The sequence below is a fragment of the Aulonocara sp. 'chitande type north' Nkhata Bay genome, linkage group LG3, assembly GCF_057382095.1.
Source record: "Aulonocara sp. 'chitande type north' Nkhata Bay isolate Kocher_YH1m ecotype deep benthic linkage group LG3, A_spYH_male_GT1.1, whole genome shotgun sequence".
Lineage (NCBI taxonomy): Eukaryota > Metazoa > Chordata > Actinopteri > Cichliformes > Cichlidae > Aulonocara > Aulonocara sp. 'chitande type north' Nkhata Bay.
In genome coordinates this window covers 70382897-70527075 of record NC_141346.1, presented here as the reverse complement: position 1 = coordinate 70527075, position 144179 = coordinate 70382897, and the positions used below count along the sequence as shown (strand labels likewise).

The following is a 144179-nucleotide window of genomic DNA, read 5'->3' as shown; positions in this document are numbered from 1 at the left end:
ATACTGATGTAGTTGTTATCTTTGGTAAGGAGAGGTTGGAGGAAGGATGAGCACAGTCAGGCCTAAAGATGCTCTTAATAATAATAATGGATTGCATTTATATAGCGCTTTTCGAGACCCTCAAAGACCCTTTACAATCCCACTACAGGGAGTGCAGAATTATTAGGCAAGTTGTATTTTTGAGGAATAATTTTATTATTGAACAACAACCATGTTCTCAATGAACCCAAAAAACTCATTAATATCAAAGCTGAATGTTTTTGGAAGTAGTTTTTAGTTTGTTTTTAGTTTTAGCTATTTTAGGGGGATATCTGTGTGTGCAGGTGACTATTACTGTGCAGAATTATTAGGCAACTTAACAAAAAACAAATATATACCCATTTCATTTATTTATTTTTACCAGTGACACCAATATAACATCTCCACATTCACAAATATACATTTCTGACATTCAAAAACAAAACAAAAACAAATCAGCGACCAATATAGCCACCTTTCTTTGCAAGGACACTCAAAAGCCTGCCATCCATGGATTCTGTCAGTGTTTTGATCTGTTCACCATCAACATTGCGTGCAGCAGCAACCACAGCCTCCCAGACACTGTTCAGAGAGGTGTACTGTTTTCCCTCCTTGTAAATCTCACATTTGATGATGGACCACAGGTTCTCAATGGGGTTCAGATCAGGTGAACAAGGAGGCCATGTCATTAGTTTTTCTTCTTTTATACCCTTTCTTGCCAGCCACGCTGTGGAGTACTTGGACGCGTGTGATGGAGCATTGTCCTGCATGAAAATCATGTTTTTCTTGAAGGATGCAGACTTCTTCCTGTACCACTGCTTGAAGAAGGTGTCTTCCAGAAACTGGCAGTAGGACTGGGAGTTGAGCTTGACTCCATCCTCAACCCGAAAAGGCCCCACAAGCTCATCTTTGATGATACCAGCCCAAACCAGTACTCCACCTCCACCTTGCTGGCGTCTGAGTGGGACTGGAGCTCTCTGCCCTTTACCAATCCCGCCACGGGCCCATCCATCTGGCCCATCAAGACTCACTCTCATTTCATCAGTCCATAAAACCTTAGAAAAACCAGTCTTGAGATATTTCTTGGCCCAGTCTTGACGTTTCAGCTTGTGTGTCTTGTTCAGTGGTGGTTGTCTTTCAGCCTTTCTTACCTTGGCCATGTCTCTGAGTATTGCACACCTTGTGCTCTTGGGCACTCCAGTGATGTTGCAGCTCCAAAATATGGCCAAACTGGTGGCAAGTGGCATCTTGGCAGCTGCACGCTTGACTTTTCGCAGTTCATGGGCAGTTATTTTGTGCCTTGGTTTTTCCACACGCTTCTTGCGACCCTGTTGACTATTTTGAATGAAACGCTTGATTGTTCGATGATCACGCTTCAGAAGCTTTGCAATTTTGAGACTGCTGCATCCCTCTGCAAGATATCTCACTGTTTTTGACTTTTCTGAGCCTGTCAAGTCCTTCTTTTGACCCATTTTGCCAAAGGAAAGGACGTTACCTAATAATTATGCACACCTGATATAGGGTGTTGATGTCATTAGACCACACCCCTTCTCATTACAGAGATGCACATCACCTAATATGCTTAATTGGTAGTAGGCTTTCGAGCCTATACAGCTTGGAGTAAGACAACATGCATGAAGAGGATGATGTGGACAAAATACTCATTTGCCTAATAATTCTGCACTCCCTGTATTCATTCACTCTCACATTCACACACTGGTGGAGGTAAGCTACAGTTGTAGTGGTAGGTTAGGCTTTGCCCAAGGACAAAATGACCAAGACAGAGAGAGCTGGCTCATCAGACAGACAAGCTCATCTTGTAACCTACTGGTTCGCTGGTCAGCACACCAGCTGACTAGCGAACCGGCTAACTAGCACACCAGCTAACTAGCACACCGGCTAAATAGCAAATCAGCTAACTAGCAGACCAGCTAACGGCAGCCACAAGCTGAAGGACGATTAAATGTAGTGGAGATATCAGAGATGACACTGGTGTGTCCGATTCACTCTTTAGCACTCTGGTCACTCCGGTGTGTCAGCCAGAACACCACTGAAGGCCAAATGATCCCAGCATGTGGAATAAAGAGCTTAAGGTTTGGTTTGAGACACTTTATTCTTTCACTCATTGATTCTTGCGGCTGTGATCATGTGTGTGGTTTCTTACAAAAAGGAAGTACACAATACAAATACATGACAAATAAGATGAATAGATAAGTTACATATCCAGTTATATGTACGTACATCAGTATAGCTAATATAGCCATATATAAGGACAAAGATCACAGTACTATAATGCAGTAATGTTAAACACAAAGGTGTATATCTACATAAATCTGTCCTATCAGTGATCAGGGTACTGTAGTATACTTCCACTACATAAACTATAGAAACTAAACGACATTAGTGTGACTTTAAGTTACCATCAGTACAGACGAACTGATGGTAGTTGTACAAAATAAAGGCATTGCAATTATTGTGAAGGGCTTCCGGTTAAACTAAGATCAGCTGATTACCTCATAACAAATTGTTTGCTATAGAACGCAGCTCCCACTCTTCATTAATATCATGTACTGTAACTCCCAAGTAACCATGGTTACCCAGCCACGCCCAGTAGTCTCCAGAGAGACCAACAGCTGGTGCACGTTGTAACGCCGTGGCTTTCATAGTCTCTCCTTTTTCTACAGCTCATGTGTTCTTCTTGTGATGGTGCGTCTTGAGGGAGGCTCATACATGCCGTCATTTGTTGATCCTAAGAACGTTCCTCAGACCGACTTCTTCAACAACACTAATCAGCCTGCAGTTTGTAGCTACTCACTTCACTGTGGTGTTTGTTAGCTTGTCTTTCTTTGGTTTATCTTGACTCCTCCCACAAGCTGATCCTACGTAGTCTGCCCAAGCCTCCCACCTCTGTTTGTTTGGGTGGTTTGTTTGCTGCCATCAACAGCGTGTAATGCATTTAAGTGATACTTCAGACATGAAGTACTGCGACAATAAAAAACTCAACTTTGCTTAAAAATAACTTTAGTTGTATCAACACTGCCCTCTGGAATAATTAGACTTTGGTGACAAACTGATGTGATCTCCATGTTTCCTTTGTTGGACTGTGGGCGAGTGTCAGAACTGAATGTACTGAGTAACATGTGGAGTTTAAATATGTGTCAGTTCCAGTTTTAGAGCTCTAAAGTGCAGCTATCATGTTAGGAATATGTTAGGAATAGACAGGAACACTGAGCACACTGAGGTCAAATCTTTATTTATCCAGTTCATCTGTAGGCTGAGCTCAGTCCATCCATTTAGTGAAATGATGTTTAAAGGTCTCCTTGTTCTGTGAGCGTGCACAGATCCTGAAGCAGAAAGCCTGGGTTAACAGAGAAATGATCATCACTGTGATGATGCTCACCATCTCTGACTGGGATTTGAGGTTTTGTCAAAGCAGCAAAGAAAGCCTGGCTATGTTGGACTGGGTGTGGAAGCAGCTCCCAGTTTGAGTTCAGGAGACAGACACCCTCTCTACTTTGACGATCAGCTTCAAACTTTCCTTTTTGATAAAACTTATAGTTAGAGCTGGATCAGGTGACCCTGAACCATCACTTAGTTATGCTGCTATAGAGATGGATAACAGATGGATTGTTGTTTTGTGTGTCTGCAGTCTGTCAGGCTGTCTGATCACAGAGGAAGGCTGTACTTCTCTGGCCTCAGCTCTGACCTCCAACCCCTCCCATCTGAGAGAGCTGGACCTGAGATACAATCATCCAGGTCTCTCAGGAATGAAGCTTCTGTCGGCTGGACTGAAGGATCCAGGCTGGAGACTGGACACTCTCAGGTATGGAGAGAATGTCTGATATAGGAGGAAGAGCTGGAATCATTTCCTGTGTCTTTCACTCACTTCCTGTTTGTTTCCTGCAGATGAGACATGAACAATCACACATGCAGGAATATTTTCAGGGACAGACACACTAGTCTAGCTGGATAGTACATGGATATTTATGTAGGGGGTCTTCAAGGAGTCTGTTTGCAGGAACATTAATGATAACTGATAAGTCATGTTGAGAGTTTCATTAAAAGTAGACTTACAGTTAGGTAATATTTGGACAGAGACAACATTTTGTAACTTTAGATACAAGTATCAGCCATGTGTGTGTTTCCCATGCTGTATGTCCACAGTCACAGTGACAGTCAGTGACACTGACAGAAGGATGAAACAAGGCTGTGAATCATTTCAGTCTGTGTGTGTGACAAAGAGGCAGACAGGAGCAGCTAACATTTGGAAATGGAAGCTTACTGGAAACACTACATTCACGGCTGAATTCACAATAGATTTGTTCTCAAGTGCACATTTAGCAGCTAATGCTAATACTGTTTTCCCTTTGCTTTCTACAGCAGCTATTGCTAAGTAGGCCACTTTGCTCCGCTAAGGATTTGTGTGACCATGATGGAGACTCTGATAAGCTAATGCTGCTAAGCTAATGCTGTTTATGGGCCCTGTTAGAATCAATATTTCATTCTCATTCTGTTGTTTGAGAACAATATTAACGTTTCACATCATTATAACACAAGAGAAAAGGGTATTGGCATTAGCTACTAGTGCTTATTCACCTCAAATTACCTTTAGCTGCTAATGGCAGCCTACTTAGCATTAACTCCTCACTAATATAATGCTAATTTACATCAAATTAGCATTAACTGCTCATATTGTTATAAGGAAAGAGAAAACGGTATTAGCATTTGCTGCTAATAATTATTCACCCCTAATTAGAATAAGCCGCTAAAAGCAGCCAACTTAGCATTAATTCCTCACTTTGTTGTTACCCAACGGAAAAGAGTATTAGTATTAGCTACTATCATTTTTAATAAGTAAGAGAAAACAGTATTAGCAGTAGCGCATAATGCTAATTCACGTCAACGTAGTATTAGTTAATAATGGCAGCCTACTTAGCATTAACTGCTCACTAATATAATGCTAATTCGCATCAAATTAGCATTAGCTGCTCAAGTTGTTATAAGGAAAAAGAGAAAACGGTATTAGTATTAGCTGCTAATAATTATTCACCCCTAATTAGAGTTAGCCCCTAATGGCAGTCTACTTAGCATTAACTCCTGACATTGTTATAACGCAGGGGAAAAGAGTTACCATTATCGGATAATGCTAATTCTCATCAAATTAGCATTAGTTAATAACGGTAGACTTCATATCATTAGCTGCTGTCATTCTTACAAAGCAAACAGTATGAGCATTAGCTGTTAATCCTTTTTCATCTAAAATTAGAATTAGCCACTAATGGCGTATTGTTAAAAAGTAAGAAAAAACATTGTTAGCATAAGCGGATAATGCTAATTCATCTCAAATTAGTATTAGCTAATAATGGCACCTGCTTAGCATTAGCTGGTCACATTGTTATAAGGCAAGAAAATATGGTATTAGCATTAGCTGCCAATTTCTATTTACCTAAAATTAGCATTAGCCACTAATGGTAGCCTATAGCAAAAACTTCTTAATGCTAAATGAAGTTAATTAATGCTAAGTAGGTTTAACTGAAATTAAAGTAGTGTTAGCATTAGCTGCTGATATTGTTAAAAGGTAAGATAAAACATTGCTAGCAGCAGCGGATAATGCTAACACACATAATAATTAGCATTACCTAATAATGGCATCCTTCTTAGCATTAGCTGCTCATATTGTTATAATGCAAGGGAAAAGAGTTGGCAAAAACAGTGTTAGCATTAGTGGATAATGCTAATTCACCTAAATTAGCATTAGCTAATAATGGCTACGTACTTAGCATTACCTACTAATATTGATATAAAGCAAGAAAATATGGTATTAGCATTAGCTTCTAATGCTTTCTCATCTAAAATTAGAATTAGCCACTAATGGCATCCTATTTAGCATTAACTCTTCACATCGCAAGGGAAAAATTAGAATTCAATAAAAAAAAAAGTGTTCACATTAGCTACTTGTATTGTTAAAAAGTAAGAAAAAACATTGTTAGCATAAGGGGATAATGCTAATTCACCTCAAATTAGTATTAGCTAATAACGGCAACCTATATAGCATTAGCTGGTCACATTGTTATAAAGCAAGAAAATATGGTATTAGCATTATCTGCCAATTCCTATTCACCTAAAATTAGCATTACCTGCTAATGGCAGTCTACTTAGCATTAACTCCTCACTAATGTGATGCTAGTTTGCATTAAATTAGCTTTAGCATTAGCTGCTAGCATCAGCCTACCTAGCACTAGCTGCTCACATTGTTAAAAGGGAAGAGAATACGATATTAGCATTAGCTGGTAATATTTATTCACCCCTAATTAGAATTAGCCACTAATGGCAGCATACTTAGCGTTAACTCCTCACATCGTTGTAATGCAAATGAGGCTAACTTGCATTAAATTAGACTGCTGTTATTAGCTAATGCTATTTAGCAGTAGCTGCTCACATTGTTATAAAGCAAAGGAAAACGATATGAGCATTAGGTTCTAATGCGTATTTGCCTTAAATTAGACGTAGGTGCTAATGGCAGCCTACTTAGCATTAGCAGCTCAGATGTTATAATGCTAGGAAAAAGAGTGTTAGCATTAGCCGTTCACATTGTTATAAAGTTAAGGGAATGCTAATTCATGTCAAATTAGCATTAGTTAATAACGGCAGCCTATTTAGCATTAGCAGATAATGTTGACCTTGGCCCACTGGAAAAGTTAAGAACTAAAGATTTAGGAGTGTTTCTCAATAGCTCTTTCTCATTTGAGAAACAAATGAATTCTGTTATTAAAACCAGCTGTAAGGTTTATATTGTTGATTGATGCTTAGAAATATTTACTCATATATGCTTAGAGTTGTATAATTGATTGCATAATGATAGAGGTTTGATCCTGAGTAGTCTGTAAAGACTCTGTGTGCCTTCCAGAGTGCTCTGGCATGCACACACCACTTGGGGCCATGAGAGAGGTCGTACCCTCTCTTACTGATTTATGGTGTAGGACAGGGGTCTCAAACTCAATTTAGCTGGGGGCCGCTGCAGGCAGAGTCTGGGTGAGGCTGGGCCGCATTAGGTTTTCCACAAGAAAGGCATGGTTAAAAAATTCCAATCTTCTCAAATCTCTTTATTTTTATTTTTTAACACAAAATATGAAAAATAAATAAACAAATTAAGAATTAATAAGAAAATAAATCAATCTGTAATACATAAATAAAATAATAATAAGATATTTTTAGTCAGTGAACTTGTGTGTTTCTTTCAGTCTTCTATATCTGCTGTGTTTAGATTGAAATGTCTGTATTAACAGTTCTATAACCTTCTTCTGAACATGAATGGAACACTGTAGAAAATGAACTGTTCTTCTGAACATGGCTTCTCTTGCCTACTCCTTGCTGCTAGAGACCTGGCAGCGTTTCCTCTCGCATAGCCGAGCCAGATTTGGCCTGAGGGAGGAAGCAGTTGCGACCCTCAGTATGTCTTGAAGATGATCATCCGTAAGTCTGGACCTGTACTTGGACTTATTGAAGTTCAAAGTGGAGAAGAGCTTTTGGCACAAGTATGTACTACCAAAAAGGCACATGGTCCGTTTGAACATTCGGGAAAGCCGAGGGAAACTAGGGCTCAAGTCTCTCAAAAATTGTCCAAGCTTGTCTGCTTTTCCACTCACCTCCCTGAACTTTGCTTTGAGTTCAGAGTTGCACTGCAGCTCAATGAGCTCCATTTGAAGCACAGAAGGGGCATCTTGCACATCAAAGGAGAAGGGGTCTGCAAAAATGTGAAAGGTGGCTCTGTGTGTCTTGAAGTCAGCAAATCTGTGATCAAATTCCTCCTGTAGCCTCAAAATGACATCAACATACTCGTCAGCACTGAATGGTGTGCCTGCATCCACGAGTGCCTTGCATGCTGGGAAATGGCAAAGGTTTGTCTGAGAGAGCTGAGCTTTCCAGAGCGCCAGTTTTGTGGAGAATGCTCTCACGTTGTCATAGGCAGCACTGACAAGTTGCCCCTGGCCTTGTAACGTCTTGTTCAGTACATTAAGCTCATGTGTCATATCAACAAGAAAAGCTGAGTCCATGAGCCATTTGGGATCAGTTAGCACAGGAACACTAACTCCATCCTTCTCCATGAAGGCTTCACTTCTGCTCTCAACTCAAAAAGTCTCTTTAAAACATTTCCCCTGCTGAGCCAACGTACCTCAGTGAAGTCGAGCACATCCCCATATTCTGACTCCATTTCCTCTAAAAAAGCACAGAACCTTCGGTGCTTTAAGCCCCTGGATCTGATTTGGTTGATGCATTTCACAACAATAGACATCACATTGTCAAACTTCAGGCATTTGCTGCAAAGGACCTGCTGATGGATGCTGCAGTGCAGAGCAATGGCCTCCTCCACGCCTTCCTCTTCCAGTTTGTTTTGTGCCACCAGTCCATTTTTCCTCCCTGTCATTGATGGCGCTCCATCTGTTGTTATTCCAACAAACCTCTTCCATGGCAAACCAACATTCTCAATGGCATCACACAGCTTGTAAATATCTGCTGAGCGGTGGTCTGGCCATGCATTGGAATTACTGTGAGCAGCTCCTCCATCACTTCAAAACTGTCATCAACACCACGGACATACATTGGGAGCTGGGCAGTGTCGGTGATGTCTGTGGTCTCATCAAGAGCGACTGAGTATACACTGAAACATTTGGCTTTCTCACACAGTTGGTCATAAATGTCACTTGACAGGTCAGAAATGCGATCTGCTGCGGTGTTGGCAGAAAGGCTGATGTTGCTAAACTGACCTTTCTTTCCCGGACAGACTATATTTGCAGCCTGCAATATGCACTTTTAGACAAATGCACCTTCTGTGAATGGCTTCCCTGCTTTAGCAATCATCTCACTAACCACGTGGCTCCGACTGCTGCATTATTCTCTTTGGTTGCTTTCTTGGAGAAATCTTGCTGCCTCAGTAGATCTGTTTTAAGACTGGCAACCCGGTTCGCTCTCTCGTCTCCCTGGTATTTTGCATCCAGCTCAGCATGTCTAGTTGTGTAATGACGTTTCAAATTGTATTCCTTGTGCAGCGCAACTTTCTCTGTGCAAATAAGACAGGTCGGGGTGCCCCTGTGCTCAACAAAGAAATATTGCATTTCCCACTTTTCCTGAAATTGTCGGTGCTCATCACCAACCTTTCTCTTCACCGCAGGCTTTGAAAAAGACATGTTTGGGGCTATGTGACATTTATAATTCTACTTGGTGTCACTGTCGCATTGAAGTTTCAATCAAGCGTTTAGCCGACGGACGGGGAACGTCTCAACGCGTAGAGAACGTCATTTCTGCTTCTTTTTCTTGCAACCGTAGCACGGCGATCGGCAGATAAAAAGCCGGTAGCAGTCTCCTTTGTTTTTACGCTCGATGTTCATGTCTTTCATGACGACACGAACACCGTGGCGTTTGCAGATGGTAGAAAGTGCAGGGATAGCGAGCGCAAAAAAGGCGACTGCTCACGGCGCCGGGCTGTTGTTACAGGAGAAAGAAGCGGAAATGACACCGTGACATATAACAAATAACATCAGCTGTTTCTGATGTTAGTTGTTTTGACTGCTTTTACATTATATTGAAATATATGTAATGTTCATGTTTGCTGCAATGCAAACGCAGTGATGCAAATAAAAACATGGAGCCACAAATTACGGTGCGACCCTATAATTAGTCCGGGTTACCGGGGACTGTTGTTGCCGATGAACAGGTGTCGCTATGTGACTGCAGACTAAATTGGGCTGCATTGAGTTCATGACTTTTCTTTTATCCCGCCGCCTACGCATCACTGTGAGAGTTAATATGAGATCTCTCTCTGTGGAAAAATAACTTTAAATCCCACTGACGTGTGTATAAATCTATATACGTATAATGTCCCGCTGGGCAGCAACTTAAAAAAACAACTTTTTTTGAAGTGTTGTGAACGCAGCGCGCTGGGGCGAATGTCGGCGTTTGCCCAATAGAAAGGAGGAAGCCAGCCAGGCACAGGAAAGAAAGAAACACTCCAGGGCAACGCTGCTGGAACTTTGACTCATTGAGAAATGTTTCCCTGCTTGCATCAAGCCCGGCTGGTGTCCCCTGAGATCCATATCCCACCCTGATTGGTGGGTTAATTCAGCTCCGCCCACAACACTGTAAAGTGTCATACATTATCAAACTAACATTACATTTTCATATTAAGGTGGGGCCAAAAACTATCATCCTGCGGGCCGCAATTGGCCCGCGAGCCGCGAGTTTGAGACCCCTGGTGTAGGAGGACACCTACTCTGTGTCTGGTTAAGTATAAGAGCCCTTTGTTAGGGGGACCGCTGGACTCTTAGCACCAGCTTTGGGGTCACAGGGTCACATCTGGAACACACACACACACACACACAGACACACACACACACACACACACACACAGACACACACACACACACACACACACAGACACACACACACACGCGCACACACACAGACACACACACAGACACACACACACAGACACAGACACACACACACACACACACACACAGACACAGACACACACACACACACACAGACACACACACACAGACACACACAGACACACACACACACACACACACACACACACACAGACACACACACACACACACAGACACACACACACACACACACACACACACAGACACACACACACACACACGCGCACACACACACACACACACAGACACACACACAGACACACACGCGCGCACACACACACACACACACAGACACACACACAGACACACACACACACAGACACACACACACGCACACACACACACACACACACACAGACACACACACAGACACACAGACACACACACACACAGACACACACACAGACACACACACACGCGCACACACACACACACACACAGACACACACACAGACACACACGCGCGCACACACACACACACACACAGACACACACACAGACACACACACACACAGACACACACACACGCACACACACACACACACACACACAGACACACACACAGACACACACACACACACAGACACACACACAGACACACACACACACACACACAGACACACACACACACACACACACACACACACACACACACACACACACACACACACACACACACACACACTATGCACAGACTGGTACTCTTTGTTTATACCTGTGTAAGACGTCATAATGAACTTGTGCATATTCATGTAAGCTCAATAAAGAGCAGTGTTACGAGGGAGCAGACGAGAGCGACTGAGGTCAAGTGAAGGAACGGCGCTGTCACAGTTCTCTCCCTCATCAATTGTCTGGTTCCAGCGGTGGGTCTGTGCTAGACGACCCATCACCAGCTTTTTCCACTGGTTACCAGTACGTGGTAGAATCCACTTCCAGATCTGGTTGTCTTTAAATCTGTGAATGGATTGGCTCCATCTTATCTCTCTTTAACAAAAGAATCCAAGTGGAGCCCTCAGGTCTGCAGATGAGCAGCTTCTGACCAGAACTAGACGTAAAAACAGAGGTGAGCTTTATCGATGGCTGCAGCCAAACTCTGGAACAGTCGCCCTTCACATCAGGTCGTCACTAGGGGTGGGTTTTTATAATCGATTCATCGATTAAGATCGATTCTGGCTTGGATAACATAAAATCGATTCATTAAAATCCTGAATCGATTTTTTTAATATAAATTTATTTTGCCCGAAATGCCAGAATCTCTGGTGACATCTCACAAAATTTCAAGAACCACCAAACAGTTAAGACAGTAAATGAGAGCAGGTACACGGATTCTGCACATAGACTTAAACACACAGCGCGACCCGCGGATCAGAATCAGTGAGATGTCGCCTTTCTCACGGTCGGGGCTGAAAGCCGACAGCTCGCTGACTCTGATCTGTCGGCGGGTCCGCGCTTTGTGTTCACGCCCTTTATGAGCCGATTCTAAAGCTGTTAGTTTGATCTCTCTCCAAACAATATTGACCGAACCAGCAGCAGAAGAAGATCCAAACGCTTCACATAAACATCGTCATGAATTCACTCTGACTTTTACTGTTTTGCTTCCACCGCGATGCACAGCTCTCTCTCGCTCCCTCTCTCTCCCTCCCTCTCTCTCTCTCTCTCTCTCTCTGTACTTCAAGAACAGTTTCCCTTTCTTCATTATTCGCTTGCTTGTTACACAAGTCTACTGTTGTTTACAGCGCTGTCAGCCGCTGTTTTTTTCCCTTTTACATTCTTCCGAAAAGAAAACCTCATTTCTGCTGTTCAATACTGAACAAATTGAAACTTTTTAAAATTATTCAAAATGCAAAACGCTTAACCGTGTCTCTAATAAAACCGCTGTAACTTCAGAGGTGATGTTCATATGTTGATTAATGGTTTTCTTTCGTTTTTGATGTACTGCAGAATATTTTTATAAAATCCCAGAACAGGAAAATCACCTTCATGTTTTTCTGTGTTTTATCTTCAGCTACTTTGACACAAAAGCATCTGCTGTGATGCTCACACCTTTGATAAAGTCTTGCGAGTGTCAGCTTCCTTTTTATAGATACAAAAATATGTAAATGTACTGATCTGAATTATAATATTTCTGACTGTCAAAATTTCCCAGATTTAAATCGAATCGAATCGAATTAAATCGAATTAAATCGAATTAAATCGAATCGTGGATCGAATCGATTCGGGACCTTGTGAATCGGAATTGAATCGATTCTAGAAATCAGTGACGATACCCAGCCCTAGTCGTCACCAACACTGGACATTTTTAAAAGCCGGTTGGAAACACATTTGTACTCTGTAGCTTTCAATCCTGACCAGTCTTTATAGTCATTACTGTGTATGTTTCCTATTTTCTCTCTACTCTGTGCAGCACTTTGGCTCAAGCTGTTTTTAAATGTGCTGATAAATAAATGTAGATTTCTTTGAATAAAACAGTGGAGCCGAGCTTTGAGCTCAGTGTGTAACAGTGTGTGTGTGAGAGCCATGTAATGTCCATGTGTGCATGCTGACTGTGCTGCTCTGACCCCCCTCCTCCTTTCAGGGTGGAGCCTGCTGGAGTCCGATGGTTGAGACCAGGTCTGAGGAAGTGTAAGTGTGTTTTTAATGGGATTCATGAAAACAAAGCAGCACACATTCAACCATCTTCATCATGTCAGGAGTCATCATCAAAGTGTCAATCAATGAACAGATGATGGATCAATAACTGCAGCTGGATTGTGTTTGTTCTCTCCATCAGATTCCTGTCAACTCACAATCGACACAAACACAGTGAACACAGAGCTCCAACTGTCTGACAACAACAGGAAGGTGACACGTGTGGAGGAGGTTCAGTCATATCCTGATCATCCAGACAGATTTGATTACTGGAAACAGCTGCTGTGTAGAAATGGTCTGACTGGTCGCTGTTACTGGGAGGTCGAGTGGAGAGGAAACGTTTATATATCAGTGAGTTACAGAAGCATCAGAAGGAAAGGACGCAGTGCTGACTGTGTGTTTGGATACAATGATCAGTCCTGGAGTCTGATCTGCTCTGATGATGGTCCTCAGTCTGTCAGGCACAATAACAGACTAACATCCATCTCCTCCTCTTCCTCCTCCTCCTCCTCTGTCTCTAACAGAGCAGCAGTGTATGTGGACTGTCCTGCTGGCACTCTGTCCTTCTACAGAGTCTCCTCTGACACTCTGATCCACCTCCACACCTTCAACACCACATTCACTCAAACTCTTTATCCTGGGTTTATGTTTCTCTTGTCTCCTGGTGCCTCAGTGTCCCTGTGCTGAGTGGAGTGTAAAGAGTGTCTCCTGTTACAGAAACACTCTGACTGTTGAACAGATAGTTCAGTCTGTACATGTCTGTCTCTTTCACTCACAAACACGTTTTCAGATTCATGGATTCAATCAGTTGATGTTTGAAACTCTTCTAAATGATTCCTTGTAAACTTCTTCAGTCACAAACAAACAGGAAGTGATGTCACATGTGTTCCTGTCCACACAGCAGAATGAGTCTATTGCTGACAGTGATGTACAAACAGAGTGAGCATTTCTGAGGCCCAAAATAAACTGAGTAGTTCACTGAATGAACAATGGACTGTGAGCTCAGTTCCTTCATCATTAGTATGGATTATATATGTATATGTATTATATTAGTATCATATATATCAGGTGCTGCTGCTTTCAGTCATTGTGCAAATGTGCTGTTTGTAAGCTTGTAAAGCTGCAGTCAGCTGAGACTGAAGAAGTCACCTGATCAGTGAGCAAACGTTTCTGAAAACGTCCAGATGAACAGAATCAACCTTTTGGGATCAGCCAGCAATGCAGCATCATTGTTGTTCAGCTTCAGAGGTTTGCAGGAATGAACTGATGACCAGAAACAGCTGCAAAGTCCAAGAAAATACCAGCTGGAGTTCAGCTGCATTTGAAGAAGTCAAAGAAAAGTAAGGATGGCAAAGGGCGACGTTTTCTTCCAAAGAGCTGCAAACATGGTCGACGCCTCATTAGAAGAATCATCTGGACATTTGTGAGGAACTCTAACCAAGAAAGCAACGTCACACAGATCCAACAGACAGTTTCCATGACTGCAAGTGTTGAGTGGAAAAATGCTACATTGCATTATTGCATCCTCTCACCACAGGAGGCGCTGTTGGGACCACTGATTGCTGATCAGCTGTTCTCTGATGATCTGATTGATACTGTGAATAACGGGACTCACTGAACTCTGTGACACAGTGAAGATTACAGAGTTTAACTTCACCCTTTAAGACTGACCACAGAACCAAGTCCGCCAGAGCTTTTGTTATATTTTTACATGCTGTGGAGCCATTTGTGGGAGCATTTCAAGTTGCTATACATCAATACAACTGTTATAGCCCTAATTTTAATAATATGTATGCATTAAGTCCATAGTAACTACATAAACTGCAAAAAAAACCTCTGCTCATCCATCTCTGTGTGTATCAGGATACATTTGGTTCATAATACACAGAAAAATCAGAGTTATTACCTGTAATAAATGTGAAAGATTCCTGCAGTGATAACCAGGCAGGACTGAAACACATCCAAGCTGTCACCACGGTAACAGCAGCGTCCATCCACAGGTGAGGGGAGGAGCAAAAAGAGGGACTTTGACCATTTTATACTAAAAACACTCAACTAATGTTTCTAATATGAAACAAATAAGCCCACATTAATGTGAGCGTTTATTAAATAATAATAATGATGATTTCCTCCTGATCTCATTTCCACAGCAGAGAAAACTGTGGTGTATATTGAGGTGGAGGGTGTGGTCTGTGGCTCAGGTGTAGAGTGAGGGTGGGGTGCACCACAGCAGCATGCTGGGACTGCTGAGGGTGGAGGAGGGAGTGATGATGACATCAGAGCTGCAGCACAGAGACCAGTGAACACACAGTCTGTTCATCTTTGCATAGATACAATATACAGCACAATATTGAATGACAGACACGCTGTGGGAGCTTCCACAGATACACTGACGTCAGCATCCAGAGTCCTCCTGCTGCTCCCCCCTCAGAGCCCCGTGATCAGCACCAACACATTCAGTTAGATGACAGAGTCCAGCTGCAGCTAGAATCAGCTCCCCTCTGTGAACAACAGCACAGCGTCAGTGTTTCACACTCAGTGAAAGGAGGAAACAGCAGAAGAACACCATGTGTGCTACGTTTCCCAGGACACACTACAAACTGCACAAATACAGAGCAGCACGTGGAAGGACCTGGAGCTGCATTTACAGAGCTGCAGACAGCGTGATGTCCTGTATGGACAGGTGGAAGGAACCAAGTCCTCAGCTGGAACACTCGTGTTTGTCCACAGACAGGAAACACAGCAGGAAACTTCCTCACAGAAGTGCAGCTCATGGATAACACACTTCCTGTCAGTCAGAATGAGGCTGCAGCCAAACACAGAAAGGTGTTTTTGTCCAGATGAGCCCAGAGAAGAAACACGAGTGTTCACAGACATCAGAAGCTCAGAGAGGTGAAACATGAGGTTGGAGTCCTCGTCAGCATCCAGAAGAGCTGCTGTGAAACCCTGAGTACTCATGACAGACTCTGATGGCACAAACACATCATGATTCAAACAGAAAGACAAACATGGAGCTCCTGATCCTCCTGCATGAGAACAAGCTGACATGAGCGCTGTGTCTGAGAGTGTCTCCCTGTCACAGTGACAATAACACAGCTGCTGCTCACAGTCATTAAACTGACCTGAGGTCAGCTGTGCTCCTTACATATGAACCATGTGACCTCACATCAGTGCTGTGGATGACTGTAGTCATAGAAGAGTAGAGCTGTAGCAGGTGGTGTGAGGAGGAGGTGGTGTATTCTAGTTAACGCAGTACTGAAACACTCCAGCAGAGGGCGCTGTTAAGTCCTTATTGTAACACAGTTACTGTGTGCAGTTAGACTTCATACATAATCTGCACTTATTTCCATCAGACATGCTGTCAGTAAATGATTGGTTTCTATACATTTCTAAACACAAAACCTCTTCACACTTCTAACATGCACATTTACACAACAACTAAATGGCAGTATTGATGAAAAGAAACACATTCAACAAATCCATTTAAACCTTAAAACAAACAAAAGGAAGCATCTCTATGGACAAACAAACCCCTCCACTTGGTTTGACCTGCTGATGTCATGTGTGACATCAGCAGGACTTTAAAATGAGGAAATGCCGGGCGGGCGTTTCCCCACACCTGACCCTCATGAAGACTGAAAAGACAAACAAAGTAAGAACAAATGACTTAATCTGTAACATAATAAAATGTAAAGAAACATGTAACTGAGTATTCAGCTTCATTTGCAGAATGTTTGATTTGCCAGCAACTGAATGCTTCCACACACAAACCCGGCATAGTGAGTGAAGCAATGTTACTTAACAAATAGCAAATCATAGCAAATACATAGAAACAGAATAATGTGTTTAATATGCAAAAGAAGAAGAAGAAGTAAAGACATATGGGACAAATGGAGACCATTGCAGCTCATCCACCAGTGGGGTAAAAAGAGCAACCAAGAAAGTGGCAGCCTGCACGGCCACAGATGTGCTGGAGGAGCTAGAAGCTCTACCCATGGAGAAACTCCTGGAGAACCTTTCTAAGCCTAACAGGGGACAGGTACTTCTGCCCAACCTGGCAGCCACAAAGTGAACTCATTTAGGTAAAGATAACCACATGCACCTAACCAGCCTGCACCAGCCTGACATTTCTTCCTCCTAAGTAAAAACCAATGGATGGATTAAACTTAGAGTCTCAGCTCAGTTTTCTATTTTGACCACCTACACCCCAAGATACTCTTTTAAAAAGTGTTGTTTTCAGATCCCTTTGAAGTTCATAAAGGGCCTGTTCATTTTCATTCAGATGTTTTATTACATAAATGTTACTGTTTTCTTTTGATTTATGCTCCCACTACACTGCACCTCTACAAACAACAATGCCACGGACTGTCAGCTGCTTTTACATGCTGTGAACATGAGTAGGTTTGATCAGAGTTTCAATTATCAAAGAAAAGACAAACTGAGCAAAAAGAAGGAAAAAAAGACCAACTTCTTCCCAACTGACAAGAAAAATACTCGTCATGTTTTCATAATAAAGGATCAGGCTCCCCATTTATGACAGCTTGGACCAATAATGTATGTTACACTGATGCTACTGTAGAGACAGGGTCAACATCTCTATTTAAATATAATTAATATACAAAACACAATAAAAGTTATACATGAATTATTCATTATTTTGACTATTGATAAAATTCATGTATACTAATCAAAGTTATACATGAGTAACGACATTATTAATAATGATTAATAATAATAATTCTAATGCCAACATGATGACTGTTCATAGCTCCTGCTTTGAAATACTGAACTTAAACATTGACCTGATGAAAGATCACAATTCACAGTGGCCCACTGTCAGAATCATTCTGAATATAAACTCATCGAGTTAATCTGAACCTTTCTCAAATGTGCTGTGAATAAATGCTGCTGCAAGCCACTGTGGGAAAGCTGTGTTATTATCATGGAAACATCTGTGACACAGAGGACGAGGACACAAAGGGACGACACGCAGAGGCTGTGTTAAAGTCAAAAATCCAAATCTTTAGTCCTAAACAGGCAGTGGTTACAAACAGGAAGACGAGCAGTCCATTAAACAGTCTACAGGGTCAAACATACAGAGAATTCAAACAGCTATTAAAAACAAATAACTGGACACTGAAAAACTTCAGTGATGTGTGAGGCACCAAAGGGAAGCAGCTGAGTATATTCAATGAATTCTCTTCAAATACAAAGACAGAAACTCCTACAGGCAGCATGCAAACTGAGCAGGATACACAAAGATCAGAGATTACAAAATAAATCAGAAAAGGATTTCAAACTTACTGAGAGCAAGGCCTCTGTTACAAATCTGTCTAATAGAAAAACATGCTGTACAGATACAATACGCTCAGTGTTCATGGTCATTTAAAAACTGGCTCTACCTGAACCACTTCAATATTTTATGAAGTCACTGAGTCGACCAATTCTACAGTTAGTTTTTTAGCTTTTTTAAGACGAGCAAAACTTTATTTCACTTTGGGTTAGCTCTGCCACACTGATCACAGCTGTATGCCTTAATTCCAGAGTGGGTAACTAGATGCTTCTGTAAGTGGCTACTGCGAGTAAAAGCTCTGCCACACTGATCACAGCTGTACGCTTTAACTCCACTGTGGATGATTTGGTGTTGTTTTAGTTTAGCCCTCACAGTAAAACCCTTCCCACACTCGTCACAGGTTTTTTTTTTTTCTCTCCCTTTCTTCTGTGAGGTTTGTCGGCCTCCTGAGAGCGCTGACTTCTGGCTCCATGTTGGTCCTGCAGTGACAGAGATACAAACAGAGGCAGTGAGTGAAATGCAGTCGTGGAACAAACTCAACCTTCAAACTCCATTAACACTAGTTTTAAACCTGAAGGTGGAGCGTGGGACCAAACACCTTAAAGGTCTCTTATCCCCACCTGCTGGTAGTTCTAACACATTACATCCAACCGGCTGTTAAAGATAATTTATGACTGTTCAAACACTAAAATCATGCACACACACACACACACACACACACACACACACACACACACACACATTATTTTATAATTTAGATTATTTTGTTGTTTCCTATTACATATTTCTATAATTTGTATAGATTTATACAGAATTATTCAGTGATAATAAATCCTATGTTTGTTTATTCTAAAGGAACCCCGTTAGCTTCCACAACAGATGTTGCTCGTCTTCCGTCAAATACTCACATAAAATATTACACAATAAAGTGGATTCAAGATATCCACATAATTTCACTCTTACATCCACAGTGAGGTTTCACAATTGTTCAAATATAAGCAATCAATAATAATAATAATAATATCAATAACATTGAGGCACATTACACAAATTTCAAAAACAAATCATGTCTTACAATATTTACAACAACTAAAAGCTCTGTAAATCGGCTTTTAAGTGTTCATTGAAGTTTTGAATAATTCTCTAATTTTTTAAGGCAACTTATTCCACTTAAAAGTTGCTCTAAATGTAACAGTTTTACAAAACGTTACTTTTAACTCGAGCATTTACTAAATTGCAGCTTGTTGAAAACTGTGTAATATGATGATGTATTTCATCTGGATACTGCAGCTGAGCAGAATAAATGTGGTGTGTTTAACAGAATTGCTTTCTTTAGAACTACAAGTAAGCCATAGAATATTTTAGCCTGTATAGGAAGCCAAGAAAGGTTATTATGCATTTTATCAATATTAGTATAGTATGAACATCTTCACACTAATCTGGACGCCTTATTCTGGACTAACTGAAGTCTGTTAAGATCTGTCTTATTAGCTGCTGACCAAATGATTGAACAATACTCCAGATGAGACATTACTAGTGCATTAATGACATCTTTCATAATGAAGAAGTGATACACAAAGAGCATTTCATAGCCATAGCTATGCCTTGTCGGCAGAGTTATGTGACATTAGTGATGTTTGTACTTTCAGCGTTAACTTGGTTTTAAAGCCTTTAAAATATACGCCGTTCAATAAGTCGACCTTAATCTGACAGAGAATGTGATGATTTTGTGGATAATTAAAGTCAGTCATATATCCACAAACACAACAAGCTGAAAGTCAGTGATGCTGCTCGGTTTGCAGTCCTGAACATCACGGCACAAGCAGGATCCACTGCACTGTTAATGTTAGCTGTGTTATATTGCTGCCTCTGTTCGGTGGTGTCGAGCCAAACGCACTTTAACGTGTGTTTGAACAAGCTGACGGTTCACTCGTTAAGCTGAAAGAAAGATGCTTTAATCACAGCAGTCACACATGTGTCCACTGCACCATCTGGAACTCTTCTTGTTTACACTCGTAATAACACAAACACTAAATCCTGCTTCTCTGGTGCTGTTGTGTAGCAGTGTGTACACCTGAGACTGTCACCTGTCTGTCTGTCCTGCACTCTCTCTCTGTTTCTTTCTCTCTGATTGTGGAATAAAAGTATGAACATGTGTTTATAAGTTACACTTGTGTTTGAATCCTGCAGCTTATCACACATTTGATTTCCATGTGTGACGACTGCAAGTGTCCCGAGTGAGGACAGACTGAGGGAGCCACTGCTGCACATCATCTGTGAGGCTTTGCAGCCCTGATGATCCACCAGGACAAACTCAACAGTGTGTGAGGAAGAGGAGGAGGAAGAGCCAGCAGCAGCTGACAGATGGAGAGAATAGACAGACTGTTCCCTGTTTGTGAAGGACTGCTAGGAAAGTTTAACATAACTGTCTGTGCTGAATCAGTCTTATTAGGTAATTTTCAAATAATGTGATCATCCCAGTGTTTCCAGTGTGGGAGAAAGTACTCAGGGCCTTCAAGTTACACACTATGAAAGGCAGCAACAAGTTTAATGTTCAGAAACCTAAAGTCTGTATCAGCAGCAGGATGGAGCTAAAAATAAATGTTGGTTTCAGTTCTATGAAGCTTTGAGTATTTTGGATCAGTAGCTGCTGTGTTTGTTGCATCAATTCAATTTAATTCAATTCAATTTTATTTATATAGTGCCAAATCACAACAAAAGTCGCCTCAAGGCGCTTCATAGATACAGAGAAAAACCCAACAATCATATGACCCCCTATGAGCAAGCACTTTGGCGACAGTGGGAAGGAAAAACTCCCTTTTAACAGGAAGAAACCTCCGGCAGAACCAGGCTCAGGGAGGGGCGGGGCCATCTGCTGCGACTGGTTGGGGTGAGAGAAGGAAGACAGGATAAAGACATGCTGTGGAAGAGAGACAGAGGTTAATAACAGATATGATTCAATGCAGAGAGGTCTGTTAATACATAGTGAGTGAGAAAGGTGACTGGAAAGGAAAAACTCAATGCATCATGGGAATCCCCCGGCAGCCTATGTCTATTGCAGCATAACTAAGGGAGGATCCAGGGTCACCTGGTCCAGCCCTAACTATATGCTTTAGCAAAAAGGAAAGTTTTAAGCCTAATCTTAAAAGTAGAGATAGTGTCTGTCTCTCGAATCCAAACTGGAAGCTGGTTCCACAGAAGAGTGGCCTGAAAACTGAAGGCTCTGCCTCCCATTCTACTTTTAAATACTCTAGGAACAACAAGTAGGCCTGCAGAGCGAGAGCGGAGCGCTCTAATAGGGTGATATGGTACTACAAGGTCATTAAGATAAGATGGGGCCTGATTATTTAAGACCTTGTATGTGAGGAGCAGGATTTTGAATTCAATTCTGGATTTAACAGGAAGCCAATGAAGGGAAGCCAAAACAGGAGAAATCTGCTCTCTCTTTCTAGTCGCTGTCAGTACTCTTGCTGCAGCATTTTGGATTAGCTGAAGGCTTTTCAGTGAGTTTTTTGGACATCCTGATAATAATGAATTACAGTCGTCCAGCCTGGAAGTAATAAATGCATGAACTAGTTTTTCAGCGTCACTCTGAGACAGGATATTTCTAATTTTAGAGATGTTGCGCAAATGGAAGAAAGCAGTCTTACATATTTGTTTAATATGTGCGTTGAAGGACATGTCCTGGTCAAAAATGACTCCAAGGTTCCTCACCGCGTTACTGGAGGCCAAGGTAATGCCATCCAGAGTAAGAATCTGGTTAGATACCATATTTCTAAGATTTTCAGGGCCGAGTACAATAACCTCAGTTTTATCTGAATTAAGAAGCAGAAAGTTAGCGGCCATCCAGGTCTTTATGTCTTTAAGACATTCCTGCAGTTTAACTAATTGTTGTGTGTTATCTGGCTTCATGGACAGATAGAGCTGGGTGTCATCTGCATAGCAGTGAAAATGTATGCTATGTCTTCTAATGATACTGCCTAAGGGAAGCATGTATAATGTAAACAGAATTGGTCCTAGCACTGAACCCTGTGGAACTCCATAATTAACCTCAGTGTGTGAAGAGGACTCTCCATTTACATGAACAAACTGGAGTCTATTAGATAGATATGATACAAACCACTGCAGCACAGTACCTGTAATACCTACAGCATGTTCTAATCGCTCTAATAGGATATTATGGTCAACAGTATCGAACGCTGCACTGAGGTCTAGCAGGACAAGCACAGAGATGAGTCCACTGTCAGAGGCCATAAGAAGATCATTTGTAACCTTCACTAAAGCTGTTTCTGTGCTGTGCTGAGCTCTGAAACCTGACTGAAACTCTTCAAATAAACCATTCCTCTGCAGATGATCTGTTAGCTGTTTGACAACTACTCTTTCAAGGATGTTTGATATAAAGGAAGGTTGGAGATTGGCCTATAATTAGCTAAGACTGCTGGGTCTAGAGATGGCTTTTTGAGTAAAGGTTTAACTACAGCCAGCTTGAAGGCCTGTGGTACATAGCCGATTATTAGAGATAGGTTGATCATATTTAAGATCGAAGAATTAATTAATGGCAGGACTTCTTTGAGCAGTTTTGTAGGAATGTGGTCTAAAAGACACGCTGATGGTTTGGAGGAAGTAATTATTGAAGTTAACTCAGAAAGATCAATTGGAGAAAAAGAGTCTAACTTAACATCAATGGTACTAAGAGTAACTGTAGATAATATTACATCTGTGGGATGATTATTGGTAATTTTTTCTCTAATGATAAAAATTTTATTTGTGAAGAAGTTCATGAAGTCATTACTAGTTAACGTTAAAGGGATGGTTGGCTCAAAAGAGCTCTGACTTTTTGTCAGCCTGGCTACAGTGCTGAAGAGAAACCTGGGGTTGTTCTTATTTTCTTCAATCAGTGATGAATAGTAAGATGTTCTGGCTTTGCGGAGGGCTTTCTTATAAAGCAGCAAACTATTTCTCCAGGCTAAATGATGATCCTCTAGATTTGTGACACGCCATTTCCTCTCCAGATTACGAGTCATCTGCTTTAGGGTACGTGTTTGAGAATTATACCACGGAGTCAGGTACTTCTGATTAGAGACCTTAGTTTTCACTGGAGCTACAGTATCCAGAGTCGTACGTAGTGAGGAGGTGAAATTATTAACAAGATAATCGACCTCTGTTGGGGTAGCGTTCAGATAGCTGCTCTGCTCTGTGTTGGTACAGGGCATTGGAGATGATAACAGTGGGTGGATTATATTCTTAAACTTAGTTACAGCACTTTCAGAAAGACATCTACTTTGATAAAGTCTACTCTTCACCGCTGTGTAATCAATTATTGTAAAAGTAAATGTTATCAGGAAATGATCAGACAGGAGAGGGTTTTCAGGAAACACTGTTAAATGTTCAGGTTCGATGCCATATGTTAAAACAAGATCTAGAGTGTGATTAAAGTGGTGGGTGGGTTCTTTTACATTTTGAGAGAAACCAATTGAGTCTACTAACAGATTAAATGCCATGTTGAGGCTGTCATTTGTAGCATCTACATGGATGTTAAAATCACCCACAATAACTATTTTATCTGAGCTCAGAACTAAATTAGATATAAAGTCTGAGAAATCAGACAGAAACTCTGTGTAAGGCCCAGGTGGACGATAGATGATAACAAGTAAGAATGGTTTCTGAGTTTCACAGCTGGGGTGGATGAGGCTAAGCATCAGGCTTTCAAATGAATTAAAAGTCTGTCTTGGTCTTTCATTAATTAATAGGCTGGTGTGAAAAATTGCTGCCACACCTCCCCCTCGGCCTGTGCTTCGAGATTTCTGGTAGTTAGAATGACTCGGGGGTGTTGATTCATTTAAACTAACATAATCATTCTGCTGCAACCAGGTTTCTGTAAGGCAGAGTAAATCAATTTGTTGATCAATTATTAAGTCATGTACTAACAGAGACTTGGAGGAGAGAGACCTAATATTTAATAATCCACATTTCACTGTTTTACTCTTTGGTTCAGATGTGGATACTGTATTGTTCTTTCTTTGTAATTGTTTATGTTTAAGTTGTTTGTTGCTGGTTTTTAGTTTGTTTTTTGTCTTTTTGGAAGCTGACACAGTCTCTTTGGAGATGGGGTTTTTTTTTTGGGGGGGGGGGGGGGGGTAGCAGGAGGAGAGAAGCTGCAGAGAGGCGTGTAAGACTGCAACTCTGCTTCCTGGTCCCAACTCTGGATAGTAATATTTTGGGGGGTTTAATAAATTTGTCCATATTTCTAGAAATGAGAGCTGCTCCATCCAAGTGGGATGGATGCCGTCTCTTCTAACAAGACCAGGTTTCCTCCAGAAGGTTTGCCAATTATCTATGAAGCCCACATCGTTTCTGGGACACCACTCAGACAGCCAGCAATTTAAGGAGAACATGCGGCTAAACATGTCACTCCTGGTCTGATTGGGGAGGGGACCAGAGAAAACTACAGAGTCCCACATTGTTTTGGCAAAGTTGCACACCGATTCAATATTGATTTTAGTGACCTCCGATTGGCGTAACCGGGTGTCATTACTGCCGACGTGAATTATGATTTTACTGAATTTACGTTTACCCTTAGCCAGCAGTTTTAAATTTCCTTCAATGTCGCCTGCTCTGTCCCCTGGAAGACAACTGACTATGGTTGCCGGTATCTCTAGCTTCACATGTCTGAGAACAGAATCGCCAACGTATTGCTGTAACTGTTTATATGCTTTATATATTCTGAGCTAAGTTGATCTATAGTGTTACATCATATTCTATAAGGATGTTATGTGTTTGTAGACTTCCTGCCCAGTTTGACCCATTTAGCAGAAGTCAGCCTGTTTAAGGCTCTGATATCTATTCTGTGTGACTTACAGCAGTTATGACATGGTCTGATTTTCTCACACAATAAAGGAATATTTCATATATCAGTCTACTCTTCATTCTATCAGACACAGTTATCACAGCTCCTACATTTGCTTTTTACACATATATGTAAGCACTGAGCCAAATTTAGTACCAACATATTAAATGAACAATATTTGTCTCTTATATATGATACATCTGTATACACACTGTCACAGATACTTGTCTGTGAGTGAAGTGATTAATATAATAACTATAATATTGGTCATATTATATTTTGTTAGATTATAATATTATTTATGCCATGTTAGACCCCTAATTAAAGATTGTGAATTATTATGTAGTTTTAGTTTGCATTATTCTCCTGAATTAGAAGAAGCTGATAACTATTGCATTAGTTAAACTGATGTGCACTATATTAAACTGCTGATTTATTGTGGATGAATGATATTGTTTTATGATGCATTATACTGCTGAGTTATAAGAAATACTGTTTGCAGAAAGTCATCGCCTTATTTGTCTGATTAGAAGAGAACATGCTGGAGTTTTCTGCCCCATCTCAGCAGGAGCAGATAAACAGGGAGCCAAAGTCGTAGCTTAGGCGCTGTGTGAGAGAAAGCATGTGAATGTTTAGACTTTTATGATAAGGTGGAGGCACCAGAGGCTATAAGAGTTTGAGCAATGCTCCACCATTTTGAGATCTGAGGCTGTCTGCATCAGTGTCCATCTCCCACGCGTGTGATCATTAAAATCATCGTTTGACTTGACCCGACCGCACCAGTGTTGTTATTGTGGTTTTTCTCTTGTCTCCATCCCCAATATTTTGAACTCGTAACAATTTACATTACCACAGTGAGATGACTTTAGTCTCATGAACAACATCAGCTAATTGTTATTTACAGCTAATCTTAAACGACTGTTCAGCACAGAAATGAAGCCCAACAATCATGTTTCACAGTCCTGTGGTCTCAGCCTCAGATACTCATCAAATCACACAGAGCTCATGTAGAAACAAATGAACTAAATATGTTCTCCTTCATTTCTGTCAAACAAAGCTGTATGAAACATTTCCAGCTGTTAGTATCATGGTTGCTAGGCAACCTGGGCAGCGCGACGGAGGCTAGACGTCCCATTTCACGAGCCTACGAGCCTCGCACTTCGGCCTTAGCGGTCTTTGAGTACGCGGCCCTTGAGGACTTTAAAGCTGCAGAACCTGAATCGGGATACAGCCATGATGATCTCCAGCCTCGTGCTCGCCAACATTCTCACCTGAGTTAAGAAGACGATCACTGAAATGGTCTCAGCAGGTCCTTTGATGACAGCAATGAAATGCAGTGGTAAGGCTTTTTGGGGATTAAGTTCGTTTTCATGGCAAAGAAGGACGATGCAGTTCATCTGATCACTCCTCATAACATTCTGGAGTGCAGGCAAAATGCTATTATAAAAACTTAAGCAGGAACTTCTCCAGGTTCCAATATTTATGCAATTCTCAAACCTTTTGGCCACGACTGTATAACCTCTTCTGAAGTTTAGTGGATATTATACATGGTTATGCTCAGGATGTGTCGGCCAGTTTCCACTGGAAACGCCTTTTGGTTAAACTGTCAGCGAGGAATTTGCATTTGCACTGTTACATTTTTATATAACTTTAATGCACATAAACAACAGCTGCTTGTTTCAGTGAAAATACATTGATGGGTTTTTAATAAAGTTGTGCAGCTGTAAAGTATTTTGTCTGGTGTCAATTCTATCGTCAGCTACATCGTTATGGCAAATGTTCAAATGCATATGGTGATAAATATCTTTGGTCATATGGTCCTGCTCTGTCTGTCACCTTCTGTGTTGAGCTCATTGTTTCCTCTGTAGTGGCTGAGCTGAGTCCAAGTAGCTGAAAATGTTCCTCTGCTGCTCCGTCAGACTCTCCTCCTCCTGCTGATCAGCTGGGACACAAAACAGATCTTTGTTAGGCTCCACACTGCACTGAAGAGTCAAAGTGTCTCATATGTTCATCTGACAAGTAAAAGAACACATTTTTGTTTCCCGAGGTGGGCAACTTGTTGGAAACAAACACAAAAGGTTTGAGCACTGATACCTGCCATTGCTGGCATTGAAAGATGCAACGCCAGCAATGTGGATTGTCAAGACTCAAACCAATCATCAAGCAAAGACAACAGGGATCATTTGTTTCTGTTTATTTAGCATTCACAGCATTTGTAGTTGCCTTCTGTGCAGGGGAAGTCCACGCACACTGTGTGGTACTGCCATCCGCAGAAGGTGCATTCAACCTCTGTAAGAGAAACGAGATTGTCTGAGACTGAAATGATATTAACTAAAGAAGTGGTGATTTGTAAAACTTCACATTTTGATCCGGGACGTACTCTGCATGAAAACAAGTGCTCACTCTTCCTGCTCAACAAATGACAAGGGCGGAGCCTTATACCACGTGATACAGAAGCTGTGCCGTGTGATGCTAAAATTAGCAGGGAAAAAACAACGGAGAGCACGTCAGGGATGAGGAGAAAGTGACAGGAGAAAATCCGTCCCGGTCAACCACCCAAACATCAATAACGGGAACCTTATACAGCGCTTCCCTATACACGTCGAACTCCCGCAGGCACAAAGACATTACGGAGGCTATCACTTATCACCTGACCAAAGATATGGCTCCATCAACACTGTGCAAAACGAGGGATTTAGGAAAACGATCAACACCCTAGACAAACGCTACACAGTGCCGTCCCGCAACTATTTTTCTATTGTTGCACTACCTGCTCTGTACACGCAGCGTCGAGCAACGGTGGAGACGGAATTTCAAGCAGGACAACATTTTGCTGCAACAACAAAATGTGAGACATTTGTTGTTTTATGTTTATTTATTGTTATGAGAGAATCATGATCTCAATTCTAAGCCAAAAAATCGTGATTCTCATTTTATGCAAAATCGTGCAGCCCTAACATTAACACAAAACTATTGTTTCACCAGAGAAACACACATGAAGAGAGAGAGAGAGACAATAACAGCTACCAAACAGTCGTCATAATTCGTCACACAATGAGAAAAGGACAAATCAACAAGTAACAATGACTAATTAATATTAAAATCTGTAACATAATGTATTGTTTGGAGTTTAGTCTGATTGGTTCAGGATGACCTGCCATTATCCAATCACACGTCTGCTTACCTGCATCTTTTCTCTTTTTTCTAACCTGAGCACCTGATGGCTTTGAACTTTTGTTGTCCATCTTCCATTGGTTTGAATTTTGCGCTCCAGTACAAACACAAATCCCCCAACCCGAGGATCAGCACAATTAACCTAACAGACCTACACCTTAGTTCACAGATTCACTTTGTCTAAGGTTGATTTCTGGGATTTCACACAACCCAGGATTCAGATCGTGAATCCATGATGGGCTTGGATTTACATCATTATAAATGAAATGTGCTCTACTTGGAAGCAGCCGGCCCCGCCCCTTTTGACGGGTTGTGTGAGACTTTAAATCATCAAACTGTAAATTATAAATTAAATTGTTATTGATCCTTTACCCCGAGTCCTAAAGTGTAGATTTATTTTCTTACTCTTCTTATATTTATTGTTTGTTTACTTGCACCGCTGTAACTGCAGCCTCGTCGTCTCGTCTCTCTATATGCTGGACTGTCTGTAGCGGAGATGACAATAAAGTTTACTTTGACTTCAGCAGCGCGCAGGCGCACCGAGGGCTCTCGCGCTCACTTTATAGAATTTAGAAAAAACATCGGTGCAGATTATAAGTCTGTATCATAATATCTGTTTGTTGTTTTTATTTTGTTTTGCGAGTTGGTTATTAGATGCCGCTCCAGCCAGCCAGAGACTCCCCGCCGCCCCGCCCTCTCCTCCCTGTGCCGCCAGCAGCAGGCGCACCTCGCAAACGGAGGGCGCCCTTACTCCCAGCAAATGGCTGATAGAAAACCGATCGGTGCCTACGAATTTCCCAATATGCGCTGGCATGACGTCGGGGAAGCATGGGTACGACCGATTATTTTATTTTTTTCTTGCCCGTGATGCCCCCCCACCACGATGCATTCTATTGGTTTGCACACTTACACACACCCAGCTGTGGTTTCCTGTTTTGCTGGACTCTGGAGAGCCCCGCCTTTAACGCTCTTCTCTCACAGAGAGCAACAGAAAACTTGGAAAAACTCCAGATTGACTGAACTCAGTTCAAAGTTACCTTGGCACCTTTAGATGTGAGACGTAGTGATGGTCCGCTTGAAGCTGACGCTCCGGTGCGTGTGTCAGAAAGATCAACGCGCTGCTTCAGAAGCACCGTGTCGAGGCTTGATTCGTTTGGCCAGAGTCACGTGATCAGTGACGTCTGAAGCTTCGTTTAGAACGTACCTTTTTTTAAATCGAACTTTATTGAAACACAATGAGTATACAACATACAAACAGATGAAGTTTACAAAAGAACAGAACATGAACATACAGAACCAGGAGTAAAAAAATGATGATATGAGTAGGCGAAAAAAATCAACATATAAATATTGTTCTGAGAGGCTTTTTGTTGGTTGAGTCTGAAATTGATTGTATGTACAATTCATATCCTTATAAAAAGGCAGAAATATGGTGTTTTATTAATAAACTTACATTTATGGATATAAAATAGCTAAAAGTATTAACAAATATTTTTATAAAAAACATTTATCATTCTTCCTGGGGAACTTAAAGAAACAGAATAAAACATTTTCCCATCGTAAAGAAAACTCCCTTAAAATATGGACAATAACAAAACTGCTAAATTCTTCCAGACTCTCTGTGTAGAGGAACCAAAAGAGATGTGCCACAGTTTCTGGATGATCCCCACAGAAAGTTCAATTAGTATTTATGTCTCTTTTAAATGTTACCATATAGTGACTGGCTGGGTCACATTTATGAAGAATTTTATATGAGATTTCCTTCACCTTGTTCACAATTAGATATTTATGGGATCATCCAGACTGTCTTCCAGGTGATATCTGGAACATGTCGGTTCCAGTAAGATATTCTATATATGGGAGAGAGACGATATCTTCTTGGAATAAACTACGTATTCTCTTATTGCTGTTACCAAGTTCCTGTGAAAAGCAGATTTTTCCCACTGCTGACTCAGCTGGATCAGGGAGAGTGACTGAGGCAGATATTGAGCTGTCAGTGTTTTTATATAACATTAAAGTCCCTGAGGGTATGGCACCAAGCACCATTGAGAATTCCCCAACACTGACGGGAAAATTATATAGTGTAAGGAATTCATTGTAAGTAAGTAGTACTCCCTCGTTAAATTTTAAAACTTAGTAGCGGCCGCCATTGTTGGCAGCTGAAATTTGGCTGGGCCGCGCTATGAATTCTGGGATATGGTGGGCCACGAAGGACACACCCGACCCATCCTTCAAACTCGGGGGAATGAAGGACGCATTTGAAGGAGTCGAGGAATCGGGACAGCCTTCGTCGCCTGGCTGTGACGTCATCGGCCTTCAAATGCGGCCTCCGGAGGATGCAGCCGACGTTTTGGGACACAGCTTGTGTGTCTTTGTTGGTCATGTGACCTCCCAGGGACTACACATGGAAACGAGCAGTTTAGCTCAAATCTGGCAGGTTTCCATCGTCTGTTTTTGTCCTGATGTCCATGAACATGAACACTGTCCCTGTCAAACACGTCCAGATAATCTGATCCAGTGTTGTTCTTCTTCTGTGGTGTTTGTGATGGAGCTGCTGATCCTGATGTCCTCCACCAAGGGGGCAGCAAATTCAGCTGACTGTCATCATTTATTAAAAAGATGTAACAATGTGACATAATGCAATATAATAGTGTCAGTTACACATTGTGGGTTGCACTGTGGCCAGAATGGACATTACCTCCTGCCTAATGGAAGCTGTCAGCCATCCTGCAACCATGAATTAGATAAGCAGAAGTGAAGGGATTGTTAACAACAATTTAATAATAAAATGTAATGTGATAGTTGCACTTTATTAGCTCCCCACAATCGTATGAATAATAACCATGAATGCACTGCATGCTCATAGCAAGTTCTTTAGGTTTAAAGTGAGATCCTGCTTTAAAGGGCGCTTCATCTGCTGGGAATGACATGTTTCTTCTAGTATGTAAGGCTCAGCCCATCTTACTGGGACTTACTTTTGTAGATCCACATGCTCTAAACCTGCTGCTCCATGATTGGTGCAGAAGCTTTAAGCTACTATTAACAAATAATAACCATGGACTTAGTTGTTACTACAATAACTTATCATTGAGCAACTTTTAATTTTACTTGTAAAACTATGCAAGTAGAATTGAATGGGGCACAGTGAGCTGAGCACAGGCCCACTCTGTGACACTCAGAGGTTTGTGGATATCATACTGAGAGTATTGGACACAGTGCAGCCAGCTTGCAGCCACTTTCCCACCACTTTAGCACAATGTTTACATGAGACTCAGCCACACTAATGTTCCTGGGCAGACATGTGGTGCAGCATGGCTGATGGCACTGTACCTGCAGCTGTCATGGACAAGAACCACTCAATACCTCACCCAAGCCAAGCCTGTGCTGATGTTGTGATCTGAGACCGAGACACTAACCCAGGATCATGATATGATGTTGTGAGAGTTTCACTAAGAATTAGCTCTGATTACAAGATTTCAATCTATCGTAACTCTAATTTGTATTTACTTCAGTTTGTTCATCTTGGAGCTGTGTGCAGCTGAGGACAGTCTTATTATTACCAGGTGAGGATATGTAACAGCCACAGTCTGTAGAGATGATGTCACCATGGAGTGGTGATGTCACTGGAGCTGCCAATATGTGCACCAGCCAAAGCTACACCAGAGGGTTGTGCTGTGTAACAGGTTGGTGCAGGTGGTGTTATCTACATTTGAACATTAGGCAACAGTCTCATGAAGACACTTTCTATTGTTCACTAAAGACCAACAATAACAGAGACAAAGGGAGAGCAGCAGAACTAGTGCTAACAATTAGCACTGCTAGCCTGCCCACCAACACCAGCTAATGTTCTAAAAACGATGATCAATGATTTTGCTGTAACGGCTCCAGCTGTCTGTGTCAGGGACACGTTGGAGATGAAGTGAGTGATCCAGTGACAAAGGTTTGGAAAGCTGCAGTCAGCTGAGACTAAAGGAGTCACCTGACCGAGAGACCAAATGTTTCACTGAGAACGTCCAGATGAACAGAATCAACCTTTGGGATAATCTGTTCCACACATCCATGTTTCACTTACTGCATTATATTTCCTCATTGCTGTGCACACAGGCCTGTGGCTTATAACCAACTCCAAGTTCAGACTCAGAGGCTGCTGAAGCTGTTTTCTGGAACAGAGACGTGTTGGATATAAAAGCAACTCTTCTTTATGTGTCAGCACTGAGGAAAGGAGCAGCTTCGTTTCTAAGTGTATGAAGGACTGTAGCAGTGTGTGTGTGAGCTTTATTTCACAGACAGAACCATGTCAAAAACACAACTTCAGGTAAAAACAATACAAAATCAAAGAGTCTGATCAGAAGGATTAAACAGAGGAGTGTGGGACTGTTTTTAACAGACAGCAGGTTAAGCCAGGCTGGAGGAGTAAACTGAGCCTCGGTGTGAGCAGCAGTGTGTTTGACAGGAAGCTGAGATAAACAGTCTGGAGCCCATTTAGTGCTTCATATGAAAGTGTGAGGATTTGAAAGCAAATCTAAAATCAAGCAGGAGTCAGTGTGAGAATGATTTGTGCTTTTCCTCAGTCAGATGCTGGGAGTTTCAGTTCATCCATGTTCAGCGTGCTGTGCTTTGTGTAACAGGAGAATATGACAGTATAAATCAAGTCTTCATGTCACTGAAAGCCTCCACAGTCTGCTATGGAGGTGCATCAGTTTGGATTTACAAGAAGAACATTTCTTAAACCTGCCACAAGATGGCGCTCCAACAGAAGGGATGTCCACAGTGTAACACAGACACACACATACTGTGTGAATGTGTGAGTGAATGGGCTTTCAACACAAGGCTTCTGCTGCTACCTTTAATTACATAATTAGCTAACAAGAACAAACTGTTAATTACCACCAAAGAACGGCTCCAGATTTTAGCTGCTGACCATTTTGTGAAACGTTGATTACATCAGCTTATTGTTGATTTTTCAACCTTAATATCAGCTGCTTTAAAGGAGCCTCGTTCTCTGGCAGTAACACTTTTCTTCACTAGATGCAGTGCAGGCACAGTCTGTGTTTCTAAACTACACACTAATGTTCATTGTTGTGCAGCTAAATCCTCCCTCTGGATGGGAAGAATCCCTGTCAGGCTTCAAACACCTGGCTTGGTGTTCTGGAGCTAATGTGTCACCTGTGAGGACTCTGAGATGAACACACAGCAGACACTTCAGTTCTCCGTCTGTGTGTCCTCAGTTTCCCAGCATGCCTTGGCTGTGGTGGTGGAGGTGAATGAGGGGGAACATGCTGCTCTGTCAGCACTCAGGTTTCATACCTGGTGATCTCAGAGGACAAAGCGGCGTTACAGCAGCGCACGTTGATGAGACCTGATGCTCTGAACAGTTCAGACTTCAGCCTCACTCTGAGAAAACAAACGACTGACTGTCAGCAGCAACCACACCTGCTCCATCAGTGACGGAGAGAAGAACTGAGACTGAGAGACATACAGCTGCAGGTCAAAGGTCAGAAACGCCTGCTCTTTGTACGGGTCAGGAGTTAGTACTGCAGAGGTCAGAGGTCAGCTTGCTGACAAACCATTTGAAACAGTTTGGAGCTAAAAGCACAACAGCAGAGGAAAGAAGAGACACTGCAGAGATGATGCAAAATATTGTGTTTTGTTCTCAGCTGTCAAAAAGTGTAACACACGTGTTCCAGCACAGCCTTTGTGTACTTTCACTTCTCCATACTGTCCATTGGAAATCCTGTTTGTTACTTTTTGATTTCAGTCCATGTGTCCAAAGCAAACTTCTGTCCCACACTTTCTCTGCTGACTCTTCACCGATGCTCAGATGATCTCAGATGATTTCACCAGAACTCATCAAAATTCGGGCTCCACAGAAACCCAGACGTCACTAAACAAGCGTAACAAGCAAAGTGAAAACTGGTCGTTCAGCTTTATTGACCAAAGATAAGCTCACATGTCACCTCATGACACAGACACTTATTTCCACAGCATGCACGAGGACTGACAATAAGTGTCTATAAAGCCACTTCTATCTGCCACACCTGTGCTTCTGTCATGGTTGCTCTCCTCTCACTCTGTCATTTATCCACAGTCTGCCTCCCTCTGCTCCGTCAGCTGACGTCCTCTCTACACCACCTGCTGTGTTTTATCCTGCAAAAACACATTTAAGAAGCGTTGCACCGAGTAACGGGAGTAACTGGTATAAAATCCATTTAAAGGAGGTGGTGCTGAGTGCTGTGACTGGGGTCCCACCACTGACATCACGGGTGGAGGACATGTTGGAAAACTGCTACAAAGTGCTGTGCAGCCAGCAGAGCTTACAGTCTGTCCTGTGTGTCATACAGGCTCTCACACTTAGTGTTTCTGTGACACATTGAAGAGAAGTTTGTGTTGTTCACAGTTGTGCTTGTACTGAGTGACAGCTGACATGACCTAACAGGAATAATGTGTCTGTGCTGAATGAGAAGTAACACACAATGAAGTCTTGATGCATCTCAATCATCCAGGAAAGTGAGTCTGTTGCTTCTGTTCATCTGGACGCAGCGTTTTGTGGGAGAAACGTGTCGTCATCATCAGGTGACGTCTTCAGTCTCAGCTGCAGGTTTCAGTCTTACAAACAGGACATTTGCATAAAGACTGAAAGCAGCTGCAGGAACGATGGGCTGGGAGCTCCGTTCCTTCATCTTAATTATGCAGATTCTCAGGACCATTGATCAACAACCACTGATCCATGTCCATGAGTCCCATTCACAGAGATGTGGGAATGGCTGCAGTCACAGCATGTAAGATGGAAATAAATGAGAAGTATTTAGCTGAAGTGGATTTGATTTATGTTACTTCTTTTTTAACTTGTAGTTCTACATTGGAAGATTATTGTGATATTGGAATATAAAAAATACATTTATATTCTATTATTTTCTCAAAATAAGCGTCACACTCGTGGAAGCCGGTGTAGCCGCCGAAACGCCTGCATTTATGGAGACTTTCAGCCCCAGGTAGGCCAGTTATGGATCTTGGGATCCACATTATGTCAGCAGCTGTTCTCCACCGTGAACTGTGTTCAAACAAACACGCTCACGCCTCACAGACGACAGCTTACAGTCTGTAGAGATAAAGTGACTTCGTACAGCCCCGTCTTCAGTCTTGTGGAGATGATCTCGACGCTTTGGTGGATGTTACTAGCTCCTGTGCAGTATTTTGTAAAGACATGATTACACCCCGTAAGCACGTTAAAATTTACGCTAACAATAAGCCATGGGTCACTAAAAGTGTCAAATCCTGTTTAAGGAAAAAGAGACAGGCCTTTAAAGAGGGGCTGTTACCGATTTTCAGACAGCTACCAAGGAAATGAAAATCGAGATGTTGAAAGCAAAACAGACAAAAACCTTCTTGAAAGCAAATTTGATGCAAAAACTTTTGGGTCTGCCTGGACTTGTATGAAAACCATAGCAGGGTTTCAAAACCCCCAGAGCAGCAGTCAGGTCATTTTAGATGTTTTAATTCAGACAGAGATTTTCAAATGCTTTAAACATGTTTTATGCTCGTTTTAGTTCTTCTGATTTCAGCGAGGATATTTGGGAACTGAAACAGAAACTGAGAGATACTCAGCACTTTATCATTGAACTCAGCGATGTTAAAAAGGCCTTTCATACAGTCAATGTGAACAAGAGCCAGGTCCTGATAATATTAGTGGCCGCCTAATTAAATCTTGTGCTGATGAACTCAGTCCTATATTTCAGGTTATTTTTAACAAATCCTTGCAAACACAACATGTGCCCTCTCTTTGCAAAGAAGCAGTCGTGGTTCCTGTCCCTAAATCTAAACGACTTCAGGCCTGTTGCCTCACTTCAGTTGTCATGAAAGTCTTTGAAAAAATCCTCAGAAATGTGATTATGAAGAGACTGAAGGTCAGCTGGATCCAATGCAGTTTGCATACAGGCCCAACAGAGGAGTGGAGGACGCACTTTTGACTTTACTAAATCTGATTCTTAAACATGTAGAGAGTAAAGGGACTTTTGCAAGACTTCTTTTCATTGATTTTTCTTCGGCTTTTAATACAACACAGCCCCATATTTTAATTAAAAGACTTTTAGAACAGTTTGAAATCAGGAAAAACCTGCTGGGCTGGATTTTAGATTTTCTAACTGACAGGTCACAAAGAGTGAGAATAAATGGGGTTCTGTCTGACCCAGTGTTCTCCTCCACAGGTTCTCCTCAAGGCTGCGTCCTATCGCCCTTATTATTCACTCTCTATACAAATATGTGTCAGGGCAGACATGAAAACAGGGTCATTATTAAATATGCAGATGACTCTGTTATTGTCAGCTTACTGAAAGAGGGTGAAACTAACCACGGCCCAGTCATTGATGACTTTGTTCAGTGGTGGGAGGAGTCTTATCTCCAGCTGAACATATCTAAAACAAAAGACATGGTTGTTGATTTTAGGAAACAACAAAATGGGCACGGAGTCACTTTAATTAAAGGTCAGAAAATAGAGCAAGTACAAGCATATAAACTTGTGTGAGTGTGTGATGGGTGGATGACTGGATGTGTAAAGCACTTTGGGGTCGGAAGGTTGCCGGTTCGAGCCCCGGCTTGGACAGTCTCGGTTGTTGTGTCCTTGGGCAAAAAAGCACTTTGGGGTCCTTAGGGACGAGTAAAGCGCTCTACAAATACAGGCCATGTAATGGCAGAAACATTCTCTAGTGTAAATCCTGACTAGTTCATTAACTACAGATCAGTTTCAGTGAACATTATTCACAGAGGGATCTGAGTTCCTTATACCAGACTCTACAGAAACTGTAACACTGTACAGCTCTGCGACTCAACAATATGACAACAATGTAACACACACTAGAATCATCAAATAAAGCCCCACTAACCACTAGAACTAACTAACTAGCACTGGACACTTGCATATTAGAGATTTCTACCACCATAGGAGGCGAGATATCATCCTTGAACCAGAGCATCCAGCCCTCAATTTCGGACATAAAAAGTGACGTGGCCAGGCATGATAACACTTTGACTGAACTGCAGGACTGTGCCTCGAACCACTCTGACACCATCGCCACTCTCCAGGCCACTGTGGAGCGTTTGTCTGCGGAGGTAAAGAAGTTAGATGAGAGATGTGGAGCTCTTGAGGCACTCCAGGAGGAATCATTTAAGAACTGCAGGAATACCAGAAGGCACAGAGGGACCCAAGATGACTGAGTTGGTTCACACCTGTTGGCGGAGGCGCTATCTCTCGAGGAGAAGCCACTCATCGATCGAGCACATAGAGCGAATCGCCAGCGTCCCAAACAAAGTCATCTTCCTCGGCCCATCATCTTGAGATTGCACTACTACCACATTGGTGAGGAAATTCTGCTGAAAGCTGCAGAGAACAAGAACCTGATGTATAAGGGTTTTTAAAATAAACATCCTCCCAGATTTCCCTCCCTCTGTTGGAAACGCAGAGCCGCATTTGCAAATATGAGAGGAAGACTACGTGGGATGACCGGCGTCAGGTACAGACTGCTATACCCTGCAAAGCTGTTAGTGACTGTTGAAATCTCCCAATTCTTTGAATCTTTGGGCTGAAGGAGGGACAATACTCGGTGTATAAATGCTCAATCAACAATCATTTATTTCCATACAATTCAACAGTTATGAGCATAAGGACCATCATGATGGGGAGAGCTGCCTGCAGAGGGTCACAGCAAGTCTCAAAATAGTGACGGGTTACACAGCTTTTTATACTCTCTAGTGGCCCCCACCTGGTCGTAAAAGACCAAACATCACATTCTTTCTCTGTTACAGCGCCTAATTTATGACCTCGGCTCTCTGTCTTTCTGCTCTTCACCAAAGGAATGTGGTCTGTTTCTTCTATTATCTGGACAAGGTCCTCTGCACACAACATTCTCTTCATGATTCAGCAGTAAAACATGTCAAGAAACAATGTAATACATTCAACAGTGTTGAGTAATACAGGTCAAACCAATAGATCGAATGATTTTCACACTCTTTTAAGTCAGAAGTATAATGCAAACTAAAACTACATACTAATCACACACTCTATATTAAAGGGTATAATATGATCTACAGCAGTTAACATAATTCAACTATTTTGATTACATGTATAAGGTAACATATAATAACAGAATAATATCACAATTCCCCCTTTGATCTCTTTTCTCAAAGAGATCACTTACAACATGCACTCCAGCATTGCAAGGTCCAGGTCTTCTTGATCCTGAGGCCCTTTGTCCCCCTTTAACGGGTGGACCATCTGTGGGATGACCTCTGTGTTCACGCAGTTCAGATGCAAGCAAAGTTAGATTTACAACCATAACAGCAGTTACAGATGACACTCCCATCACTCCCAATTTTTCCCACAGCTTTTATTTTGGTGTTCCAGTTTTCCACTCCCATTTTAATGCCCCCTTATACCTTTCAAATGTACTTAGACTAGAACCTCTGTGTAAGGAGCTTTTAACCTTTATTTTTATTGCTGCAGCTACCAGTGTCTTCCAGTTGGGTGATTCTCAGCTTCTTTCTTCGACCTCCGGGGTTAGACCACCCTTTAGTCATTGCACAGTTCTGGGGATTATTCTGCCCCGATTTCAAACAAGGATCTGTGTGTTTTGGGGTCACCGCCGTGTCCCCCTTTTTGCCAAAAGCCTCTCGAACCTCGTTGGTATGGTGTTCCTGGTTCTCGCCAACCCCTTCATGGTTATTGCTGTGTTTGTGGGATCCATCTTCTCCAGGAGCCCAAACGTCATGACACTTGACCCCAGTTGCTGTCTCGGCAGTCCCTACATCTGTCCCTGCTGTGAAGGGTCCTCACATCTCCGTGTCCCCGTCTGGTGTCTCTTCCTTTCTCTGCAAGAGACAGAAAACCAAAACACCTCTCTCCCTAGCCTTGATAATCTAATATTGTTATCCATTGTTGTTCTAATGATTCAAATTTGGTTTAAAATATTATGTTCAGGACCTATTCTAATCATAATCTATGTGTGTGTAAAAGAAATAAAAAATTAGTGAACCCTTTCTAAGTCTAACACATTATAAGCTTAAGTTTTACCATAGCTAAATTATTAAACACAGAAATAACGTCATAAGATGTTCATAAAACCATTGTTTGATGTTCGGACTCAACTTCCCCCTTTTTGACACACTCCCATGTGTCAATTCATTGGAGCTAGACAATTAAAAGAGAAGGTTGGTGACATCATATCTCAGAAAGTATCAGAAATTCTTCTCTCGAGTACCGTTGCTCCAGCCTTGTCATCCCTGAGGATCTTCGATCCCGAAAATGTCCCTTCTCCTCATGTAATAAAGTCTGTCATCCTTCCATGCCCTGGTAACTGGTCCATCCAGAGCTGTAACATTTTGAAATGTACATACAACAAGCCAAACCACACCTTGGTCACACCAACCCTTTTCTGCCCTGAAGATGTCCAACACCATCTTAGTCTGGACCAGGGTTGTAATAGTTTTGCAATTTTCATCAGTTTTAATCAGTTTTTACCAATTGTTTGCTAGTTTAGTTTAGTTTTTATTTTCTGAAAATCCTTAGTTTCAATTTAGTTTTATTTGTGTTTTGCAAAAATTAAGTGTAACAAAATCCCAGTTCCATCATATCAGTCATGCTCTTCTGGTTATCCTTGGGTGTTGAGACTAATAACTATTAACTCTTGCCGCACCGTGTGGTCCTAATTTTGGTTGAAGTGAATTGATAACCTTTTGAAGGCGATTGTTTCACACCTTTATTTAGATGTCCCAGTCCTGTTGTCTCGGGATACATCACGCTGCCTTATCTGGGGTTAGCTGTTTTCTGGGGATGCGGGTTGAGTGGGTGAGCTCTTCAAGGAGGGGGAGTGTGCTCCCCCTGATGAGGTCTTCTAGGTAAGCTAGGTTAGCCTTCTTGTGTGAGCTTTTCAAGTGCACTTTAAGGTTAGTGGGACTTTTAGTTTTATAAATGTCCCTCATGACCCCCTGATGACCCAGTATTTCATTTTTGCACACTGTAGTACACATTTTAGTTTTTGCTTGTAGCTCGCATACTCTACTTGCCACTCCTCTAAGTCCTGATGTTTCTTAGAGAGGGCAACAGTACCTTTAAAATTATATCACATGTGTGGGGGTGTGGCCTTGCCAATTGTTTTGCCCACCTTTTCAAAATGGCTGGCGTGCCCACAAGCACATTTCATGGAAAAAGAAAGGTAAGCTTGATATTTACATTTAAAATGTTTTGTTAAACTCAGATTTTTATTTTATTCTTTTTGCAAGTACCCCTCCTCGGTGGCGAGAAACTGTTGGTGTGGTCAAGTGGGTGCTCTGGAAACAAACGCTCAGGACAGAACAGTTATCAGTCATGTACTTCCTACAAATTTTGCATATGTTTTATTCCATATTGATCCTCTGAGTGTAATAGTACATTTTAATTTGAATTTATCCAAACTAAACACAATATTTTCTTTATTTACTTTGCTCTTGTTCTTTTGCAGTACCACATCCTATCAAATGTCCCTGTCGATTATATTCTACATTTAATAACTTACTATTTCAAGTGAGAACCTAAATCACGTGGACCAATGTTTATTATTGCATATCTCTATTCTGAATGTGGCCAGTCATTCATAGGTATTGTTAAATTTTGGCGATTTTCCTCTATAAAATTTAATTGACTTTTTTACAGTGGCCTGCTGTGGTTAATAGTAACATATTCCAGTCATGAGTGATATCAATAGTTATCTCCACTGTAGCATTTGGCATTCCCAATAATATAACATGATACCTTAATCAAAACACAGCTAATATAGCACAGTTTTCTTAATGCAAACATCAGTAACTCAAAATCAGCAACCACAGTGTTAAGTCTGCAGTTCATACTTATGTGAAGCTAGAGTCTCCTCCTCCAGTCTCTCTTATCCTCCTGCTCCTGAAAAAACAAAACAAAACAAAGCGAAGCATCCACCCTTCTCTTGTCGGCTGGGTGAATTGTTTATTGGCATTTACTAATCCTAAAGTGGGTGCAGTCATTGTCTCAGTATCAAGTCAGTCAAAGCTTTTAGTCGTCAGTCCATCACAGTCCATTCACATGCATACCTCCATACACATTCATACCAGATGTTGCTGATAATGGAGTCTCACGCGCAACCTATTCGAGCATCCATCACCAGCAAGATGACGTCATCATTTTAAAGGAAAACAATTCCTTGTTGTTTTTTGGGCCGGATTGACTCGGTGCAATCCTTTTAGACTCAGAACTTCTCAGTGTTCCCTATAAGTGAATTTCTCCCAAGCCAATTACAATCATGGAGAAGCACACTTTGCAACTGTTTTTGTAAGAATATTTCATAGCGCTTTAAATTTCAATCTTTCAGGCCTGGTTTAAAGAGCTGATTGTTAAATCATGAACTCACAAAATATCAACATATCACCACCGGTGGATCACACCTCTCAGATTTTCTTATCTCAGTGCACTGTAACAAAACGAAAACAGACATAACCAACAAAACACTAACAACAATAACACAAACTAGGGCCCGTTGCAGACATGTCCAAGCATAAAACTATCCTCTCTCGCTTACGAGAAAGAACACAAGCCAAAGCTCACTGATAACATCAAGCTAGCGCTAAACAAAACCAAACAATCAACCAGAAATTCACAGGAACATTTTGCTTCCTGCCGGGACAATATTGTGTGGGAATGAGAACCTCAGGTGCCGGAACACCTTTTGTTCCTCCTTGAATTAAAACTCAATCACAGAAAATGCCGTACTCCAACCTAACCTTACACTATTAATTCATCAATTTCACTCTGTGCCACTGTTCCTCATCAGGGCTGTGTGAAGCACAGCAAAGAATTCAGTCAAGGCCTTGAGCCATAAACAGACATCACGCACAGACATTGTTTTCATAACCAAACCGTTTTAGAGCTTATTCCTAAAATCTACATAAATGCCTTCTAGGTGACATATAACACATTCTAAGTAATCAATGGCTCCTCATAAAAATTATGCATTGGGATGTTTGTGTGCAGCATTTTGCATATCAGCATAAGCAAAGCATTCTTCATTGCATCAGCGTGTGTGTGTGTGTGTGTGTGTGTGTGTGTGTGTGTGTGTGTGTGTGTGTGTGTGTGTGTGTGTGTGTGTTTGTTTCTCTTCATTCTGAGTCAGTGCATGTAGATGTGTGTGTGTGTGTGTGTGTTTGTGTTCATCACTTTCCTGTTCTGGTGTTCTGGGTAAACCACGGCCTGAAGCATGCCCTGGGGTCCTGCCCCCCTCCTTTTCAGTTTGTTTGCGACCATTGCTGCTGCTGCTCAAAATTCAATCCGTCCTGGTTCTGACCCCAATTGGGGCAGTCCTTTCTCCAGTGTCGATGTTCACCGCAGGTGAAACCTACATCTTCTTCTGTGTTTTTGTCCATTCTGAGGTGCCTTCTGTCCTCAGTTACTCCTCTTGTCTCGGTCACGCCCTTTTTCGCCACCCGATCATCCGTGTTGGTCCATCACTGTCCTGCACAGTGTGAATGCAAAGTTATCAAGGTCAGCATTCTTTCGCTCGGCCTTACTTTTCATTCGGGCTTGGCGGGCGTCTCGTCACAGCTCTGTCAGCTGACGCAGTCTGGGAATTTTCCCCCGTGTAGTGAAACGGGCCTTAGGTTTAGTGCTCTCCGTCTCGGCTGCATGAGATCACATTCCTGCAGGTCTGTTGACATTCTCAGGTCGTTGTTGTGGGTCCAGCTGTTGCAGCATTTGGTCAGTGTCACGTATGGGGGAGAGCAGGAGTCCAGTCAGCCTCGGCTTTCAGGGCCGGCAAAGCAGCCTGTAATTAAATATGTATAGAAAAAACAAAAACAAAACAAAACAAAAACAAACGAACAGGAAAATGTTGTTGTGTTGGCTGTGTTATTCAGAGGGGAGACACACCGGGACCAGGCCCTGTGTCAGCCTTCTCTCCCCCTTTTTTTTTGTTTTTTCTCTCCCGATATAATCAACTCCTAACCCACCAAGTTGACAGGACAACACAAGTACATATTAAAATTCTTAAGATCATGTTTAAAAGCCCAAAAAAGGAATTTTCTTTCATTCAGTAATCACTTTTATTAATCAATCAACAGAAAACATGTCACAATTTGACTCTTTTTACCACTAAATTTGTTGCGTCTTGCCTGGTTGGTTAGACCAGTGTTCCTTTTTTTTTTTTTTTTTAGTTAAATTGTTGTCCTGCAACCCAGAGGGTTTCTTTGTCAGTAATGTATAGACTTCATCATTTAAGTATGTTAATTTTTCTTTAACCTTGCTGGAAAATCTTCACGTGTTCATGAGTGTAAGCTGTTTCTTCATTGCGTGTATGTGCATTTGTATAAAAGCAGGTTAATTTTATCTTTTCTCAAACTAGGCGTTACCTTAAAAAGAGCCTTTCTCTCCGATTTCTCTGCTTGTGTGTGTTTTTGTTTCACCTTTTTGTTGTGATGCTCCGGACGCCTTCCCAACCTCCACAAGTCCGTTGGCCCCAATTTTATGTGTTAAAACTTCTCTTAATTTCTCCTCTAATTCTCTCCTCGCTGCTGTCTGTTTCACAGCTGCTGATTCGTGCTGGGTGTGGTTCCCATTACCTATAATTTTGCTTCGGCCGCTGTGCTTGTGGGGGCAGTTGGTCCAGGTCCGCAGCTTCCTGTATTAACACACTAAGAGATTTATTTAATTTCATTTTCATCACTGTTAAACAGATAAGCAGGCAACATGCCTACCTTGACAGCGTAAACTGTACGCCAGTCTCCCAACACATTCCTCTCTGTACTCCTCCATAATTCTCCACTGCACACCTCTTACTATCTCTCCTTTTTATTTTTATTACACCACAGAGTCATACACCCAATTATGCCCGTCTATCTCTATGTGGCTCCAAATTCCCTCTTTATTTTAATTTCACACTTGTCAGGGGACAGGCACACAACAATTTCAACCACTGAAACGAGGAATTCAACCTTTTTATATTTCTTTACTAATCTAGACTCAACCTTTGTTCGCAAAATGTGTCTTGTTCTAGTCCGGAATAAATGTGAACCCGTGATTACACTGCGGTCCCAGTGTTATTCCGTAGCTATGCGGGGGCCCTCACCTCCCCAAGTCACCACCTCGGCACCCGGACGCCGCCGGTCCTGGCCACGCGTCCACGAACAGGAGGGTCGCCACTCCTAGGGCAAAATTATTTCCACAGGTACACTAGGCATCAACCTTTGATCCTAAAATGTGTCTTTGCTCTAATGTCCTCCTAATCAAACACATCAACCGTCACTGTCACTGTGTTCAGACTTCACACACAGAAACACACTCAGCGCGCCTCACACACAGCCAGAGCGCGCCTTACACACACAGCGCGTTACACCATCAGTGAGACACACAGAGAGCGCCTCTCATCTGCAGAAATTTGCACAGAAACCTCTGAGCTCAACTATTAGATCTTCTTAAAGCACACTGCACCATAGACCAAAATACCCCTTTCTCTGCGCTTATGACCGCCACCACGGGGCAAAGTCGCATCATAAAAGTGATGCTTGCATCCCCGAAGTTATACCCGACATCATAAACCAGGTTTTGCTCTATGTACTTCTTGGCAAGTAAAATTTTACTTTGTTTTATGACCGCAGCCCTTAAAAAAAAACTCGACTGACGCCACAAACCACCGTCAAGCCTCTGTTCAATGTACTAAAATTAGCACCAACCACTACTGCACTTCACGGCCGCACCACCGGAACACGGCCGTATCATAAACCAAACCTACGGACGTGTTTCGCTCTCGCGTTGCCAGCGTTCAACCGCACCATGAAGCCAGCATCTGCTTTTCCTTAAATCAACTTCTATTTCATAGCCGGCAAGAGCCAGGACGTAACCGACACCATAAACAAACTTCAAACCTCGACTTCAATGTACTGAACTAATGGCCGCGTCTTCAGAAGAAATTCTAACGTATTATTGCTACAGAAGCCAGTATTAGACAAAATTAAATGTGGAAGGTAAAGTGGCTGCAACTAGTCCAACGTAGTATCTTATTAGTATCTCGGTAGAAGCAGTTTATTTAACACACTGGAATTCAGCCTCAACTTATGTTGTTAGTATCTTGCGCCAAAAACCAGACACCGACAAATTTACTGTGAAAATACATGTGACTCAGTGAACAGATTAATTTGGAAAGCCCAATATGCACATTTGGTATTTATAATACAACAGGCTGTGCTTACCTTTTTATTTTTGGACCGGTCCTCTGTTCACCTCGCCTCACGATCTCACCAAAGGTCAAATCTGCACCTCCTCAGCACACCAAAGATCCGGGTCACACGGCACCAAGTTGTTGAAATCTCCCAATTCTTTGAATCTTTGGGCTGAAGGAGGGACAATACTCGGTGTATAAATGCTCAATCAACAATCATTTATTTCCATACAATTCAACAGTTATGAGCATAAGGACCATCATGATGGGGAGAGCTGCCTGCAGAGGGTCACAGCAAGTCTCAAAATAGTGACGGGTTACACAGCTTTTTATACTCTCTAGTGGCCCCCACCTGGTCGTAAAAGACCAAACATCACATTCTTTCTCTGTTACAGCGCCTAATTTATGACCTCGGCTCTCTGTCTTTCTGCTCTTCACCAAAGGAATGTGGTCTGTTTCTTCTATTATCTGGACAAGGTCCTCTGCACACAACATTCTCTTCATGATTCAGCAGTAAAACATGTCAAGAAACAATGTAATACATTCAACAGTGTTGAGTAATACAGGTCAAACCAATAGATCGAATGATTTTCACACTCTTTTAAGTCAGAAGTATAATGCAAACTAAAACTACATACTAATCACACACTCTATATTAAAGGGTATAATATGATCTACAGCAGTTAACATAATTCAACTATTTTGATTACATGTATAAGGTAACATATAATAACAGAATAATATCACATGACCCATGGTGATGTGAGGAAAAGCTTTACCGATCCCAAAGAGACCGTAGACTACGCGGAGAAGCACCTCTCCCACCCACCTTCAAATGTATTAAAAGCAAGGATATATCTATATGTCTAACGCTGACACAGCACTGTGTTTCTTCTTTTCCCTTTATATTCCATGTAAAGGTGAATATGGAGCGTTTATGGAGCTCGTTTATTGACCAGCTGTCAGTTAGAAGGTAAGAGTTACTAGGTTAACAGAGGTTAGCAGTAACAGTACGGGGAAGTATATTGTGTTGTTCTTTTGTTGGTTTTTATTTTATCGTACTTTACTTTGTTATTTTGATTTTACCTGTTGTGAGTGCTTCCCGTAATTCTCCTTTTTCTTGCGCCGCTGCGGCCAGAGTTCACAACATTAAATATTTTTGTATCTATAAACAGGAAGCTGACACTCTCCAGACTTTATCAAAGGTGTGAGCGTCACAGCAGAGGCCTTTGTGTCAACGTAGCTGAAGACAAAACACAGAAACACATGAAGGAGATTTTCCTGGCCTGGATTTTATACAAATATTCTGCAGTACATCAAAAATGAAAGAAAACCATTAGTCAACATATGAACATCACCTCTGAAGTTACAGAGCTTTGATTGGAGACACAGCTGAGCGTTTTGTATTTTGCATAATTAATTACATAATTAATTATGTAACCATAATTAAATGGTTACATCATCTTTAAAGTCCCCAGAGATCAGGAAAAGGGCCTGAGGGTGCTGTGTTTGGAGTCTGCTGGTTACAGTGTGCAGGACCTCACAGGCTGCTGCAGCGTTAGCAGAGGGCGGGACATACACAGCTATCATAATCACGTGTGTAAACTCTCGTGGTAGATAGTACGGTCTCATGCTAACCGCTAGCAGCTCAATGTCCTTACAGCATAGCGTCTCTTTGATAGAGAAATGCCCAGAGTTACACCATCTATCGTTCACAAACACAGCCAGACCCCCTCCTCCCTTCTTACCACTCTCCGCTGTTCTGTCATAAGAGGCTCAGCAGCTAAAGCAGCACACCTGGGTCTCCCAGCCTATTAAAAGCAGCCCTTTGCTTCACCTGCTTCACTAAACATTATTATTTTAAGCAGAGTGGTGTGATTTATGTAGGCATTGCTGTGTGACAGGATGACTTTTCTTGCACACCCACCAAATGAGGGCGCACATGCTTCCACGCCCACTGGTGACTGCACACATCCTTTCAAGGAAGCATTTCATTCATCCCTAACAAATGGAACAAAACACTGTGCAGCGTGTTCAGGTTTGAACGTGGCCCTGGCCTCTCTCTGCATCCACCTGGCACATGCAACACACATCCACTCCCTGCTGAACTGCTTGTATTTGATGTGTTGAAGTTTTGGTAAAGTTTGAATAAATTCCACTTTATTTATAGGAACATTTCATCTGTGGACTCCTGCTTCCCCTCTCCTTGAGCCAGTTTGTGACGGGAACATGACATAAGAAAACTAATTTATCCCTTTTTGATTCTGTGTATCTGGCGCTCATCCAGTGAGTTCACACTTGGCAGAAACAGACTGAATTTGTCTGGAGAACTTTGGCTTCAGCCAAGTTAGATAAACACACTGTGTCTCTGTCAAAACAGCAGTGTAGTTGTGGCACCCCTGTGAGGGAATGACCACATTAATATTATTTTGTGTAAAACACTCATGTAACGGGACATTTTTCATTGCTATATGTATTTATTTTCAGTTTCTTTAAGAGGATAGAAAATCCATGTAACAGGGATTCATTTTATGTTAGAAAGCAGTGAGGGCGGAACTTTGGTGCTTGCTCCGGGGTTTCGGGGAGCAGTAAGTGGAGCCCACCTTCCGCTGCTTCCTCAGACACGTTCTGGAGGAAAGCAGAGACGCATCGTGTCTTCCTTACTCTGCTCTTCACCTGCTTTTACAGGTCGGTACACGGTGCTCGCACCGAAAATGTTGTTTATTGTCACCATGGTTACCCACGTTAATGTGAATGGGAGAGTTAAGGCGGTCCGCCAAAGTTATTTATATGTAAACACGGGAGAAAACCAGAGGAGTGTCCCGCGCGACCGCACCGCGAGCCCGCTCGTTAGGTGGAGCGCTCGTGAAGCAGAGTCAGTGCGCTCCTATGCTCTGTGCAAACGTGTTGTAATGCTCCAATCAAATCAGTTCTGTGAGATGTGAATGTTAATAGTTCTGTTAAAGTGACTGAGTAGATTAGCTAGTGTAACACAAGCACTCTGAGCAACTCTGTGTAGCTAACAGAGGCATTCATGGGTTGATTAAACAAGCTGTGTTTCATGATGCACTAAATAGTGATTTTGCCAGTAAATTACTGGAGGGAACAAATGTAATGTATTTACCAATGCTGTTATTGAATAGAACTGTTTAGCCAGTAAGACACTGCAGAAGACAATGTGATGTGTTTATTGATATGATAAAAGGATGTAGCTGTTATGGAAAGAAGTGTGAACTTGAGAAACTGAACCAGTTAAAAAGAGTATATTTCACTGATGTTGTGAAATAAGTAAATGTCATTGATGTGAATGAGGAACCAGCTGAACAGTATATTGAAAGCTCATGTTTAGTGTTTTATAGCATTTATTTGTGTGAAATAAATCAGACTCAGACACGTTCTGGAGGAAAGCAGAGACGCATCGTGTCTTCCTTACTCTGCTCTTCACCTGCTTTTACAGGTAACATATTTGTCATCGAGGTCTTCATCCTTGGGACCCGTAACATAGTAACTTCTTCATTGTTATACTTCTATAGTTTTCCCATTTTGTGAGCTGTGGATGTGGAAAGTGTCTCAGTGACACATCCACATGAAAACGGCGTTACCTTCGTTCATTTGCACGTCAAATGAACGAGCTGTTTGGACTTTAACGTCACAGCTGATGCTTCGATACTCGAACTCAAGAGTTCAGCTTCCACTCAGAGGTACAAGTACACACAGCAAAGATAAACGTGTACACAAGGTGGAACCCACAAGTGCACAGCTCCAACCAGAGATGGGCAGTAATCCCATTACTTTTTTCAAGAAACGAGTAAAGTGAGGGATTACTATTGCAAAAAAGGTAATTAGATTACTGTTACTTTCCCGTAAGCACGCTGCGTTACTGCGTTACTAAAACCGCAGCTGTGTGCAGATGAACAATGGATAATCTATCGAGTGTGGAGAGAGTGTGAGCGTGCAGCGTTTAAAGCGTGGAAGCACTGACCTTACTTTGAGTTTGACTCTGTAAAAAGTGACAAAAACATTAGCATCCGCTGTTCACTGCGTGGGAAGACAACATGCTCACTCACTATGTGTTAATGGGCATGCTTATTTATAACTTTGATAAAATGTCATAAAAATAATTCCATGCCAGCTCACCATTGGTGATCAGGTAGTTTCTGTTCCAGTTCCAGTCCCATAAATCATGAAGCTTGCTGCCAGAAAAGCTTCAAATCTCCTTTGAAAGCTGTTTGTGGTCTTGATTGTGGGAGCTTCAGTTGTCTGACTCCAGCTGCCACACAGTGCTCACTGATATCATTTGCAAAAACCCCAGTGTGACAATATTTATCAGTGAAGCAGAAATCAGGAAGTGACGACTTTTCTTTGAACATTTGCTAAGGCTAAGCTGTGCTTTCTACCACAGTTGGAATTTCCTGGTTTACAACAAATTATTGTGTCAACACCGCATAAGATTTCAAACTACAGGAAAATCACTGGAGTTATAAGAGGCAGACAACGACACACACACCACATGCATGCTGTTGCTATTTATTGTGGATTAACCTGTCAAGGGCAAGAACAAAATAATTCTGCCTCAAATACAGGAAATCATAGCTTTCCTGTATTTCCTCCATTGTTGGCATGCTGGTTAGTGCTGTTGCTCCACAGTAAGAAGGTCCTGGGCTAAATTATCCATGAATGTAAACGGCTGTGTGTTTCTATCTGATAGACTGGTGAGCTGTCCAGGGTGTACCCTGCCTGGTAACCTATCACTTCAGGGTTATTTCCCAGCCCTGCTGCAACCAGGATAGAGATAGGAGGATGGTAGTTGTTGTAGACCCATTCAATTTCAATTGAAGGATTAAAATGTTCCAGGAGCTCAACTTACTCCATCTGAACATGTTTCAATCGTGTTTTATGAACACAACATGCAGGTTTACTGAATATGAAAAGGTTGTGTTGATTTAACTCAGTTGTTTAAGTTTCTGCCAAAGCAAAACCTTTGTGTGCAACCAGTGTCCACTATTGAATCAAGTAAATCCAACATGTTTTTGTCAGTGCAAAAGGAGTTACGGTGCCTGTATTCCTGCACAATATTGTCCCGGGAGGGAGGAAAACTTTCTGGTGAAGTTTTGGTTGATTTTTGGGTTTTGCTTGACACTAGGTTGATTTTATCAGTGAGGTTTGGATTGTTTTCTTTCTCTAAGAGAGAGAAAGATGGTTTTATGCTTGGACATGTTTGCAATGGGCCCCAGTATTTGTTACTTTATTAGTATTTTATTGGTTGCGTTTGTTTGTGCTTTTGTTACAGTGCACTGAGATAAGAACATCTGAGAGGTGTGATCCACCGGTGGTGATATTTTGGTATTTTGTGAGTTCCCGATTTAACAAATCAGCTCTTTAATCCAGACCTGAGAGGTTGAACTTTAAAGCGCTATAAAATATTCTTACTGGAAACAGTGGCAAAGTGTTTTTCTCCATGATTATAATGGGCTTGGGAGAAATTCACTTATATGTGACATTGATCACATGAGAAGTCCTGAGCCTAAAAGGATTGCAGCGAGTCAATCCAGTCCAAAAACAAGGAGCTGTTTTCCTTTAAAATGATGACGTCATCTTGCTGGTGATGGAGGCTCGAATAGGCTGCGCGTGAGACTCCATTATCAGCAATATCTGGTATGAATGTGTGTGGATGTATGCATGTGACTGGACTGTGATGGACTGACGACTAAAAGTTTAACTGACTTGATACTGAGACAAAAACGGTGCCGACTTTAGGATTAGTGAATGTCCACAACAATTCACCCAGCCTGTAGAAGAAGGGTGGAGGTTTTGTCTTGCTTTGTTTGTGCAGGAGCAGAAGGATGACAGAGACTAAAGGGGGAGGCTGTAGCTTCACATGAGTGTGAGCTGCAGACTGAACCCTTTGGTTGCTAATGTTGAGTCACTGATGTTTGCATTAAGAAAATTGTGTTTTATTAGCTGTGTTTTAATTAAGGTATCACATTATATTGTTGGGAATGTTAAATGCTAAAGTGAAGAAAAGCTTTGATTTCACTCATGACTGAACATGTTATTATTAACCATAGCAGGCCACTGTAAAGAGTCAATTAACTGTTATAGAGGAAAAAAGGCCAAAAACTCTGTTAATACCTATGAATAACAGGCAATGATAGACTTGTCACATTCAAAATAGAGATATGTAATAACAAACACGGGTCCGTGTCATTTAGGTTCTCCATTGAAATAGTCAATCATTTAGAAAAGTAGAATATATATATATATACAGTGGGGCAAAAAAGTATTTAGTCAGCCACCGATTGTGCAAGTTCCCCCACTTAAAATGATGACAGAGGTCAGTAATTTGCACCAGAGGTACACTTCAACTGTGAGAGACAGAATGTGAAAAAAAAAATCCACGAATTCACATGGTAGGATTTGTAAAGAATTTATTTGTAAATCAGGGTGGAAAATAAGTATTTGGTCAATAACAAAAATACAACTCAATACTTTGTAACATAACCTTTGTTGGCAATAACAGAGGTCAAACGTTTACTATAGGTCTTTACCAGGTTTGCACACACAGTAGCTGGTATTTTGGCCCATTCCTCCATGCAGATCTTCTCGAGAGCAGTGATGTTTTGGGGCTGTCGCCGAGCAACACGGACTTTCAACTCCCGCCACAGATTTTCTATGGGGTTGAGGTCTGGAGACTGGCTAGGCCACTCCAGGACTTTCAAATGCTTCTTACGGAGCCACTCCTTTGTTGCCCGGGCGGTGTGTTTTGGATCATTGTCATGTTGGAAGACCCAGCCTCGTTTCATCTTCAAAGTTCTCACTAATGGAAGGAGGTTTTGGCTCAAAATCTCACGATACATGGCCCCATTCATTCTGTCCTTAACACGGATCAGTCGTCCTGTCCCCTTGGCAGAAAACCCCCATGCTTCACAGTAGGTATGGTGTTCTTGGGATGCAACTCAGTATTCTTCGTCCTCCAAACACGACGAGTTGAGTTTATACCAAAAGTTCTACTTTGGTTTCATCTGACCACATGACATTCTCCCAATCCTCTGCTGTATCATCCATGTGCTCTCTGGCAAACTTCAGACGGGCCTGGACATGCACTGGCTTCAGCAGCAGAACACGTCTGGCACTGCGGGATTTGATTCCCTGCCGTTGTAGTGTGTTACTGATGGTGACCTTTGTTACTTTGGTCCCAGCTGTCTGCAGGTCATTCACCAGGTCCCCCCGTGTGGTTCTGGGATCTTTGCTCACCGTTCTCATGATCATTTTGACCCCACGGGATGAGATCTTGCGTGGAGCCCCAGATCGTGGGAGATTATCAGTGGTCTTGTATGTCTTCCATTTTCTGATGATTGCTCCCACAGTTGATTTTTTCACACCAAGCTGCTTGCCTATTGTAGATTCACTCTTCCCAGTCTGGTGCAGGTCTACAATACTTTTCCTGGTGTCCTTCGAAAGCTCTTTGGTCTTGGCCATGGCGGAGTTTGGAGTCTGACTGTTTGAGGCTGTGGACAGGTGTCTTTTATACAGATGATGAGTTCAAACAGGTGCCATTCATACAGGTAACGAATGGGGGACAGAAAAGCGTCTTACAGAAGACGTTACAGGTCTGTGAGAGCCAGAGATTTTCCATGTTTGAGGTGACCAAATACTTATTTTCCACCCTGATTTATGAATAAATTCTTTGCAAATCCTACCATGTGAATTCATGGATTTTTTTTTTCACATTCTGTCTCTCACAGTTGAAGTGTACCTCTGGTGCAAATTACTGACCTCTGTCATCATTTTAAGTGGGGGAACTTGCACAATCGGTGGCTGACTAAATTCTTTTTTGCCCCACTGTATATGTCTCAACGCTGTTTCTCAATAATATTAAAAACCTAAAAACTATTGTTGTGGAAGATAGAAGTCACTGTGACAGCCCTCTGACTGTGGAGGACGTTTGTAATCCTATTTCTGCACTTAAGGCCAACAAATCTCCCGGCACAGATGGTTTAACTGTAGAGTTTTATGAATCATTTTCTAATCTCCTGGCTCCGTTCTTACTGCAGCTTTTCATAGGAAGTGTAGAGAATAACATCCTCCCTCCTACTCTTACTCAGGGTCTCATAACACTTATTCCAAAGCCAAACAAAGACTTAACTTCTTATTGATAATTGGAGACCCATCTGTCTGCTCAATGATGACTATGAGATTATGGCTTTAGTACTTGCTAACAGAATGAAAGAGTTCTTGGACACAATTATCGATGAGACACAATCAGGCTTTATGAGAAACAGACACCTTTCTAAGAACATGAGACTGGTTTTAGATCTACTTGATTACTCTGATTTGGTATCTGACTATAGCTTCATTCTCTTCCTGGATTTTTAAAAGGCTTTTGATACAATTGAACATCAATTTATTTTCCACTCTTTGGAAAAATTTGGCATTTTTCTGTAAAGCTATCAAAACCTTGTACACGAATGGTAATAGCTCAATTAAAATGATTAAGACTCCACCCAGAGATTTGACCTGTTATACAAGGAATCAGCACAGCTGATAAGGAGCTCATCATCAGCCAGCTAGCTGATGACACCACACTCTTCTTGAAGAATGCAAATCAAATCCGTCCAGCCCTTAGTGTTATTAGTGATTTCTCTGAGGCATCTGCTTTATGTCGAAATCTAAAAAAATGTGAATTACTAGCAATTAAAGGCTGCACTGCAAATGCTCTCTGTAACATTTCTGTTAAACAAGAAGTCACATATCCAGGACTGTTAATATCCAAAGACCAAAAGTCAAGATGCTCGTCAAACTTGTCAAACAGTGTTGGGGAATTCTCAATGGTGCTTGGTGCCATACCCTCAGGGACTTTAATGTTATATAAAAACACTGACAGCTCAATATCTGCCTCAGTCACTCTCCCTGATCCAGCTGAGTCAGCAGTGGGAAAAATCTGCTTTTCACAGGAACTTGGTAACAGCAATAAGAGAATACGTAGTTTATTCCAAGAAGATATCATGTCTCTCCCATATATAGAATATCTTACTGGAACCGACATGTTCCAGATATCACCTGGAAGATAGTCTGGATGATCCCATAAATATCTAATTGTGAACAAGGTGAAGGAAATCTCATATAAAATTCTTCATAAATGTTACCCAGCCAGTCACTATATGGTAACATTTAAAAGAGACATAAATACTAATTGAACTTTCTGTGGGGATCATCCAGAAACTGTGGCACATGTCTTTTGGTTCCTCTACACAGAGATTCTGGAAGAATTTAGCAGTTTTGTTATTGTCCATATTTTAAGGGAGTTTTCTTTACGATGGGAAAATGTTTTATTCTTTTTCTTTAAGTTCCGCAGGAAGAATGATAAATGTTTTTTTATAAAATATTTGTTAATACTTTTAGCTATTTTATATCCATAAATGTAAGTTTATTAATAAAACACCATATTTCTGCCTTTTTATAAGGATATGAATTGTACATACAATCAATTTCAGACTCAACCAACAAAAAGCCTCTCAGAACAATATTTATATTGTAACAGTTGCTATTGTAATGCAGTGTATCACCACATGGCGGCGCCTCCTGTCTCACGACTGGTGTCACCCCCTTTTTGTTCTTCTTCGCACTCCTCCTGTAATGGATGCTCCCGTGTGTACGCGGACTAGTGTGCTCTTTAGTAATGTGTGGTAGAGGTAGCACTTTTATTTTTGATATTGTAAATAAATGAGTACTTTTTGGAAAGTCAGAAGCTATTGCTCATTCGCTATCCACCTGCACACCTCCACGCCTGGCTTCATCTCCACTGCACGTTACAACTGGCGCCCGAACTTTTTCCCCTTGGACTTCAGACGATTTTTGCATCCCGCCGAGGATTCTTCTCTTCTAGCACGTGAACTGTCTCGGAAATCCCCCCAGTTTTGCGGACGCTCGGACGTTTTCTCCAGCCATGGCCGCAGCCTCAGCTCAGGTGGGACCCGAATAATTTCTGGATACCGTGGTGTGCCGCTGCTCCGCTTGGGAGAAAGAAAAAGAGAGAAGCTGACTCCGCGACGCGAATGGACTCCGTGGATTTGTTATTTGTTGTTGGTTTCGTCTTCTAAGGATTAATTCTTCTGTGGAGAGCCTGGACATGAACATTTCTGCTGGCTTTTCATTCTCCTTTCCCTCTGCTGAGACTGACTGTAGCACATGTAAGTGATAGCTTGGCCGACTACAACCGTTGGTGCTGGTCTTTGGCTCAGTATAACAAAACGACTTAAAACTAATCTTGCATTGAGCTCTAGTGTTGCAGACATGCTATTGTAATAACATGGTTCTGATCACGCCAGTCTAATTTCAGTTGTTGGGCGAAATTTTATATGTGGTTTTTCTAAATTTAATCTTGAACGCATTTTTGCAGTTTTGTCTTTCTAGTCTGACCTAACTGACTCTTTTACTGCTAAATCAATAACTGCGCTGTGCCCTGGAGCGGCTTAATTTTTTTGAAATCGCAATGGCACACTGCCCAGACGACTCTGACTCAGACATGGAACTTACCTCGTTACCTATGTGCTAGATAGTTGAAAATGTGACTCCTAGCCTTAGCCAACAAGTGGTGGAGTTAAGAACTGAGGTGAATAAGCTTAGTGATTGTTTACGTGACTCACTGAACATACAGCAGAGTTTACTAAGGCAGTGGGACCAACTCACAATGGGGAACTCTCCCCCTCCTGCAGTCCCACAGTCTCCTGTTTTCCCAATGGCCACATCGACACCTCATATTCATGTGATGGACAAAACTGAACCCACCAACAGTACCAATCCGTTCCTGCCCAGCAACCCATTTCAACCTACAAATCCTTTCCTCCCATCTCACTCACTTGAACTCAGCAGCACTTCCAGAGTGATTGCGGCAGCTTTACATCACGCAAAGCTGGAGCCTCCTGTGTATGCTGGGGACGGAAAAGTGCAACCTGAGGACTGGTTAAATGCAGTTGGCACATACAAAGCCTCATTGAACCTAACTGATGGGCAATTGCCAAACGAACTGCCACACTTTCTTGCAAAAGAGCCCGGGAAATGGTTCAAGGCACTGAGCTCCCACATCACATCATGGGCTAAATTCTGTCAACTGTTTAAGACAGTTTTTCTGCCCTCCGACAACCAAGAAAGCATCCTGAGAGGAATTTTGGATCGTGTTCAGGCTCAGGACAAGCCGCTCCCAACCTTTGTCGCCCACATGTTGAGTGAGTTTGACAAACTGAAGAGGCCCCCACCTGAAAAAGACAGAATTGACCTAATTAGTAAACATGCTCTCGAAAAATACAGAGTTGCCCTGTATGGCGCTAATGTCACTTCTGTAATGGACCTGCTGCTACGCGCTCATGAGCTTCACTCAGTGCTTGGACCACAAAGACCACAGCCTGCTTTATGTAGCAAAGACAACTATAAGCCTGAACCTTACTGCTTCAAATGCTCTCAGCCAGGGTTCACTACACGCACCTGCCCAAACTGTAACACCCAACCTCATTTGCCACAACGAGCCTCGAACACCGCTAGGCATGGCCCAGTCCAGCCATTGCCAGCACCTGGCACCTCTGACCCTGGCCATGAAAAGGTGGAATTAAGCAGCATCACATCCCAGCCACAATACAGGCAGTCGGGAAACTACAGGGGGGGAGGACATTTCACAGAGGCCAACCTTCCCCCAGTTACTAACGGAGCCTCACACGCCCGATTCACTACAGGGTGGACACAGTCTTGGACACTTGGAAGACAATTTTTCACAAGTCCACTGGAATACCCCACTAAGAACGAAAGTGAACTTCAATGCTTCATCTGTGGATGCTACCCTCGACACGGGTGCTTCCCTCTCGGCTGTACGAGCAGATCTCATTCAAGTAAATGACTCTTACCCTAGAAACACAAGTGAGTGGAATGGTCCTGCAGTTAACCTCGCCAATAATGCTCCCTGTATCCCTGTTGGTGTTATTTGGCTCAATATTGGATTCATGAACAAGAACTTTTACCAGCGTTTTGCCATAATACCAGATTTGTCCTCTCCTTTCATTCTGGGAATGGATTTTATGGCAAGAGCTTCTGTTTCTATTCACATTCCCACTAGAACAGTCTACATTGAGGACATCCCCTGCCCACTCGCAGACAATGAAGAGGACCTTCAAAATGATTACTCACATTCACCTGGAACACTGATGTCTTTGGACTTGGTTCGCTCAGACTTAACAGCCAAACTGTCTGAAGCAAGTCTCTCAGAGAACAACAAGGATGCTTTACTAAATCTGCTCAGCAAGTTTAGCTCCTTGTTTGATGGTCAACTTGGTCGAACGGCTCTCACTGAGCACGCCATAGAGACTGGCAATGCAACACCTGTCAAACTCCCACCCTATCGCACGTCACCTGCTAAGAAACGTGTGATTGAAGAACAAGTGCAACAAATGTTGAAGGACAACATCACTGAACCTTCCACAAGCCCTTGGGCAGCTCCTGTAGTCATTGTAAATAGAGCGGCCACGGAACCAAGGTTTTGTGTGGACTTTCGAGGGCTCAACCAAGTTACCCGAAAAGACTCTTATCCCCTGCCTCGTGTAGATGAGTCTTTGGACTTTCTGGCAAGAGGAAAGTTTGTCTCGACATTGGACTTAGCGTGAGGCTATTGGCAGGTTGCTGTAGCAGAGGACTCGAAGCCTAAAACTGCCTTCATCTCTCACTGCGGTCTCTTCCAGTTTTGGGTGCTGCCCTTTGGGCTCTGCAACGCACCTGCAACTTTTCAGAGACTCATGAACTCTGTGCTTGCTGGCCTCATTTGCAAAATGTGCGCAGTCTACCTGGATGACATTGTTATCGCCTCACCTACCTTTGAACAGCACTTAGTGGATCTTGAGGAGGTGCTGGGCAGACTCCAGGCTGCTGGCTTGTCATTGAAGCTCAAAAAGTGCCAATTCTGCCTCGATTAATTCACCTTTCTTGGGTACCGCATCACATCATCAGGTGTTAAGCCCGATCCGGACAAAGTAAAGGCGGTTAAGGAGTTTGATACCCCAACCTCAGTGAAACACGTCCGTCAGTTCCTTGGCTTGACTGGCTATTATCGACGCTTCATTCAGAATTATGCCCACCATGCCGAACCTCTTCACGCCATCACCAGAAAGGACAATGCTTTCCACTGGGACGACAGCTGTCGAAGGGCCATGGACACTTTGAAGGATCATGTCACATCAGCCCCGATCCTGTCATTTCCAGACTTCAACCGTCCCTTTTCCATTCACGCCGATGCATGTGACATTGGTCTTGGGGCAGTGTTGATGCAAAAGGATGACAAGGGTCGTGAGTACGTTGTGGCTTTTGCTAGTCGCTCCCTTCACAAAGCTGAACTCCCCTACTGCACTTCAGAGAAGGAGTGCCTCGCTGTGATATGGGCTCTGGAACACTTCCGCCCATATGTTGAAGGTGTTCATGTTACTATCTTCACTGACCAAAACAGTCTCAGGTGGCTTATGTCTCGTCAAAACCCAACGGGCCGACTCGCCCGCTGGTCACTTCGTTTGCAGGACTTTGATTTCTAGGGCTGAACGATTATGGAAAATAATCTAATTGCGATTTTTTGCCCCAATATTGCGATTGCGATGCGATATGCGATTATTTTTTAAGGTCTTTGTCTTCTGTATTAGTAAACAAAGACAAGCAATACATCATATAGTATGGCCAATACTATATTACATTAATTTTAAACTGTTCTTTCCTGGAAGACAGACCTCTGTTATGATGACATGAGGTGATGCATGAATTGATGACTGACATTTTTATTTAACTTCTTCAATCACAACAGTATATTTGAACATACACAATAGTTTATTTTTAGCTTACAAACATCTGAGCATAAAGTGCTGACAAGGAACCCTGGTGTAAACATTAAAATGAAAGTCAGTACAATGTGCAGATTGCAGAAATATACATAAAAAAAAATCAGTGGCTTTACCACACTCAGTTTTTCGACATCTGTGAACTACTAGACAGTCATTCAATTAAAAAATAATATTAAATAAATAAAACTAATAAATAAAAAATACACACATCTTACTGATCTCTGCAGTCAGTAACATTACACATAAAGTGCAAACATAATAGCAATTGTATAAACACACACACAAACACGCCTTTAAAGTTTAAAGGCGTGAAATTGGACGGTCTAGCCTTCTGAATCAGAAGGCTAGTTCTTTTTTTTTTTTTTTTTTTTTTTTTTTTTTTTTTTTTTTTAATAAATGACATCAGAAACAGCAGTATGCGACATTACGTGATGGCAGAGCTTCAGTTCATCCTTTGTCATTTTTTTTTTTTTTTTTTTTTTTTTTTTTTTTTTTTTTTTTTAATAAATAGGACAGGGGGAATGAATGAGAGAGAGAGGGGGAGAGAAAGAAAGAAAACCCAAGGGGAGAAGAGACGGTGAGAAGGGGGGGGAAGAGAGACAAAAAAAAAAAAAAAAAAAAACTCCTGGGTCACCTGTATGGAGAAAAAACAAACAAACAAACAAACAAACAAACAAACAGAGGAGACAGCAAACAACAAAGAGCAACATAATAATAGAGAAAACAAAGCACCATCACAATAAACTAGCTAGTCATAGATATCAGTATTTACTAAGTAATAAACGATATTGTGCAGCACGCAAGATAGACAGCGCACAGTGTGCTTTGAGGCAGCAGCCAAGAAAGCTTTAGTCCGCGTCTGTGAATACCCATGTGTGCATACCTGTGTGGATCAGCATGCTTGCATTCCAAAGGTTTCTCCATGTAATGATCTGCTAGGGAGTGTGGGGGGGCCACAGCCCCGTCCTCCAGGGTGTGAAACGGGTATGGAGGAGATCAAAACTCCAGACATCCAGAGGCCCCCAGAACACAAGAGACCATGGAAGACCAACAGAGGGGCAGCCGCGCCACTGTTCCAGTAAGAGCTGAGGAGAGTCCCAGATGAGGGCTCACTCAGCAGCCGCGGAGCAGAAGCCAGGGGGGGTTGCAGTGACGCGCCCGTGAGCTCCGCCGGCCCCCAGCTGCGCCTGAGTGACCGAGCCCTAGGCCGAGAGGCCGGGGGCACCCCACCTCCAAAGGGGCCCGAGCGAGCCCCAGGCCCCAGGCCCCGACAAGCGGCCGCCAAGGAGTGAGCCGGTGTGTACCCGGACACCCACCCCCAGACACAAAGAACCACCAACACACCGACACCTGAGGGAGTCCGCCACCGGCAGGGGAAGTGGTGGTGGGTGGAGATAGGCCTCCAAACCTTGGAGGGCCTGAGGTGTCCCCAGAGAGGTGGCGTCTGATACCCAACCTGACATATAGACACAGACATACAGGCACACACAGACACAAACATCCATTCCCACCCTCATGCTCTCATATGCACTCACTCCACACTCAACCAACGTGGAGACAGACATAAAGAGACGCTGTACACACAATCACACTCCCCAAGCGTACTCTACAAACCGGGTCTAGGTACCCTTGCCCCTGGAGGGGGGAATTGCACCCAGACCCAGGTGGTGTTACCCTTTTCCCTGCGGTGGGGAGAGGCAGACCACCCCGACTCCGCAGCAGCAGGGAGGCCCCACACCCCAGACCGCAGTCGGACGGCCAACTCCCCCTACTAGCCCCCCCGCTCCAGCAGGCCGCAGAGAATGGGGGTGGGAGAAGACTCCAAACCTCCCTCCACCCGCTCATTGTAGTGTTGATGCATATGTGTTCTAAGGTGCAATTAAAACCCAGGAGGGCATGGAGCTACCTGCCAAGGAGCAGCAGGTAAGCGCATGGTCCCTCCTGCTAGCCCTCAATGACTAAGTGTATTTAAAATTGAGAGGTGGGCAACGAGGTCAGGGGTGAGGTATACACCCAGATGGTGATTTGGACTCCGTGATTGTGCCCACCCCCAAGATCCTATATGTATGTGTAATGAGAGTGTGAATAATGTGAATGTCTAAGTTGTGGGATAAAATTGAGGCAGAGGCAGCCAGAAGGGGACAGGGGGGGGGGGGGGGGGTAGCCTCCTCTGCACCCTGGTGACATACCCCCACTCCAAGGCCCTGCATGTGTGGGTGATTGTGGAGGAGCGGGAAGAGGGAGGCAGCTGGAGATGGGGAGGGAAGGAAGGGAGGGGCAGGTAACCCCTCCCTGGGGCCAGCTCCCCCGCTGACCCCAGTAGGCACTCCCACCCTCCGCGACCCGCCAGGGAAGGGGGGCCCAGGCCCATCAGACCGGGGCCCAGTGCAGTAGCGCCCCCCGGCTCCACAGAGCCCTGGACAGTCCACCCAACCCCACCACAGAGAAAACTGCACCCACCCCACCAACCACACATCTTCCAGACTACATAAGACGGTAAACGCCCAGGCTGAGATCTTCCTCCACCTCTCCTGTATCTCCCCCTCCTGCAGAGAGTTCCTGAGCGAAGAAAGCTCCTGCCAGATGTGACCATCCCCCCCACCAGTTGAAGAGCCCCCCAGGCAGCGCGATGCACCGGCGGCACCCTGCTCCAGGGCCGGGCCCCCATGCACCCACCCGCCCACAACCCCGGCAACACACCAACCAGGACCCGAGCCCCCGAGGCCCGGCCCGGGCCCCAGCCCAGAGACGGAGCACCCCCAGAACCTCACGCCCATCCCGGACCCACCCAGGGGCAGCCAGGTTGCCAGGTCAGTAACCCACGTCCGTCAGCACAGACCCTCCCCTAGCCCCGCTGCACGCAGCCGCGAGGAAACAGTCACCTGAGAGCCAACAGAGCCCTCAACCGGACGTGACCGCTACCCCGGGTTGAGCCCCCCAAGGAAGATGCCTCCGGGGAACCCCCCGACGCCCTAAGCCTGTCCCTACCCCCTCACCAATCACAACAGTGAAGGCGGGACCAAACTATGACCCCCCACCCCCACTAGGTGATGGAGCTGATAAAAGGGGCCCAGAGCAATTGATCTGATGTGGTGGCAGAGGCTGTGTCAAGACTAATGTAATCTAATAGATAATTTCTATATTGGTTAGAATTAAGATTATTTTTATTTTTCCAGTTCATGAGGACTGTTTTCTTGGCTATGCATAGGGCAGTGAAGATCATATGGGCTATATTCTTTTCTGAAGTGACATTATCTAAGCTGCCCAACAAACACACTAAGGGGGAGGTTGGAATGTTACATTTCAGACATTTTGATAAGTCTTCACATATCTCGCGCCAAAACTTTTGCACTGGTGGACAGAACCAAAGAGCGTGGATGTAATTGTCTGGTGTATTGCCTTGACAGTGTGAGCAGTTGTTGGAAGATGTAAAGCCCATCTTAAACATCCGATGACCTGTATAGTGCACTCTATGAAGTATTTTGTATTGTATTAATTGCAGACTGGGATTTTTAATTAATTTAAAAGTTTTTAAGCAAATCTGAGACCAGAAGTTTTGGTCTAGGTTGACTGATAAATCTGCTTCCCACTTTGCAGTAGGAAGGGATATTGATTCATCTAATTTAGAAAGTGTTCTGTATATTTTAGATAATAATTTGGGGGATTTAAGAGTAAGAAAATGTGCCGCACTTAGTGGTGTTTGTAATTCAACTTGACTGAGGTTAAATTTCTTTTTTACTATGGATTTAATTTGTTGATATTCTAAAAACCTTGTCTTGTTGATCCCATATTGTTCAACTAGTCTGTCAAATGGAATAAATTCTGTTCCCTCTAATATATGTTCTAAGTATTTAATTCCTTTACAACTCCATTCTGGGAAATTAATCATATTATTGTTTTGTAATATGTCAGGGTTATTCCAGATAGGTGTACGTTTGCATGGGATTAATGAAGACTCCGTTATTTTTAGAAACTCCCACCATGCTGTTAGAGAAAAGCTGATGTTGATACTTTTAAAGCATTCATGTCTTTTGATGTTTGAGCTAATAAATGGTAGGTCTGAAATCTCTAGATCCTTGCATAGTGCCTGTTCAACATCTAGCCAGGGCTCAACTAAGAAGGTATGTTTTAACCATTCTGAGATGAACTGAAGCCTGTTGGCTAAGAAGTATTGGTGAAAATTAGGCAGATCTAATCCTCCTCTATCCTTGGTTCTTTGTAGCGTTTTTAAGCTAATACGCGGGGGTTTATCTTTCCAAAGGAATTTGGAAATATATGAATCCAGAGATCTGAACCAATCTTGTGATGGTTTGTTAGGGATCATCAAAAATAAGTAATTTATTTTTGGCAAGATCATCATTTTTATAGTGGCGACCCTTCCCATGAGTGATATGGGTAAAGATTTCCATCTAGTCAGATCGCCTTCTACTTTCTTTAGAAGTGGGATGTGGTTTAGTTTAGTTAAGTCTGAAAGCTTAGGAGAGATATTAATACCTAAATATTTAATATTTCCGGATTGCAGTGGGGCAGAGGAAGAATTATGGAAGGAGCAGTTAATGGGGAGAACTGTAGATTTTGGCCAGTTAATTGAATAATCTGAAACTCTTGAAAACCAGTTTATTAAAGTAATTACCTCAGAGAGGTTGGTTTGTGTGTTTTGCAGAAAAAGCAACACATCATCCGCATAGAGACTGATTTTATGTTCTATGTTCTTACATTTTATGCCCTTAATTGTTGTAGCCTGTCTAAATGCTGCTGCTAGAGGTTCGATAAAAATTGCAAAAAGTGAGGGGGAGAGTGGGCATCCCTGTCTGGTGCCCCTCAGGAGACAGAAGCTGGAGGATGTCTGGTCATTTGTTCTGATACGAGCCGTTGGGGAATTGTATAATATTCTTATCCAGTTTATGAAAGAGTTTCCAAAACCAAATTTGTGTAAAGTTGCGAATAAAAATTTCCAATTAACTCTGTCAAATGCTTTTTCTGCATCTAGAGATAATATTATGGCTTCGATGTTTTTATCGTATGAGTAGTCTATTAAATTAAGTAATCTACGAGTGTTTGTTGAGGAGTGCCGACCTTTTATGAAACCAGTTTGGTCAGGATGAATTAAGAGGGGGGTCATTTTCTCTAATCTCTTTGAGAGAGCTTTGCAGATTATTTTAAGGTCTACATTTAAAAGAGAAATTGGACGATAGCTTGAGGGAAATAAAGGGTCTTTGCCTGGTTTTAGCAGGAGACTAATGTTGGCAGAATTCATATTTGGTGGTAGTCTGCCCTTTTCCTCGATTTCCTGCAACATGCTGTGGAATACTGGTGCCAAAATTGTCCAGAATTCTTTGTAGAATTCTGCAGGGAAGCCGTCTGGACCTGGAGCCTTATTATTGGGCATACTTATCAGGGCTTCCTGGAGTTCACTTGGCGTCAGTGGCGAATCCAATTCCATTGCTTGACTGTCTAGTAATTTTGGAAGAGTTACGTTGTCAAGAAACAGATCAATTTCATTTTTAGATGGGTTTATTTGTGGTGAGTATAAAGTTTCATAGAAATCCCTAAAAATGTTGTTTATTCTTCCAGGATCATATATTGTGTTCCCCGATAAATCTTTAGCAGCACATATAGATGTTTTTTCTTTATTTATTTTTAGCTGGTTAGCTAGAAATCGACCTGATTTGTTACTGTGTTCAAAATTCTGCAAGCAAAGTCTTTGTATAAGGAATTGTGTTTTTTTATTAATAATTTCATTTAATTCTAGTTTTGTTTTGCATATTTTGTTCAATGTTTCCTGATCTTGGTCGCACGCGTAGGCTTCTTCTAGTGATTTGATGTTTTTTTCTAATTCCTGAATATTTTTGTTTTCTTCTTTCTTTTTGTGTGATGAGAAAGAAATTATTTTACCTCTCATCACAGCTTTCCCTGCTTCCCATAGAACAGAAGCAGATATTCCGGGAGTGTCATTAAAGTCTAAATATGAAGTCCATTCCTTTTTAAAGTATTTAATAAAGTCTTCATCTTTAAGTAGTGATATATTAAATCTCCAGTTTTTACTTGGCGTAGTATTATTCTTGTGCATTAGTGTTAAAGATACAGGAGCATGATCGCTGACAGCTATAGGATGAATCTCAGTGTCTGAAATGTCACACAGCAGTGAGCTGCTGACCAAAAAATAATCCAGACGAGAGTAAGAGTGATGAACATGCGAGAAAAAAGTATATTCCTTACTGGTGGGGTGAAGAGAGCGCCATGCATCGCAAAGACCAAAGTCGTTCATATACTGTTTGATTATGTTTGTGGACTGCCAATTACGCTGAGTTCCTGTTGTGTTGAGCCTATCCATTTCTTCATTTAGTCCAAGGTTGAGGTCACCGCCAAGAATGAGTGTGCAATCAAGGTGTTCAGAGAGTGCACTAAAAAAACCGTGGAAGAATGAGGGTTCATCAACATTTGGACCATATATACTAACAATACATAGTTTTTTGTTCAATATTGATAGTTTAATAATTAGAAATCTACCCTCTGGATCTATAACTGTATCGAGTATTGTAAAATTAACATTTTTATGTATTAAAATTGCTACTCCCCGTTGTCTAGAATTATAACCGGCTGCAAACACGTTAGGAAACTCAGGTGTTTTAAGTTCATTTAAACCTGTGACAGGTTTGTGAGTTTCTTGTAATAAAACAACATCTGCCTGTAGTTTTTTAAGCTGGTTAAATATTTTTAACCTCTTTCCTCTGGTGCCAGCTCCATTTACATTCCATGTGACAAACCTCAGCATGCCCTTAATTGTGCGTGTATGTTTAATGATGTATGCTGGGTGTTTCGTTTAGACAGGTGGAGAGAATATGGAAACATCCCTTGTTTGTAAATAGAAAGAGAAAAAAGTGTGGTGAGAGACTCCATAAGTCTGACTATGTGTGTGAATATTCACTAATATGAACAAGCGTGGCTTGCTTATGTGTCCTGCAAGTCTGTGCGTGCTGTGAGGCTGTTGTGAATGTGCTGCCGTTGAGCTGATGTGTTTGCGTGATCGTGGTGTGAAAATATGGAGAAATAGAGGGTGTTGTTTGTAGGTGAGTGGGGAAGTAGGTGACCACAGCAGTGAAAGACAAGAGAAAGAAAGAAACCACATGAACTGTGAGCGACAACAAAAAAAAAGAAACGAAACGGAAACATTCCAATTAAAGCAATGACGGAGGCTAGTTCTGATTAGCGTCACCGCTGTCTCGGTGGAGTTTAATAAACTCGGCCGTCTGCTTCTTGCTATCTAAAATATAACCAGACACTGGTGTAAATTCTCGACTGTCTCATACTTCTGTTTAATAAGTTTTCTGTTTGACGTTTAGTCAGCTGTGTGAAAACCAAGGAGGAACCCACCCGGGGGATTAATAAAGTTTTATTTTATCTAATCTAATAACTTTAATCTCAGCCAAACCGATTTACTCACGAACAAACAAAACACTGAAAAAAGCCCAACAATAACATTTTTAGGTTGTCTAAGTGACTTATATATTACGTTTAACCCGAGCAACGAAACTCCGCGGTGATCTGAAAATGATGTGCCGGGAGTTGTGCCGTTCTCGGCCGCATCAGTAATCCTCGAGCTCCCGGCTAGCTGTCGAGCTGGTGGGTAGCAGACGCCTCTGAAAACGTCGAAGCACTTTTGCAAATATGGGATATCTTGATAAACCGAGCAGATATTTGATGTTTACACAACTACTTTCTCGCCTGAAAATATGTTAAAAGTTTATTTTGTGACCCAGAAAGATTAGTATGAGTAATTTTAAAACTTAGTAGCGGCCGCCATTGCTGGAAACTGGAGTTTGGCTGGGCGGCGCTATGAATTCTGGGATATGGTAGTAATTTGGACAGCCTTATAATCGCAGTATAATCGCAGCCTTTGCGGTTAGAAAATTGCACTTGATCATGTCGCGATATTATCGCAAATGCCTCTGACCTGTGACAGGCCGACTGATCTTTTACCAGATCATGCTGTTATGGGCAGCCTGGACATTCGTACTCTGCCCCCCGTCATTCTGGCTGACCGTTCACAATTCAGACAGCTGCAGTTAGACGATCATGTCACAGGTCCACTGCTCAGAGACATTGAAGCAGACTCTCTGAACAGCTCGGACAATGCCACCTTGTTACAGTATGTTGTGTATGACTCTCTTTTGTATCACAGAGAACCCAAGTCCACATGTGCTTTGCACCCTTTGAAAGAGCTGAAACTGTTTGCCCCTACTGCCATGAGAGGCACCTTGCTGGACTATTACCATGACCACCCCACAGCAGGTCACTTGGGTGTTTCTAAGACATTGGCGAGACTGCGTTTTAGGTTTTTCTGGCCCAAAATGGCAGCTGATGTGAAACGCTATGTGATTTCATGCTCAGTGTGCCAACTCACCAAGCCAAGTCAGAAAAAAGCAGCCGGTCTTATGGTTCCCATTGTCCCCCAGAAACCCTGGGAGTATGTGGGTGTGGATTTTGTTGGGCCACTTCCCCGCACCCCCACTGGTAATGCTTATTTGATCCTTTTGTGAGTGAGCTTTTTGAACATGTTGTTTCTGCCTTAGGCTCAGTGCACAGACTCACTACGGCATATCACCCTCAGACAAATGCTACTGAACGCGTCAACCGGACTCTGAAAACTGCAATCCGCGCTTATGTAGGTGATAAGCACACATCATGGGACAAGTTTCTCCCTCAGATTTGCTTTGCTCTGCGCACCGCCCCCCCATGACAGTACAGGTATGACTCCTGCCATGATGCTTTATGGTCGTGAGTTAGACACCCCGCTTGACCTTATCACTCAGCCTTCTACAGCAGGTGTTGATGAACCGGGTGTGCCTTACCCCGAGACTCTGAGAGCCTCCCTGCAGGAAGCTCACGGCCACGCCAAAGCAGCTTTGGACTTGTAAAATTATGATATTATTTTATGCCATGTTATACCCCTAATTAAAGATTGTGAATTATTATGTAGTTTTAGTTTGCATTATTCTCCTGAATTAGAAGAAGCTGATAACTATTGCATTAGTTAAACTGATTTGCATTACATTAAATTGCTGACTTGTTGTGAATGAATGATATTGTTTTATGATGCATTATATTGCTGAGTTATAAGAAATACTGTTCGCAGAAGGTTATTGTCTAATTTGTCTGAGTAGAAGAGAACAGAGTGTGCTGGAGTTTTCTGCTCCATTTCAGCAGGAGCAGATAAACAGGGAGCCATGGTCGTAGCTTAGGCACTGTGTGAGAGAGAGCATGTGAATGTTTAGGCTTTGTATGATAAGGTGGAGGCACCAGAGGTTATAAAAGTTTGAGCAATGCTCCACCATTTTGAGATTTTGAGGCTGTCTGCATCAGTGTCCATCTCCCACGTGTGTGATCATTAAATCATCGTTTGACTCAACCCGGCCGGACCAGTGTTGTTATTGTGGTTTTTTCTCTTGTCTCCATCCCCAATATTTTGAACCTTAACATTTTGGGGGCTCGTCCTGTGGTATTGGGGTGGAATTTAAAAGTTTGGACAGTCCGAGGTTGTCGAACGGACAGGCACGAGCCAGTGGTCTGATTTGAGTGGACAAAAGCCGGCTTATCTAAAGGTAAGGCACTACCTGTTGAATTATTTCCAAAATGTGCCAAATTGGATATGACTAAATTAAAGTCTACTCACTGAAATTACTGGTAGAGTGTCTGTTTTGATTTTGATGAGAATCACCGTGTGGTATGCAGTTAAAGTTGCTTAAGAGTATTTAATGAAGTTGAAGAAATATGAAACTGTTCCCAGAAGTAACAGAGAATGTTGGGTTTGAGTCCCTGGATATTGAGCTGAAGGCTCAGGTAGTTTGGTAGGGAAATTAGGACAGAAACTGTTCCCAGAAGTAACAGAGACTGGTTAATAGTTTTACAAATTAGGTCAGAAACTGTTCCCAGAAGTAACAGAGACTGTTTAATTGGTCGTAAAAAAGTTATCTTTCTTCGGTGAGACCCGTTATGGTAAAATTTCTCAAAATCGGTTAGGTGAAAATTATTATAGGACGGCAGCCCAGAAGTCTGCTAAGAAGCACATAGCCCGGAGGTTACGCTCCCTCCTGGCCGTGGACGCGCGGTCCTGACCTGTCGGCGAACAGGGGTAGTTCAGTTTGGCTTTAACTGTGGGGTACAGGGCATCCCGAAATAAGCTAGGAGTTAGAATCTCCTCACCGTTTAAATGGTGTCATGTGCTTGTTTGGATACTGTTAAATTGAGTTAGGGATTTAGAAGTTAGGTCAGAAACTGTTCCCAGAAGTAACAGATACTGTTTGATTGATTACAAAAAAGTGAGACTTTCTTCGGTGAGACCCGTTATTTTAAATTTGTCGAAATTTGTTAGGTGCTGAATCTGTCAGGCCTGTCAGTGATTGTAAATATAAGACGTCTTTGTAATATAAAATAAAAGAGTTTTGTCTGAGCTTTGTGTGACCCTGTGTGTGACGTGCAGCTGCAGCACTGCGAGCTATTTTTAGACGGTGTGTGAACATGCAAATGAGCTGTGACGCGCACAGAGGACTTTGCTTCCTGTTTAGCGTGTTTTTGAGTTTTATAATTTTGATTTGCAAACAATGATACATGCCTGTAAGTAAAACGCTGATTTTGCTGATTATGATACTACAGATAAGGTGTTGAATGACTAGGGTGTGAATGATGTTGGAGTTTAAAGCGGAAACTCAGAGAGGAGTGTGTTGGGAGACTGGCATGTAGTCTGCAGTGCAAAGGTGGGCGTCTTGCCTGCTAGTCTATTTAACAGTGATGAAAAGGATATTAAATAAATCTCTCAGTGTGTTGATACAGGTGGCTATGGGGCTGGACCAACTGCCCCCACAAGCACGGCGGCCGAAGCAAAATTATAGTAATGGACACAAAATCAGCAAGAATCAGCAGCTGTGAAAAAGACAGCAGCTAGCAGAGAATTAAAGGAGAAATTAAGAGAAGTTTTACACATAAAATTGCGGCCAACAGACTTGTGGAGGTTGGGAAGGCGCCTGGAGCATCACAACAAAAAGGTGAAACAAAAACACACACAAGCAGAGAAATGTGAGAGAGAGGCACGTGCTAGAGAAATGCCTCGTTTGAGAAAAAACGTTAAATTAGCCCATGTACAAACGCACATACACGCAATGAAGAAACAGCTTACACCCATGAACATGTGAAGATTTTCCAGCAACTTTAAAGCAGTGAAGCTTAACATACACCCGCCGTTACACAATAAAGTTTATCCACTACTAACAAATAAACCCTCTGGGTTGCAGGACAACAACTTAACTTCAAAAAAAAAAAAAAAAAAATCACAACCAGTGATAACACGACAAATTTAGTGGTTAATAAAAGTCAAATTGTGACATGTTTTCTTCTGATTGATTAATACAAGTGATTACTGAATGAAAGAAAATTCCATTTTTGTGCTTTAAACATGATCTTAAGAATTTTAACATGTACCTGTGTTGTCCTGTCAGCTTGGTGGGTTATGAGAGGATTATATGGTGAGAAGAAAAAAAAAAGGGGGAGAGAAGGCTGACACAGGGCCTGGTCCCGTTGTTTTTCCCCTCTCTGAGTAACACAGCCAATACAACATCATTTTCCTGTTCGTTTGTTTTTGTTTTGTTTTGTTTTTTCTCTTTATGCTTGATTACAGGCTGCTTTGTCGGCCCGGAAAAGCCGAGGCTGACCCTGGACTCCTGCTCTCCCCTCTACCATCGTTGCTCTCTCCTTTACCATCTTCGATGTGACCCTGACTAAATGCTAAAGCAGCTGAACCCGCAACAACAACTTGAAAATGTCAACAGTGCTGCAGGAAAATGATCTCATGCAGCAGAGACGGAGAGCGGTAATCCAAGGCCCGTTTCACTACACGGGGAGATTTCTGTCAGCGTCTTTTCTTTCTGAGAAGATTGAGAAAGGCCCGGCTCCCACCACCGATTCTGACCACCTTATATAAAGGAACTATTGAGAGCATCCTGAGCAGCTATATCACTGTCTGGTTCGGGAACAGCACCATGCCGGACAGACAAGCACTACAGAGGGTTGTGCAATCAGCTGAGCGCACCATCCGCTCCGAGCACCCTGACCTGCACTCAATCTACAGCAGGCGGTGCTGGACCAAGACCAGGAAGATCGTGAAGGACCTCAGCCATCCCAACAACAGACTGTTCTCTCTGTTGCTGTGTACGTGACAAAGAAACATCTGGATTTGGAAAACGAGGCACTCGCAAAGCCACCAGCATTGTGCCTGATTGGACACACCCCTCTCACACACTCTTTACATTCTTGCCATATGGAAAAAGACAGCTTCAGCTGACAGAGCTGTGACGAGACGCCCATCAAGCCCAGATGAAATGTGAGGCCGAGCAAAACCATGCTGACCTTAACCACTCTGCATTAAAACTGTGCAGGACAGTGACGGACCAACAATGACCATCGGGCAGCAAAAAGGGCGTGCCAGGGACAGGAGGAGTAACTGAGGTCACCTCAGAATGGACAAAACACCAGGAGAAAATAAGCTGAAGGCACAGGTGTCGGGGCTCGGCCAGGAGCTGACCTCTGAGAAGAGCCGAACAGCAGAGCCGCAAAAGGCCGTGGAGCAAAGCAAGGAAAACATCAATGGACTTAAATCTGATTTCTACGGAAAAGACTCTGAGGTTTCTGCCCTCAATAAGACCTCGAGGCATCAGAGCAGAAACTGAGCATGGCCCAGGAGGAGCTAGCTGAAAATCGAACCCATCAGGCTTGGAGTCCAAGACACCGGACTTGAAATCAGGCCGGAGCATCCTGGAGCTAGATGAGCAGTGTGATTTGTCCGGTCTGCTATGGAGCGAACGTTAGGGGGATGGCTTCCTGTCACCTCTGCCGTCCTCCGATCGCTCAGCGTCCTGGGCTGCCCAGCTCTGGACTGAACGCTCGGGCCGAGACACCCAAACAACCATGGACTCCATTCCCCTGGAATGGGACCACGACTACGACCTCAGCCGTGGGCTTGAGAGTGCAAGAAGGGATCCCAGAGAGCCTTGAGGCCTGTGTAAAACTAACAGAACAAAGATTGAGGTCTTCCACTGGGGAGGTGGAAGCTGCAGACTCTCCTATACACCTTCTGGATGTCAGCCGTTCCACCTGCAAACAAACGGACAGCAGTCACACTTCTGCAAGCAACAAACGGACATCCAGACAATTGAGCTGCGTATCAAAACCCTGAAGGAAGACCGAAGCAAAAGGGTCAAGTTAAGGAGGAGCGAAATAAGGAGAAGATGCTGGACACTGGAGAAAAGGACTGCCTCAATTGGGGCCAGAACCAGTATGGACAGAACTCTGAGCAGCAGCACCAATGGATGCAAACAGACTGAAAAGGAGGAGGGCAGGACCCAGGGCACGCTTCAGGCCGTGGTTTACCCAGAACACTACAACAGGAAAGTGATGAACACAAACACCCACACAAACACACACATCTACATGCACCGACTCAGAGTGAAAAGAAACATACATATGAACATATGCACTCGTTGATTGAGGGAGAAATGACACACACACACACACACACACAAATTAAAATGTTGATTCAATGAACTGAGAAGTGATCCACATACACACACGCTGATGCAATGAAGAATGCTTTACTAACAAATGCTGCACACAAACATCCAAATACGGAGTTGGTTACAACAGCAAGAACTGATTGATTATTTATTGCTTAAATGTATTTCATGCCACGCAGAGGGCATTTGTGTAGATTTAGAGGACATGGTCTGAAGCACTTTGATAATGAAAACAATGTCTGTGCGTGATGTCTGTTTATGGCTCAAAGCCTCCACTGAATTGTTTACTGTGCTTCACACAGTCTAACAAGGAGCAGTGGTACAGAGCGAAAATGATGAATGAATGGTGTGAGTTGTATTTCGAAGAAATTATGAAAAGGTTGTGTTGATTCAACTTAGTTGTTTACGTTTTTGCCAAGGTAAAGAGTTGGTGTGTAACTAGTGTCCACTATTGAGTCAAGTAAATCCAACATGTTTTGTTGGTGCAAAAAGGAGTTTTGGTTGATCTTTGGGTTTTGTTTGACACTAGGTTGATTCTATCAGTGAGGTTTGGATTGTTCTCTTTCTCTAAAAGAGAGGAAGATGGTTTGAACTTTGGACATGTTTGCAATGGGCCCCAGTATCTGTTATTATATGAGTGTTTAATTGGTTACGTCTGTGTTTGCTTTCGTTACAGTGCACTGAGATAAGAACATCTGAGAGGTGTGATCCACCGGTGGTGATATTTTGGTATTTTGTGAGTTCCTGATTTAACAAATCAGCTCTTTAATCCAGGCCTGAGAGATTGAACTTTAAAGCGCTATAAAATATTCTTATTGAAAACAGTCGCAAAGTATTTTTTCTCCATGATTATAATGAGCTTGGGAGAAAATTCACTTATATGGGACACTGATCCTGAAGCCTAAAAGGATTGCAGCGAGTCAATCCAGTCCAAAGAAGGAAAAACAAACAAGGAGCTGTTTCCTTTAAAATGATGACGTCATCTTGCTGGTGATGGAGCCTCGAATAGGCTGCGCGTGAGACTCCATTATCAGCAACTTTTGGTATGAATGTGTGTGGATGTATGCATATGACTGACGACTAAAAGTCATGGACTGACGACTAAAAGTTTAACGGACTTGATACTGAGACAAAAACGGTGCTGACTTTAGGATTATTGAATGTCCACAGACAATTCACCCAGCCTGTAAAAGAAGGGTGGATGTTTTGTTTTGCTTTGTTTTGTCTGCAAGAACAGAAGAATGACAGAGACTAAAGAGCTGTAGCTTCACAGCAGTGTGAACTGCAGACTGAACCCTTTGGTTGCTAATTTTGAGCTACTGATGTTTGCATTAAGGAAATTGTGTTTTAGTAGCTGTGTTTTAATTAAGGTATTACATTATATTGTTGGGAATATTAAATGCTAAAGTGAAGAAAAGGTTTGATCCCACTCATGACTGAGCATGTTATTATTAACCATAGTGGGTCACTATAGAGAGTCAATTAATTTTAGAAAAAAAAAAAAAACAAACAAACAAAAAACCCTCCACCGAGGTCTATGAATAAGAGGGGAATGATAGACAGCCACACTCAAAATGGAGATATGTAATGATAAACACTGGTCCCCGTCTTTTGGGCGCTCTCTTGAAGTAGTCAACAATTTAAAAGTAAGATAAAATAACAGGGGCATGTGCTGAGGGGTGGTGCTGCACAAGAACAAGAGTAAAATAAAGAAAATATTGTTTTTAGAAGTGCAAATTAAAATGTACCATTACACTCAGAGGATCAATATGAAGCTTGATATTTGTTAATTTTGAATGAAGTACATGACTGGTGACTGTTCTGTCCTGAGCTTTTGTTTTTACAGCACCCGCTTGATCACACCAACAGTTTCTCGCCACCGAAGAGGGGTACTTGCAAAAATAAAGAACGGGGAGGAATATCATCAAAACTGGAAACAGGTAATCCCCAAAGGGGGTGATAATGCCATAACTTTCACTATGGTCAAATTCTCAAAATTTGACCCTCAAAAATTCTTCAAACATTTAGACACAAAGTGGAGATTTAGATACATATAATGTCGTAAACCACATAAGCATGAAGTATTTGATTCAATAACATGGTGAAAAAACAAGCAGCAAAAGGTTGATCATGTTAATGGTGTTTATTCAAGGGTGCAGAGGAGATTATTATTATTAAAGACAACAAATGAAATAACGAAAAGTAGAAGTGGAAAAATTTGCGTTAACGGTAATAAAATCAAAACAAAAAAGAAATACTAACTAAAACTGTACTGAATGTTCACAAAACTAACTAAAATTAACTAGATTTGTAGCAAAATGTGTTTGGTTGCATTGATGTGTGCGTGCCCTGCTATAGTGAAATTAAGGTAGTACGTTAGTCGAGTCGTCTGTGTTGCTGCTCCGTTCACGCGCAGAATCAGGTCAGGAAAAGTCGGGAGACAGCGCCAGAATAGAATTGAGGATGATTTTAATATGACTGTTTTGTAGACATAACAAGAGTCTTGTAGTGGAGAGGGACGTAATGTCCTCCTGAGACCCAGAGAATAAGAAAAAACAGGGAGAAAATATTTTCGTTTTTTCTTTTTTCTTTTTTTTCTTTTTTCTTTTAAATGAATCAAGTGTTATTAAAATAACAATCTCATAAGATGAAGATCAGGGACCAACCCAGAAGTCACTGACACTTCACTAGCTGTAAACTATTGGTTTAGGAATAAGTGATGGCACTGAACTGTCTATTTCACAAAAGTCAATTTATTTAGGATATCTGAGGAAGTACTGATTTTATTTGGAGACACAAAGGAACATTTGGCACTTCCCTCATCTCACATCTGTTTCATTGTTGTACCCAATCATTCTACAACTGAAATGCCTTGGACTGCTAACCATTTCAGGCAAGTGGAGTGAACCATATTTTGCTAGACTCCCATCAGATTGGGGCTTCCTTTTATTAATCTTTGGAGAGAAGTCTTCATTACTGGTATTATTCAGGTCTTGTTCACATGTTTGTCCCAGGTTTCTCAGCCAAGAGGAGCTTGAACCCCAGATACTGTGAGTTCTTTTCACACATTGAGATCACTGATAACTCTCAGCAACGACGTGATCTCGTAGAAACAATTAGGTGTTATGGATTCAACTATAATTGCGACTCTTATTTTTTACTTTACTGGAAAACAGTTCTGCATTTTACCCATATTTTATTTTTAACTCAAAATCAAAATTCCAGATTCTACTACATGTTGGTTTTGCACCAGATAGGACGACAGATTTCAGGTGGCCCTGTGTCTTTCTCTATTACATCTGCCACTGCATCTCGATAATCTTCTCTGTGGCTTTTAGTGGGTCCTGACCCTCTCATATTTTGAAAAATCTATGTTGGGTATTAGGAAAAAGTGAAATAAATATAAATATAAAGTCCCAATGTGTAGAGCACACATTAATAAATTAGTCATGTTCCCTGTGAAAGTAAATGAGCCTAATTCTTAAAGACCCCTGAAATTATTTACCAGATGTTTATTTTTTGAATAAAATAAAAATCTGAGTTTAACAAAACATTTTAAATGTAAATATCAAGCTTACCTTTCTCTCTTCCATAAAATGTGCTTGTGGGCACGCCAGCCATTTTGAAAAGGTGGGAAAAACAATTGGCAAGGCCACACCCCCACACATGGGATATAATTTTAAAGGTTCTGTTGTCCTCTCTAAGAAACATCAGGACTTAGAGGAGTGGCAAGTAGAGTATGAGAGCTACAAGCAAAAAACTAAATGTGTACTACAGTGCGCAAAAATTAATTACTGGGTCATCAGGGGGTCTTGAGGGACATTTATAAAACAAAAAATCCCACAAACCTTAAAAGTGCACTTGAAAAGCTCACACAAGAAGGTTAACCTAGCTTACCTAGAAGACCTCATCAGGGGGAGCACACTCCCCCTCGTTGAAGAGCTCACCCACTTAACTCGCATCCCAAGAAAATAGCTAACCCCAGATAAGGCAGCGTGATGTATCCCGAGATAACAGGACTGGGACATCTAAATAAAGGTGTGAAACAATCGCCTTCAAAAGGTTATCAATTAACTTTAACCAAAATTAGGACCACTCGGTGCGGCAAGAGTTAATAGTTATTAGTCTCAACACCCAAGGATAATTAGAAGAGCATGGCTGATAGGATGGAACTGAGATTTTGTTACACTTAACTTTTGCAAAACACAAATAGAACTAAATTGAAACTAAGGATTTTCAGAAAATAAAAACTAGATTAAACTAGCAAAGAATTGGTAAAAACTAATTACAACTGGCAAAAAATTGAAAATCTGGAGTCGAAACTAAATAAAAGATAAAACCTAATGAAAATGGCGAAACATTTAAAACCCTGGTGCAGAGATTGGCAAATCTGACCAGGAACGTTATAAAATGGATTGTCAGAACAGTCAGCGTTAAAGCCACATTTGACAGTCCATACTAGGGTGGCATTGGACATCTTGGGGGTGGAAAGGGGGTTGGTGTGACCAAGGTGTGGTTTGGCTTGTTGTATGTATATTTGAGATCATATGGCTCTGGATGGACCGGTTACCAGGGCATGGAAGGAGGACAGACTCATTAAAGGAGGAGAAGGAACTTGCTGGGATTGGAGATCCTCTGGGTGAGTGGTTGATTAAAAGCATGCATAAAATAGAAGTTATCTGTTGTTATTGATTGGTAATAGATTGATAATTGGCCACATTTACAGCTGTATTGACTTGTTGTGGACGTAGTCGACTTCAGGTTTAAACACTCTCATTAACAGGTTGAAAATAGTGATATTAAAGGAAGAGTATGCAGCGCCACCCTGTCAGACGCCAGTGATGGTGGAGCTCACTGATGAATCAGGTGAGCTGGATTCATGGCTGATTCAAAACTAAGATCCCCCTGCTGTGGTCAGTAAGGGGAGAAAAGGGGGAAATAAAATCAAGAATTAGAGAGGCATTTATAAACGTTTAGGTGTCAAGTGAAACGGGACAAAAGGGGGTGTTATACTGTTATTTTCAATGTCAGCATTATTATGGTATGAGAATCATGCAACAAGCATTGCATCGATGATCATTTATTGAAGCTTTTGACCTTATACTAACATCTGTGTTCCTGTGATTGTTATAACCTCTGATGAATCTTCTATTTACAGGTGTTGGGATAATGATATAATTTTTCATTGCAGGTGTAACCATGATCATTTTTATACATATTGCAACTTGTTGCTCATTGTAGAGTTGTGCTCAAGTTAATAAGGGTTAAAAGCTACAGTCAGCGCGAATGTCTGACTGATCTATTGAGGGGAAAGGCTTCGAGCATAGAAGGCCGCACGCGCTTACAAAACACTGATATCATGTTATTCTTTGTGATCTTTTCTTAAATCATGTCTTTAAGGTTAGTTTAAATAGTGGCAGTTAATTAAACGAGATTTATTAAAATATTAAATACCTGAGTCAGAACGTTACACGCGGATCACCTTAAGAGTCTGGGAAACTTTGTAGCTGCCTAACTTTTTTTGAATGTTCTAGCTCCGTTGATTTGACACATTGGAATGTGTCAAAAAAGGGGGGGAAGGTTGAGCTTTAACATCAAACCAGGATTATTTGAACATTTTATAACTTCATTTGTGTCTTTAATAATTTAGGAATGGTAAAGCTTAAGCTAATAGCGGTCCGAGAAGACGGACCTTTTAGAGAATCAGTGAAAAAGCATAAACTATCACTTTCATGTTTAATCATTACCCATTGAAATGAACTGAATAGCGTTTAGAAGATTTGTTAATTTTTTGTCTTTTGTTAAAAAGAGGGGTTTCAATAATTTTCAGACACACCTTGCAAATGTGCTTATAACGAGTTGGCACTCGGCCTTTTGAAGGTCAGAAGCTTCGTTCGGCGTGACTGTCCGGACTGATAAAGTGTAGGAAATGCCTTGAGTGCGGAGGGCTAAATGCAAACATGCTTACACACACATAAGATATGATTAGAATAAGTCCCTGGGACATTCTGAATGTTTTAGACCAATTCTGAATCACTAGAAGGTCAGTAGATAACAACATTAGATTATTAGGGTTAGGAAGAGAGGTGTTTTGGTTTTCTGTCTCTTACAGAGAAAGGAACAGACACCAGACGAGGTCACAGAGATGCGAGGATCCTCCGTAGCAGAGTCAGACACAGTGACTGCCGAGACATCAACTGGGTCCAAGGGTCATGGCGTTTGGGCTCCAGCTAGTCACCACCAAAGGATGGATCCCATAAACACAGCAATAACCATGAAGGGGTTGGCGGAAATCCGGGAACACCAGACCAACGAAGTTCGAGAGGCTTTTGGGCAAAAAGGGGACACCTTCCTGTTCCTTTTTCTGGAGAATACACAGATCGTTGTTTGAAATCGGAGCAGAATAATCCCCTGATCTGTGTTACGACTGAAGGGTTGTCTAACCCCTAAGGTTGAAGATTTAAGAGCAGAGGATCACCCAACTGGACGACACTGGTAGCTGCAGCAATAAAATAAAGGTTAAGAGCTCTTTGGACAGAGGTTCTAGTCTACGTCTGAATGGTATAAGGGAACACCAAATAAAGCTGTGGGAGAACAGGGGAGTGTCATCTGGACCTGCTATCCTTGTAGTAATAGTTTGTCTTGCACCTGACTTGCGCAAACACAGAGGTCATCTTACATATGGTTTGCCCCTCAGGGGGACAAAGGACCTCAGGAGTGAGAAGAGATGAACCCGGCCACACTGGGCTACAGGGTGTTTGTGAGGTCATTATTCTAATGACCTCATCAGGGGGAATTGTAAAATTATGATATTATTTTATGCCATGTTATACCCCTAATTAAAGATTGTGAATTATTATGTAGTTTTAGTTTGCATTATTCTCCTGAATTAGAAGAAACTGATAACTATTGCATTAGTTAAACTGATTTGCATTACATTAAATTGCTGACTTGTTGTGAATGAATGATATTGTTTTATGATGCATTATATTGCTGAGTTATAAGAAATACTGTTCGCAGAAGGTTATTGTCTAATTTGTCTGAGTAGAAGAGAACAGAGTGTGCTGGAGTTTTCTGCTCCATTTCAGCAGGAGCAGATAAACAGGGAGCCAAGGTCGTAGCTTAGGCACTGTGTGAGAGAGAGCATGTGAATGTTTAGACTTTGTATGATAAGGTGGAGGCACCAGAGGTTATAAAAGTTTGAGCAATGCTCCACCATTTTGAGATTTTGAGGCTGTCTGCATCAGTGTCCATCTCCCACGTGTGTGATCATTAAATCATCGTTTGACTCAACCCGGCCGGACCAGTGTTGTTATTGTGGTTTTTTCTCTTGTCTCCATCCCCAATATTTTGAACCTTAACAGACTATAGCCATGACAGACAAAAACATTACTATGACTTGAGACATCGACATGCCACGTTTCGTGTTGGTGACCTTGTGAGAGTTAAGACGCACCCCAGGTCAGACGCTCAGTCTAACTTTACTGCTAAACTTGCACCACTGTTTCAGGGACCATTGTGTGTATCTCAGAGACTCAGTGATGTTAATTACAGGCTCACTTGGGTGGACTCCGGTGTGGATGCAGGTGTTTATCATGTTGTGAACATGCAACTGTCCCATACCTGGGACTCTCTCACTTCCAAAGAACATTCTGTTTCATTGCCTGCTGAGAGAGAGACCGCAGAGGGTCTGAACTCTGACTCTCAGGCCCACCCTGGCCCCCCTGCAGACACTGACATTGACTCTGAGCCATTCCCCTTTGATTTACCGGACATTGACTCTTCTTCTGGTGTGGGCGCTGTTCCAGAGAGTGTTTCACCCAGATCTGTCCAGCACCCAGCTGCTGGTGGACATTACAATCTCAGGCCCAGACGTTGCCCCAGAGTTACGTCTGGCTGGAGCAACAAAAGATGGACTAATGATTTTCACACAACCAGGCTTGATTTGAAGTGAAATGTTTTGGTTAAACCTGTTTGATGCTGTCTTTTTGCATTGCTACTTTGAGTCATGATATGTAGATGTTTCTGTTTGCTCTACTTAATCCAGTTTTATGGCTCTTTCGTGCGTTAAGGTTCATTCTTGGCATTTACTTAGAAAAAAAAAGAACAAAAGAAAAAAGTGAAAAAAACTAAGAAAACTGATTTTCCACTGTACATATTCGTCTTATTTTCACCAATTTCATTTTTAAATTGTCTTTTGCCCTGTGTGTGTGCACCAATCTTAGCTGTAACCTCTAAGTATAGGGTACTGTTAGGTGTGGTGTGTGCTTTTTCAGCTGTGTACGGCTGAGGACAGCCTTTTTCTCACCAGGGGGGGACTATGTAACAGTTGCTATTGTAATGCAGTGTATCACCACATGGCGGCGCCTCCTGTCTCACGACTGGTGTCACCCCCTTTTTGTTCTTCTTCGCACTCCTCCTGTAATGGATGCTCCCGTGTGTACGCGGACTAGTGTGCTCTTTAGTAATGTGTGGTAGAGGTAGCACTTTTATTTTTGATATTGTAAATAAATGAGTACTTTTTGGAAAGTCAGAAGCTGTTGCTCATTCGCTATCCACCTGCACACCTCCGCGGCTGGCTTCATCTCCACTGCACGTTACAATATGTTGATTTTTTTCGCCTACTCATATCATAATTTTTTTACTCCTTGTTCTGTATGTTCATGTTCTGTTCTTTTGTAAACTTCATCTGTTTGTATGTTGTATACTCATTGTGTTTCAATAAAGTTCGATTTAAAAAAAAGGTACGTTCTAAACGAAGCTTCAGACGTCAGTGATCACGTGATTCTGGCCAAACGAATCAAGCCTCGACACGGTGCTTCTGAAGCAGCGCGTTGATCTTTCTGACACACGCACCGGAGCGTCAGCTTCAAGCGGACCATCACTACGTCTCACATCTAAAGGTGTCAAGGTAACTTTGAACTGAGTTCAGTCAATCTGGAGTTTTTCCAAGTTTTCTGTTGCTCTCTGTGAGAGAAGAGCGTTAAAGGCGGGGCTCTCCAGAGTCCAGCAAAACAGGAAACCGCAGCTGGGTGTGTGTAAGTGTGCAAACCAATAGAATGCATCGTGGTGGGGGGGGGCATCACGGGCATTGGCAAGAAAAAAATAAAATAATCGGTCGTACCCATGCTTCCCCGACGTCATGCCAGCGCATATTGGGAAATTCGTAGGCACCGATCGGTTTTCTATCAGCCATTTGCTGGGAGTAAGGGCGCCCTCCGTTTGCGAGGTGCGCCTGCTGCTGGCGGCACAGGGAGGAGAGGGCGGGGCGGCGGGGAGTCTCTGGCTGGCTGGAGCGGCATCTAATAACCAACTCGCAAAACAAAATAAAAACAACAAACAGATATTATGATACAGACTTATAATCTGCACCGATGTTTTTTCTAAATTCTATAAAGTGAGCGCGAGAGCCCTCGGTGCGCCTGCGCGCTGCTGAAGTCAAAGTAAACTTTATTGTCATCTCCGCTACAGACAGTCCAGCATATAGAGAGACGAGACGACGAGGCTGCAGTTACAGCGGTGCAAGTAAACAAACAATAAATATAAGAAGAGTAAGAAAATAAATCTACACTTTAGGACTCGGGGTAAAGGATCAATAACAATTTAATTTATAATTTACAGTTTGATGATTTAAAGTCTCACACAACCCGTCAAAAGGGGCGGGGCCGGCTGCTTCCAAGTAGAGCACATTTCATTTATAATGATGTAAATCCAAGCCCATCATGGATTCACGATCTGAATCCTGGGTTGTGTGAAATCCCAGAAATCAACCTTAGACAAAGTGAATCTGTGAACTAAGGTGTAGGTCTGTTAGGTTAATTGTGCTGATCCTCGGGTTGGGGGATTTGTGTTTGTACTGGAGCGCAAAATTCAAACCAATGGAAGATGGACAACAAAAGTTCAAAGCCATCAGGTGCTCAGGTTAGAAAAAAGAGAAAAGATGCAGGTAAGCAGACGTGTGATTGGATAATGGCAGGTCATCCTGAACCAATCAGACTAAACTCCAAACAATACATTATGTTACAGATTTTAATATTAATTAGTCATTGTTACTTGTTGATTTGTCCTTTTCTCATTGTGTGACGAATTATGACGACTGTTTGGTAGCTGTTATTGTCTCTCTCTCTCTCTTCATGTGTGTTTCTCTGGTGAAACAATAGTTTTGTGTTAATGTTAGGGCTGCACGATTTTGCATAAAATGAGAATCACGATTTTTTGGCTTAGAATTGAGATCATGATTCTCTCATAACAATAAATAAACATAAAACAACAAATGTCTCACGTTTTGTTGTTGCAGCAAAATGTTGTCCTGCTTGAAATTCCGTCTCCACCGTTGCTCGACGCTGCGTGTACAGAGCAGGTAGTGCAACAATAGAAAAATAGTTGCGGGACGGCACTGTGTAGCGTTTGTCTAGGGTGTTGATCGTTTTCCTAAATCCCTCGTTTTGCACAGTGTTGATGGAGCCATATCTTTGGTCAGGTGATAAGTGATAGCCTCCGTAATGTCTTTGTGCCTGCGGGAGTTCGAGGTGTATAGGGAAGCGCTGTATAAGGTTCCCGTTATTGATGTTTGGGTGGTTGACCGGGACGGATTTTCTCCTGTCACTTTCTCGTCATCCCTGACGTGCTCTCCGTGGTTTTTTCCCTGCTAATTTTAGCATCACACGGCACAGCTTCTGTATCACGTGGTATAAGGCTCCGCCCTTGTCATTTGTTGAGCAGGAAGAGTGAGCGCTTGTTTTCATGCAGAGTACGTCCCGGATCAAAATGTGAAGTTTTACAAATCACCACTTCTTTAGTGAATATCATTTCAGTCTCAGACAACCTCGTTTCTCTTACAGAGGTTGAATGCACCTTCTGCGGATGGCGGTACCACACAGTGTGCGTGGACTTTCCCTGCACAGAAGGCAACTACAAATGCTGTGAATGCTAAATAAACAGAAACAAATGATCCCTGTTGTCTTTGCTTGATGATTGGTTTGAGTCTTGACAATCCACATTGCTGGCGTTGCATCTTTCAATGCCAGCAATGGCAGGTATCAGTGCTCAAACCTTTTGTGTTTGTTTCCAACAAGTTGCCCACCTCGGGAAACAAAAATGTGTTCTTTTACTTGTCAGATGAACATATGAGACACTTTGAGTCTTCAGTGCAGTGTGGAGCCTAACAAAGATCTGTTTTGTGTCCCAGCTGATCAGCAGGAGGAGGAGAGTCTGACGGAGCAGCAGAGGAACATTTTCAGCTACTTGGACTCAGCTCAGCCACTACAGAGGAAACAATGAGCTCAACACAGAAGGTGACAGACAGAGCAGGACCATATGACCAAAGATATTTATCACCATATACATTTGAACATTTGCCATAACGATGTAGCTGACGATAGAATTGACACCAGACAAAATACTTTACAGCTGCACAACTTTATTAAAAACCCATCAATGTATTTTCACTGAAACAAGCAGCTGTTGTTTATGTGCATTAAAGTTATATAAAAATGTAACAGTGCCAATGCAAATTCCTCGCTGACAGTTTAACCAAAAGGCGTTTCCAGTGGAAACTGGCCGACACATCCTGAGCATAACCATGTATAATATCCACTAAACTTCAGAAGAGGTTATACAGTCGTGGCCAAAAGGTTTGAGAATTGCATAAATATTGGAACCTGGAGAAGTTCCTGCTTAAGTTTTTATAATAGCATTTTGCCTGCACTCCAGAATGTTATGAGGAGTGATCAGATGAACTGCATCGTCCTTCTTTGCCATGAAAACGAACTTAATCCCCAAAAAGCCTTACCACTGCATTTCATTGCTGTCATCAAAGGACCTGCTGAGACCATTTCAGTGATCGTCTTCTTAACTCAGGTGAGAATGTTGGCGAGCACGAGGCTGGAGATCATCATGGCTGTATCCCGATTCAGGTTCTGCAGCTTTAAAGTCCTCAAGGGCCGCGTACTCAAAGACAGCTAAGGCCGAAGTGCGAGGCTCGTAGGCTCGTGAAATGGGACGTCTAGCCTCCGTCGCGCTGCCCAGGTTGCCTAGCAACCATGATACTAACAGCTGGAAACGTTTCATACAGCTTTGTTTGACAGAAATGAAGGAGAACATATTTAGTTCATTTGTTTCTACATGAGCTCTGTGTGATTTGATGAGTATCTGAGGCTGAGACCACAGGACTGTGAAACATGATTGTTGGGCTTCATTTCTGTGCTGCTGGCTCTTCCTCCTCCTCTTCCTCACACACTGCTGAGTTTGTCCTGGTGGATCATCAGGGCTGCAAAGCCTCACAGATGATGTGCAGCAGTGGCTCCCTCAGTCTGTCCTCACTCTGGACACTTGCAGTCGTCACACATGGAAATCAAATGTGTGATAAGCTGCAGGATTCAAACACAAGTGTAACTTATAAACACATGTTCATACTTTTATTCCACAATCAGAGAGAAAGAAACAGAGAGAGAGTGCAGGACAGACAGACAGGTGACAGTCTCAGGTGTACACACTGCTACACAACAGCACCAGAGAAGCAGGATTTAGTGTTTGTGTTATTACGAGTGTAAACAAGAAGAGTTCCAGATGGTGCAGTGGACACATGTGTGACTGCTGTGATTAAAGCATCTTTCTTTCAGCTTAACGAGTGAACCGTCAGCTCGTTCAAACACACGTTAAAGTGCGTTTGGCTCGACACCACCGAACAGAGGCAGCAATATAACACAGCTAACATTAACAGTGCAGTGGATCCTGCTTGTGCCGTGATGTTCAGGACTGCAAACCGAGCAGCATCACTGACTTTCAGCTTGTTGTGTTTGTGGATATATGACTGACTTTAATTATCCACAAAATCATCACATTCTCTGTCAGATTAAGGTCGACTATTGAACGGCGTATATTTTAAAGGCTTTAAAACCAAGTTAACGCTGAAAGTACAAACATCACTAATGTCACATAACTCTGCCGACAAGGCATAGCTATGGCTATGAAATGCTCTTTGTGTATCACTTCTTCATTATGAAAGATGTCATTAATGCACTAGTAATGTCTCATCTGGAGTATTGTTCAATCATTTGGTCAGCAGCTAATAAGACAGATCTTAACAGACTTCAGTTAGTCCAGAATAAGGCGTCCAGATTAGTGTGAAGATGTTCATACTATACTAATATTGATAAAATGCATAATAACCTTTCTTGGCTTCCTGTACAGGCTAAAATATTCTATGGCTTACTTGTAGTTCTAAAGAAAGCAATTCTGTTAAACACACCACATTTATTCTGCTCAGCTGCAGTATCCAGATGAAATACATCATCATATTACACAGTTTTCAACAAGCTGCAATTTAGTAAATGCTCGAGTTAAAAGTAACGTTTTGTAAAACTGTTACATTTAGAGCAACTTTTAAGTGGAATAAGTTGCCTTAAAAAATTAGAGAATTATTCAAAACTTCAATGAACACTTAAAAGCCGATTTACAGAGCTTTTAGTTGTTGTAAATATTGTAAGACACGATTTGTTTTTGAAATTTGTGTAATGTGCCTCAATGTTATTGATATTATTATTATTATTATTGATTGCTTATATTTGAACAATTGTGAAACCTCACTGTGGATGTAAGAGTGAAATTATGTGGATATCTTGAATCCACTTTATTGTGTAATATTTTATGTGAGTATTTGACGGAAGACGAGCAACATCTGTTGTGGAAGCTAACGGGGTTCCTTTAGAATAAACAAACATAGGATTTATTATCACTGAATAATTCTGTATAAATCTATACAAATTATAGAAATATGTAATAGGAAACAACAAAATGATCTAAATTATAAAATAATGTGTGTGTGTGTGTGTGTGTGTGTGTGTGTGTGTGTGTGTGTACAATCAGGAGGGATGGGCATGATTTTAGTGTTTGAACAGTCATGAATTATCTTTTTTTTTTTTTTTTTTTTTTTTTTTATTTAAGTGACATCAGAAACAGCAGCATGCGACATCACGTGAGCTTCAGTTCATCCTTTGTCATCTTTTTTTTTTTTTTTAATAGGACAGGGGAAAGAATGAAAGAAAGAGAGGGAGAGAAAGAAAGAAAACCAAAGGGGAGAAGAGACGGTGAGAAGGGGGGGAAGAGAGAAAAAAAAAACAAACAACAAAAAAAACTCCTGGGTCACCTGTATGGAGAAAAAAAACAAAAAAACAAACAGAGCAACAACAACAACAAAGAGCAACATAATAATAGAAAAAAAAAGCACCATCACAATAAACTAGCTAGCAGTAGATATCAGTAGATACTAAATATTAAACGATATTGTGCAGCACGCAAGATAGACAGCGCACAGTGTGCTTTGAGGCAGCAGCCAAGAAAGCTTTAGTCCGCGTCTGTGAATACCCATGTGTGCATATGTAACATATGTGTTAAACACTTGTGAATTTCACCCAAAATACTTTCTTTTTTGGAATAAATATGTCATTTTTTTGCATCTCACTCTCCTATCTGTGTGTTCGGTCTGTGTGCGTTCATGTGCGTGTGTGCGCTGCGTGGTGACGTAGGCGCGTGCATGTGTGCCCCGGTCACAGCTCCTTTCAGCATGGCCGGAGGTAAGTCACTGCCACGTTGCTCTCAGTTAATCAAAGTTTGTTCGGATCCCAAGCTTCAGTGTGAATACGACCGTACCGCCGCGGTTTTGTTTATCGTTAAGAGACTCATTTGGGATAAGTTTTGTGGAGGACGAGTTCATTAATACACAATTATAATGAGTTATAGCCGAGAGCTCGGCTAATATGCTAGCATGCTAAGCTAGTCCGTATCGCTAGCGGCTTGAGAGTTTACTCGCGTCAGTCTCTCCTTTTGTGTAACAGCATGCACCTTTTCTTTCTTCGTCAGGAGAGGGTTACGGGCAGTCGCGTGACACGCACGGATCGAACATGTGTCTCTGTGTTGCAGGTATGGAGATGTTTTTATGTTTTGGAGATGCAGTCTTTCATTTATTGTTCTTATAAGTTGTTTTGATGTTTTTTAGTGACATATTGTTTATTTTGTGCTTTTTGTTTTTTGAGAGTTTAAGTCAATGGTTTGAAATAATTTGTTGTATTTGGTTCGTTACATTAATGTACATTAAGGGCACAGCTCCTTTCAGCATGGCCGGAGGAGAGGGTTACGGGCAGTCGCGTGACACGCACGGATCGAACATGTGTCTCTGTGTTGCAGATGTGCAGTAAAGAGCCAAAGATTCGACACTGTCTCCTGCCTCTTGCTTCAACACCAAAACACAACGCAGAACAGCAGGCGTAACAATTACACGGGTTACACATACCTGTGTGGATCAGCATGCTTGCATTCCAAAGGTTTCTCCATGTAATGATCTGCTAGGGAGTGTGGGGAGCCACAGCCCCGTCCTTTATGGTATCAAGCGGGTATGGAGATCAAAACTCCAGACATCCAGGGGCCCCCAGAACACAAGAGACCAAGGAAGACCCACAGAGGGGCAGCTGCACCACTGTCCCAGTAAGAGCTAAGGAGAGTCCCAGATGAGGGCTCATTCAGCAGCCGCGGAGCAGAAGCCAGGGGGAGTTGCAGTGATGCGCCCGTGAGCTCCGCCGGCAGCCAGCTGTGCCTGAGTGACCGAGCCCCAGGCCCAGAGGCCAGGGGCTCGGTCACCTCTGAAATGGCCCGAGCGAGCCGCCAAGGAGTGAGCCGGTGTGTACCCGGACGCCCACCCCCAGATACAAAGAACCACCAACGCACCGACACCTGAGGGAGTCCGCCACCGGCAGGGGAAGTGGTGGTGGGTGGAGATAGGCCTCCAAACCTTGGAAGGCCCGAGATGTCCCCAGAGAGGTGGTGTCTGATACCCAACCTGACATATAAATACAAACATACAGGCACACACAGACACAAACATCCATTCCCACCCTCATGCTCTCATGTGCACTTCACACTCAACCGACGTGGAGACAAATATAAAGAGACACTGTATACGCGATCACACTCCCCAAGCGTACTCTACAAACCGGGTCTAGGTACCCTTGCCCCTGGAGGGGGGAACTGCACCCAGACCCAGGTGGTGTTACCCTTTTCCCTGCGGTGGGGAGAGGCAGACCGCCCCGACTCCGCAGCAGCAGGGAGGCCCCACACCCCAGACCGCAGCCGGACGGCCAACTCCTCCTAGCCCCCCCGCTCCAGCAGGCCGCAGAGAACGGGGGTGAGAGAATTATCTTTAACAGCAGGTTGGATGTAATGTGTTAGAACTACCAGCAGGTGGGGATAAGAGACCTTTAAGGTGTTTGGTGCCACGCTCCACCTTCAGGTTTAAAACTAGTGTTAATGGAGTTTGAAGGTTGAGTTTGTTCCACGACTGCATTTCACTCACTGCCTCTGTTTGTATCTCTGTCACTGCAGGACCAACATGGAGCCAGAAGTCAGCGCTCTCAGGAGGCCGACAAACCTCACAGAAGAAAGGGAGAGAAAAAACACACCTGTGACGAGTGTGGGAAGGATTTTACTGTGAGGGCTAAACTAAAACAGCATCAGGTCATCCACACTGGAGAGAGACCGTTCAGCTGTGACTTGTGTGGAAAGTCTTTTTCCTTGAAGGGTTCCCTAAAAAAACACCAACTCATCCACAGTGGAGTTAAAGCGTACAGCTGTGATCAGTGTGGCAGAGCTTTTACTCGCAGTAGCCACTTACAGAGTCATCTAGTTACCCACTCTGGAATTAAGCCATACAGCTGTGATCAGTGTGGCAGAGCTTTTACTCGCAGTAGTCACTTACAGAGTCATCTAGTTACCCACTCTGGAATTAAGGCATACAGCTGTGATCAGTGTGGCAGAGCTTTTACTCACAGTAGCAGCTTACAGAGTCATCTAGTTACCCACTCTGGAATTAAGGCATACAGCTGTGACGAGTGTGGGATGGAGTTTACTCTGAAGGCTTCACTAAAACAGCATCAGGTCATCCACACTGGAGAGAGACCGTTCAGCTGTGACTTGTGTGGGAAGTCTTTTTCCTTGAAGGGTTCCCTAAAAAAACACCAACTCATCCACAGTGGAGTTAAAGCGTACAGCTGTGATCAGTGTGGCAGAGCTTTTACTCGCAGTAGCAGCTTACAGAGTCATCTAGTTACCCACTCTGGAATTAAGGCATACAGCTGTGACATCTGTGGAAAAACTTTCAGCCAGAGAGGGAACCGAAATAAACACCTACGCATTCACACCAGACATGATGTGTACTGCTGTGAACAGTGTGGCAAATACTTTACAACAGACGCACACTTACAACGACACATGTTTACCCACACTGAGGAGAGACCTTATCAATGTGACCTGTGTGAGAAGACTTTTAAATCTCCACGTCACCTGAGAGAACACCAACAGATCCACACCAGAAAGAGACTCTACAAGTGCAGCTACTGTGAGGTATGTATTTATATTGTTATCTTGTCATTTTAGCCTGACTGTTTGGAACAACTCTGCTCATTAAACTGTGTTAGCATGTTAGCAATTCTACTGCATGGAAAAGCAGCTCTGAGTGATTATTCAGATTTTCCTTTCAGTTATGATTTTAGTATTACTGTAGTATTATGGTGGTAGTACTGTAGTTATTGCAGCCCAGTAAACTGAGTGTGTTAACTGAAACAGTCAAATGTAGTTGGACGTCTGCAGAGATGCTCTTTATTTCAGGCGACGTTCAGGATACAAGGACTGACTTACACTGTCTTTGTGTCTTTGTTTAGAAGCAGAGCGACACAGATGGATCCAGTTCTCAACCCTGTCATCACTGTGGTGGTGGGAAAGACTTTCTTTGTGACCTCTGTGGAAAAACTTTCAGTCGGCAAGCTGCCCTTAAAACACATCAACGTAGACACACTGGAGACAAACTGAAATACTGCAAAGAATGTGGGAGAAGCTTCACCACATCACATCACTTAAAACAACATGAACTGATTCACAGTGGGGTTAAAAAGCACCTCTGTGATCAGTGTGGGTCATCCTTCACCACTGCATGGAAGCTTAAATCACACAAACGAGTCCACACAGGAGAGAAACCACACAAGTGCAGACACTGTGACAGAAGCTTCTCACGGTCAGGTCATCGTAACATTCATGAACGAACACACATGGAAGGAAACTACAGCTGTGACCAGTGTGACAAGAGCTTCAGGAATCTCAGTTCATACTCTGCACACAAACGATCCCACGTTACTAATAAACTGTTTCACTGTTACCAATGTGCCCAAACATTCACCTCATTGTCTGCTCTGTGCAAACATCAGCGCGATCACTCAGGGCTGAAATCACTCCCATCACTGGATCACAGTGAATCTGAAGACACAGAAAGATCCTCTGGTTTCTGTGTCAGACTCAAAAAGCTTGAGATCAGGCTCCACAGAGTTCAGATAGAATCATTTAAACTTGTGTTGAACTGAACTGGTTGCTGGGCTGAACTTCTACATAATACAGATCTACATGGGATCTTCTTTTCTGTTGTTTTACTGAGTCAGTTTTGTCCTTTTTTCTCTGTCCTGGTTTTGCTCGTCTGTAAATGATTGAAACTCAGTCAAATAGTTCATTGTTCTCCAGCAAAACGTTTTGGAAACTCATGTTTAACCTTTAAAACTCTGACATGTTTTAGCACACAAGGCTTCATCGGGGAGTTCACTCATGATTGGACCATGAGAACAAAGGTTTTTAGTTCTTTCAAAGAGAGTCTTGGAGATGTTTGATGTTTCTGTTTTTCTGAAACCACCTGAAAGAAAAACTATTTTTCTTGCTTTATGTAGTGTGGAAGTTTTTAATGTTTCTTCATCTGTGATGTTCTTGAATGTGTTCACGTGAAGATGGTACAAATAAACTGTCCTTTCAGCTTTAGCTCCTAATTTATTCATTATTTATGGATGTAGCACAGCAGCCGTCTCTTGATTAACACATGGAGGGCTCGGGATCTGATGGTGTCGTCTCCCTAATTTGCCCACTCAGTAAATCTCACTCATGGCCAAGAAATTGAAATAAACCTTGTTTCCCTGCTGGATAGTGATCCACTGTAACTCGGCTCCTCCTTCCTGTTTAGGATTTCTGTGGCTGAAGTAAAATTCCCTCCATCTATCACTTATCCCAGCTAACCCAAAGTGAAATAAAGTTTTGCTGGTCTTAAAAAAGCATTACAATAATGGGCATTACCAATGCAAACTGAATGATACAGAAGATGAAAGAAGAGACTTTGATCAGTTAATAAAGCTCATGATCTTGATTCATTGTGGCTGCTACACAGATACTTCTGGGTCACTTCTCTCAGTTAGGAACCTTCCTCACCAAACTGACTGTTGGACCACACCCCTGGTTTCATGAGAAATTGTTTCAGCCATGATTTCTCTTCCTGTATTTCAGAGTAAAGACTGAAGTGACAAATGGAAGCATGTTTAAAAAACACAATGTGAGAGAGACGTTGAGGTCCTTAGAAGTTACCCTGGGTTTTTCTGTCACCCTGCTAGATGTTACACACCTTGTTATTGGACTGATTTCTACTGCTGGACTACTCCTGCGGAGAGTAACAATACTCTTACTAATTAGCTCCCTTTCACAGCTTTGGGGATATTTATTTTTGTGTTTGCAGCGCTGTGAGCCAGAACAGCGAGAGAAAAATCTGCAACAGCGACGAGCCGAATGCTTACGTGAATCGCAGCAGCTGCACATGTGCTACGCTGAATTAGAGGATATCTTTGCTCTGGATTTCTATTTCTACTTTTTCATTTCTATATGATTCTTCTTGCATCTAAACAAAGATGATTCAATTTGCTAAATGTTGATGGCTCTTCGTGCTCAGGTGTAAATGAGACGTAATATTTGCTCTTGGTTTGGTTCTCCTGTACAGAACCTTGCAGTACAACAGAAACCTAAAAACATTATTTTTAGTTGTTATTCTTAGTTGTTCTGCTGCCTAAATACCACAGGGTCTGATTATGAAGTTATTGAGCTGCACATACTTTACGACCTGCTTAAGTTCGAGGTCACAGGCGGAGGCCGGGCCGGGCGTGGGTGCAGCCCAGGCGGAGGCCGTGCCGGGCGTGGGTGCAGCCCAGGCGGAGGCCGGGCCGGGCGTGGGTGCAGCCGAGGCGGAGGCCGGGCCGGGCGTGGGTGCAGCCGAGGCTGAGGCCTGAGCAGTCGAAGTTGAAGCCTCCGGCTGGAGACAGGCTGGGCCAGCGGGTGCGGAAACCCCTTGGTGAGGAGCGGCCGGGCCAGCGGGTGCGGAAACCCCTGGCTGAGGAGCAGGAGAGCTCACAGCTGGCTCTGGGTGCTGTGGCTGCAGGTCCGGGAACTGAATGGGACGGTGGACAGGCGACTGGGAAACAGGCTGAACAGGAGCAGACTGAGCTACAGGTGAGTGGACAGGAGCAGACTGAGCTACGGGTGAGTGGACAGGAGCAGACTGAGCTACGGGTGAGTGGACAGGAGCAGACTGAGCTACAGGTGAGTGGACAGGAGCAGACTGAGCTACTGGTGAGTGGACAGGAGGAGACTGAGCTACAGGGGACTGGAGGGCAGGAGGAGACTGAGCTACAGGGGACTGCAGGGCAGGAGGAGACTGAACTACAGGAGGTGACTGGAGGACAGGAGGGGACTGAGCTAGAGGTGAGGGAACTGACTGGAGGGAAAGCTGAACAGCAGGTGAGGGAATTGACTGGAGTGGAGATGCTAAGGGAGGAACAGAGGCAGGCGTGGCTGACGACGGAGCTGAGGTTGGTGTGGCTGATGGCTGAGCTACAGACTGGGCTAGACAGGGAGATAAAGCTACAGCCTGGGCTAGTAAAGCTGGTGCCTGAGCAGGGGACACTTCAGCCAGCCTAACCAGGGATAAAGCTAGTGCGTGAAAGGCTGGATCAGGTGGTGGATGAAGTGGTGAAGTAGCAGCTGAACCGGTTAGCTCTGCCTCACCTCTAGGGGGGTCAGGCTGGGTTCTGGCTGCCCTCAGCCTGGGCGCTGGGACAGGCACGGGAGGTGGCTGGACACCAGTCACCCCCACCCGAGAAACAGGAGCGGGCGTGGAGGTAGACTGGGTCGCAGCTGCCCTCCTCCTGGGAGCTGGCACTGGAGTGGGTGTAGGCTGACTGATAGGAGTGGAAATAACGACTGGGTGAGTGAATCTGCTAAGTTTGTCAGGGATTATGCTGGTCCTTCTGCCACCACTATTTACAGTCTTTGAGGGAGCAGAGCAGAACAAATCTTCCCAGTCCACAGAATCCTCCAGGAGGGAAACATCCCATGAATGAGAGATGGGTTTATTATTGGGTTTACATGGAGAGTCAAATGAGGGTGGAAAACAGTCACTGGAACTCACCACCGGGAGTTGCTGGACTACAGATACCATGGCAGTGCCAGGATTGTGAGTGATTGCTGAAAATGTTGTAATGTACTCACTCGCTTTTTATTATTATTTGTAAATATGTGTACAAATGGTTGGTTTTTTGTACTGTTTTTATCAATAAATGTCAGCAACAAAGGACCTACACCCATGTGTGTTGATTTCTCCCTAAGATGGCAAACTGAAACACTCCACTCCCCCACCCCCTCAATCACACACCCCCACTCCCCTCCCTCCAGAATTCCTAGTTAACAACCTAATATACATAGGAATGACTAGCCAATTTAGCTTTCACTTCCAGCATTTGACTGCTCTCCGGCTTTTAAAGGTAGAAACGCAAAATGATGGCTCCGCGGGGGTTTAAGTGCTAGGGAGTGTGGGGAGCCACAGCCCTGTCCTTTATGGTATCAAGCAGGTATGGAGGAGATCAAAACTCCAGACATCCAGATGCCCCCAGAACACAAGAGACCAAGGAAGACCCACAGAGGGGCAGCTGCGCCACTGTCCCAGTAAGAGCTAAGGAGAGTCCCAGATGAGGGCTCATTCAGCAGCCGCGGAGCAGAAGCCAGGGGGAGTTGCAGTGACGCGCCCGTGAGCTCCGCCGGCAGCCAGCTGTGCCTGAGTGACCGAGCCCCAGGCCCAGAGGCCGGGGGCACCCCACCTCCGAAATGGCCCGAACGAGCCCCAATAAGCGGCTGCCAAGGAGTGAGCCGGTGTGTACCCGGACGCCCACCCCCAGATACAAAGAACCACCAACGCACCGACACCTGAGGGAGTCCGCCACCGGCAGGGGAAGTGGTGGTGGGTGGAGATAGGCCTCCAAACCTTGGAAGGCCCGAGATGTTCCCAGAGAGGTGGCGTCTGATACCCAACCTGACATATAGACACAAACATACAGGCACACACAGATACAAACATCCATTCCCACCCTCATGCTCTCATGTGCACTTCACACTCAACCGACGTGGAGACAGACATAAAGAGACACTGTACACACGATCACACTCCCCAAGCGTACTCTACAAACCGGGTCTAGGTACCCTTGCCCCTGGAGGGGGGGAACTGCACCCAGACCCAGGTGGTGTTACCCTTTTCCCTGCGGTGGGGAGAGGCAGACCGCGCCGACCCCGCAGCAGCAGGGAGGCCCCACACCCCAGACCGCAGTCGGACGGCCAACTCCTCCTAGCCCCCCCGCTCCTGCAGGCCGCAGAGAACGGGGGTGAGAGAAGACTCCAAACCTCCCTCCACCCGCTCATTGTAGTATTGATGCATGTGTGTTCTAAGGTGCAATTAAAACCCAGGAGGGCATGGAGCTACCTGCCAGAGAGCAGCAGGTAAGCGCATAGTCCCTCCTGCTAGCCCTCAATGTCTACATGTATTTAAAATTGAGAGGTGGGCAATGATGGGTGAGGTGTACACCCTGATGGTAACTTGGACTCCGTGTATTGTGCCCACCCCCAAGATCCTATATGTATGTGTAATGAGGGTGTGAGTAATGTGAATGTCTAAGTTGTGGGATAAAATTGAGGCAGAGGCAGCCAGAAGGGGACAGAGGGGGGTAGCCTCCTCTGCACCCTGGTGACATACCCCTACTCCAAGGCCCTGCATGTGTGGGTGGTTGTGGTGGAGCGGGAGGAGGGAGGCAGCTGGAGATGGGGAGGGAAGGAAGGGAGGGGCAGGTGACCCCTCCCTGGGGCCAGCTCCCCCGCTGACCCCAGTAGGCACTCCCATACTCCGCGACCCGCCAGGGAAAAGGGGGCCCAGGCCCATCCAGACCGGGGCCCAGCGCAGCAGCGCCCCCCGGCCCCACAGAGCCCGGGACAGTCCACCCAACCCCACCACAGAGAAAACTGCACCCACCCCACCATCCACTCGTCTTCCAGACTACATGAGACAATAGACGCCCAGGCTGAGATCTTCCTCCACCTCTCCTGTATCTCCCCCTCCTGCAGAGAGTTCCTGAGGGGAGGAAAGCTCCTGCAAGGTGTGACAATCTCCCCCACCGGTTGAAGAGCCCCACAGGCGGCTCGACACACCGGCGGCACCCTGCGCCAGGGATGGGCCCCCATGCACCCACCCGCCCACAACCCCGGCAACACACAAACCAGGACCCAAGGCCCCGAGGCCCAGCCAGGGCCCCGGCCCAGAGATGGAGCGCCCCCAGACCCCCACGCCCATCCCGGACCCACCCAGGGGCAGACAGGCTACCAGGTCAGTAACCCACGTCCATCATCACAGACCCTCCCCTAGCCCCGCTGCACGCAGCCACGAGGAAATAGTCAGAAAAGAGCCCCCAACCGGACATGACCGCTACCCCGGGTTGAGCCCCCCAAGGAAGATGCCTCCGGGGAACCCCCCGACGCCCTAAGCCTGTCCCTGCCCCCACACCAATCACAACATTGAAGGCGGGACCAAACTATGACCCCCCACCCCCACTAGGTGATGGAGCCGATCAAAGGAGCCCAGAGCAATTGATCTGATGTGGTGGCCGAGGCTGTATCAAAACTAATGTAATCTAATAGATAATTTATATATTGGTTAGAATTAAGATTGTTTTTATTTTTCCAGTTCATGAGGACTGTTTTCTTGGCTATGCATAGGGCAGTGAAAACCATATGGGCTATATTCTTTTCTGAAGTGACATTATCTAAGCTGCCCAACAAACACACTAAGGGGGAAGTTGGAATGTTACATTTCAGACACTTTGATAAGTCTTCACATATCTCGTGCCAAAACTTCTGCACTGGTGGACAGAACCAAAGAGCGTGAATGTAATTGTCTGGTGTATTGTTTTGACAGTGTGAGCAGTTGTTGGAAGATGTAAAGCCCATCTTGAACATCCGATGACCTGTATAGTGCACTCTATGTAGTATTTTGTATTGTATTAATTGCAGACTGGGATTTTTAATCAATTTAAAAGTTTTTAAGCATACCTGAGACCAGAAGTTTTGGTCTAAACTGACTGATAAATCTGCTTCCCACTTTGCAGTAGGAAGGGATATTGATTCATCTAATTTAGAAAGTGTTCTGTATATTTTAGATAATAATTTGGGGGATTTAAGAGTAAGGAAATGTGCCGCACTTGGTGGTGTTTGTAATTCAACTTGACTGAGGTTAAATTTCTTTTTTATTATGGATTTAATTTGTTGATATTCTAAAAAAAATTTCTTGTTGATCCCATATTGTGCAACTAGTCTGTCAAATGGGATAAATTCTGTTCCCTCCAATATATGTTCTAAGTATTTAATTCCTTTACAACTCCATTCTGGGAAATTAATCATATTATTGTTTTGTAATATGTCAGGGTTGTTCCAGATAGGTGTACGTTTGCATGGGATTAGTGAAGACTCCGTTATTTTTAGAAACTCCCACCATGCTGTCAGAGAGGAGCTGATGTTGATACTTTTAAAGCATTCATGTCTTTTGATGTTTGAGCTAATAAATGGTAGGTCTGAAATTTCTAGATCCTTGCATAGTGCCTGTTCAACATCTAGCCAGGGCTCATCTAGGAAGGTATGTTTTGACCATTCTGAGATGAACTGAAGCCTGTTGGCTAAGAAGTATTGGTGAAAATTAGGCAGATCTAATCCTCCTCTATCCTTGGTTCTTTGTAGCGTTTTTAAGCTGATACGCGGGGGTTTATCTTTCCAAAGGAATTTGGAAATATATGAATCCAGAGATCTGAACCAATCTTGTGATGGTTTGTTAGGGATCATCAAAAATAAGTAATTTATTTTTGGCAAGATCATCATTTTTATAGTGGCGACCCTTCCCATGAGTGATATGGGTAAAGATTTCCATCTAGTCAGATCGCCTTCTACTTTCTTTAGAAGTGGGATGTGATTTAAGTTAGTTAAGTCTGAAAGCTTAGGAGAGACATTAATACCTAAATATTTAATATTTCCGGATTGCAGTGGGGCAGAGGAAGAATTATGGAAGGAGCAGTTAATGGGGAGAACTGTAGATTTTGGCCAGTTAATTGAATAATCTGAAACTCTTGAAAACCAGTTTATTAGAGTAATTACCTCAGAGAGGTTGGTTTGTGTGTTTTGCAGAAAAAGCAACACATCATCCGCATAGAGACTGATTTTATGTTCTATGTTCTTACATTTTATGCCCTTAATTGTTGTAGCCTGTCTAAATGCTGCTGCTAGAGGTTCGATAAAAATTGCAAAAAGTGAAGGGGAGAGTGGGCATCCCTGCCTGGTGCCCCTCAGGAGACAGAAGCTGGAGGATGTCTGGTCATTTGTTCTGATACGAGCTGTTGGGGAATTGTATAATATTCTTATCCAGTTTATAAAAGAGTTTCCGAAACCAAATTTGTGTAAAGTTGCGAATAAAAATTTCAAGTTAACTCTGTCAAATGCTTTTTCTGCATCTAGAGATAATATTATGGTTTCAACGTTTTTATTGTATGAGTAGTCTATTAAATTAAGTAATCTACGAGTGTTTGTTGAGGAGTGCCGACCTTTTATGAAACCAGTTTGGTCAGTATGAATTAAGAGGGGGGTCATTTTCTCTAATCTCTTTGAGAGAGCTTTGCAGATTATTTTAAGGTCTACATTTAAAAGAGAAATTGGACGATAGCTTGAGGGAAATAAAGGGTCTTTGCCTGGTTTTAGCAGGAGACTAATGTTGGCAGAGTTCATATTTGGTGGTAGTCTGCCATTTTCCTCGATTTCCTGCAACATTCCGTGGAATACTGGTGCCAGAATTGTCCAGAATTCTTTGTAGAATTCTGCAGGGAAGCCGTCTGGACCTGGAGCCTTATTATTGGGCATACTTATCAGGGCTTCTTGGAATTCACTTGGTGTCAGTGGCGAATCCAGTTCCATTGCTTGACTATCTAGTAATTTTGGGAGAGTTACGTTGTCAAGAAACCGATCAATTTCATTTTTAGATGGGTTTATTTGTGGTGAGTATAAAGTTTCATAGAAATCCCTAAAAATGTTGTTTATTCTTCCAGGGTCATATATTGTGTTCCCCGATAAATCTTTAGCAGCACATATAGTTGTTTTTTCTTTATTTATTTTTAACTGGTTAGCTAGAAATCGACCTGATTTGTTACTGTGTTCAAAATTCTGCAAGCAAAGTCTTTGTATAAGGAATTGTGTTTTTTTATTAATAGTTTCATTTAATTCTAGTTTTGTCTTGCATATTTTGTTCAATGTTTCCTGATCTTGGTTGCACGCGTAGGCTTCTTCTAGTGATTTGATGGTTTTTTCTAATTCCTGAATATTTTTGTTTTCTTCTTTCTTTTTATGTGATGAGAAAGAAATTATTTTACCTCTCATCACAGCTTTCCCTGCTTCCCATAGAACAGAAGCAGATATTCCGGGAGTGTCATTAAAGTCTAAATATGAAGTCCATTCCTTTTTAAAATATTTAAGAAAGTCTTCATCTTTAAGAAGTGATGTATTAAATCTCCAGTTTTTACTTAGCGTAGTATTATTCTTGTGCATTAGTTTTAAAGATACAGGAGCATGATCACTGACAGCTATAGGATGAATCTCAGTGTCTAAAATGTCACTCAGCAGTGAGCTGCTGACCAAAAAATAATCCAGACGAGAGTAAGAGTGATGAACATGCGAGAAAAAAGTATATTCCTTACTGTTGGGGTGAAGGGAGCGCCATGCATCGCGAAGGCCAAAGTCGCTCATATACTGTTTGATTATATTTGTGGATTGCCAATTGCGCTGAGTTCCTGTTGTGTTGAGCCTATCCATTTCTTCATTTAGTCCAAGGTTGAGGTCACCGCCAAGAATGAGTGCGCAATCGAGGTGTTCAGAGAGTGCACTAAAAAATCCGTGGAAGAATGAGGGTTCATCAACATTTGGACCATATATACTTACAATACATAGTTTTTTGTTCAATATTGATAGTTTAATAATTAGAAATCTACCCTCTGGATCTATAACTGTATCGAGTACTGTAAAATTAACATTTTTATGTATTAAAATTGCTACTCCCCGTTGTCTAGAATTATAACAGGCTGCAAACACGTTAGGAAACTCAGGTGTTTTAAGTTTGTTTAAACCTGTGACAGGTCTGTGAGTTTCTTGTAATAAAACAACATCTGCCTGTAGTTTTTTAAGCTGGTTAAATATCTTTAACCTCTTTCCTCTGGTGCCAGCTCCATTTACATTCCATGTGACAAGCCTCAGAATGCCCATAATTGTGTGTGTATGTCTAATGATGTACGCTGGGTGTTTTGTTTAGACAGGTGGAGAGAGTGTGGAAACATCCCTTGTTTGTAAATAGAAAGAGAGACAGAGAGAGAAAAAAAGTGTGGTGAGAGGCTCCATAAGTCTGACTATGTGTGAATATTCACTAATATGAACAAGCGTGGCTTGCTTATGTGTCCTGCAAGTCTGTGCGTGCTGTGAGGCTGTTGTGAATGTGCTGCCGTTGAGCTGATGTGTTTGCGTGATCGTGTTGTGAAAATATGGAGAAATAAAGGGTGTTGTTTGTAGGTGAGTGGGGAAGTAGGTGATCACAGCAGTGAAAGACAAGAGAAAGAAAGAAACCACATGAACTGTGAGCAACAACAACAAAAAAGAAACGAAACGGAAACATTCCAATTAAAGCAATGACGGAGGGTGACGGTGTTATATCTGCTATGACATCATATTGATATTACTAGGTTAAACAAATGTTAAAGGAAAAAGTGTGAGTGAATAAGAAAAGAGTGTAGCGGTTTCTTATCTGGAGTGCAGTCAGTATAACCACAGTGTGGTGCCGGGGTCGCGGTATAGCTGTCTGTCCACGTAGAGCCGGTCCACAGCGATGACAGCACGGGAGCCTTTCTGGATAAAGCTACGTCAAACTGGGAACAGGACCTTGCGTCGTTCCAGGATCTCTTTGGGGAACTGGTCGTTCACGCTGAAGTCCGTTCCTTTCAGCTCTCTGCCGCGACTCTTCACCTGTTCCTTCTGTTTGAATTGCCCGAATTTGGCCACAATAGGCCGTGGTCTCCCGGTCCGCGACCGAACGCCCCCCCCAAGCGATGTACTCTATCGAAGTTGATGTTCTTTACGGTGTCCTCCGGCAGCTTCAGGTGGATTTTGATGAAGCTTTTCACCGTTGCCTCCGCATCCTCTCCGGTAGATTCTGGAATACCAGAGAACACAAGATTATCTCTCATGCTACGGGCTTGTAGATCGATAACGGACTCTTTTATTTTTTTATTTTCAATGTTTAGCTGGGTCACGTTATCGGTGAGAGATTTGACCGACTCCCGTAGCGTGGCATTTTCACCGCCTCCCTCGGGCACTCATGTGTGATACAGAGTAATAAACCTGACTACATTTGCTACACTCTCTTTATTACCTGTTACTTTAAAATTCACACACTAATTATGTCTGCCCATCTCTCTAATGTGAAGGTCAAAGGTCAACATCCCAGTGACATAAGAGTAATCCCAAACCCCATCTCTGTGTTTGCCCTGTGATAGACTGGTGACCTGTCCATGGTTTTCCCAAACTTTTCCCCTGGATGGATAAATATTAACACTTTATATTAAGAATGCAAATCATATACACTCAACAAAAATATAAACGGAACACCTTTGTTACTGCTCCCATTCCCCATGGGATGGACGTAGAGACCTAAAATTCATACCAGATACACAATATAACCATCCCTCCCAAACAGTGGTCACAAATCAGTCCAAATGTGTGGTAGTGGGCACATCTGCCATATTGAGATAATCCATCCCACCTCACAGGTGTGCCACATCAGGATGCTGATCTGACATCATGAGTAGTGCACAGGTGTACCTCAGACTGCCCACAACAAAAGGCCACCCTGGAATGTGCAGTTTTGTCTCACAGCAAAATGCCACAGATGCCACAAGCAATGAGGGAGCGTGCAATTGGCATGCTGACAGCAGGAATGTCAACCAGATCTGTCGCCCGTGCATTGAATGTTCATTTCTCAACCATAAGCCGTCTCCACAGGCGTTTCAGAGAATATGGCAGCACATCCAACCGGCCTCACAACCGCAGACCTCGTGTAACCACACCAGCCCAGGACCTCCACATCCAGCAGGTTCACCTCCAAGATCGTCTGAGACCAGCCACCCAGACAGCTGCTGGAACAATTGGTTTGCACAACCAAACAATTTCTGCACAAACTGTCAGAAACCGTCTCAGGGACGCTCAACTGCATGCCCGTCGTCCTCATCGGGGTCTTGACCTGACTCCAGCTCGTCGCCGTAACAGACTTGTGTGGGCAAATGCTCACATTCGATGGCGTCTGGCACGTTGGAGAGGTGTGCGCTTCACGGATGAATCATGGTTCACGTTGTTCAGGGCAGATGGCAGCTGAGAATGTCCCAGTTCTTGCATGGCCAGCATACTCACCGGACATGTCACCCATTGAGCATGTTCGGGATGTGCTTGACCGGCGTATACGACAGCGTGTACCAGTTCCCACGAATATCCAACAACCTCGCACAGCCATTGAAGTGGAGTGGACCAACATTCCACAGGCCACAATTGACAATCTGATAGACTCCATGCGACGATGTGTTGACATCTACAGGAAGCGGTGTCTGAAAAGGGCTGGGAAAATCATCAAAGACCCCAGTCACCCATCACATGGACTCTTCACCCTCCTGCCCTCTGGGAGGCGCCACAGGAGCCTCCGGACTAAGACCACCAGGTACCGGAACAGCTTCTTCCCCACAGCTGTCAGACTCCTGAACTCTGCCTCCTGACATCTGACCCACGTTAAACTCATGGACTGAACATACACACCCCCACAATGGACAACTGCACCCTCAAACACGCAATAATAACATGGAGTGAACCACCACTCACAACCACCAGCACTTTATATAGCCTCTGTAGAAACTATCTACACCCTCACTTATCTTAACTGCACTACTGTATAGCTCTGTGTAAATAATCATTCTGTACATTCAATAATCTTTAATCCTACAACTGTTTACAACTTGCGTAGTTCCCATTTCTGTATAGCTGTATATCTCAGATTCCTGTAAAGTTATTTATTTCATATTCTGTATAGTTTTTCATATTTATATCCTGTTCATAGCCTGTGCATAGCTTGTACTCACTACAGCCTGTACATACTTAGTTATAGAATATTCACAACATACTTCATACCGTGTACATTATAACATACCATAATAGACCCATTTCTGAAATATACTTACATATCTATATTATTGCTAATATATATTGTAATATATCTATATCACTAAAGCACTTCTGGATGGATGCAAACTGCATTTCGTTGCCCTGTACCTGTGCATGTGCAATGACAATAAAGTTGAATTCTAATTCTAATTCTAATTCACTGCATGAGGCAAATGGTGGTCACACCAGATACTGACCGGTTCTGGGTCCCCAGACCCCCAATAGTGCAAAAAACTGCACATTCCAGGGTGGCCTTTTGTTGTGGGCAGTCTGAGGTACACCTGTGCACTACTCATGATGTCAGATCAGCATCCTGATGTGGCACACCTGTGAGGTGGGATGGATTATCTCAATATAGCAGATGTGCCCACTACCACACACAAATGTGTGGTAGTGGGCATCATTATTTTTTGACTTTTCAAGGCCAAAAATTCACTTTTCAAAAAAGTGAATGATGACCATTTGGTGAAGTAAATCCGTTGGGCATCGTTCTTCGTCTTTAGACAATAATTAAAATAATAATAATAAAAAGAGCTAAACGGGAGAGGCAAAAAAACTATATAATTATTTTCCTCCAATGACGACTTTTCACTTGCAGAAATGGTCCTGTGTGATTTCCAGGCTGTGATATAAAAACTAGTTCCTAATGGCAGCGACTCACTCAGTAAACATGTGTTTCCTTCACCAACCTCACACACAGATCCAATAAGATCAGGAAGTGGGCAGTATAGTACAATATGTGTTATTCTGTGCTGCACTGCCCAAACTAAAGATCTGCTGAAGTGTTGGAAATGATTCAGATGTTTATTTTGGACGATACAGCAGAAGATCAGACATGAAAGTGGAGATAACACAGAAGACCTGCAGCAAAGGTCAGAGGTCAGACTGGGCCCTGGATTCAACAATGAGCCAATGATCATCAAGCAGTGACTAAAGCAGAGCCCTGACGTTCTGACATTCATCACACAGTCAGAACAAATGTCTGCTGATGACTTCATCTCATGAAACGACTGATAGATGTCAGTTCATTGATCAGCTGAGCTGCTGATCTTCATCGTCACAGAAACATTCAGCTTGTTTCAATCAGTAAATAACTCCCACTACTCCCAGTTTGAACTGTTCCCACTCAAAATGCTGTGAGAACAATGATCATTGTAGAACTTCACAAACATCACGTGTTGTTTTCCACATGTAAGATCAGCAAACACACAGAAACTTCCTGTTGCCACACACGGCCTCTAAAATCTCTTCCACGCTTTCTGTCTGAAGTCCACTCTCTGTGTCGGATCCACAGGAAACAACAAGATCTTATTAACATGGTTTTCAATGTGTCTCCTTCCAAAAAGTCCAACCAATGAACAAATGTGTGTATTTGTGGAGGCCGAACAAAAGCATGACACATTTCTCTGTTTCTATAAACTGGAGTCAAACACAAACATGAAGAGTTTCACTGACAGACTCCAAAATGCCCCCACAGTGGATCAAAGGGAAATCCTACAGTGTGGCCAGAGACTCTTAATGGCTCCAACATCAACACATCCACAATGTTGGATCCAGTTCTGCCTCACAGAGTTACTAAGACACACCCTCTGCAGCATCACAACAGCTCCACCTGCTTCACCTGCCTCCTCAGCATCTGTACACCTGAAGAGAAAAGAAAGGCTCCAACAGCTCAAATCTACAAAGGATTCATGAAGTTTCATCCAACAATAACATGTTTGCCTTCCACAGTGTGCTGTTAGACACCACTGTACCTCTGCCATTTCAAAAAGAGCAGTTTGGGAACATTTTGGCTCCAAACACTTTGTGTTTAAGTTCTTTGTTTTCTTTGTGAAGCCGACAACATCTGGAGCTTTGTGACTCATAGAAACATCATTTTGTTCTTTAGATGACAGCAGATTGGGACTGAATAATCAATCACTATCAAACCAATAAAGACAAACATGCTGATTTTACAGGAACTTTGTTGGAGAAGCTGCAAAGACATGAAACTGGTGGAGATCCCAAACCAGTTGATAGTGCTGGTTATTCCAAATAAAGCTGTTTCCCTTTGAGATGAAATGACTTTGTGTCCTGATATATAATAAAGATGTTGTTGTTTTTGAGCCCCTGTATTAAAAGTAGTTTAAAGTCAGCTTGAGTTTGATGTCTTTATGTCAAAGCTGCTCATGATGTTGAGCTGCTGATGGAATAAAAACAATATAAAAGCATGTAGTCCAGACTTAAATGTAGCCTGTTGTTAGCTGAGGTCCACACACAGTGTTTGACAGTGTAAAGTGTGTGAAAGGGCTGCTGGTGGAGCTCACTAGGATGAGCAGGTGACCACGAGGTGGAGAGCAGCTGGCCTGGCTTTGACCCGGGCCACGCCCCCTTTCTCTCTGCTTTGCTGTCACTTATCTTCACTGCTCTGTCCAATAAAGCTGAAAAAGGCCCCGAATCAAAGAAATCTGCTGCAGCCTCTGAAATGTCTTCTGTTTCCTTCCCGACGGCTTTTTCACCGTCAGCCCATCAGACAGTCCAGCAGCATTTATGATGATGTCATGATGTTGAAGAGGCTGCTACGGTGGCCTCCCATGACCCCCAGCCTCATCACAGCTGAGATGCAGACATTTGAAAACATTCAGCAGACAACTGAATAACAGTCCAACACAACAGTCTGTGTGCAGACACACACTGACCTTTCATATAGTCAAACACAGCTGGTTGAGTCATTTCTCTGTGAGTCTAAAGTGAATCTAGTATTTGAAAGTCCACTTCCTGTATTTGTTGTTGAAGACTTCTTCAGCTTCTTCTCAAGGACATCAGCTGCTTGTTTGGCAGCAGAGGCAGTTAAGAAGCTTCCTGAAAAACACTGAACAGTGAGTTCACTGTGGCATATGACAGATTCAGCTTTCTGTGTGCAAATGTGTCTGTGTCGACCTTTCAAATGCTGTTGAATCCAAAACATCAGCAGCTCCTCGGCTGCTCACTTCATGCACTTCTGTCTGTGTGACAGTCCAATGACATCACAGCTGTTTCCAGCCCCAGTGTCTCAGGACTGGACACCTTTAAACATGTCGAGGATCAAACAGCGTCCAGCTAAACACACATGAAACTATCAGAGCTGACAATCATTCCAATAACATCTAATGGTTCATGTATGTAGACACAGGACTACAAGGAAATGGCTCTCAGCATCTGGCTGTGGGAACACATGAGTCCCTGTTTGTGTTCAGATTGTGTGCATGTTTTAGACGTGTGTCACATGTAGAAACACAACAATCCCACAATGACACACAGATGTGTTTGACACAGCTGTGCAGCTGTAAGTTGTTTCTAATGATTCATTGAAGCTCTTCTAACATTCTGGAGACGATCAGTACATGAATCTGTTCAACACGACAACAATTTGACTTCAGTGTGAACGTTTGCATTAAATAACCTTCTTCATCCAGCTGACAGCATCTTCATCCTATGATGTGAACAGTTCCTCCTGTTGATGACAAACCTCTGACAGAATCTGCTTGAGGAGCTTTTTCATGTGCAGCTCTCTGAGCTCAGGGCTGAGCTGCTGTTTCATCTTTAAGAGCTGCTGCCTCCTCGCCAGACTTGTTCTCCTCTTCTTCTCCTAATGACACCATTTCTGCTTCATATAAAATTCAATAAAGATGCTGACATGTATCTGTAGCAACAACATCATTGAATCTAGAACAACTGGAGCCAAACCAGTGGCTCTGCTGGGATCACTGGTGAGCCAACACTTCCTTGTTGATGCAGATTTCAGGGCTTCCTTTTGCTCCTCCGTTATAACTGTTCTCTCTTCTCAACACATGATGACACAAAGGAATCAGCAGTGACAAAGATGATGCTGAAGAGAAGCACACACTTCACACATATAACAGAGCAGTGCAGTTACACACACCTCTGCTCGACATCAGGCCTCAAACAAAGACACAAAACACTAACTTGACTCTAAACAGAAGAAACGAGCAGCTGTTTCTGTTCTGTGCTTATTTATATTTGACACACATGCTTCTCTTTGTGCAAACACACATCGCACTATAAGGGTAACCTCGCACACAATGATTGGACAGCACAGTGATGATGCTGGGAGATCCTATACGCAGCAACACAGAAACACTGAGAACTTTAAACAATGATGGAAAGTGTTATAAATGACTTGTTGGCCTCTGATCTGTCACAAACAGCTGAAACGTGTCTCTCATGAGTCACATGAAGGTTTTTGACAGAAAGGACAAAAAGTAGCTGCAGTCAGTTTGTGTCATTTTTATATTTATTCATCTGGGAGAAAAATCTGAGGGACATTAAAATGTGTTTTCAACAGAGACAAGAACATGAATATAACAGAACAGGTAAATGAACATGTTTCAAGTAAACAGCTGGACTGATCAGGTCCAAACACAGAGTGATAAACTTGTCAAACAGCTGTCATATCTTTATATAGAAGCTCTTTATAAATGCTGCTCACTGCAGTCTGTTTACTAATAATGTCAAAGTGTTAGAAACACAGAAACATCAGAATGGTCTTTGTTCACAGAAACCTGTCTGGGATCCTTTGTTGTTCTTTTGATGCAGAGTTACATTATAAATATAAAGAGTTATTTCAGAGTCTCATCAGTTTTCCTGCATGTCTTTATTTAACACATCAGCAGGGCTGAAGCTCTCATGTTAAACACACACTGATCTATGGACACGTTCATGTGTTTCTAACAGAACCAGGCTGTTATCAGCCTGCACTAACATTATGTCACACACACTGAATGTAACAGTGACAGTTTACATCATCACACAATCAGCTGTGATTGTTTCACTGTCATCAAACGAGTCAACAGGAAGTAGAATCAATAGAAACCAATCATTTACTGACAGCATGTCTGATGGAAATAAGTGCAGATTATGTATGAAGTCTAACTGCACACAGTAACTGTGTTACAATAAGGACTTAACAGCGCCCTCTGCTGGAGTGTTTCAGTACTGCGTTAACTAGAATACACCACCTCCTCCTCACACCACCTGCTACAGCTCTACTCTTCTATGACTACAGTCATCCACAGCACTGATGTGAGGTCACATGGTTCATATGTAAGGAGCACAGCTGACCTCAGGTCAGTTTAATGACTGTGAGCAGCAGCTGTGTTATTGTCACTGTGACAGGGAGACACTCTCAGACACAGCGCTCATGTCAGCTTGTTCTCATGCAGGAGGATCAGGAGCTCCATGTTTGTCTTTCTGTTTGAATCATGATGTGTTTGTGCCATCAGAGTCTGTCATGAGTACTCAGGGTTTCACAGCAGCTCTTCTGGATGCTGACGAGGACTCCAACCTCATGTTTCACCTCTCTGAGCTTCTGATGTCTGTGAACACTCGTGTTTCTTCTCTGGGCTCATCTGGACAAAAACACCTTTCTGTGTTTGGCTGCAGCCTCATTCTGACTGACAGGAAGTGTGTTATCCATGAGCTGCACTTCTGTGAGGAAGTTTCCTGCTGTGTTTCCTGTCTGTGGACAAACACGAGTGTTCCAGCTGAGGACTTGGTTCCTTCCACCTGTCCATACAGGACATCACGCTGTCTGCAGCTCTGTAAATGCAGCTCCAGGTCCTTCCACGTGCTGCTCTGTATTTGTGCAGTTTGTAGTGTGTCCTGGGAAACGTAGCACACATGGTGTTCTTCTGCTGTTTCCTCCTTTCACTGAGTGTGAAACACTGACGCTGTGCTGTTGTTCACAGAGGGGAGCTGATTCTAGCTGCAGCTGGACTCTGTCATCTAACTGAATGTGTTGGTGCTGATCACGGGGCTCTGAGGGGGGAGCAGCAGGAGGACTCTGGATGCTGACGTCAGTGTATCTGTGGAAGCTCCCACAGCGTGTCTGTCATTCAATATTGTGCTGTATATTGTATCTATGCAAAGATGAACAGACTGTGTGTTCACTGGTCTCTGTGCTGCAGCTCTGATGTCATCATCACTCCCTCCTCCACCCTCAGCAGTCCCAGCATGCTGCTGTGGTGCACCCCACCCTCACTCTACACCTGAGCCACAGACCACACCCTCCACCTCAATATACACCACAGTTTTCTCTGCTGTGGAAATGAGATCAGGAGGAAATCATCATTATTATTATTTAATAAACGCTCACATTAATGTGGGCTTATTTGTTTCATATTAGAAACATTAGTTGAGTGTTTTTAGTATAAAATGGTCAAAGTCCCTCTTTTTGCTCCTCCCCTCACCTGTGGATGGGCGGTGCTGTTACCGTGGTGACAGCTTGGATGTGTTTCAGTCCTGCCTGGTTATCACTGCAGGAATCTTTCACATTTATTACAGGTAATAACTCTGATTTTTCTGTGTATTATGAACCAAATGTATCCTGATACACACAGAGATGGATGAGCAGAGGTTTTTTTTGCAGTTTATGTAGTTACTATGGACTTAATGCATACATATTATTAAAATTAGGGCTATAACAGTTGTATTGATGTATAGCAACTTGAAATGCTCCCACAAATGGCTCCACAGCATGTAAAAATATAACAAAAGCTCTGGCGGACTTGGTTCTGTGGTCAGTCTTAAAGGGTGAAGTTAAACTCTGTAATCTTCACTGTGTCACAGAGTTCAGTGAGTCCCGTTATTCACAGTATCAATCAGATCATCAGAGAACAGCTGATCAGCAATCAGTGGTGCCAACAGCGCCTCCTGTGGTGAGAGGATGCAATAATGCAATGTAGCATTTTTCCATTGAACACTTGCAGTCATGGAAACTGTCTGTTGGATCTGTGTGACGTTGCTTTCTTGGTTAGAGTTCCTCACAAATGTCCAGATGATTCTTCTAATGAGGCGTCGACCATGTTTGCAGCTCTTTGGAAGAAAACGTCGCCCTTTGCCATCCTTACTTTTCTTTGACTTCTTCAAATGCAGCTGAACTCCAGCTGGTATTTTCTTGGACTTTGCAGCTGTTTCTGGTCATCAGTTCATTCCTGCAAACCTCTGAAGCTGAACAACAATGATGCTGCATTGCTGGCTGATCCCAAAAGGTTGATTCTGTTCATCTGGACGTTTTCAGAAACGTTTGCTCACTGATCAGGTGACTTCTTCAGTCTCAGCTGACTGCAGCTTTACAAGCTTACAAACAGCACATTTGCACAATGACTGAAAGCAGCAGCACCTGATATATATGATACTAATATAATACATATACATATATAATCCATACTAATGATGAAGGAACTGAGCTCACAGTCCATTGTTCATTCAGTGAACTACTCAGTTTATTTTGGGCCTCAGAAATGCTCACTCTGTTTGTACATCACTGTCAGCAATAGACTCATTCTGCTGTGTGGACAGGAACACATGTGACATCACTTCCTGTTTGTTTGTGACTGAAGAAGTTTACAAGGAATCATTTAGAAGAGTTTCAAACATCAACTGATTGAATCCATGAATCTGAAAACGTGTTTGTGAGTGAAAGAGACAGACATGTACAGACTGAACTATCTGTTCAACAGTCAGAGTGTTTCTGTAACAGGAGACACTCTTTACACTCCACTCAGCACAGGGACACTGAGCCATCACGAGACAAGCTTAACATAAACCCAGGATAAAGAGTTTGAGTGAATGTGGTGTTGAAGGTGTGGAGGTGGATCAGAGTGTCAGAGGAGACTCTGTAGAAGGACAGAGTGCCAGCAGGACAGTCCACATACACTGCTGCTCTGTTAGAGACAGAGGAGGAGGAGATGGATGTTAGTCTGTTATTGTGACAGACAGAATGAGGACCATCATCAGAGCAGTACAGACTCCAGGACTGATCATTGCATCCAAACAAACAGTCATCACTGCCTCCTTTCCTTCTGATGCTTCTGTAACTCACTGATATACAAACGCCTCCTCTCCACTCGACCTCCCAGTAACAGCGACCAGTCAGACCATTTCTACACAGCAGCTGAGGATAAACATCAAATCTGTCTGGATGATCAGGATATGACTGAACCTCCTTCACAGGTGTCACCTTCCTGTTGTTGTCAGACAGTTGGAGCTCTGTGTTCACTGTGTTTGTGTCGATTGTGAGTTGACAGGAATCTGATGGAGAGAACAAACACAATCCAGCTGCAGTTATTGATCCATCATCTGTTCATTGATTGACACTTTGATGATGACTCCTGACATGATGAAGATGGTTGAATGTGTGCTGCTTTGTTTTCATGAATCCCATTAAAAACACACTTACACTTCCTCAGACCTGGTCTCAACCATCGGACTCCAGCAGGCTCCACCCTGAAAGGAGGAGGGGGGTCAGAGCAGCACAGTCAGCATGCACACATGGACATTACATGGCTCTCACACACACACTGTTACACACTGAGCTGAAAGCTCGGCTCCACTGTTTTATTCAAAGAAATCTACATTTATTTATCAGCACATTTAAAAACAGCTTGAGCCAAAGTGCTGCACAGAGTAGAGAGAAAATAGGAAACATACACAGTAATGACTATAAAGACTGGTCAGGATTGAAAGCTACAGAGTACAAATGTGTTTCCAACCGGCTTTTAAAAATGTCCAGTGTTGGTGACGACCTGATGTGAAGGGCGACTGTTCCAGAGTTTGGCTGCAGCCATCGATAAAGCTCACCTCTGTTTTTACGTCTAGTTCTGGTCAGAAGCTGCTTATCTGCAGACCTGAGGGCTCCACTTGGATTCTTTTGTTAAAGAGAGATAAGATGGAGCCAATCCATTCACAGATTTAAAGACAACCAGATCTGGAAGTGGATTCTACCACGTACTGGTAACCAGTGGAAAAAGCTGGTGATGGGTCGTCTAGCACAGACCCACCGCTGGAACCAGACAATTGATGAGGGAGAGAACTGTGACAGCGCCGTTCCTTCACTTGACCTCAGTCGCTCTCGTCTGCTCCCTCGTAACACTGCTCTTTATTGAGCTTACATGAATATGCACAAGTTCATTATGACGTCTTACACAGGTATGAACAAAGAGTACCAGTCTGTGCATAGTGTAGGTGTGTGTTCCAGATGTGACCCTGTGACCCCAAAGCTGGTGCTAAGAGTCCAGCGGTCCCCCTAACAAAGGGCTCTTATACTTAACCAGACACAGAGTAGGTGTCCTCCTACACCAGGGGTCTCAAACTCGCGGCCCGCGGGCCAATTGCGGCCCGCAGGACGATAGTTTTTGGCCCCACCTTAATATGAAAATGTAATGTTAGTTTGATAATGTATGACACTTTACAGTGTTGTGGGCGGAGCTGAATTAACCCACCAATCAGGGTGGGATATGGATCTCAGGGGACACCAGCCGGGCTTGATGCAAGCAGGGAAACATTTCTCAATGAGTCAAAGTTCCAGCAGCGTTGCCCTGGAGTGTTTCTTTCTTTCCTGTGCCTGCCTGGCTTCCTCCTTTCTATTGGGCAAACGCCGACATTCGCCCCAGCGCGCTGCGTTCACAACACTTCAAAAAAAGTTGTTTTTTTAAGTTGCTGCCCAGCGGGACATTATACGTATATAGATTTATACACACGTCAGTGGGATTTAAAGTTATTTTCCACAGAGAGAGATCTCATATTAACTCTCACATGAACATTACATATATTTCAATATAATGTAAAAGCAGTCAAAACAACTAACATCAGAAACAGCTGATGTTATTTGTTATATGTCACGGTGTCATTTCCGGTGTCATATATATATATATATATCAATCACACAAATCCTTAGCAGAGCAAAGTGGCCTACTTAGCAATAGCTGCTCAAGTTGTAGAAAGCAAGGGAAAACAGTATTAGCATTAGCTGCTAAATGTGCACTTGAGAACAAATTATTGTGAATTCAGCCGTGAATGTAGAGTTTGTCATTATTTAAGCTTCCATTTCCAAATGTTAGCTGCTCCTGTCTGCCTCTTTGTCACACACACAGACTGAAACGATTCACAGCCTTGTTTCATCCTTCTGTCAGCGTCACTGACTGTCACTGTGACTGTGGACATACAGCATGGGAAACATACACATGGTTGACACTTTATTAGGTACACAGTGCCCACTATCTCAGGTACACCTGTGACCTAATAAAGTGTATCTAAAGTTACAAAATGTTGTCTCTGTCCAAATATTTATGGACCTAACTGTAAGTCTACTTTTAATGAAACTCTCAACATGACTTATCAGCTATCATTAATGTTCCTGCAAACAGACTCCTTGGAGACCCCTACATAAATATCCATGTACTATCCAGCTAGACTAGTGTGTCTGTCCCTGAAAATATTCCTGCATGTGTGATTGTTCATGTCTCATCTGCAGGAAACAAACAGGAAGTGAGTGAAGGGCACAGGAAATGTTTCCAGCTCTTCCTCCTCTATCAGATTTTCTCTCCATACCTGAGAGTGTCCAGTCTCCAGCCTGGTTCCTTCAGTCCAGCCGACAGCAGCTTCATTCCTGAGTCACCTGGATGATTGTAGCTCAGGTCCAGCTCTCTCAGATGGGAGGGGTTGGAGCTCAGAGCTGAGGCCAGAGAAGTACAGCCTTCCTCTGTGATCAGACAGCCTGACAGACTGCAGACACACAAAACAACAATCCGTCAACAATCGTTTTCTTTTTGTCACAATAACATTATCCATTTACATCCATTCAATGTAACTTTATTTATAAGTGACAATACCCAACGGACAACAACAGTCATCTGAAGCTGTTTAACAGTGTAAGGTAACAGCCTCCAATATTAGAGAGAAAGCCCCAACCATCAGACAATTGTGGAGATACAGAAATTCTTTTATTGCTGCCATATAATCTGCATCATTATAACTGCATTAATAATGTTCTTTACAGCATTATTCCATCTAATAATATTTCTCACAGTATTGATATTGCATTAAAGTTGTCTATTGAACATGTTCATTTGAGGATCCTTCCATTATGTTAACTTTTATTACAAGTACGGTCAGAAGTATTTCATACACATTGCATATTTGTGCTTATTTTGAGTTGATGTTCGGTTCATTAAGGGTCTTAAGCTTCACTGGCGTGACTGTCCAGGTGATCCATGCTGAGGGAAACTAGAACAGGATGATTGCATGCATGCTTACAATACATATAACACATATAATCTAGGAATGTGTCTGGCCTGAGGCCTTAACTCATTTGGTGTCTCACTATATTTTACTCTACTTGGCAACAGATGACCAGAGTCAATAATTAGCCCCAGAGACCCTGAGGGCTTGAAGTTTATTACCTTGTATGGAAGGTGTTATAGAAAAGAAAAGTTCTGTGTCTGTTTATAGCCATTAAAGATGTACAAGATGTACCATTAACTGTGACTAATGTCTGGAACCTATTTTACTCTGACTATTTTTATTGACGCCAAGGGGGGGGGGGGGGGGGGGGGGGCGTGTACCCCACTGCTTTGTAAGTGTCCACAACATGTATTTTTGTCAGAAGACATAGGCTGATGTTTTCTCCTGTGTGTTAATAAACTCATCGTTTGATTGCACTTCTCTGGGGCCTCCGTGGTTTGTCTCACTGCTCTACATTGATAGATTTCGCGACACAATCCACTGTGAGCAGCACTTGGTGATGGTGGGAAGAAGAACTCCCTTTGACACAAAGATCCTCCCAGTGAAAACAGGCTCCAGGAGGAGCATCTACCATGACTGGTTGCAGGGTGAGGGGAAAGAGAAGAGATGAGCTCAGAGAGACAAGAACAAAACAGAGAGACAAAAGTTAAGGACATGCAGTAGTGACATATAAAAGCATCAGGAGTGAAAAGAGGGGAGAAGAAAGCAGAGCATCATGGGAAGTCCACCAACAGCCTGAGCCTATAGCAGCATAACTAAGGGATGGGTCACCTGATCCAGCTCGAACTATAAGCTTTATCAAAAAGGAAAGTTTGCAGCTGATCTTCAAAGTAGAGAGGGTGTCTGTCTCCTGAACTCAAACTGGGAGCTGCTGCCACACCCAGTCCAACATAGCCAGGCTGAGTCGTTAGATTAGTCCAACGTAAAGTCAGAAAGTCATTACTTGTGTCATATTTTAGTGCAAATGTAGAAAAACTGTCCAAAAGTTATTTCTAAATCTGATATTAAACAGTTTAAATGGTGAAAAAAGCTGTAAAGAAAACAGAAAGAGTGAATAAAAGCCTCTTTAGAGGGTCACCAGTTTAAAACTCAGACATTTAAACTGGTGATTCTCCTTCTCTGCTCCATTTCCTCTCTAGACTTCCTGTTGCTAGGAGGGATTTGATTGGCTGAACGTCCTTTTAACCTTTCTTTAGTTCTTTGGGTGCTAATCAAAGAGGAAAACACACGAGTCATGTGACGTGACATAAGGAGCGCTCTGATTGGTTGGGATTGACAAACTATGGTGCTGTTTGCAAGCTTCGCTTTGCAGAGGCAAGAAAATCTCTTAGATAGTGATGAGACGCTCCACAGTGACATTTCCACACTTTGGAGCTTCTGAAGTGCAGATGTTTGGAAACGCTGCTCCAACGTGTGGTTCAAACACTCAGATCACGTGACCTCAGCTGCCACAGGTGGCATACCTGCTGCTTCCATGTTAGCATGTTAGCTCCAACAGGTGGTCAGTGTGAGAGCAGAAGATGATATCAGTGACATCCAAACAAGGAAGGAAGAGACTGTTGAAGGCAGCTAGCTGTGACTGCTGTGAACAGTGTCCTCACACTATTTTCTCCCTGTGTCAACATGCATGAGGCTGTTTCAGCTGCAACACACCACAAACACCTTTATACAACTAAATATACTGAGAGCACACTGCTGTGGTTGCTCTGGTAACCATCCATATATCCAGATGTTTGGGGCCGAGTCTGCTTCCTCATCCTTGGGAAAAACCCTCAAAGTTTAATGTGTTTTTTTGTGATTTGGTTTTATTTGTTGTTCTATACACTGTGAAACAAAGCTAGAAGCCCCTGTGGTTCAGTGGGGGACTCAAACCCAGGACCCAACCTGCTCCAACAACAGTCAGAAGGATTTTGTTAAGTCTCATTTTCTGTTCATTAGGAAAACATCAATAATGAAGAGCACACGTTTATAGAGGCACATTCAGACCAATGACAACAGTCCATTCACACTGCCCTCCACCTTTTTAAATGTGAGTAAACACATCATGGTTCTGGTGCTGACGTGGTATCAGGGACAGGTGATGATTTTGAACTCAGTCTGAGGTTTGATTACACTGAACCTGCACTGCTTTATCCTGTTTATGACACATTTATACCCAAAGTCTCAGCTGGATAACAAAGAACAACACATTTGTTGAGAGAATTGTTAACAAATGTGGTGAGAGTGTTGTAATAGTTACAGACAGAACTATGATTTATTTATTTAAATGCATTCCAGGACATTTTTTACTCACGTTATGTCTCTTCCACGATGTTATTTTTCTCTCCTACAACGTACGTTACAATTACATTAGCATGACCATTTATCCAAATTAGGCGATGACATCATTTAGCGACTTCCAGCAACTTTTAGGACAGCCAATAGCAATTTTCCTTACTGAGGAATTGGCAACACCAGGAGCAGTGGGTGGATGGCAGCATCATCATGAAGGATCAGTGTGAGAATACATCATCATCCACAAAGAAAACCAGTCTGCGTGTCTGATGCTCTTGTTAGAAAGACGCAGTCGCAGCTTGTGGGTGCAGTTAGCTGGTTTGCTAGTTAGCTGCTCTGCTAGTTAGCTGCTCTGCTAGTTAGCTGGGAGCTAACTCACTCGAACATTTGATACTAAACTCTCTAAAGTGTGTGAGCAGCATTCATTGCTGCTCTGTGTTACTCTCCAGCCTCTCTTTCACTTAGTCCTCTCAGTTTTTTCCTCCTTACAAACTCCTTATAAGAACGCCCTCCGCAAAGCCAGAACATCTTACTATTCATCACTGATTGAAGAAAATAAGAACAACCCTAGGTTTCTCTTCAGCACTGTAGCCAGGCTGACAAAAAGTCAGAGCTCTTTTGAGCCAACCATCCCTTTAACGTTAACTAGTAATGACTTCATGAACTTCTTCACAAATAAAATTTTTATCATTAGAGAAAAAATTACCAATAATCATCCCACAGATGTAATATTATCTACAGCTACTCTTAGTACCATTGATATTAAGTTAGACTCTTTTTCTCCAATTGATCTTTCTGAGTTAACTTCAATAATTACTTCCTCCAAACCATCAACGTGTCTTTTAGACCCCATTCCTACAAAACTGCTCAAAGAAGTCCTGCCATTAATTAATTCTTCGATCTTAAATATGATCAACCTATCTCTAATAATCGGCTATGTACCACAGGCCTTCAAGCTGGCTGTAGTTAAACCTTTACTCAAAAAGCCATCTCTAGACCCAGCAGTCTTAGCTAATTATAGGCCAATCTCCAACCTTCCTTTCATATCAAAAATCCTTGAAAGAGTAGTTGTCAAACAGCTAACAGATCATCTGCAGAGGAATGGTTTATTTGAAGAGTTTCAGTCAGGTTTCAGAGCTCAGCACAGCACAGAAACAGCTTTAGTGAAGGTTACAAATGATCTTCTTATGGCCTCTGACAGTGGACTCATCTCTGTGCTTGTCCTGCTAGACCTCAGTGCAGCGTTCGATACTGTTGATCATAATATCCTATTAGAGCGATTAGAACATGCTGTAGGTATTACAGGTACTGCGCTGCAGTGGTTTGTATCATATCTATCTAATAGACTCCAATTCGTGCATGTAAATGGAGAGTCCTCTTCACACACTGAGGTTAATTATGGAGTTCCACAGGGTTCAGTGCTAGGACCAATTCTGTTTACATTATACATGCTTCCCTTAGGCAGTATCATTAGAAGACATAGCATACATTTTCACTGCTATGCAGATGACACCCAGCTCTATCTGTCCATGAAGCCAGATAACACACACCAATTAGTTAAACTGCAGGAATGTCTTAAAGACATAAAGACCTGGATGGCCGCTAACTTTCTGCTTCTTAATTCAGATAAAACTGAGGTTATTGTACTCGGCCCTGAAAATCTTAGAAATATGGTATCTAATCAGATTCTTACTCTGGATGGCATTACCTTGGCCTCCAGTAACGCGGTGAGGAACCTTGGAGTCATTTTTGACCAGGACATGTCCTTCAACGCACATATTAAACAAATATGTAAGACTGCTTTCTTCCATTTGCGCAACATCTCTAAAATTAGAAATATCCTGTCTCAGAGTGACGCTGAAAAACTAGTTCATGCATTTATTACTTCCAGGCTGGACTACTGTAATTCATTATTATCAGGATGTCCAAAAAACTCACTGAAAAGCCTTCAGCTAATCCAAAATGCTGCAGCAAGAGTCCTGACAGGGACTAGAAAGAGAGAGCATATTTCTCCTGTTTTGGCTTCCCTTCATTGGCTTCCTGTTAAATCCAGAATTGAATTCAAAATCCTGCTCCTCACATACAAGGTCTTAAATAATCAGGCCCCATCTTATCTTAATGACCTTGTAGTACCATATCACCCTATTAGAGCGCTCCGCTCTCGCTCTGCAGGCCTACTTGTTGTTCCTAGAGTATTTAAAAGTAGAATGGGAGGGAGAGCCTTCAGTTTTCAGGCCCCTCTTCTGTGGAACCAGCTTCCAGTTTGGATTCGGGAGACAGACACTATCTCTACTTTTAAGATTAGGCTTAAAACTTTCCTTTTTTCTAAAGCATATAGTTAGGGCTGGACCAGGTGACCCTGAATCCTCCCTTTGTTATGCTGCAATAGATGTAGGCTGCCGGGGGATTCCCATGATGCATTGAGTTTTTCCTTTCCAGTCACCTTTCTCACTCACTATGTATTAATAGACCTCTCTGCATTGAATCATGTCTGTTATTAACCTCTGTCTCTCTTCCACAGCATGTCTTTATCCTGTCTTCCTTCTCTCACCCCAACCGGTCGCAGCAGATGGCCGCCCCTCCCTGAGCCTGGTTCTGCCGGAGGTTTCTTCCTGTTAAAAGGGAGTTTTTCCTTCCCACTGTCGCCAAAGTGCTTGCTCATAGGGGGTCATATGATTGTTGGGTTTTTCTCTGTATCTATGAAGCGCCTTGAGGCGACTTTTGTTGTGATTTGGCGCTATATAAATAAAATTGAATTGAATTGAATTGAATTGAATACAAACTAGAAAACCTTCTTTTTCAGCTTCTCCTCCACACCCGAGCTGTGGCTAAGGTGCTACCAGCACGCAGGCTCGGTGTGTCCAAATTCATGGGCTGCATCCTCCTGAGGACACATTTGTAGACCAATTACGTCACAGCGACGCACCGAAGGCTGTCCAAATTCCTCCGAATGCAGCCGACAAATGCGTCCTCCATTTCCCCGAATTTGAAGGATGGGTCGGGTGTGTCCTTCGTGGCCCACCATATCCCAGAATTCATAGTGCGGTCCAGCCAAACTGCAGTTTCCGGTAATGGTGACCGCTACTAAGTTTTAAAATTACTCTTATTAATCTTCCTGGGTCACAAAATAAACTTTTAACATATTTTCAGGCGAGAATGTGGGTGTGTAAACTTCAAATATCTGCTCGGTTTATCAAGCTACTACTTTGCTACTACTGCACATTCACCCAGTGTATATACTATATATATATATTTATAATGTTCTTCCTCTACACCCCCCCCCCCCAAATTTTTGCACATGTCGAGGAGCGTGTCAGGCCACATTTCACTGTGTGTTATACTTGTATAACTATGCATGTGACAAATAAAGAACCTTGAACCTTGAACCTTGAAGATATCGCATATTTGCAAAAGTGCTTCGACGTTTTCGGCGACGTCTGTTACCCACCAGCTCGATAGCTAGTCGAGAGCTCGAGGGTCACTGAAGCCGCAGAGAACGGCACAACTCCCGGCACATCATTTTCAGATCACCGCGAACTTTCACTACTCAGGTTAAAAGTAATATTAGTAACATATGACTGAATCTATATCTCACTTAAAGCTTTCTGTAAATGAAAGAATCAGTGAAAATGAGGCACTTCAGCTGATTTTAAACAAAAACTCTGAACATAACCTGATCCAGACCAGGTTATTGGTTCAGCATCAGTAACCACGGTGATGTAGCCAGGTAGAAACAGAGCTAGACAGACAAACATTTATGCTCACAATCACACATCTCCAGTTAACCCAGCATGCATGTTCTTGGACTGTGGGAGGAAGCAGAGAACCTGAAGACAACCCACACAGGCCACACTATCACTCTTATTTACAGAATTATAATCTAATTAGATGATAAAGTAATAAATTATTTGGTATTTTAATGAAAATACATTTTAAGCAATAGTTTATAAGTCAACAATTATAGTTAAATAAAGTGACAAATCAAACAGTCAATAAAACCTTCTACAGCTGAAATTAATGTAGACAATGTTGGGGTAAAAACCAGAGACGATAACTACCAAAATAAAACAGGAAGTGAATAACATTCAAGCTCACTTTAAGCTCAACAGTCAAACTCTGTTTTGTATTAATCTATTGTTTTGAATTTTTGTTTACATTTTATGTTTAAGTGAGGCAATGAGTCATATCACTATGACCAAATATACAGGGAGTGCAGAATTATTAGGCAAGTTGTATTTTTGAGGAATAATTTTATTATTGAACAACAACCATGTTCTCAATGAACCCAAAAAACTCATTAATATCAAAGCTGAATGTTTTTGGAAGCAGTTTTTAGTTTGTTTTTAGTTTGAGCTATTTTAGGGGGATATCTGTGTGTGCAGGTGACTATTACTGTGCATAATTATTAGGCAACTTAACAAAAAACAAATATATACCCATTTCAATGATTTATTTTTACCAGTGAAACCAATATAACATCTCCACATTCACAAATATACATTTCTGACATTCAAAAACACAACAAAAACAAATCAGTGACCAATATAGCCACCTTTCTTTGCAAGGACACTCAAAAGCCTGCCATCCATGGATTCTGTCAGTGTTTTGATCTGTTCACCATCAACATTGCGTGCAGCAGCAACCACAGCCTCCCAGACACTGTTCAGAGAGGTGTACTGTTTTCCCTCCTTGTAAATCTCACATTTGATGATGGACCACAGGTTCTCAATGGGGTTCAGATCAGGTGAACAAGGAGGCCATGTCATTAGTTTTTCTTCTTTTATACCCTTTCTTGCCAGCCACGCTGTGGAGTACTTGGACGCGTGTGATGGAGCATTGTCCTGCATGAAAATCATGTTTTTCTTGAAGGATGCAGACTTCTTCCTGTACCACTGCTTGAAGAAGGTGTCTTCCAGAAACTGGCAGTAGGACTGGGAGTTGAGCTTGACTCCATCCTCAACCCGAAAAGGCCCCACAAGCTCATCTTTGATGATACCAGCCCAAACCAGTACTCCACCTCCACCTTGCTGGCGTCTGGAGCTCTCTGCCCTTTACCAATCCAGCCACGGGCCCATCCATCTGGCCCATCAAGACTCACTCTCATTTCATCAGTCCATAAAACCTTAGAAAAACCAGTCTTGAGATATTTCTTGGCCCAGTCTTGACGTTTCAGCTTGTGTGTCTTGTTCAGTGGTGGTCGTCTTTCAGCCTTTCTTACCTTGGCCATGTCTCTGAGTATTGCACACCTTGTGCTTTTGGGCACTCCAGTGATGTTGCAGCTCTGAAATATGGCCAAACTGGTGGCAAGTGGCATCTTGGCAGCTGCACGCTTGACTTTTCTCAGTTCATGGGCAGTTATTTTGCACCTTGGTTTTTCCACACGCTTCTTGCGACCCTGTTGACTATTTTGAATGAAACGCTTGATTGTTCGATGATCACGCTTCAGAAGCTTTGCAATTTTGAGACTGCTGCATCCCTCTGCAAGATATCTCACTATTTTTGACTTTTCTGAGCCTGTCAAGTCCTTCTTTTGACCCATTTTGCCAAAGGAAAGGACGTTACCTAATAATTATGCACACCTGATATAGGGTGTTGATGTCATTAGACCACACCCCTTCTCATTACAGAGATGCACATCACCTAATATGCTTAATTGGTAGTAGGCTTTCGAGCCTATACAGCTTGGAGTAAGACAACATGCATGGAGAGGATGATGTGGATAAAATACTCCTTTGCCTAATAATTCTGCACTCCCTGTATATTTCATCTTTTCAGTCAGAAATAATCAATTGATCATATTTGTATTACTAAATGTTTCTGAAAATAAATTTCTGATATCTGAACAAACAGCTCTGTAAAAACCTTCAGCATACAGGAATCGAACTAGAAGGTTTGGTGGATGAAGCACTGCTAAAATAAAGATTTTGGACTCAGGAGCAGATGGGACATTTCATTGCAAATGAAAGACAGAAAGTGAACAAATATCACTAAAAACCCCAGACACTAATTTCTACATTAAGACTTTTTTAAAAATCAATTTCCTGTTTATGCAGTAATAGAAATCAGGTTTAACGTGATCATCATTGGAAAATTTTAAATCCTGACCTGAGAGTTTCCATTTTACAGTGTGGACTCTTCACTCCAGCAGACAGAAGCTTCACTCCTGAATCCTGCAGGTCAGAGTTACTCAGGTCCAGCTGTCTCAGACTAGAGGACTGGGAGCTGAGAGCTGAGGACAGAGCTTCATAGCCTCTCTCTGAGAGCTTACAGTGACTCAGTCTGAAAAATGACAGATAAACATTAACACTGGGATTGCCAGGCTTCTACCGTTCTACCTTTAAAAGCCGGAGAGCAGTCAAATGCTGGAAGTGGAAGCTAAATTGGCTAGTCATTCATATGTATATTGGGTTGTTACCTAGGAATTCTGGAGGGAGGGGAGTGGGGGAGTGGAGTGTTTCGGTTTGCCATCTTAGGGAGAAATCAACACACACGTCCTTTGTTGCTGACATTTATTGATGAAAATAGAAAAAAAAACCCAACCATTTGTACACATATTTACAAATAATAACAAAAATTGAGTGAGTACATTTCAACATTTTCAGCAATCACTCACAATCCTGGCACTGCCACGGTATCTGTCGTCTGCATTTACCACATGTGTACCTGTAGCAGTGAACACATCGCACAGTGGCCTGATTTTTTTTGCATCTGTGTTTGACCTGACACGTGGCCCTTTTTCCAGGGCTCGGTGTGGAGGGTTGAGTCCGAAGCAACTGTTCTTTTCTTTCCTTCTTCGCAGCTACATGAGAGCGAGCCAATTCTGTTGCAAGCGCCACCAGGAAGTCCACCCGTCTTTCCTTCGTCCCGGTGCATGCTTGATACAGCACATGTGCATTCAGTGCTGCCATGTCGATCATGTTATAAAACACGGCAACTGGCCAGCGCCGTGTTCCTCTGCGGACAGTGTACTCCCGAACCATCTGGTTCGGGAGTACACGTGCAACACCTACACTTTGATGACAAGTCCACCCGCAGTGATCGAGCAAAGACTGATAAGTTCGCTGCAATTTCCAGTGTGTGGGGATCATTTGTCACCAACTGCATCACGTGCTACAACCCTGGTCTACATATCACCGTTGATGAACAGCTTTTCCCATCAAAAACGCGGTGCAGTTTCCTGCAGTATATTGCCAGTAAACCGGACAAGTTTGGGATCAAGTTTTGGGTGGCCTGCGACCTAAAATCCAAGTACATTTGCAATGTCTTCCCATATCTTGGCAAGGACCCCAATCGTCCCACTGGGGAGAGACTTTCTGAAAATGTAGTAATGAGGCTGATGGAACCATTCCTAGACAAGGGCAGAAATGTTACCACGGACAATTTCTTCACATCGCTTTCACTTGCGGAAAAACTTCTTAGACGGAAAACCACCATCCTCGGCACAGTCAACAAGATTCGCAGGGAAATTCCTCAATCCACTAGACAGACAGATCGCAATGAATTCACCACTCAGGTATGTTGCAGGTCTTTTGTGGTTCTATGTTTATGTGTTTCATTGTGTGTAAAAGGGCGATGGAAATAACAATTTATCGTATTTCTTAGGTGTTTTCAACCTCTGCTGCCACGCTGACGGCGTATGCGGCCAAACGGAAGAAGACAGTCTATATTCTTAGCAGCATGCACAGCGTGGTTCAGACCGATAACACTACCAAAAGGAAGCCAAACACTGTCACCCTTTACAACAAAACAAAGTGTGGCGTGGATGTGATGGACCAGATGGTTCGGGAGTACACTGTCCGCAGAGGAACACGGCGCTGGCCAGTTGCCGTGTTTTATAACATGATCGACATGGCAGCACTGAATGCACATGTGCTGTATCAAGCATGCACCGGGACGAAGGAAAGACGGGTGGACTTCCTGGTGGCGCTTGCAACAGAATTGGCTCGCTCTCATGTAGCTGCGAAGAAGGAAAGAAAAGAACAGTTGCTTCGGACTCAACCCTCCACACCGAGCCCTGGAAAAAGGGCCACGTGTCAGGTCAAACACAGATGCAAAAAAAAATCAGGCCACTGTGCGATGTGTTCACTGCAACAGATACACATGTGGTAAATGCAGACGACAGATACCGTGGCAGTGCCAGGATTGTGAGTGATTGCTGAAAATGTTGAAATGTACTCACTCAATTTTTGTTATTATTTGTAAATATGTGTACAAATGGTTGGTTTTTTTTTCTATTTTCATCAATAAATGTCAGCAACAAAGGACGTGTGTGTTGATTTCTCCCTAAGATGGCAAACCGAAACACTCCACTCCCCCACTCCCCTCCCTCCAGAATTCCTAGGTAACAACCCAATATACATATGAATGACTAGCCAATTTAGCTTCCACTTCCAGCATTTGACTGCTCTCCGGCTTTTAAAGGTAGAAACGCAAAATGATGACTCCGCGGGGGTCTAAGGTACAATCGAAAAATGACTGCTCTCTGGGGGTTTAATTAAACAAACACTGTTGTTAAGTTGCAATGAGGGTGCACTAAAGAGTTATTAGATTTAGCAATTAATCCTGTGTTTTTACTGAGAGTCAACAAATGGATGACGCTGACATTTGTTAACTGACAATGGTCAATCAATTCTGGTATTCTATTGCAAATGCCAATTGGGCTCCATGTGCCGGGCAGTGCATTAGCACCAAAGTAGCTGACATATTGATCAATAACGCTCTGCTCATTAAAGTATCATAAAACTATTACAGAAGTTTAACTGACTTTATTCCCATTTAGTGGATTCTTATTGGTTAATTCTGTCAATTGATGAAAAGCACAACATATCTTGATCTCACCTCAGAGTATTCAGTTTGCAGTGTGGACTTCTCAGTCCTGCAGAAAGATACCTCACTGCTGGATCCTGCAGGTTGTTGTTACTTAAGTCCAGCTCTCTCAGTGTAGAAGACTGGGAGCTGAGAGCTGAGGACAGAGCTTCACAGCCTCTGTCTGAGAGATCAGGGACACTCAGCCTAAAAAACAAAATAAAAACACAATTTGAAAAACTGTAATTTGATAACAAACTGTTATCAAATGACAAGTTAAATGAACTCTCTGACCAGTTACAGAGACTCAGTCTGGGGGAACAGAAAATATTTTAAAAGTCCACGTAGTAAAGAGATTAGAAATGTGGCAGATGATTATAACTTTAGACCAAAAAGGTTCCTCTCGCTCATATATTTGTTAAAACAAGAATAAACGCTTATCTTGATTTGCTTTGAATTTTTATTGACTTCTTATGCTGATTCATAAAGAATATGACTTCATCTGACCTGAGAGACTGAAAAACAATCAAGCATGCATGATTGAATCTGCCAGCAGCTGCAGATCCTTGGAGCTGTACTGGTGATGCTGATTGTAACATATAGAAGTGAACTCCTCTTCAGCTGAGCAATAAGACCAGAGGAGGAATGAGGGAGTTGATCACCTATGGCTCCATCACAGTCTTTGAACGTCTTCAGTCAGTACAGAATGATGCTGCGAGGCTTTTAACCAGCACATGAAACAGACTGGACATTACTCCAGTTTAATCTCTTCACACTGGTAACCAGTTCATTTTAGGCTTTATTTAAAGTTTTAGTCCTTACTTTAAGTCCCAGTCTATATTTCTGACTTTCTACAATCCTACAGCTCTTCTCACATCTGAGATCTTCCAGTTAAAGGCTGTTACTGGTCCCACTAACTCATTTATTCAGACTCTAGTATTCAGAGTGGCCTTTAATTAGTTTTAGGCTGTATGATGTTCAGTGTTTGCTGTTTAATGTTTTTATCTTCTGTGTTTTTATTGCCTGTTTCTGTTGTAAAGCACTTTGTGGTTTTTCACCTGTGAAAGCTGCTGTATAAATAAAGTTTACTTACAGGATGATTCTGGATATGACTTTGATTAAAGCTGAAGTCCATATATGTCTAAGACACTGACATTTACTGCTGCTATCAAACATTAACTATAATATACTGTATTTAGTGCTGATGATCATGTAAATAAATATGTTTAAGTTTTTAAGGGTCCATCACACATTACACTGTTTATGTTATAGATAAAAGCCTGATCACATGTTTACTCACAGAGCTTTGTTGGAGGCTTTGACCACTGGCAGCAGCCTCAGAAGAGCCTCCTCTGAAGCAGAGTATTTCTGCAGGTCAAACACATCCAGATCTTCTTCTGATGACAGTAAGATGAAGACCAGAGCTGACCACTGAGCAGGAGACAGTTCATCTGTGGAGAGACGTCCTGATCTCAGGAACTGTTGGATCTCCTCCACTAGAGAACGATCATTCAGTTCATTCAGACAGTGGAACAGATTGATGCTTTTCTCTGCAGACAGATTCTCATTGATCTTCTTCTTGATGTACTTGACTGTTTCCTGATTGGTCTGTGAGCTACTTCCTGTCTGTGTCAGCAGACCTCGTAGGAGAGTCTGATTGGTCTGCAGTGAAAGACCCAGGAGGAAGCGGAGGAACAAGTCCAGGTGTCCATTTGGACTCTGTAAGGCCTTGTCCACAGCACTCTGGTGGAGAGATTGTAGGTTTGGTTTGTTAAATAATTTAGATTTCTTGGAGGTTGTTTGTTGTTCTTCCAGCAGATTGAGTCCAGAGTTGCTGAAGGTCAGATGGACATGAAGAGCAGCCAGAAACTCCTGAACACTCAGATGGATGAAGCAGAACACCTTGTCCTGGTACAGTCCTCTCTCCTCTTTAAAGATCTGTGTGAACACTCCTGAGTACACTGAGGCTGCTCTGATATTGATGCCACACTGTGTCAGGTCTGATTCATAGAAGATCAGGTTTCCTTTCTGCAGCTGATCAAAAGCCAGTTTTCCCAGAGACTCCATCATCTTCCTGCTCTCTGGACTCCAGTGTGGATCTGTCTCAGCTCCTCCATCATACTTGACCTTCTTCACTTTGGCCTGAACCACCAGGAAGTGGATGTACATCTCAGTCAGGGTCTTGGGCAGCTGTCCTCCCTGTCTGGTTTCCAGCACATCCTCCAGAACTGTAGCAGTGATCCAGCAGAAGACTGGGATGTGACACATGATGTGGAGGCTTCGTGATGTCTTGATGTGGGAGATGATCCTGCTGGCCTGCTCCTCATCTCTGAATCTCTTCCTGAAGTACTCCTCCTTCTGTGGGTCAGTGAACCCTCTGACCTCTGTCACCATGCCAACACAGTCAGGAGGGATCTGATTGGCTGCTGCAGGTCGTGTGGTTATCCAGAGGCGAGCAGAGGGAAGCAGTTTCCCCCTGATGAGGTTTATCAGCAGCACATCCACTGAGGTGGACTTTCTAGGGTCAGTTAGGATTGTAGTTTTGTGGAAGTCCAGAGGAAGTCGACACTCATCCAGACCATCAAAGATGAACACAACCTGGAAGTCTTCAAAGCTGCAGATTCCTGCTTCTTTGGTTTCAGTAAAGAAGTGATGAACAAGTCCCACCAAGCTGAACTTTTCCTCTTTCAGCACATTCAGCTCTCTGAAAGTGAATGGAAATATGAACTGGATGTCCTGGTTGGCTTTGTCTTCAGCCCAGTCCAGGGTGTATTTCTGTGTTAAGACTGTTTTCCCAATGCCAGCCACTCCCTTTGTCAGCACTGTTCTGATTGGTTCGTCTCTTCCAGGTGAGGCTTTAAAGATGTCTTCTTGTCTGATGGTTGTTTCTGGTCTGTCTGGTTTCCTGGATGCTGTTTCAATCTGTCTGACCTCATGTTCATCATTGACCTCTGCAGTCCCTCCCTCTGTGATGTAGAGCTCTGTGTAGATCTGATTCAGGAGGGTTGGGTTTCCTGCTTTAGCGATGCCCTCAAACACACACTGGAACTTCTTCTTCAGTGCAGATTTAAGGTTACGATGACAAACTGGAGCTGGAAGTTCTGAATAATAATAATAAAAATACAAGTTTAACAATCACATATTACAAAATGCTGATGACAATTTCTGACCCACTGAGAAATGACTGAACACACTGGTGTCACAAGTCTCTCATTTATCCAGCAGCTTAAATCTTTAGATAAATCCTCTTACGTCTCTGCAGACGGTCAGCCAGCTCCTCCTGCTTCATTCTCCTCAGGAAGTCCACTGTGATCTTCACAAATGCCTCTCTGCTGTTTCTCCTCTGCTCATCATCCTCCCTCTGAAACTCCAAGCACTGGGGCTTATTTGGATTCAGGGCCTTCTGGATCTTCTTCAGCTCGTTCTTCACAAAAGTGATGATGTTGTCCTCCAGCAGCTGGAACAGAATACTTTATGAATGACCCACCACTCTGAACTTTAGTCCACACAACATCCACTTCTTTACCATCAAGGGGCATATCATCCACGACCTCTTTACCAATTATAGGTTTGACTTTATCTGATTAACTGAGACTTTGTCCACAACTCCACGATCCCAAAACGTTGATGCTGTTCATATGAATGCAGCGATTTCAGTGGGAGAAACATTTCACTGGTGTTCAGAGCTGAACTACCAACAGGTTGATGATCAAAGCCAGAAACTTGGAGATGTTTCAGGTGACTGAGTTGATCGTACAGACAACTGGTCTTAAAGGTTCACTCTGTTTACGCATACAGATCAGTATTTAAGGTTTGACTCTCATCATCCACTGGAGCACAAACTGGGCGTCATCAGGACGCTACAACACAGAACAAACACCATCCCCACAGACACAGCAGCCAGCGAAGCAGAAGAACTTCACATCAAGAAGGTCCTGAGTAAATGTGAACGCTGGTTTGAGGGCGGAGTCAAGGAGGCCATTTATGTGAAAAGGAAAGACCATCTCTGAATGGAGGAGGGGCCTAAGGGTACAACTGTCACCATCTTACATGCTGTGATTGCAGCCATTCCCCAGCTCTCTGTGAACTGGACTCATGGCCATTGATCAATGGTCCTGACAATATGCGTACCAATGATCAATGAACTGACCTCCCAGCCCATTGTTCCTTCAGTGGGCTGGTTTCAGTCATACAAATGTCCTGTTTATGAGATTGAAACCTGCAGTCAGCTGAGACTGAAGAAGTCACCTGATGATGATGAAACGTTTCTCCCACTGAAAACATCCAGATGAACAGAATCAAGCTTTTTGGGATTTACGTACCTGGATGATTGAGCATCAAGACACAACTCTGTGACTTTTCTCAGATGAATAAATCCTCTCCTCCAGCTTTGTTTACATCTACCAGCCCTGTGGCGCTGCCCAGGGAAATAATCTATGTGAGAGGTGGAAAGTCATACAGGTGTCTGCTCCTGCCTTCAGTTATTTTATCTACTGTGTGTCAACTGGCTGAACCTCCTCCAACTGTCTACTGTCTCCCTAAACTCAACAATGACTTCGTGATCTATCCATTCTCTGACCAAAGACATCCTGCTGCAGGAGGTTAACATAGCAGCCAATGATGATCCCACTCACTGTGAACAACACATTTGGACCTGATTTGCTGCTCTGGTTTACACGTGAACTTCCACTGCTGCTGTCACCAACTTGAGAGGCTCTACAGAAAAACTGGACTTGTCCATAAAAATCATAAACTACATTATAAGGACAGCATTGCTCAATCAACTCTAATTACTACTGACATGTTATCTCTTCTAACTAAGGTACAGACACTCAAACTTGCTGCTTTCAGTGAGAAGTCAAATGCCTGAATATGAGCTGGAAGCCGCTGAGAGTCCTCCCTCCTTCCCGTGGGGTTTACTTTCTCTACTACTTTCACTATAAACACGCCCCTTTCATGCACCTGCAGAGGGCCACCAGCAGATGGAGCTGTCTTAAACAAATCCACTTGGATAGTTAGCTGTAGATGACTTTATCAGTATGACTGTAGGACTTTGAGTTATTCTTTAGATTTATTTCAACTCTTATATTGTGCACAAGTGTTGAGCGACCCATAATTTCTCTGTACTTTTCATAAGAGCAGCCAGACTTTCAGCTAGTTTTTCTTTTTTTAAGAGCTCAAAGTTATTGAAGAAACAGTTATTCAGCTTCATCCCCACTGATCTCGACTACAAACTGTTTCACTTTGGTTTCTGTTTAAAGCCTCGATGTTTAAAACGTTTCCCTGTGATCACATTTGCACCGTCTGATTTCAAAGTTTGTTTCTTTTGGTCATTTAGTCCACAGAGTCCTTGGTGTTCTGAAAGGGACCTATAAATAAATGCATTATTATTAATATTAATAATAAAGTAGTTGTTGCACATGTACAGACCATAAATATGGAGTCCAGCTGTGTTTGATGCTGCTGGGCAGACTGACCACTGGGAACCTCTGAGCTCTGCTGGTCCACTCTGTGGAGGAACCATGAAGGATTAGATCAACACAGGATAAAGATCCAGGAGTTTCTGCTCAAATAACTTCATCTGAATCAAGTCTGTCAAGTTTTAAACTCTCAGATTGTGAACATATCAGTAATTTTCAGTCTGTTTTCATGGACGTCCTTTCAGTGGTGATGTCAGGGATGACAAAGTGCAAAGCACTGATGACACAACTGCCAAGTGGACAAACTGCAGACCTGTTAGTGTTGTTAATAACATAGTTTTGGTTCCTCGTGTCAAAGACTTGAAGAAGAGTGACAGAGTGTGTTAGACTGCTGCAGGATCAGTGCCACCTCCACAGACCTGTGAAGAAAATGATTGTTTGACAGATGGGCTCAGATTCAGGATCAGCTGAGGAGTTTGTGGCTGACAGAATCCTGCAGGTACAGAGCAGAGCCCATCATTAGCATGCAGGACTGTCCTTGGGGGGGTCGGCTCATTCAGGAGGTTAATCAATGTTTACATGTTCAATAAACATGTTAAGTGTGTAAATTTGCCCTTTTCTCTCGAGTCTGTTTGCTCATGAAATGAACTTTGATTCGTTTACATTAAAAATGATGTTTAATGGTGATTAATCCAAATTAATCCACAGTAACCCTGTGATGAGTCTGATTAAACATTTTCATTAACAGCAGTAACATAGATTATATATTATTATATATTAGTGCACACTTAGCTTTTAGTATATATGTTTGTTACAAAGTTGTATTTACAGGAGAGAAGCTGAGTTAAAGACTGAAAACTATTCAAAGTCTCTTTGAATTGAAGCGTTTAACATTCTTTGTGTTTATTCTGCATTGACTTCATTATATGGTGTAAACGTCTGTTACAGGCTTAAATATAAAGTTGAAAAATGTAACTGCAGCTATTGATCAAGTAATTGTGATTAATCAGGATTAATGACAGAAGATTGTGTCATTAATTAGTCATTTTTAATCTACTGACAGCACTAGTGTTCACTCTTGTGCCTCCAACTGTTTTACGCCCTTTCAACACCTTCGTGGTCAAAAGTGTACACGCACAAAATCTACAATAAAACCCTCACGCAGCAATAGGACAGACACACAATCCATTTATCTCTGTCTCAAACACACACACGTGTATTCAAAGCCTCGATTTGTTCATATTTCATCTGTTGTGTTTTTATCTTCAGCGTTTTCAGTGTTGCTGCATTTACACCAAAAATGTTTCCATTGATGAATCAGATTGATTTGAATGTGTTTCATCCATACAAATCCCTCCCTGGTGGTCACATGACTCTATAACATAACAGGAGTCATGTGACAAGAGTTTCATGCTGTAAAATGTCAAAATGGTTGAATGTGGTGGAGTAAAAATGTGAGATGTCAGCTACTTTTCTTCAATATGAAATGTTTGCAGGGCCTGACAGGAAGTGGACGGACGCTCTGATCACTTCCTGTTTGCTGAAGTGGGTTTTCAGTTGTTTAGAAACCAAAGGCTTGTTTTAAAAGACAGTTTAAATGGGACTGAGGGAATGACGTGTTTGTAGTTTATATCCAACAACATCAAGCAGTTTAATCAAAGAGTTCATGTTACTAACAGCTCACCTCTCTGCAGCAGACACAGGCTGGGCTTTAAAATTAATGGGACGATCTTTAGACCCGTCACTCTGTAAGGACACAGAGCTGGGTGGAGGTCCAGGCTGGTTCCTGTGAATAATGATGCAGCAGTGATGTGAGTGCAGAGCTGTGACATGGAGAAGAGTCATGCACAGTTAGAGATGGTCATCTCACCTCTGAGCTTTGGTCTGGCTCTCATGTTCCCCACACAGAGTGCTTTTAGAGGGAGGGACTCCCTCCTCTCTGTCCTCACACTGATCCATGCTGCTCAATTCAGCTCACACACACTTTCTACCTGCAGAGGAAACACAAATCATTCATGTGCACATCAGCTGAAATCCTCCTTTCATCATGTGTGCTGTCCAAATATCAGCTGCTTCTTTCCTGCTTCATCTCAGTGTCAGCTGGATGCAGTCAGACAGCAGTGTGAGGCAGAGGAAGCTGCCATCAGCTGCTCTGCTATCAGTCCACTAGGTGGAGCCTGAAGCACACACGATGCATTCACTGACACACACTGAGTCACTGTGACTGGAAGCTTCAGTCAGTTCAACACGTGTGAACAACATTTTAAACATTTCAGCTGATCCAGGATTCAAAGAGGATCAGCAGAGTTAAAGCTTCACACTAATTCTTCCTGCTGAGTTTGCAGAGAACTGCACACACACTGATTCACTGCTAATTATTGGATTATTGTGGACTTCAGGAAGCACACAGCCCCACTCCCCCCCATCATCCTGACTGACACCCCCATCACCTCTGTGGACTCATTCCGCTTCCTGGGTACCACCATCACCCAGGACCTGAAGTGGGAGCCCACCATCACCTCCGTCATCAAGAAAGCCCAGCAGAGGATGTACTTCCTGAGGTAGCTGAAGAAATTCAACCTGCCAACACGGACGATGATGCAATTCTACACTGCAATCATCGAGTCCATCCTCACCTCCTCCATCACCGTGTGGTACGCTGGAGCCACTATCAGGGACAAACAGAGACTGCAGCGTGTTGTGCGCTCTGCTGAGAAGGTGATTGGCTGCAGACTCCCATCTCTGCAGGACCTGTACACCTCCAGGACACTGGGGCGTGCAGCCCGGATCTCAGCTGACCCTTCTCACCCTGGACACAGTCTGTTTGACCTGCTCCCCTCAGGCAGGAGGCTCCGGTCCATTCGCACCAGAACCTCTCGCCATAAGAACAGTTTCTTCCCCTCTGCTGTTGGACACATGAACAATAACCGTATGACTGTTCCCGCCACTAACACATGACCCTACGCTGTGTTCACTGCATCATTCCATGTTTGGCACTGATCACCACCTGCACTCATGTATATATCTTTCTACGTAGCACTTTTAATTCTTATTCTTACTTTTATTTTTTCATGTCTATTTAAGCGCAACTTATGACACTATGTTTGCACTGAAGCACCGCAGCAATTTCCTGATGTTGTAAACCTGCTCAACATTTGGCAATAAAACCCTTTCTGATTCTGATTCTAATGAGAAGCTTCTTCCATCCAGTAATTCATCATCCATCAGCTCTGCTGCTGCTCTCAGTCCTGGACTCTGATCACACACTAAAAGCAGCTTTTTAACTCGTGTCTGTAAGAACTCTTAGTGTTAGCTTAGCGTTAGCTTAGCTTTAGCATGCTGTGTGCTAGCTTAGCGTCAGAGCTCTGCAGGTGTCTCCTGTGTAAATATTAATCACAGTGACAGTAAAGGAGGTAAAGGGCTGTGACGTCATCACGTACGCTGCGTCCTCTGTGGGCTCTGAGTGAACTCAAAGTACAAACTACAAGTACACAAACACGAACGTAGCTCAGAGTGGCGGACACACTCGGCCTCGTTGGTCCAGCTGTGAGTCCGTTACCGTGAACTATGGAGCGGCAGATTTGTGCTGAACTAAGCTGCACACAGCTGATGTTAGCCAGGAAACATTACACACTGACTTTAATGGAGAGACCGGAAATACAAACACACACAGTTTGTTGTGTGAAGAAATCAAACACGAGCTGAACAAACAGTAAAGTTCCTAAAGACAAACTGTTAAAGGAGGAAACAAAGCAAACTTACAGTTTCTTCACACACCAACAACAAGCTCCACTCCACACCTGGACACTAAACACGGACACACAGGTGAGCTGCTTCCTGGAAGGAGGCGGGGCTCCACCTGAAACTCAGCACAGGTGGGAGGGGCTCAGCTCTGTGTGTGCTGATGTGTTAACTTTAAAAATATGCCGTCTGACTGCTCAGACTGAGTCAGAGTAAAGTTCACATGCTGACGTGTGGAGACATGAAACCTTGTTGTAGCTGCAGGTGTGAACACACTGATCCCAGATCAGCTCTGCTGTATTTGTAACATGAACATTTCTGCTGCAAAGCTTCAAATGTTCAGCATGTTTCTCTGTTTCCAGTCTATAGATCCAGTCACACTTTCTACCTTCACCTGTGCAGTAAAGACTGAGAGCAGAGCTGAAACCAAGCGTCCAATCAGTGAGCAGCATCAACACCTGAGCTTCATTCAGACTCTGTTATTGAAGATGTTGTTGGTACAAAGTTCATCTGCTGCTCACATGAATCCATGAAAGATTTATTTCACTGAATGTTTCTTCAAAGCTCATTTCAACCTGTTGAAGTCATGAATGAAAGTGCAGACTGAGAGTGGATCACATGATGTTTGAGGTGTGTCATGTGACATGTTCAGTATTGTCACACATGTCTAGATTGTCCCTGATATCATAACTGCTCAAACACTGATGATTATATTTGAAGAATTATTCCTGATGGCAGCAAAGTTTGAATGGAGCTCTCTGTCTGTGCTGATTTGTCGCCCTCTGGAGGTCAAAGCACAAACTGCATGATGTCACTGTAACCACCACAGAGACAGGAAGTGTTTTTATGACTGAAACACTGAAATGATGCTAACGGCTGTCGTTAGGCTCACTGACAGCAGTGCTGATGTGTTCATGTCAAACACTGGCTCAGGTCAGACTCCTTCATCCTTCTCCAGCGTGAGGCCGCCCTCAGACCCACAGGAGCTCTGACCTTTGACCTCCTGACCCTAACCATTTTAGTCTTGTTGCATCTTTAAATGCAAATCCATCCAAACTGTAGCCGAGCAAAAGAAGCTGGAAGCTGTTCTATGAATGATGTTCATCCCAGAGTTTCTGTTAAACGCTGCTGCTGTGCTACATTTGTCATTTCCTGCTTTCACTACCATCCATGTCAAAGTGCTGAAGTCATCTGATCACTTTAATGCAGTAAAACAGGAGCTGTAAGTCTGACATTTATTTACTGTCATTACAAACACACACAGCTGGATTAGCATTCAGACAAAGGGCTGAAAAAAAATCAGCATTTGTGCATTTGATTATTATTATTATTATATATCCTGTCTATCTGTCAGTGCTGAAGCAGACGTCACTGATCACATGACTCTGAGGGATGTTTCCAGCACTTCGCTGAATCTGAGCCATGAAGATTTAAAGCAGCTCTGAAGGCAAAGCAGGTCTGAGCCTGTGTTAGCAAGCTGTACCTAATAAAGTGGCAGCAAGGACTCAGTCAGTTATGATCAGAGCCAGCAGGGGGCAGCACAGAGAGGTGAGGAGCTGTCAGAGAAGCAGGCTGACATCAGACTGGTCATATTCCATCATCTATACCTGAAATAATCATCAAACACACGCAGAGCAGAAACATGTGGAAACATCTGGAGCTCAGTCTCAGTTTGATCCCTCAGAGGTTTACCTCAGTCCTGCTCCTCTACTTCCTGTTTACAGCGCACATCATGCTGTGTACTGAGGGTCATGTGGTCAAAGTGCTCGCTCTCTGTTACTCTGACAGAGAGCGAGCACAGTTATCCTAATGTGTGACATCACTTCTAACCACAGAGCATTCAGCTAGAGGTCTGCGCGGGAATGTTTTTTTAGTCCCGCTCCCGCCCGCTCCCGCAAGGTTTTGTACCGCACCCGACCGCTCCCGCTGTATATTCAGTCTTTGTTCACCCGCTGCCCGCTTAGAATAATTTTCTACCCGACCCGACCGTTCCCGCTAAATTTAGATCTGGTTTCCAAAATCTCACATTTAAATGGGGTACCACCAAAAAATAGAGATAACAGATAAAACTGCAGGTTGTGCAATGATTGTATTTATTTTTCTTAAACAAGATGCATTTATCTGTCAACATGCAACATTTATCTTTTAACATGGAAAACGTGTTGCAAAAATAAAATAAATAAAAACGAATACAGCATTGTGGCCTATTTGTTATTTTTATGTAAAATACAAACGTAACATTTTTCTGTCAACACAGTAGGGAAAGTGTCGCGAAAAAAAAAAAGTCACTTAAAATTGTAAACAAAAGAACAAAATAGTTGGCCACTGCGAAATTAAATGATTGTTTAAACTATCAGTTTAACGAAAAAATGTCCCAATGTCGAATTCAAGGTCTCTCCTACAAAAGAAAATATGCATATATAAATACAACAATAAACGACATCTCAAAATTATAAACTATTAATCAAATGAACGAAACTTACTTAAAAAATCCAAATTATTTTAAATTTCCATGCAGGAAAAGAATGTCACTGACTGATGAGGGTTTCAGTACTGAACGTCTCTCCTCCAAAATCCGACCACAAAGGCTGAATGCTCTCTCGGAAGGTGCACTTGTTGCCGGGATGCAGAGGACAAATCTTGCAAGGTTGCTCAGGGCAGGGAACTGGGAACTGTTGGAATTCCACCACTGCAAAATGTTTTGTTGACTTGATAATTCAAGTTTCATGGTCCTGTACTCCTGAATCTGAACATCTAGTGATTTTGATCCACATGATTCTTCCTCTTCCTCCCAATCTGAAAATTTATGAAGAACAGTAGGCCTTTTGGCAGGTGTTGGTTCAACATCCTCATCATGTGCATGATCAAACTTTAAATCTTCGATCATCTCCTTGACTCCCTGTATCACATTCTGTCGCCCTCTTTCATCTAACATTCTCAGACCTCGCAGATTTGGTGTCAGAAAGGTTGCTATTTTATAAAGCATGTGAACAGAATGGGATGAAGTGCTGTCTGCTGACAGTAATTCTTTCAGCCGTGTTACACAGACGGTTGCAATTTCAGAGAGCAGAGGGTCTTTTGTGGCTGATGTACAGTGCTCAATTAATCGCACAGACCACGGAAGAACAAGTGAGGCACTGGGAGCTGTGTTATCAGTTTCCAAGTCGTCAGTTGCCTCTTTGAAGGGTTTTAGGAATGATACTAGTAACTTAAGAGTACTGATGCTAATGCGTCCGATCTTGTCATAATTATTGCTCTCAGTCAGCACAGATGCAATGTCTTCATACTGTTCCAAGACAGAATTTAACATGTCAAAGTTAGAGTTCCATCGTGTCTCTATGGATTGTTTCAGTGACTTTTTAAGCTTGCCCTGCTGTCCTGAGTGTTTGAAATATGTAACCAACTTTTTAACATCAGTCAGAAGGCTAGCGATCTCTGGAGACTTTTCGATTATGGCAGTACCAAACGCACTGGAGAGAGTCACGTTTAGTATGTGCGCTGTGCAGTTTAGCCTCGTGTATTCTCGTAAGGCACTGATCATGTTGGCTCCACGATCTGTGACAAAAATAATCTTTTTGCCCATGTCTGTCGCATCAATGCCAAACACTCTGAGATTCTGCAGCAGGTGCCTTCGAATGTTTTCACCTGTCTTTGAGGTGCTTGGGTCAAAAGGGGCAGCAAAAAGCACTCTTGAATGTAGCTCAGATTGCTCATTAACGTAATGGATGGTTGCAGACAAAAAGGACGTTTTTTGATATGTTTCTGTCCATATGTCTGCTGTAACAGCGCATCCAAACTTCGATATTGTTGCAGTGATTTCCTCCACAACATGTTTACGTAGACTCTGAGCCCTCATTTCAACATTTCTTGACACCGTTGTGGGGTGTGGTAGTATCTCACAGACATCGAATTTTCCTATTCTTGCTGCTGTGTCGACCAAATGTTGGGCCAGCTGTGTGAAGCCTTTTCCAGAGTTGGTATCATACGGTCGAATGTCTTGGCAAACAAACTGAACACATTTGTCTCTGGTTTCTTTTTTAAACTTCTCTGGCACCAGCAAAGATTTAGTAAATGCCAGTTTTGTTTGCCCCTTTGTGATGGGACATGAGTGCCGCCTTAAACCTGAGGTTCCAGTCTTGTGACTGCAAAAGGGTAAAACTTTGAGGCATTTATCGCATTGTACAAAGGGTAATTTTTTTCCATTTGCGTCTATGACGCATGAAAAAGACTCCCATACATCAGACTTGCCTGATGTGGGTTTCCTTAAAGTAAACTGACCGTTGTCTAATCCCAGCTGAACGTCCTTCAAGGAAATTGCATCTTCAGTTTGCTCTGCCATGTTGGTAAAGCGCGCTCTGATGCAGGTGATGCGCGCACAGAGTCACAGACTGTGCAAGTAAAATGCACGTGCAAAAAGCACTGATCCATGCGCTCAGTGCGTGTAACAGGCGTGAGCACTGGCTGTACCAGTGCTCAATTAGAATGAGGAAATCACAGATATGCTGTTCCGAAAAAATGTCGGGCACGCTATATTTTCAGACCGCCCGCTCCCGTTCAAATTACACCAGAGTTACCGACCGCTACCGCATTTTATTTGGAAATTTATTCCCGCGCCGCAAGAAATCTGGTCGGGTCCCGCGGCTCCCGCGGGACAGCCGCGGGAATGCAGACCTCTAACGTAAGCATTTGGCTCGTCGCTGTTGCAGATTTTTCTCTCGCTGTTCTGGCTCACAGCGCTGCAAACACAAAAATAAATATCCCCAAAGGTGTGAAAGGGAGCTAATTAGTAAGAGTATTGTTACTCTCCGCAGGAGTAGTCCAGCAGTAGAAATCAGTCCAATAACAAGGTGTGTAACATCTAGCAGGGTGACAGAAAAACCCAGGGTAACTTCTAAGGACCTCAACGTCTCTCTCACATTGTGTTTTTTAAACATGCTTCCATTTGTCACGTCAGTCTTTACTCTGAAATACAGGAAGAGAAATCATGGCTGAAACAATTTCTCATGAAACCAGGGGTGTGGTCCAACAGTCAGTTTGGTGAGGAAGGTTCCTAACTGAGAGAAGTGACCCAGAAGTATCTGTGTAGCAGCCACAATGAATCAAGATCATGAGCTTTATTAACTGATCAAAGTCTCTTCTTTCATCTTCTGTATCATTCAGTTTGCATTGGTAATGCCCATTATTGTAATGCTTTTTTAAGACCAGCAAAACTTTATTTCACTTTGGGTTAGCTGGGATAAGTGATGGATGGAGGGAATTTTACTTCAGCCACAGAAATCCTAAACAGGAAGGAGGAGCAGAGTTACAGTGGATCACTATCCAGCAGGGAAACAAGGTTTATTTCAATTTCTTGGCCATGAGTGAGATTTACTGAGTGGGCAAATTAGGGAGACGACACCATCAGATCCCGAGCCCTCCATGTGTTAATCAAGAGACGGCTGCTGTGCTACATCCATAAATAATGAATAAATTAGGAGCTAAAGCTGAAAGGACAGTTTATTTGTACCATCTTCACGTGAACACATTCAAGAACATCACAGATGAAGAAACATTAAAAACTTCCACACTACATAAAGCAAGAAAAATAGTTTTTCTTTCAGGTGGTTTCAGAAAAACAGAAACATCAAACATCTCCAAGACTCTCTTTGAAAGAACTAAAAACCTTTGTTCTCATGGTCCAATCATGAGTGAACTCCCCGATGAAGCCTTGTGTGCTAAAACATGTCAGAGTTTTAAAGGTTAAACATGAGTTTCCAAAACGTTTTGCTGGAGAACAATGAACTATTTGACTGAGTTTCAATCATTTACAGACGAGCAAAACCAGGACAGAGAAAAAAGGACAAAACTGACTCAGTAAAACAACAGAAAAGAAGATCCCATGTAGATCTGTATTATGTAGAAGTTCAGCCCAGCAACCAGTTCAGTTCAACACAAGTTTAAATGATTCTATCTGAACTCTGTGGAGCCTGATCTCAAGCTTTTTGAGTCTGACACAGAAACCAGAGGATCTTTCTGTGTCTTCAGATTCACTGTGATCCAGTGATGGGAGTGATTTCAGCCCTGAGTGATCGCGCTGATGTTTGCACAGAGCAGACAATGAGGTGAATGTTTGGGCACATTGGTAACAGTGAAACAGTTTATTAGTAACGTGGGATCGTTTGTGTTCAGAGTATGAACTGAGATTCCTGAAGCTCTTGTCACACTGGTCACAGCTGTAGTTTCCTTCCATGTGTGTACGTTCATGCCTGTTACGAGTACTTGAATGTGAGAAGCTTCTCTCACAGTGTCTGCACTTGTGTGGTTTCTCTCCTGTGTGGACTTGTTTGTGTGATTTAAGGTCCCTTGCAGTGGTGAAGGATGACCCACACTGATCACAGAGGTGCTTTTTAACCCCACTGTGAATCAGTTCATGTTGTTTTAAATCACTTGATGTGGTGAAGCTTCTCCCACATTCTTTGCAGTATTTCAGTTTGTCTCCAGTGTGTCTACGTTGATGTACTTTTAGGGTCTTTTGCTGACTGAAAGTTTTTCCACAGAGGTCACAATGAAAGTCTTTCCCACCACCACAGTGATGACAGGGTTGAGAACTGGATCCATCTGTGTGGCTCTGCTTCTAAACAAAGACACAAAGACAGTGTAAGTCAGTCCTTCAACATTTGTATCCTGAACGTCGCCTGAAATAAAGAGCATCTCTGCAGACGTCCAACTACATTTGACTGTTTCAGTTAACACACTCAGTTTACTGGGCTGCAATAACTACAATACTACCACCATAATACTACAGTAATACTAAAATCATAACTGAAAGGAAAATCTGAATAATCACTCAGAGCTGCTTTTCCATGCAGTAGAATTGCTAACATGCTAACACAGTTTAATGAGCAGAGTTGTTCCAAACAGTCAGGCTAAAATGACAAGATAACAATATAAATACATACCTCACAGTAGCTGCACTTGTAGAGTCTCTTTCTGGTGTGGATCTGTTTGTGTTCTCTCAGGTGATGTGGAGCTTTAAAAGTCTTCTCACACAGGTCACATTGATAAGGTCTCTCCTCAGTGTGGGTAAACATGTGTCGTTGTAACTGTGCGTCTGTTGTAAAGTATTTGCCACACTGTTCACAGCAGTACACATCATGTCTGGTGTGAATGCGTAGGTGTTCATTTCGGTACCCTCTCTGGCTGAAAGTTTTTCCACAGATGTCACAGCTGTATGCCTTAATTCCAGAGTGGGTAACTAGATGACTCTGTAAGTGGCTACTGTGAGTAAAAGCTCTGCCACACTGATCACAGCTGTGCACTTTAACTCCACTGTGGATGAGCTGGTGTTTTATTAGGGAACCCTTCAAGGAAAAAGACTTTCCACACAAGTCACAGCTGAACGGTCTCTCTCCAGTGTGGATGACCTGATGCTGTTTTAGTGAAGCCCTCACAGTAAAACCCTTCCCACACAAGTCACAGCTGAACGGTCTCTCTCCAGTGTGGATGACCTGATGCCGTTTTAGTTTAGCCCTCACAGTAAAACCCTTCCCACACTCGTCACAGGTGTGTTTTTTCTCTCCCTTTCTTCTGTGAGGTTTGTCGGCCTCCTGAGAGCGCTGACTTCTGGCTCCATGTTGGTCCTGCAGTGACAGAGATACAAACAGAGGCAGTGAGTGAAATGCAGTCGTGGAACAAACTCAACCTTCAAACTCCATTAACACTAGTTTTAAACCTGAAGGTGGAGCGTGGCACCAAACACCTTAAAGGTCTCTTATCCCCACCTGCTGGTAGTTCTAACACATTACATCCAACCTGCTGTTAAAGATAATTCATGACTGTTCAAACACTAAACTCACACACACACACACACACACACACACACACACACACACACACACTATTTTATAATTTAGATTATTTTGTTGTTTCCTATTACATATTTCTATAATTTGTATAGATTTATACAGAATTATTCAGTGATAATAAATCCTATGTTTGTTTATTCTAAAGGAACCCCGTTAGCTTCCACAACAGATGTTGCTCGTCTTCCGTCAAATACTCACATAAAATATTACACAATGAAGTGGATTCAAGATATCCACATAATTTCACTCTTACATCCACAGTGAGGTTTCACAATTGTTCAAATATAAGCAATCAATAATAATAATAATAATATTTCTCTGTCAGCCTTCTCGGTTACGAATCGTCTTCTGCTCCTCTGTCATGCGGCGTCCCACAGGGCTCAATTTTAGGGCCACTGGGTTCTATACTTAGAAGGCATGGGATCTTATTTCATTGTTATGCCGATGACTGCCAACTTTATTTGACACTAAAACACATGGATGGCATCTCCATAAAACCTCTCTTGACTTGTCTAGATGACATTAAAGCTTGGTTGGCTCTAAACTTTTTAAATTTTAATGAAAAGAAAACAGAGCTGTTGGTGTTTGGACCCAGTGGTCCCTGTGAGTCCTCCCCTGTTGTTTTAGAATCCCTGGAAGTCTATTTTAAATCTGTGGTTACTGACCTTGGTTTTAAGTTGGACAGTGATTTTAAATTGGACAACCAAATCAGAGCAGTGGTGAAGTCCGGTTTTTATCATTTAAGGCGACTGGCAAGAGTAAAATCTTTTCTTTCGAGGCAGCACCTTGAAACAGTGATCCATGCTTTTATTTCTTCCCGCCTGGACTACTGTAACTCACTTTATGTGGGGGTCAGTGAGTCGTTGCTCTCACGTCTGCAGCTGGTTCAAAATGCGGCTGCACGACTCCTAACAGGGACTCAAAAAAGAGAGCATATAACCCCCGTGCTAGCCTCTCTGCACTGGCTGCCTGTGTCTTTTAGAGTTCATTTTAAAATTCTTGTTTGTTTTTAAATGCCTTCACAGTCTTGCCCCGCCTTACCTCTCTGAGCTTCTTCATCTCCACACACCCTGTCGGTCTTACAGGTCAGCTGACCAGCTGCTCCTGGAGGTACCGAGATCCAGAAGGAAGCTCAGAGGGGCGGGGCCTTCTCTATTGTGGCTCCAAAGTTATGGAATGATTTGCCCATGCACGTTAGAGAGGCCCCTTCACTGTCCACTTTTACATCACGTCTTAAAACCCACTTTTATTCCTTGGCTTTTAACCTCAGTGAGACTTAGTTTCTCTTTTAATTGAAGTAGTTATTTAATTAATGATTTCACTCTTCTTTTATTTGTGTTTTATTTATATCTCATGTAATTTTATTTTACAGTTCCAGTGTACAGCACTTTGTGTCAGCTGTGGTTGTTTTAAAGTGCTTTATAAATAAAGTTCATAATGTTGATGATAAATATCAATAACATTGAGGCACATTACACAAATTTCAAAAACAAATCATGTCTTACAATA

The 144179-nt window shown here is 42.8% G+C and overlaps 3 protein-coding genes across 3 annotated transcripts in view; 2 read left to right on the top strand and 1 right to left on the bottom strand.

The window, feature by feature from the left end:
• LOC147336896 (protein NLRC3-like) overlaps nt 1–3860 on the top strand; it is a 172271-nt gene extending 168411 nt beyond the window's left edge. Inside the window, exon 11 of the mRNA XM_086285677.1 lies at nt 3668–3860. Coding sequence (XP_086141803.1) covers nt 3668–3860 — 193 coding nt within the window. The remainder of the gene's footprint in view (nt 1–3667) is intronic.
• A 44273-nt stretch (nt 3861–48133) lies between these two features.
• LOC147336895 (uncharacterized) lies at nt 48134–91843 on the top strand. The gene is made up of 6 exons (XM_086286240.1): nt 48134–49066; nt 84222–84327; nt 89408–89539; nt 89960–90226; nt 90317–90424; nt 90742–91843. Exons 2-6 carry the CDS (start codon nt 84310–84312, stop codon nt 91432–91434), a joined length of 1218 nt encoding a protein of 405 aa, XP_086142366.1. The 5' UTR covers nt 48134–49066; nt 84222–84309; the 3' UTR covers nt 91435–91843.
• An 18944-nt stretch (nt 91844–110787) lies between these two features.
• LOC147336894 (protein NLRC3-like) lies at nt 110788–133241 on the bottom strand. Its single transcript, XM_086287702.1, has 10 exons — nt 132956–133241; nt 132770–132871; nt 131096–131174; nt 128918–129122; nt 126966–128766; nt 125699–125872; nt 122966–123139; nt 113894–114067; nt 111744–111790; nt 110788–111595 (listed from the first exon to the last, which is right to left on the bottom strand). Exons 1-10 carry the CDS (start codon nt 133042–133044, stop codon nt 111066–111068), a joined length of 3375 nt encoding a protein of 1124 aa, XP_086143828.1. The 5' UTR covers nt 133045–133241; the 3' UTR covers nt 110788–111065.
• Between the last annotated feature and the right edge of the window lie 10938 nt (nt 133242–144179).

Coding starts and splice junctions, on each gene's coding strand:
- LOC147336894 (XM_086287702.1), bottom strand. CDS start 133,044: ATGGATCAGTGTGAGGACAGAGAGGAGGGAGTCCCTCCCTCTAAAAGC. Junction 129,123..131,095: donor AGCTGGACTCCATATTTATG/GTCTGTACATGT, acceptor ATTCTGTTCCAG/CTGCTGGAGGACAACATCAT. Junction 123,140..125,698: donor TGCAAACTGAATACTCTGAG/GTGAGATCAAGA, acceptor GTCATTTTTCAG/ACTGAGTCACTGTAAGCTCT.
- LOC147336895 (XM_086286240.1), top strand. Junction 89,540..89,959: donor CTAAACTAAAACAGCATCAG/GTCATCCACACT, acceptor AAACAGCATCAG/GTCATCCACACTGGAGAGAG. Junction 90,227..90,316: donor ACCTACGCATTCACACCAGA/CATGATGTGTAC, acceptor ACTGAGGAGAGA/CCTTATCAATGTGACCTGTG.